This window comes from Macaca fascicularis, chromosome X, assembly GCF_037993035.2.
Source record: "Macaca fascicularis isolate 582-1 chromosome X, T2T-MFA8v1.1".
Taxonomy (NCBI): domain Eukaryota; kingdom Metazoa; phylum Chordata; class Mammalia; order Primates; family Cercopithecidae; genus Macaca; species Macaca fascicularis.
The window spans coordinates 125,717,612-125,861,348 of record NC_088395.1 but is presented as its reverse complement, the minus strand read 5'-3'; the positions used below and the strand labels follow the sequence as shown (position 1 = coordinate 125,861,348).

General features: G+C 45.5%; 2 protein-coding genes, 1 long non-coding RNA gene, 1 other non-coding gene and 1 pseudogene across 7 annotated transcripts; 1 reads left to right on the top strand and 4 right to left on the bottom strand.

Moving 5' to 3' along the window:
• Positions 1 to 51,172: 51,172 nt before the first annotated feature.
• SLC25A5 (solute carrier family 25 member 5) lies at positions 51,173 to 54,042 on the bottom strand. Its single transcript, XM_005594451.3, has 4 exons — positions 53,856 to 54,042; positions 52,340 to 52,826; positions 51,977 to 52,117; positions 51,173 to 51,588 (listed from the first exon to the last, which is right to left on the bottom strand). Exons 1-4 carry the CDS (start codon positions 53,964 to 53,966, stop codon positions 51,431 to 51,433), a joined length of 897 nt encoding a protein of 298 aa, XP_005594508.1. The 5' UTR covers positions 53,967 to 54,042; the 3' UTR covers positions 51,173 to 51,430.
• Positions 54,043 to 67,764: 13,722 nt separating this feature from the next.
• Positions 67,765 to 117,166, bottom strand: SLC25A43 (solute carrier family 25 member 43). 3 transcript variants are annotated; one of them, XR_012430267.1, is made up of 6 exons: positions 116,830 to 117,166; positions 109,198 to 109,439; positions 105,642 to 105,814; positions 96,424 to 96,509; positions 70,096 to 70,230; positions 67,765 to 69,392 (listed from the first exon to the last, which is right to left on the bottom strand). XR_012430267.1 is itself a non-coding variant. In XM_005594450.4 (5 exons), exons 1-5 carry the CDS (start codon positions 117,102 to 117,104, stop codon positions 69,192 to 69,194), a joined length of 1,026 nt encoding a protein of 341 aa, XP_005594507.1. In that variant the 5' UTR covers positions 117,105 to 117,166; the 3' UTR covers positions 67,765 to 69,191. The 3 variants fall into 3 exon arrangements, 1 of the variants encoding a protein (XP_005594507.1); XR_012430268.1 differs by lacking the exon at positions 96,424 to 96,509 and having other exon boundaries at positions 105,642 to 105,722; XM_005594450.4 differs by lacking the exon at positions 96,424 to 96,509.
• LOC123571532 (U1 spliceosomal RNA) lies at positions 91,867 to 92,030 on the bottom strand. The gene has a single exon (XR_006695681.1). It is a non-coding gene; the product is annotated as a U1 spliceosomal RNA (small nuclear RNA).
• Positions 117,167 to 117,260: 94 nt separating the features above from the next.
• LOC102138261 (uncharacterized) lies at positions 117,261 to 137,100 on the top strand. Of its 2 annotated transcripts, XR_010584375.2 has the most exons (5): positions 117,261 to 118,048; positions 122,452 to 122,542; positions 130,586 to 130,731; positions 132,530 to 132,640; positions 134,989 to 137,100. It is a non-coding gene; the product is annotated as an uncharacterized lncRNA (long non-coding RNA). The 2 variants fall into 2 exon arrangements; XR_001487994.3 differs by lacking the exon at positions 134,989 to 137,100 and having other exon boundaries at positions 132,530 to 134,111.
• On the bottom strand, positions 134,154 to 134,947 carry LOC102141586 (small ribosomal subunit protein uS17m pseudogene; annotated as a pseudogene).
• Positions 137,101 to 143,737: the final 6,637 nt, after the last annotated feature.

The following is a 143,737-nucleotide window of genomic DNA, read 5'->3' as shown; positions in this document are numbered from 1 at the left end:
GGTTAGGAATCACAGATCTGGTCCTGAAAATGTGGGAGGCATCATAGCATTATGGGAAATGTACATCCTTACTATCAGATCACCTAGGTTTGTGTTCTGGCTCTGTCACTTACTAGCTGTGTAACTCTGGCCAAGTCACTTAATCTCTCTTGTGCTTCAGGTTCCCTGTGTCTAAAATGGAGACAATAGTAGTACTCATCTCATTGTGGTTTTATGAAAATTAAGTGAGTTTATATTTGTAAAGTGCTAACTCAGTACAGTGCCTGGCAGATGATAACCTCTTGGTAAGGAAACAAATGCTAAATACTGTCCAGGCGCGGTGGCTCACACCTATAATCCCAGCACTTTGGGAGGCCAAGGCGGGTGGATCACCTGAGGTCAGGAGTTGGAGACCAGACTGGCCAACATGGTGAAACCCTGTCTGTACGAAAAATACAAAAATTAGCCGGGTGTGGTGGCGGGTGCCTGTGATCCCAGCTACTCGGGAGTCTGAGGCACAAGAATCGCTTGAACTTGGGAGGCAGAGGTTGCAGTGAGATAAGACCACACCTCTGCACTCCAGCCTGGGCAACAGAATGAGACTTGGTCTCAAAAACAACGACAACAACAATAGCAAAAAAACACGCCGGGCACGGTGGCTCACGGCTGTAATCCCAGCACTTTGGGAGGCCGAGGCAGGCGGATCACGAGGTCAGGAGTTCGAAACCAGCCTGGCCAACATAGTGAAACCCCGTCTCTACGAAAAATACAAAAATTAGCCAGGCATGGTGGCGCACGCCTGTAGTCCCAGCTACTCAGGAGACTGAGGCAGGAGAATTGCTTGAATCCGGCAGGTGGAGGTTGTGGTGAGCCGAGATCATGCCCCTCCACTCCAGCCTGGACAACAAAGCAAGACTCCATCTCAAAAAACAAAACAAAACAAAACAAAAACCAGCAACAAAAAACAAATGCTAAATACCATCTGTTGACAGAATGAATTAACTGCAAATGTGGTTGCCCCCAACCTGTTCTGAGTTCAGATGTGAATCTCACATATCTTTCCTGCTGAGCACTCTGGAGCAGCTCAAACCTACTGAATGTCTGGTGGGGGAGGCCAAACCACAGCACCCACAGAGCACGTTTCCACCTGTGTCCACTTGTATCCTTTCCTGACTGTACTTCCAGTTCTGGCCATTGTTTGGGGAGCCCTTGGCATCACTAGTTTTCTTTTTATTTTTGTGGGTACATAGTAGGTGTATGTATTTATGGGGCATATGGGATATTTTGATATAGGCATACAATGTATAATAATCACATCAGGGTAAATAGGGTCTCCATTACCTCAAGCGTTTATCCTTTGTGTTACAATCTAATGACACTCTTAGTTATTTTAAAATGTACAATTAAATTATTGGCTATAGTCACACTGTTGTGCTATCAAATACTAGATCTTATTCTATTTTTTGTACTCATTAACCATCCACACTTCCCCCCCCACAACTCCCCACTACCATTCCCAGCCTCTGGTAACTATCCTGTTACTGTCTCTCTCTCCATGGATTCATTTCTAGCTCCTACAAATGAGTGAGAACATGTAAAATTTGTCTTTCTGTGCCTGGCTTATTTCACTTAACATAATGCCCTCCAGTTCCATCATGTTATTGAACTGACAGGATCTCACTCTTTTATGGCCGCATAGTACTCCATTGTGTATATGTACCACATTTTCTTTATCCATTCGCCTGCTGATGGACACTTAGGTTGCTTCCAAATCTTGGCTGTTGGGCATTACCAGTTTTCATTTGCTCTGCCAGGGAACCTGATTTCCCTCCCTCTCTGTTTCTGGAGTTGAAGCACTATGCCCTGCTCTCTTTGTGAATAATCTTTGAGTTTATCTTCTCTGGACCAGGGCTGGGCTAGCCCGGTAGGGACCTCATCCTGTTGCAGCAGGAGATGGCATGGACATAGTACGTTGGGGCAAATGTGAGGTCACAAATGTCAGGTTACAAAGCCCTAGAGCATTCTGAACTTCAGCTATGAGTAGCCTAAAGCACAGGGGGTGAGCTGTCCCAGAGGAAGCAAGGGGTATGATGAGCTGGGTGGGGTCTAGGCCAAGCTGCTTCCCGGGAGTGGACTAGCCTACACAATAGAAGCTCTTAACCTGGGCTCCACGGGCTTCAGGGATGAGCTTCAGGGATTCCCCAGGCTCCTTGACATTAAATATGTTCTGTGTGCTTGTGAACAGATGGGCATTTTTCTGGGGAGAGGATTCATTGATTTCACCCACTTTTCAGTGGGACCAATGAAAAAAGAATGGTTAGGAATCACTGGTCTAGTCCTCAAAATGTGGGAGGCATCATAGCATTATGGGAAATGTACAGCCTTACTATCAGATCGCCTAGGTTTGTGTCCTGGCTCTGTCACTTACTGGCTGCGATCTTAAGTAAGTCATGTTACCTCTTTGTGCATCCATGTCCTCATCTATAAAATGGGGATAATAGAAGTACCTGCTTTATAGAATTCTTGAGAGGAAGAAAGGGGGGTAATATGAGCACAAAGCCCTTAGTAGATTGTCTGGAACATGGTAAGGTAGGTATCCTTGGAGATTCAGAAGATCACCAAGCTCATCAGTACTTTTTCTGTGCATGTGTACTGTGAAAGTTGTCAGAATCAAAATGGAGTCACTTTTATATTTTTTAAAAAGCCCTGACACATAAGCTAGGGAAGGCTATGAAGAGAGGATTCTCACACGTGTATGATAACAAGACTATCACAAAAACTTCACAAAAACCACAACCTTGCACAATGGCCATTGCAACCTTACATAAAAAATACTTGTGGCCGGGCGCGGTGGCTCACGCCTGTAATTCCAGCATTTTGGGAGGCTTAGGCAGGTGGATCACCTGAGGTCGGGAGTTCGAGACCAGGCTGAACAACATGGAGAAACCCCGTCTCTACTAAAAATACAAAATTAGCCGGGCATGGTGGCGCATGCCTGTAATCCCAGCTACTCAGGAGGCTGAGGCAGGAGAATCACTTGAACTGGGAGGTGGAAGTTGCAGCGAGCCGAGCTCATGCCATTGTACTCTAGCCTGGGCAACAAGAGCAAAACTCCATCTCAAAAAAAACAAAAACAAAAACAAAACACACACACCCCAAAAAAACTTCTGCAAGGACATCTGCCCAGCAACTGCCTGTCCAGCCTCAGACTGGCATCACCCTTGTTATTGATCTTTGTAGCCAAGGATAATAATTTCAAAAACAATTATATAATCCTCATTTTTCCTTTTTTTTTTTTTTTGAGATGGAGTGTTGCTCTTGTTGTCCAGGCTGGAGTACAATGGCGTGATCTTGGCTCATCGCAACCTCCGCCTCCTGGATTTAAGCGATTCTCCTGCCTCAGCCTCCCGAGTAGCTGGGATTACAAGCATGTGCCACCAGGCCCTGCTAATTTTGTATTTTTAGTAGACACGGGGTTTCTCCATGTTGGTCAGGCTGGTCTTGAACTCCTGACCTCAGGTGATCCGCCTGCCTTGGCCTCCCAAAGTGTTGGGATTACAGGCGTGAGCCATCACGCCTGGCCCATTTTTCCTTTAAAAGCCTTTGTCTTCCTTTACCTCCCTGAATATGCACATAGTTTACTATGGCATTATTATTCCCAATGCAATGCCCTATTCTCGAATAAATGTCATTTTCTATTAGTCTCTCTCTGTTATTTAAGTTGACAGTACGTGTGTGTCTTTCTGAGATTAGGGGGTATAGGATTGGGGAACAGTAGATGGAGCTCCTGGGATTAGTGCCTAGTGGTCAGGCAGGCTGGTAGAAAGAGCTATAAGATTATACTTGCTGGGAGTGTTCCACCCTTGGAGGCTGTGGGTATCTCCAGCTCTTCTCTAAAGTTGGGCTGGAAAGACTACTGACTCTCCTCATATCTAGAGTGATTTTTTTTTTTTTTTGAGACAGTCTCACTCTGTAGTCCAGGCTGGAGTGCAGTAGCATGATTTTTATTATTATTATTATCATACTTTAAGTTCTAGGGTACATGTGCACAACCTGCAGGTTTGTTACATATGTATACATATGCCATGTTGCTGTGCTGCACCCATTAACTCGTCATTTACATTAGGTATATCTCCTAATGAGTAGCATGATTTTGACTCACTGCAACCTCTGCCTTCTGGGTTCAAGCGATTCTCCTGCTTCAGCCTCCTGAGTAAACCACCACGCCTGGCTGATTTTTATAGTTTTAGTAGAGATGGAGTTTCGCCATGTTGGCCAGGCTGGTCTTAAACTCCTGGCCTCAAGTGATCTGCCCGTGTCGGCCTCCCAAAGTGTTGGAATTACAGGCGTGAGCCACCGCGCCCGGCCCTAGACTGATTTTAAGGTACATCTGGTTAATTCCTCCTAAAGAGTTTCCCTATGGGTCTCCCATCTTTTATGTCCTAAAATTTCTACTATTGGAGTCGCTTGGGCACCAAAGCCTTTGTTGCAATGTATGTTCGGTGACAAATCTGTGCAGGGAGGCTGAGTGAGGCCCCATCATGAATGTTGATTTTATTCTTGAACTGGACATTTCATTTTTTCCCCTAAGAACTGTATTGCTGGCTGGGCGTGGTGGCTTATGCCTGTAATCCCAGCACTTTGGGAGGCTGAGGCAGGCAGATCATCTGAGGTCAGGAGTTCGAGACCAGCCTGGCCAACATGCTGAAACCCTGTCTCTGCTAAAAATACAAAACTTAGCTGGGCGTGGTGGCAGACACCTGAAATCCAGGCTTCTCGGGAGGCTGAGGCACGAGAATTGCTTGAACCCAGGAGGCGGAGGTTGCAGTGAGCCAAGATCGCGCCATTGCACTCCAGCCTGGGTGGCAAGAGTGAAACTCCGTCTCAAAAAAACAAAACGAAAGAACCGTATTGCTACTGCTACTATGAACATGTTTGTTGCTTGCTCATAGTTACTCAGGAATAACAAGCTGGTTTTGTGAGCAAGTCACGGTTGTTTACCTAGCCTACACTTTAGGCCTAGTGAATTCTCATTGTAACTGCTCCCCCTCATGTAAGGGACCCTTTCTTCACAGAACAGCGAGACATTGTTTTTGAATGATCATCCACATAATTCCTGTATGGATTTTAAAAGCTGATTGTTTAATTGGACGGTGTACTTGGCTATTGTCACTTTAGTACCTGATGAACCACCTGTTCCATATTTTGTTATTATAGCAGCGTTTTTTTCTTGAAGCTTCAAATTTGGTTTTCCTTTGTAATTTTCTACATTTTGTATTTGTCTACTAATTAGATTTAATCCTGATTTTTTATTCATCTACTTGTAGACAAATGTTTATCTTCTTTATTGTCAGGCCTGAAGTCGTTTTCTAATTGGTTTATAATATTTTAATATCCATACAGTTTTGTTTGCCACTAGCAAGATTAGCATCAGCAAAGATTGTTGTAGCGAAAATTATAATTATATACTGAAGGCCTTGAATTTAGGCCTGGTTCAGGAAGTAGTTTAGGTAAAAAGTTGCAGAATTTAGGAACAGATTCTCACAAACTGTTCTCTTCTAAATAATATAGACATTTCCTCATAAAAACTAACAAAATCCACAGGAGGAAGGACAGATATCCAAGTGACCAAGAATGACAGAGCCTTGAAATCGCAACACTGTTAGGGCCTGCTAAAATGATTTTTGTAGTTTCAACTAAGACCCTAACATCGCTTGGCAATCCTATTGTATGTCCCTGGCCAGCACATCTTCAGTGTCTTGAAGCAGCCATTTCATCATCATTTCACTCTCCTCTAGCCCCCAACCCAAGCTAGCCCCCTTTTCATCCGAAAGATTGATTTCCATTTTCACGGAGCAAAATTCAAGCCAACAGCATGAACTTCAGCTTCACACCAACTGGGCTGCAGATTCAACTCAAATGCAATAGCGCCCTCTTCCTCTCTGTAAGAGACACTGCAATGTGCTTCCCTGATCACAACGGAAAGACTCAGTGCCTAAGAGTAGACAGCCCTCAGCTGGTGGACCCCTTTGGGGACAGCCTCAGCTGAAGAGACCCACTTTGCCCAAGGGCATGCCTCCTTCCCAGGGCAGCCTGTGTCCATTGAATGACTGATGCGGGGATATAAAGGCCTGGCCCGCTTGTCCCCACTCTCAGCTTCAGAGCTTCCCATAGGTCTGGCTGAGGGCTTTGTTGAATCTGCACTGCAGCCCAATGTCTCCTTTCTCCGATCCTGCTTCCATTTCTTCCTTTCCACGCTTGATGATCCCAAGAGCACTCCCTAAGAAACCTCCTGCATGCTAATCTCCATCTCAGAGTCTGCTCAGCAAATCCAACCTGCACCATCCTCTCCCCCTCCCCTAACTCCCTCCTCCTGCCCCAGGCTGACACCCACCTCACCTATGTGTTCAGTTCAGTCCTCCTCACTTCCCCTTGGACTTAGCTCTATTACTTACCTCTTCTCTTTCCTGCAGCCTCAACCTTTCCCTCTTCATCTCTCCTCCTCAGCATGTACATTTGAACTAATGCCTTCAACAAAAACCTCTTTTGACACAGAGCCTACTTCTAGCTTTCATTCTTTCCTCCCCTTCACAGTCTAAGCTTCTTGAAGAAGCCCACTGCGGTCTTGCTTCAGTCTCCATCACTGCTGAAATGGTTCTCCTTTTTCAGCCCTGTCTTATTTGACTTCTGTGTGAGTGTGGCTCTGATGTCCATCCCCTCTTCCCTTCATTTCTAGGACACTTGGCCCTCTCCCACTTTCTTTTTCTTTCTTTCCCTCCTTCCTTCCTTCCATCCTTCCTTCCTTCCTTCCTTCCTTCCTTCCTTCCTTCCTTCCTTCCTTCCTTCCTTCCTTCCTTCCTTCCTTCCTCCCTCCCTCCCTCCCTCCCTCCCTCCCTCCCTCCCTCCCTTTCTCTCTTTTCTTTTCTCTTTCTTTCTTGTCTCCTCACTCTATTGTCCAGGCTGGAGTGCAGTGGCGCAATCTCGGCTCATTGCAGCCTCCACCTCCTAGGTTCAAGTGCTTCTCCTGCCTCAGCCTCCTGAGTAGCTGGGACTACAGGCATCCGTCACCACACCTGGCCAATTTTTGTATTTTTTGGTAGAGATGGGGTTTCGCCATATTGGCCATGCTGGTCTCAAACTCCTGACCTCAGGTGATCCACCTGCCTTGGCCTCCCAAAGTGCTGGGATTACAGGAGTGAACCACTGCATCTGGCCCTCTCCCACTTTATTTTTTAATTTTACTTACTTTATTTATTTATGTATTTAAGACAGGGTCTCGCTCTGTTGCTCAGGTTGGAGCGCAGAGGCTGGAGTGCAGTGGTGTGATCATTGCCCACTACCGCCTCAAACTTCTGGCTTCAAGCAATCCTCCCCGCTCTGCCTCCCAAAGCACTGGGATTACAGGTGTGAGCCACTGTGTCTACCCATGAAACACTTTTATATCCAAGTGACCATTAGAAGCCCCTACGTTCATGTCTTCCGGTATCTCAAACCTAATGTATTCACAATGATTCTTGTCTTCATTCCCTGCTTCGAACTGGATCCTCCCTATGTTCCCAGATTCAGTGAATGCTACTGTGTATCTGGTTACTCAAGTGAGAAAACATTTGCCTCAGCACAGTCTCTCTCCCTTAGTACTTACTTCCCAACAACCAGAGTAATTTGGTGGCACGTGCCTGTAATTCCAGCTACTCAGGAGGCTGAGGCAGGAGGATCTCTTGAGCCCAGGAGGCCAAGGCCAACCTGAGCAACATAGCAAGACTCCATCTCAAACAAAATGTAAGGCCGGGCGCGGTGGCTCACGCCTGTAATCCCAGCACTTTGGGAGGCCGAGATGGGCAGATCACGAGGTCAGGAGATGGAGACCATCCTGGCTTACACGGTGAAACCCCGTCTCTACTAAAAATACAAAAAATTAGCCGGGCGTGGTGGCAGGTGCCTGTAGTCCCAGCTACTCGGGAGCCTGAGGCAGGAGAATGGCCTGAACCCAGGAGGCGGAGCCTGCAGTGAGCAGAGGTTGCGCCACTGCACTCCAGCCTGGGCGACAGAGCAGACTCCGTCTCAAAAAAACAAACAAAAAAATTTAATTTGGATCATGGCACTCTTCTGTTTAAGATGCCCCAGTGGCCCCCTATTGCCTTTATTTATTTATTTATCTATCTATCTATCTATCTATCTATCTATCTATCTATCTATCTATCTATTTATTTATTTTTGAGATGGAGTCTCACTTCGTTGCCCAGGCTGGAGTGCAGTGGTGCGATCTCGGCTCACTGCAACCTCTGTCTCCCGGGTTCAAGTGATTCACGTGCGTCAGCCACCTGAGTAGCTGGGACGACAGGAGCCCACCACCATGCCCCGATAATTTTTGTATTTTTGTAGGGAGTCGTTTCGCCATGTTGACCAGGCTGCTCTCAAACTCCTGGCCTCAGACGATCCACTCACCTCAGCCTCCCAAAGTGCTGGTATTACAGGCATAAGCCACCGTGCCTGTGGCTGAACTATTTAATAAATGATGAAGTATTGAATAAAAACCCCTTCAACTGGCACCCCTCTCATGTGGCCCTTGCCTGTCTGGTTCCATCGCCCCTGCCCCATCTAGCACTTTATATTCTAGCACAACTGGGCTACTTGAAGTGCTTTGAACATGCTTCATTCTGTCATGTCTTGGGGCCTCCTTTGCACATGTTCTCTCTGCAAAGCTGCCTTGTTCCTCCCTGGTTACTCTTCCCTCCCCCACCCCTTATTTAATCTTCAGGTGTCTTCACAAGTGTCCCCGACTCTCTGAGGTTGACTTAGGCCCTTGCACGTCCTCTCCTCTTTACAGACATCCACTGGACCTCTTGCAGCCTACCCAGTGCCTCTCTTTCTGTGTCTTTCTTTCTACGAGACTGAGTTCCTTGAAGGCAACAGTTTCATCCTGTAATCCCATGACCGGGCACAGGGTTTGGCTCTTGGTTGCCACTCATTAAGTGCTTGTCGGATGAATGAGTCAATGAAGTGCAAGTAGGCAGCAGGAGAAAAGGAAACGAGGTTTGAGGGGAGGCAGGAGGCTCTTTGGTCTCTGACAGACCTAGATTATCCCAAAATGCAATCTGCTGTGATCTCTTAATTTCTCTGCATTACAAAAGAAGCACAAAGGATGCAGAGCCTGCGGAACCCTGCCTTGTGCCTGGGCCAGGCATATAAGACCCTTGCCCAACTGTGCAATGACGATTCCTACCTGTGTCTATGGACTCTGTGGGTGTCTAAGAGGCAGGGCCACCCACCCAAACGTTTTGCTAACTGACTTATATGGAAAGAGGAGAAAGAGAATCCTGACAAGGCTCACTGCTTCTGCAGCTGCTTGTATAATACAGTCACATCTGTCAACCCCACGGGCTGCAAAAGGATTCCAGGAATCCTGAGATGTTGCGGCTCTCAGCCTTTGGGGAAGCTGGGCTGACCCTGGGGCAGCTCTGGCCACAAGAAGGCTCCTTCTTTGTGCAAGACAAATATCATTTTCTATGTGTGCTGCAAACTGAAAAAGGTTAATGAGCACTGTTGGATAATATCTAATCATTCTGGTCAGGTACTGCAATTTTGTGAGTGTCCACCTGGGACCTTGGCATCTTGAATTTACTCATATATTTCCCTCCTTTAAATTAAAGCCTTTTCTTGGCCAGGCACAGTGGCTCACACCTGTAATCCCAGCACTTTGGGAGGCTGAGGCGGGTGGATCACGAGGTCAGGAGTTCGAGACCAGCCTGACCAGCATGGTGAAACCCCCGCCTCTACTAAAAATACAAAAATTAGCTGGTAATGGTGGCGCATGCCTGTAGTCCCAGCTATTCAGGAGGCTGAGGTAGGAGAATCGCTTGAACCCAGGAGGCGGAGGTTGCTGTGAGCCAAGATCGCGCCACTGCACTCCAGCCTGGGCAACAGAGCGAGACTCTGTCTCAAAAAAAAAAAAAAAAAAAAAGTATTTTTCTCATGTTTTCAGGTAGGACAGGGATCTTTGTTTATCCCCATTGTACAGGTGAGGAAACCAAGGCGTAGCGAGGTCAAGAGACCAGCACACTCCAGCATTGTCAGAGATAAATCAAACCGAGGAGCTGGCTGAAGCCGGCACCCTCTGAGGCTGTCCAGCTGCAGCGCATTTACACTCTGCCCACAAGAGGTCAGCAGGTTCCACAGGAACAGAGCTGGCTACAGGGAGGCCCGCACAGTGAAAGGTGGAGCCATCCTCCCTGAGAGCAGCCCTGGTTACTGGCTGCACAGCAGCTCCCTAGAAGGAAATCCTTCTACCACCAGGTTTTCCGAGAAGTCCTTCTTCCAGGGGTGGACCAGCGGTTGGGGCTGGCCAACGGTGTGTTTATCCTGGGAAGGCTGTGGGAGTTCCCAGGGGCAGCTGCTTTATTATATGGCAATCCTCAGAGTATGATTTGTGGAGGGCGGTGTCTAGATGGGGCAGCTGGCGTGCTTCCGTCTGCCTGGAAAGCTGCGACCATCTCCACGGTAATAACTGGAACCAAAAATATCACAGGGCTGTGTCTGCTAGGCCAGAACGTTCCTGTCTGCCTGCTCTCTGGAGGCTGAGGGTGAAGACTTAAAAAGCCATGTATGACCGGGCACTGTGGCTCACGCCTGTAATCCCAGCACTTTGGGAGGCCGAAGTGGGTGGATCAGTTGAGGCCAGGAGTTTGAGACCAGCCTAGGCAACATGGTGAAACCCCATCGCTACCAAAAAAGACAAAAATTAGCTGGGTGTGGTGATGCACGCCTGTAGTTTCAGCTACTAGGGAGGCTGAGGCACGAAAATCACTTGAACCTGGGAGGCAGAGGTTGCAGTGAGCAGAGATTGTGCCACTGACTCCAGCCTGGGTGACAGAGCAAGACTCCATCTCACAATAAAATAAAATAAAAAGATCTATATATATAGCATCCCCAAGATTTAGAATCAGACAGACCTGGGTTTGAATCTTGATTTTTCTTCTTATTAACTGTGACCTCAGGCAAATGGCTTAACTTCTCTAGGCCTCAGTCTTCTCATTAATAGAATGGGGAATCATAATACCTGCTTTTCTGGCTGTTCTGAGGATTTGCTCACTCATTTGAAAGACAGTGGCATACCTGTCCTATAGTTGTTACTAGGTTCAGGGGATACAAGAGATTCAACGTCTGGCACATAGTAAGTGCTGAATTAATGATAACATGTTTTTGAAGGTCATGCCATGAATTTGGACTCAAAATAGCAGCCAGTTGAAAGCATTCTGAAAAGAGAAGTAGTAAGAAAAAAACACTACATTGTTTTTTTTTTTTTTCTTTTTCAGGCAGGGTCTCACGCTGTTGCCCAGGCTGGAGTGCAATGGAACAATCATGGCTCACTGCAGCTTTGACCTCTTAGGTTCAAGCAATCCTCCTGCCTCAGCCTTCCGAAGTGCTAGGATTACAGGCATGAGCCACCATGCCCAGCAGGAAAACACTATTGAAGAGGCTTCACCCCTACCTGCAGTGCAGAGGCAGGATTGAAAAATGCCAGCCTTATCATTTTCATAGAGTTGTTCTGAACATCATAAAATACAGGCAGAGCAAGAGGCCTAAGACTAACAAATCGTTGGGAGTTGAACCCATACTGCAACTGGGGACAGGGACTGCTCCTAAAAATCATAGGGCCACAGCCTGTGTCTCCCCTGGGAAGTAGCAAGGGGAAGGAGGGGCTGAGAAGTAGCCTTCTGTCTGCTCACTGGAAGCTGAGAGGCTTCATTTTGCCGATCACCTGGCCTGTCTTCGGGCAGTGGTTTCAGGATGTGTGAAGAAGGTGTGGGTGTGCATATGCAGCAGTGAGGACGTTTGAAGGATGTGAGAACACAAGAACATAAAATGCCACCCTGTGGCTGAGCCATGGATTCCTCTGACTCAGACAAGGTCATCATGGGACATGAAGACCCAAATGTCATCTTTGAGTCTTTTGGTAAACTATCAGGTGTGAATTAATCCAAAGCTTTCAGAAATTGCAGTATTTCTTTTCAGTCCGACTCACCAATTGGGATGTTTTCTACACGTTTTTGCTTCCATTTAAAGATAAGTTATTTTATTAAAAACATACCTCTCTGGAAGAACTCTAGCAGGAGAACTACAAAACACTGCTGAAAGAAATCATAGATGACACAAACAAATGGAAACACATTCCATGCTCATGGATGGGTAGAGTCAATATCGTGAAAATGACCATACTGCCAAAAGCAATCTACAGATTCAATGCAATTCCTATCAAAATACCAACATCATTTTTCACAGAATCAGAAAAAAAAAAAATCCTAAAATTCATATGGAACTAAAAAAGAGCCAGAATAGCCAAAGCAATCCTAAGCAAAAAGAACAAATCTGGAGGTATCACATTACCGGACTTGAAATTATACTACAAGGCTATAGTTACCAAAACAAAATAGTACTGATATAAAAGTAGCTACATTAGCTGGGCACAGTGGCTCACATCTGTAATCCCACCACTTTGGGAGGCCGAGGCGTGTGGATCACCTGAGATCAGGAGTTCGAGACTAGGCTGGTCAACATGGTGAAACCTCATCTCTACTGAAAATATGAAAATTAGCCGGGCGTGGTGGTGCGTGCCTGTAATCCCAGCTACTCAGGAGGCTGAGGCAGGAGAATCACTTGAGCCTGGGAGGCGGAGGTTGCGGTGGGTCGAGATCACGCCGCTGCACTCCAGCCTGGGCGACAGGGAGAGACTCTGTCTCAAATAATAAACATAAAATAAAAGTAGTTATATTAGACCAATGGAACAGAATAGAGAACCCAGAAATAAAGCCAAATACTTATAACCAACTGATCTTTGACAAAGCATACGAAAACATGAGTTGGGGAAAGGATACGCTATTCAGTAAATGGTGCTGGGCAAACTGGCTAATCCCATGTAGAAGAATGAAACTGGATCCCTATCTCTCACCTTATGCAAAAATCAACTTGAGATGGATCAAAGACTTAAATCTAAGACCTGAAATCATAAAATATTATAGAAGAAAACCTAGGAAAAACTCTTCTGGACATTCTTTGCCTAGGCAGGCAAAGAATTTATGACTAAGACCCCAAAAGCAAATGCCACAAAAACAAAAATAAATGGGACCTAATTAAACTAAAAAGCTTCTTGCACAGCAAAAGAAATAATCATCAGAGTAAACAGAACCCACAAAATGGAAGAAAATATTTGCAAACTATGCATCCAACAAACGAGTAATATCCAGAATCTACAAGGAACTCAAATCAGCAAGAAAAAACGAACAAACAAATAATCCCATTAAAAAGGGGGCGGCCGGGCGCGGTGGCTCAAGCCTGTAATCCCAGCACTTTGGGAGGCCGAGATGGGCGGATCACTAGGTCAGGAGATCGAGACCATCCTGGCTAACACGGTGAAACCCCGTCTCTACTAAAAAATACAAAAAACTAGCCGGGCGAGGTGGCGGGCGCCTGTAGTCCCAGCTACTCAGGAGGCTGAGACAGGAGAATGGCCCGAACCCGGGAGGCGGAGCTTGCAGTGAGCTGAGATCCGGCCACTGCACTCCAGCCTGGGCGACAGAGCGAGACTCCGTCTCAAAAAAAAAAAAAAAAATAAAAAAAAAATAAAAAAAAAAAAAATAAAAAGGGGGCAAATGACATGAAGAGATATTTCTTAAAAGAAGATATACAAACGGCCAACACACACATAAAAAATGCTCAACATCACTAATCATCAGGGAAATGCAAATTAAAACCAGAATGAGATACCACCTTACCCCAGCCAGAATGGCCATTATTATTATTATTATTATTATTATTATTATTGAGATAGAGTTTTGCTCTTGTCCTCCAGGCTGGAGTGCAGTGGCATGATCTCGGCTCAGTGCACCCTCCGCCTCCCGGGTTCAAGCGATTCTCCCGAGGCTGAGGTGTGTGGATCACCTGAGGTCAGGAGTTCGAGACCAGCCTGGCCAATGTGGTGAAACCCCATCTCTACTAATAATACAAAAATTAGCCAGGCGTGGTGGCAAGCATGTGTAATCCCAGCTACTTGGGAGGCTGAGGCAGGAGAATCACTTGAACCTGGGAGGTGGAGGTTGCAGTGAGCTGAGATCGAGCCATTGCACTCCAACTTGGGCGACAAGAGCAAAACTCCATCTCCAAACAAAAAAAAGAAAAAGAATGAAATTATGTCTTTTGCAGCAACTTGGATGGAGCTGGAGGCTATGATTCTAAGTAAAGTAACTCAGGAATGGAAAACCAAATACTGTATGTTCTCAGAAGTGAGAGCTAAGCTATCAGTACACAAAGGCATACGGAGCGGTATGATGGACACTAGAGACTCAGAAAGGGAGGGTGGGAGTGGGTGAAGGATAAAAAAACTGTAAAATGGATACAATGTACACTACTTGGGTGATGGGTGCACTAAAATCTCAGAATTCACCACTATATAATCCATCCATGTAGCCAAAAACCACTTGTACGCCAAAAGCCACTGAAATAAAAAGAATTAAAAAAATTAAAAAATGTGAAAAAATGAAAATAAAACCACACCTGTCCAAGCTAGGTGTGGTGGTGCATGCCTATAGTCCTAGATACTCAGGAGGCTGAGGGTGGAGGATTATTTGAGCCCAGGAGTTCGAGGTCAACCTAGGCGACATAGCGAGACCCCATCTCTAAAAAATAAACCAATCAACAAACAACCTCTTTCCAACTTACCGCAAAACACACCTTTCCCAAACGTCAAGTGATGCCCTCCTTCTGGTATATAAGAATTCCCGGCCGGGCGCGGTGGCTCACGCCTGTAATCCCAGCACTTTGGGAGACTGAGGTGGGTGGATCATTTGAGGTCAGGAGTTTGAGACCAGCCTGGCCAATCACCCCTAGAGATGGGGTGAAACCCCATCTCTACCAAAAATACAAAAATTAGCCGGGTGTGGTGGTGCACACCTGTAATCCCAGCTACTCAGGAGGCTGAGGCGGGAGGATTGTTGGAACCTGTGAGGCAGAGGTTGCAGTGAGCTGAGATCACACCACTGCACTCCAGCCTGGGTGACAGAGTGGGAGTCTGTCTCAAAAACAAAAACTGTCCGGGCACGGTGGCTTACGCCTGTAATCCCAGCACTTTGGGAGGCCAAGGTGGGTGGATCACATGAGCCCAGGAGTTGGAGACCAGCCTGGCCAACATGGCAAAACCCCGTCTCTACCAAAAATAGAGAAAAAAAAAAAAAAAAAAAAAAAGGTTAGACGGGCATGGTGGCATGCGCCTGTAATCCCAGCTACTCAGGAGGCTGAGGCAGGAGAATCAATTGAACCTGGGAGGCGGAGGTTGCAGTGAGCCAAGATTGCATCACTGCACTCCAGCCTGGGCAATAGAGTGAGACTCTGTTTCAAAAACAAAACAAAACAAAACAAAACCAAAAAGCAAAAAAACAGTAATGGGCTTTTGGCTGGGCGCGGTGTCTCACGCCTGTAATCCCAGCACTTTGGGAGGCCGAGGCAGGTGGATCACGAGGTCAGGAGTTCGAGACCAGCCTGGCCAACATAGTGAAACCCCTTTCTTTACTAAAAAACACAAAAATTAGCTGGGCATGGTGGCGCATGCCTGTAACCCCAGCTACTCTGGAGGCTGAGGCAGGAGAATTGTTTCAACCTGGGAGGCGGAGGTTATGGTGAGCCGAGATCAGGCCACTGTATTCCAGCCTGGGCAACAGAGTGAGACGCCATCTCAAACAAAACAAAACAAAACACACCAAAAAAAAAACCAAAAAACAAAAACTGATTGAGCTGACTAGGTACCAAAGATACCACTATGAATGACAGAGATGAAGTTCCTACCTTCATGGAGTTTATGGCCTAGTGAGAGAAAAAAAAAAAAAAGTTTTTGTTTGCTTTGCTTTTTTAACACGTAGATGTTTTCTAGCCACGTTGTCTGTACTCCATCATGTTCTGGTCAGGGTTGGAGTACCTCTGGGACCTTTGAACCTTGTGTTTCTGGTGCCAAAGTAGTTGTGAACCTTGGGCTTAACCAGTGGTGTGTTTGTAAATGTTTAATGACCAGCTCTCTGGGTGGGGTAAGGTATGTGTATGTTTGTGTATGTTTATGTACATAAGCTAATTAATTACAAATTTTACTGATGTAAAGGATATGTAGTACACGAATTATCCATAACAATAAAATATACAATATTATTTGTTGTAAATACAATATAGCCAAGTGATTCTCACAGAATGCTTTCATCGATTGTTGCCCAACTCTTGTTGCACTTGAACAAATGTAGTTCTTTTTTGTTCTTTTTTTTTTTTTTTTTTTTTTTGAGACAGAATTTTTGCTCTTGTTGCCCAGGCTGGAGTGCAGTGGCACGATCTCGGCTCACTGTAACCTCCGCCTCCTGGGTTCAAGCAATTCTCCTGCCTCAGCCCCCTGAGCAGCTATTACAGGTTGGCACCTAATCAACACTCAGTAAACATAGTAGATGCTCAATAAATATTAGTTGGATGAATGGATTAAATAAACATTTAATCTACTGTTACCCAGAACTTTACTATTATTATTATTATTATTTTATTTTTTTGAGACAGAGTCTCACTCTGTTGCCCAGGCTGGAGTGCAGTAGCATGATCTCGGCTCACTGCAACCTCTGCCTCCCAGGTTCAAGCGATTCTCGTGCCTTAGCCTCCCGAGTAGCTGGGATTACAGGGGTGTGCCACCATGCCCAGCTAATTTTTTGTATGTTTAGTAGAGACGAAGTTTCACCATGTTGGCCAGCCTAACGAACTCCTGACCTCAAATTATCCAACCGCCTTGGCCTCCCAAAGTGCTGGGATTACAAACATGAGCCACCGTGCCTGGCTGAACAAATGTAATTCTGACATGAATGTTGGTTGATATTTTCATTTAAGTGAGAAACAATGATGTCAGAACTGCATTCATTTGTCCACAATGTGAGTGATTTCTATTTTTTTTTTAATGGCGTCTCACTCTGTTTGCCCAGGCTGGAGTGCAGGGGTGTGATCTCGGCTCACTGCAACCTCCACCTCCCGGGTTCAGGTGATTCTCATGCCTAAGTGTCCTGAGTAGCTGGGATTACAGGCGCACGGCACCACACCTGGCTGTTTTGTATTTTTAGTAGAGACAGGGTTTGGCCATGTTGGCCAGACTGGTCTTGAACTCCTGGCCTCAAGTGATCCGCCAGCCTCGGCCTCCCAAAGTGCTGGGATTACAGATGTGAGCCACCGTGCGTGGCCGATTTCTTTGCTGAATAGGTTAGTGGTTTTCAAACTCTGGAAGACTGTTTTCTCATTTTTTGGTATGACTCACAATCTAACAGCTATAGATATGGCACACCTTTGAGTTTTATCTGCATTATTAACATTGTTTCTATTGCTTTCTTTCCTGTAGATAGACAACAAAAGAATAGATCAAGCCTGATTTATAGCATTTGCTGATTTCTGAGTTGTAAGTGTTCCCACCATGGCTGATTTCAAGCACTTAACTTCAATGTGATGTTGGGAAGAGACGCAACTGCACACTATTATACAGTATTTCAACTCTACAGATACTGTAGACATAAATAATCTGAAGAGCACAGGTAATAGTAAAATGAAGGCTGGTCGCGGTGGCTCACGCCTGTAATTTCAGCACTTTGGGAGGCCGAGGCGGGAGGATCACCAGAGGCTGGGAGTTCGAGATCAGCCTGACCAACATGGAGAAACCCCGTCTCTACTAAAAATACAAAAAAATTAGCCGGGCGTGGTGGCACATGCCTGTAATCCTAGCTACTTGGGAAGCTGAGGCAGGAGAATCGCTTGAACCCGGGAGGCAGAGGTTGTGGTGAACTGAGATCGTGCCACTGCACTCCAGCCTGGCCAACAAGAGCGAAACTCTGTCTCAAACAAAAACAAAAACAAAAACAAAAACGAAAATGATTAGGATATGATGAGTTTTGGGACATTGATTACCTTAGTTTTCAATATATTTATTTAATTGTAATTTTATATATTTTAAAATAAGTGCTATGCTTAATGACTGACTCACAAAACTTCTGAAAATATAGCATCTGGTGCTAATGGGCCAGAAGGAGCCAGCTCCAGCGCATACCCGGGGCCAACTATATTTCCAAGTCCTGAACGACCCTTATCGCTACTCCCATGCCCCTCTGCCATTCATTCAGGGCCCCATAGCCCACCACCTTTGATGGGAGCTCCCGGATTCCAAAGCAAACCCTGGCTGGCACCAAAGCCTCACTGCCACCTTGAGCAAGAGTTCTGGGGACAGATTGACAACAGTGGCTTTTCCATGGGTGGGTGGCCTCTTTTTGCCTGGGAAGGGATGAAAGAGAGCCAGGGACACTTGCACTGACTCTGGAATGCACACCTGGCAAGCACTCAAGTCTAAGAGGAAGAGAAAAATAAAGGTGTGAGTGCACGGGAGCTCTGGCTCAGCCCTCTGTCAACTTGGCCCTGCTCCTGGCTGGGCTGAAATTGATTTTGGAAGGCTTTCCAGAAAGGCTGGTGATGCTGGAGACTGTGGGCTGGGGGGCAGGGCAAACCTTTCTCTTCTGCCTCCAGGATGTTACCCAGAGCTCTGGAAGCTACTCCCAAGGGTGATCCAGTGTTTGCCCTTGAAGTCTACATTTTCGGTCCTATTTCCTTTTCAGCAGCAGAAGTGGCTGGCAGTGGGATTTGGGTCTGGGCCTCATGCTGACTGGCTTAGTCAGCTTTGGAATCTGACCCTCCCTGGTGAAGAAAGCTGGGCCAGCATTTGGGGCGGTCCTCAGCGTGCAGGCCCTATATGCTGTCTCCTTTGGGCCGCACACACTTGTCTTTGCTCCTCAGGTAACCCCTGGGAAACTTATCAGGTGCAACTGCTCTGATGCAGTTGGGGCAGTGTTGTGATGGGCTGCTCTGATGTCATTGCATGAATGAAGGTTCTGTGTTTGCACCTAGGCTGGCAGCTCTCCAGGGGCACGGTCCTCAGCCCCACCCTAGGCAGCACTCAGTAGAAGGACCAGCCCTCAGAGACTGGCTGAATGAATTGATGAGTACAAGCCTGGCTGACATTCAGGATTTCTTCCTGGTGAAACAGAAGCACAGCGTGGAATCCTGTGTGGAAGTGCTCGTGTTGGCGTCTTGTACAAAGAGTGTCCTTCATTACTGCTAACACTTGGGGGGAGGGGAACCTCACTAATCCCCCCGTGCCCAACACATACACACACACAAAGGTTTCTACTAGCCAAATGTTCTGTAACCAGGAAGTTCAGATGCCATTTTTTTCTCCCAATCTATGAGAAAAGTCACCTCTGTCCCCACTCACACGTGCACCACTACGCGCTGTGCCTACCAGGGCTGGCAGAAGTGTGCTGGCTGGTAGCGATTTGCTCTTGGCACCAGCCTGAGAACATCCTGTGCGACTAAGAGGGTGGTGCTGCCCTCCCTGCAACACAGGGATTGGGAATTGATTGGGGCGAGGGTGCAGACACTAAGAACTCAATGCGCTCTGAAAGGGGAGGGCTCCAACCTCAACAGAATTACAAGTGTGCCACTCCCTGCCATGCCGCCTGCATCCCAGCATTCACACACATCCTCCAGCAGATGCTGTCTGACACTATTCACAGGGGTTTGGAAAAAAGGGAAGGCCTGCCATAAAGTCTGCAAAGAGGTGTGACTATGGAGTTTCAGTAGGAAAAAAATCTCTGGGGGACCACAATTCCTGTTGTCCTTATGGCTATGGGTCATGGTTATGGTTACGGACAATTAAGGAGGCGATGTAAAAACCACTGTCCAGGAACCCTCCCTGCATGTCCCCGAGGATTACACCTCCACACCCTTGTCAACATGTCCTGGGCTTTATGACCCTCTGAGTGCACCCAGCTTTGAAAGTTCTGGTGTTTGCACGTGTGTGTGTGTGTGTGTGTGTGTGTGTGTGTGTGTGTGTGTGAAGGAAAGAGAGAGAGACAGTGAGAGACAGAGAAAATTAATACTCTTGTTTCCAGACCAGACTTTGCTCCTGTGCTCGAAACACACACACTTCCATCCAAGGGCCTCCTGGACAGCCCCACTTACATGTCCTATAGGCAACTCAGATTGAATCTACCCAACACAACTTGTCATCCTTTCCTTGCCCCTCAAACTCACAGTTTGTCCTGCCTGATGATCCCTTTCTCAATGAGTGGCACTGCCACTCACCCATCTGGCCAAGCAGGAAATCTGGGCACACACTCGTCTCACACCCCCATAGGCCTAGTCTTCAGGTCAGGCCCCCATCTATGTAGAAGTGCAGCAACGCCTCCTGATGAGCTTTCCTGCCTCCAGTTCCCCCGGTATCCCCACCCCACCCTCCAATCCATTCTCAACCAACCAGTCCCAAAGGAAGTGCCCAAGGCAGCAGGAAGCAGACCTGCCTGACAAACAAGTCTTTCTCTCCAGATTGTAGGTGCCTGATGTTCCCCCTTATTCCAGTAGTTTCTGGGGACAGCGCTGCCGTATTAGCTAGCTCACCACTCTAGGTTATCTGATTCACCCTACTGGCATTGGCATTGGCAGAAAGGAAGGAATGTGAACTGAGAAGAAAGTTTTGAGACTGGGCGCGGTGGCTCATGCCTGTAATCCCAGCACTTTGGGAGGCTGAAGCGGGCGGAATACCTGAGGTCAGGAGTTTGAGACCAGCCTGACCAACATGGTGAAACCCCGTCTCTACTAAAAATACAAAATTAGCTGGGCATGGTGGTGCGTGCCTCCCAGCTACTCAGGAGTAGTCCCAGCTACTCAGGAGGCTGAGGCAGGAGAATTGCTTGAACCCAAGAGGTGGAGGTTGCAGTGAGCCGAGATCGTGCCACTGCACTCCAGCCTGGGCAACAAGAGCGAGACTCCATCTCAAAAAAAAAAAAAAAAGTTTTGACACCAATGAGGAAGTCAGGGGAAGGCCCAGAGAAGGATATGCGCATGTTCATAGGACCAGAGGGGATTTTTGGGGAGTGGCTTCCTGAAAAGGTGTGGGCTGGGTTCTGAAGGGACAGCCCATGAGGAAGCCCAACCCCGAAGAAGGCAGGGCCGGTGGAAGGGAGAGGTCTCAGCTTGCCAGCTCCTGCCACGACAGGTGACTGTGCTTCCCTCCCAAGGTCTTTCTGTGGGGAGAGCCAGCAAATAGCTCTCTGAAAAACTGACAGAGCCACACATTTCTTCCTTTGGGTGGGCAGATCCTGATCCTCCTCAGAGTCTGAGGGAGGCTTTTTCTCTTACAAAACTCAAGTCTCTTCTTAACCCCCATCCTCTAGGCCAGCTGGAGAGACAGCCCCCTATAAGATATAGCTTGCACCAACCCCTCTCCAGTCCTGCAAGGTGACATTGACGCCCACGCTCTTCCGTGGCTGCCTCTGACATCTCCAGGACACTGCCCCAACCAGTCCTCCAGGATGTGACACCACCAGACTTCTTGGGAAGAGCCCACCGTGCCTCATTCATCTTTGTGTCTGTACTGTGATGTGTTGCTCAAACATAACCAGAGCTAAGAAGATGACCACCATGCATCCTGCTACTCAGCCTGCAAAATGCCCATCTTTTCTGCATCCTGGTACTTCCTCCAAGGTCAACCCCTTTCCCTACACCCTTTTTGTTTTTTGTCTTGTGTTTGCTTTTTGGAGACAGGGTCTTGCTCTGTTGTCCAGACTGGAGTGCAGTGGTGTGATCATGGCTCACTGAAACTTGACCTCCTGGGCTCAGTTGATCCTCTCACCTCAGCCTCCTGAGTAGCTGGGACTACAGGTGCGTGCCACCACACCTGGCTAATTTTTGTATTTTTTTGTAGGGACGGGGGGGGGGGGTCTCTCTATGTTGCCCAGGCTGGTCTTGAACTCATGGCCTCAAGAGCTCTTCCTACCTCGGCCTCCCAAAATGCTGGGATTACAGGCATGAGCCACCATGCCTGACCCCTTTCACTCCTTTGAGAATACACCTTTTATTGCCCCAAAGTCCGATTCTGACCATGGTGAGCAGGTCTCTTCAAGATCTAGCTTCTGCTTTCATTTCTCACCGCTCCCTCCCTAATCCTTGGTACTCTGTGTCTTGCCATACTTTTATTTATTTATTTATTTATTTTTATTTTGGGACAGAGTCTCACCCTATCACCAGGCTGGAGTACAGTGGCATGATCTTGGCTCACTTCAACCTCTGCCTCCCGGGTTCAAGCGACTCTCCTGCCTCAGCCTCCTGAGTAGCTGGGACTACAGGCGCGTGCCGCCATGCCCAGCTAATTTTTGCATTTTTAGTAGAGATGGGGTTTCACCATGTTGGCCAGGATGGTCTCGATCTCTTGACCTTGTGATCCCCCCGCCCGGGCCTCCCAAAGTGCTGAGACTACAGGTGTGAGCCACCACTCCCGTCCTATACTTAAAAAACTCCTTATTTGGAAGTAATTTCAGGCCGGGTGCAGTGGTTCACGTCTGTAATCCCAGCACTTTGGGAGGCCGAGGCGGGTGGATCACCTTAGCTCAGTAGTTCAAGGCCAGCCTGGCCAACATGGTGAAACCCCGTCTCTACTAAAAATGCCAAAAAAAAAAAAAAAAAGGAGCCAGCAGGAGGATCACTTGAACCTGAGAGGTGGAGGTTGCAGTGAGCTAAGATTGCACCACTGCACTCCAGCCTGGGCAAGAGTGAAACTCCGTCAAAAAAAATAATAATAATTCAAATTTATAAAATGTGCAAAAATAAAAAGAGCACGAGGAACATTTGTATACTCTTTACCCAGATTCATCTGCTTTTAACATTTTATCTCATTTCCTTTATCATTTGTGTTCTCTCTCTTTCTCGCTCTTTCTCCATACAGATACACACACACATTATGTATATACATTTTATACATGCACACTATGTATACACGTATACACATACACACATAATATATACGCATTATGTATATACATTTTATATGCATACTATAAACACACACACTTTTTCTGAACCATTTGAGAATAAGTTGTATATATCATGGTCCTTTACTACTACACTTCAGTGTACATTTCGTAACAATAGAGATATCCTGTTCCAGATTTAAAAAAAGCTAAATGAAATACCTGACCCTAGAGTAGCTCCTGTACTTGAGAGGAAAAAAATGTTCTAAAGAACATTCCCACAGCATTTTTTTTTTTATGGAGTCTCGCTCTGTCACACAGGCTGGAGCGCAACGGCACGGTCTTGGTTCACTGCAGCCTCTGCCTCCCACGTTCAAGCAATTCTTCTCCCTCAGCCTCACAAGTAGCTGGGATTACAGGCGTCCGCTACCATGCCCAGCTAATCTTTTTTTTTTTTTTTTTGTATTTTTAGTAGTGACGGGGTTTCACCATGTTGGCCAGGCTGGTCTCAAACTCCTGACCTCAGGTGATCCAACCGTCTCGGCCTCCCAAAGTGCTGGGATTACAGGCATAAACCGCCACGCCTGGCCCACAGCATTTTTGTGTGTGTGTGTGTGTGTGTGTGTGTGTGTGTGTGTGTGTGTGTGTTTTATGACCTTGATAGTTTTGAAGAATACAGTTCTTTCTCCTGCTAGCATTTTTTAACAGAGCATTGCCTGATATTTCCTCCTGATTAGATTGGGGACATGCATGTCTGCTGGCACACTGCACAGGTAATACGATATCTTATCTACAGGTACTTGATATACATCTGTCTTTCATCAGTGATGTTAATTTTGATCACTAAAGGTGGTGCCCAATTTCTCTACTGTATGGCTACATCTTTTCCTCCCTTGCAGGTAATAAGCAGGCTGTGGGAGATGCTTTAAAATCATGCACATATTCTGCTTCTCATTTAAAATCCCTCCTAGACGTTGCAGTGAGCCGAGATTGCACCACTGCACTCCAGCCTGGGTGACAGAGTAAGATTCCGTCTCAGAACAAAACAAAACAAAATCCCTCCTAGATCTAGCATCCATTGATAATTCCTGTCTGATTCAAATTTTTTTTAACAAAGGTGACTATTTATTTGAATAAGAAAATATATCACAACAAATTACAACCTGAAAAACTGACATATATCACAAACATCTCAAAAATCTACACACATAAGGTTTTTATTGACTGCCTGATATACTGCTATGCTTTTGCTATTCTGTTTTGTTCTTTATTCTTTGAAATTCTCTTCATACCATAATAATTTGTAGACCATTTCCTACGAAAAGAATAGAAAGATGATTTAGCATTTCCTTTAGCATAATCTGTATGGGAAAAGTTAGTTGCATGGTAAGAGTTAGTTTCATTCCCAGGAGCCTCAGTATCACTTCCGGTAATCTTCTTTTATCTGCAGCCATGGGAGTTTACTTGTACTCACCCTACTGAGCCCATCTCAGGCATAAATTCATGTCCTAAGGAATGCATTCATTATTCCTAGGGGTTTAATTTGTATCTCAGGTAAAGTGCTGAGCTTCCTTCGTAGATGTCTAGGTGGGCATCCTTGCCATATCCTTCACGTACACCTCATTCTCTGAGAGGTTTTAGAGTCTCCCAGAAAGAAAAAGTATTTCCCTTTTTTGTTTTGTTTTTTTGAGACAGGGTCTCACTCTGTCGCCCAGACTGGAGTGCAGCGGCATGATCTCGGCTCACTGCAACCTCCACCTCCCGGGCTCAAGTGATTCTCCTGCCTCAGCCTCCTGATAGCTAGGATTACAGGCATGCGCCACTACCGCCCGACTATTTTTTTTTTTTTAAGTAGTGACGGGGTTTCACCATGTTGGCCAGGCTGGTCCCGAACTCCTGACCTCAAGTGATCCACCCACCTCAGCCTCCCAAAGTGCTGGGATTACAGGCGTGAGCCACCGCGCCCGGCCGCTTTTCTAGTTTTCTGAGATGCCTCGTTAGGTTGTTTATTTGAAATCATTATACTTTTTTGATATAGTTGCTTATTGGTATAAACTTGGCATGTTGTGTTTCACCTGATATTTTTGTCTTTTCGAGACAGGGTCTCATTATGTCCCCCAGGATGGAGTGCAGTGGCACAATCATAGCTCACTGCAGCCTCTGACTCCTGGGCTCAAGTGATCCTCCCACCTCAGCCTCCTGCGTAGCTAGGACTACAGGCTTGCACCGCCTTGCCCAGCTTATCTTTTTAATTTTCTGTAGAGACAGAGTCTCGCTGTGTTGCCCAGGCTGGTCTTGAAACCCCCGGCCTCAAGTGATCCTCCCACCTAAGCTTCCTAAATCTCATGCCTGGGATTACAGGCGTGAGCCACCACATCTGGCTCATCTGATCTTTATAATATTTGCAAAATGATGTGTTTCTAACTCTCATGCTCCCTCCATCCACATTTGCCAGTTGGCCCTTGCACTCTAGCCATATTGAATCATTTTTGGTTCTCCACACCTGCTAAGTACTATTGGCTAACTCCTATTTATCCTTCAGCCTGGACTGTTACAATTGGTAATGCACAACATTCACATTGTAGCCATGCCACATGGCAGCTGTGGTTGAGATGGCACTTCCTTTTTTTTTTTTTTCTTTTTTTTTTTTTTGAGACGGAGTCTCGCTGTGTCTCCCAGGCTGGAGTGCAGTGGCGTGATCTCGGCTCACTGCAAGCTCCGCCTCCTGGGTTCACGCCATTCTCCCGCCTCAGCCTCCCAAGTAGCTGAGACTACAGGCGCCCGCCACCACGCCCGGCTAGTTTTTTGTATTTTTAGTAGAGACGGGGTTTCACCATGTTAGCCAGGATGGTCTCGATCTCCTGACCTCGTGATCCACCCGCCTCGGCCTCCCAAAGTGCTGGGATTACAGGCTTGAGCCACCGCGCCCGGCCGGCACTTCCTTTTTTTCTTGAGACACAGTCTTGCTCTGTCAACCAGACTAGAGTACAATAGTGAGATCTTGACTCACTGCCACCTCCGCTTCCCAGGTTCTAGCAATTCTCCTGTCTCAGCCTCCCGAGTAGCTGGGATTACAGGTGTGTGCCACCACACCCAGCTAATTTCTGTATTTTTAGTAGAGACAGGGTTTTGCCATGTTGCCCAGGCTGGTCTCGAACTCCTGGCCTCAAGTGATCTGCCCGCTTTGGCGTCTGAAAGTGCTGGGATTACAGGCATGAGCCACCGCGCCCGGCCGAGATGGAGCTTCCTCTCGGAAGTGTTCCCAGATTCCCCAGATGTCAGTTAGTTAAACATTCTTCCTTCTTTGCTCTGAAATCTCAGACTGCTGACCCCTCTTAACACTCTTGTCACACTATATTGTAATTATTTTTTGTTTGTTTGTTTGTTTTTTGAGATAGAGTCTTGCTCTGTCGCCCAGGTTGGAGTGCAGTGGTGCAATCTTGGCTCACTGCAACCTCCGCCTCCTGGGTTCACGCCATTCTCCTGCCTCAGCCTCCTGAGTAGCTGGGACTATAGGCGCTCGCCATTAACCCCGGCTAATTTTTTGTATTCTTTAGTATACAAAATTTCACTGTGTTAGCCAGGATGGTCTCAATCTCCTGACCTCGTAATCCGCCCGCCTCGGCCTCCTAAAGTGCTGGGATTACAGGCGTGAGCCACCGCGCCCGGCCAACACTGTATTTTAATTCTTACTTCTCTGCCTGCTTCACTGGGATATAAGCTCCACAAGGGTAGGATTTTTTCTCTCTTCTTTGCTGTGTATCCCTTGCTCCTAGTACAGTGCCTGGCCCACATTATCTGTTCAGCAAATGTCAAGTCAATAAATAGTTTGATCTTATGGTACAGCTCGTTTTAATTCCACTTCATTAAACTAATAAACGAATTCCATTTATATATGTGTGACGGGCTTCTCTGGCAGAGGACAAAGTCCTTAAGGGAAAGGACTATACTTAAATCGACTTTGCATCCTCTTCCCCTCCCCTTGGTACTTGGTACAGGACCTTGTTCATAAGGTACAGGAACTCAACAAATGTTTACTGAATGAGTCTGTATGTGCATATTGGTTGTTAAGGGTACACTTTTTTTTCCTTTGCATAGAACTGCACTGAACTGTTAGTGAGCAAGATCTGAGAAGCAGGCGATGTGCTCTTTGAACTCCTGCTGTTCTGGCATGCCAGGGCCCAACCCTGACTGAGCCCGAGGCACAGGAAGGAAATGCAGTTGCAATGTGATTAGGGTCAGGAGGGTTTCCGTAATTGAGGCACACCAAAACCTGAGTGAGTCTCTGAGGGTGATCAGGGGTTGCCCAGGACCTATTCTGAAGTTCTGAAGCTTTCCTAGATGACAGTTTCTGGCTCCTCCTACGGAATCCCTCATAGGAGCCCCTGGCAAAGCTAGATCCCTAGGCTAGGTGAGCTGACTTTGGAAGTCTTTCTGGTGCAATGTCACTTGCAAGTCAAGCTGTTTGTGTTGGGATAATGTACAAAGAAGAAGGCTGGAGAGAAGGCCTAGGAGGGGCTGGGCTGACAATCCAGCCCTTTGAAGAACAGAGGCCACCTCTGTGGTCTAGGGCACAGCCTGCCAATCTGGCAGAATGACCTCAGATGATGGCTGAGACAACAGCTGGATTCTGGATCGTTGTCTTGCTCTGCAACCCCGGGGCCCCGTATCCTCAGGCCCATTGCCACAGCAGCACATGCTTCTCTGTGGAGGCTGAGACCTTTGATCAGCTCAGTAGCCACAGCAACTCTTCCTAGACGGCCCGGGCGGGGGAAGCTCCCCTGTGGACTCTTACCAGCCCTCTCGGGGCAGAGTGGGGGCCCCAAGAGCAGCACCAGGAAAAAGTGTAGTAAGAACTTTGGATGACACAATCTTGCCTTTACACAGGAATTTTAGCCTAGATACAGGCTATTTTTTAGTTTTTCCTTTCTGTGTAAGAAATGCACCATACAAGACAACATTTAGCTTTTTCCCAATAGGAAAAAAAAACGCACCAAAGGGCCCAAGATCAGTAAGTGAAAACCTTGAAACTTATAGCCAGGGAATAGAGGGACATGCATCTAACACAGGAACCACTGACATGGACATTTTTCGTTTTGTTTAAAAAGCATGTGTAGGCCGGGCGCAGTGGCTCATGCCTGTCATCCCAGCACTTTAGGAGGCCGAGGCAGATAGATCAACTGAGGTCAGGAGTTTTTGGCCAACATGGTGAAACCCTGTCTCTACTAAAAATGCAAAAATTAGCCAGGCATGGTGGTGGGCACCTGTAGTCCCAGCTACTTGGGAGGCTGAGGCAGGAGAATTGCTTGAACCCAGGAGGTGGAGGTTGCAGTGAGCTGAGATTGCACCATTGCACTCCACCCTGGACAACAGAGTGAGACACCATCTCAAAAATAAAATAAAATAAAATAAAATGAAAATAATAAATAAATAAATAGCATGTATATGGCACTTACCACATGCCCAGGCACCGTTCTAAATGCATTACAGTCTGTTAACTCACCAACTCCTCATAACAAGTCTTTTAAAGTAGGTACAGTTATCCCCATTTTACGGTGGAAGAAATGGAAGCAGAGAGAGGTTAAATAACTTGTCCAAAGTTGTAACTGCCCAATGGGTTCACCTTGCTCACTGCCTAGATGGAGACGATTTATCAAGACAGGGGAATTGCAATGGAGAGTTCGGCCTATGCCCAGCAATGAACAAGGACAGCTTAAAGGTTAGAAGCAAGACGGAATCGGTTAGGTCTGATTTCTTGCACTATCATAACTTCCTCAGTTATAATTTTGCAAAGGTGGTTTCAAAGTCACACAGGTGATAAATGGCAGAGTCAGGATTCCAGCCCAGGCAGCCTCTGTTTGCTTCGGCACTCTGCCCTGCTGCCTCTTTAAGTTTACAAGCCTCGTGATCATAGAACAGGACAGGGAGTGGCCCTCTTACTCCTCCCTTTTTCTTTCCTCCTTAGGTTCTTTTATATGGATTAAGTGCAGGAGTCCAGCCTGTCCCCTAGCCACATCAGGGAGAAAAAAGTGTGTGTGTGTGTGTGTGTGTATGTGTGTGTGTGTGTATGAGAAAGAGAGAGAGAGAGAGAGAGAGAGAGAGAGAATATGAGAGAATATGAAGGTGGCACTGCTGTCTGGATGCTTCTGGAAAACCCAGGTCTGTCAAGGACTGAGGAATACTGCAGTGGAAACTCCTGCATTTTATTTCCTGAGCCAGAATTCTGAGATGAGTATGCATAGAGACTCCCCTAAGATGAGCAGCATCAAAGTCTCTTTAACCCTTGCCTCAGGGAACAGTCACCTAACAAAGAGGAGCTGGGGCTAAGCTTCAGTTTTACACTGAGCAGAGCAGGGAAGAAAATCCATGCATTAGGGTGCTCTTTAGAATTCTATTGTGAAAGAGAATAACTTGTTTATATTAAGCAAGGCCCCGGTAGCCTCTTTGTAAATTTCAGTCTGGAGAAAATAAAGCCAGAGCTGCAAGTCCAAACAGGTAAAAAAAAATTTTTTTTGTTTGTTTGTTTTGAGACAGAGTCTCACACTCTTGCCTGGGCTGGAGTGCAATGGCGCAATCTCAGCTCACTGCAACCTCTGCCTCCCAGGTTCAAGAGATTCTCCTTGCCTCAGCCTCTCAAGTAGCTGGGATTACAGGCACCCGCCACGACGCCCAGCTAATTTTTAATTTCAGTAGATCCGGGGTTTCACCATGTTGACCAGGCTGATCCGCCTGCCTTGGCCTCCCAAAGTGCTGGGATTAGAGGCGTGAGCCACCACGCTTGGCCCCAGGTAAAATTTTGATAAGCTTGTGGAAATTTTAACTAGAGAGTTCAGGCACCCATGGCTGGGATGAGGGCAACAAATCTGGAGCAACAAACATGCAACCAACAAGATTTTTTTGACAGCACACTTGTTTGGCACTTCTCTAGGCACTGGGATACAAATATGAGAAAGAACGCTACCACCTAAAATAATAGATGCCTGGATAGGCATAGCTTATCTCTGGAAGAGAACACCAGAATGTGGTCATGGAGATTACCTGTGGGTGGCAAGGGAACATGGGTGGGAGGGAAACTAACTTGTTACTGTAAACCCTTTATACCTTGTCAATTTGGTATCTGAGGATATATTACCAATATATTACCCATTCAAAAGATAAATGTGATAACAGGGAGACACAAATATGTAAATGTGTAATAGAGAAGTAAATAGCAGCATGAGCTCACAAAAGCATGTTTACAGTGCTAGAGTTACTGACAACAATGGAGGAGCCATGATATAAAGACTGAATTTACTAGTCCAGGCATGATGGCTCAGCAGATCATCTGCGGTCAGGAGTTCAAGACCAGCCTGACCAACATGGTGAAACCCTGTCTCTACTAAAAATACAAAAATTAGCTGGGCATGGTAGCTCATGCCTGTAATTCCAGCTACTTTAGGGGCTGAGGTGGGAGGATCACTTGAGCCTGGGCTATCGAGGCTGCAGTGAGCTGAGACTGTGCCACTGCACTCCAGCCTGGGAGACAGGAGTGAGACCCTGTCAAAAAAAAAAAAAAAAGAGCGAATTTACCAATTTGGCTTCCTGGCTTAGGACAGAATTGAGGCTTCAGCCATGACAGTGACTTCTAAGAAGTCCCTCTACCTCTAGCCAGAGGTCCTGGCTAGAAGAAGGAAAAAAAAAAAAAAAAAAAAAGGGTGTTTTCTTGTCTTTTTCCAAACACATCACAAGAGCAATATATAATCTGACAAGAATGCAGAGACAGGTAAGACCCGCCTAAGGCAGAAGGAGTTTTGTCCTTCCATAGGCAATGGCCTCCTCCTCCCCTCACAAAGGTGACTGTGTCAGTAACAACTATTTACCTTGCAAGCACATACCTGTGCGTAGCCAGACCTACTCCCTGGCATAGAGAAGTGATTCCTGACACACTGCATCCAACTGGGCTTGGGGCAACGCCACCTGCTCACTCTAGCCTAAACCTGCTGAGGAGCTAGCACAGTCCTGAGAAAAAGGGCCAAGAAATCACATTCTGGCCGTGAGTGGTGGTTCACTCCTGTAATCCAAACACTTTGGGAAACTGAGGCAGGAGGCTCACTTGAGGCCAGGAGTTTGAGACTGCAGTGAGCTCTGATCACACCACTGCACTCCAGCCTGGGCAACAGTGAGACCCTGTTTCAAAAAAAAAAAAAAAAGAATAACAAGTGGATAATGCAATTATCCACAGGTGGATTGTTTTTTTTCTGGATTATAGGCTGACAATTTTTTTTTTTTTTTTTTTTTTTTTTTTTGCGAGACAGAGTCTCACTCTGTCACACAGGTATGATCTTGGCTCACGGCAACCTTTGCCTCTTGGGTTCAAACAATTCTTCTGCCTCAACCTTCCAAGTAGCTGGGACTACAGGCACCTGCCACGACACTCGGCTAATTTTTGTATTTTTTAGTAGAGACAGGGTTTTGCCATGTTGGCCAGGCTAGTCTCAAACTCCTGACCTCAAGTGATCCACCTGCCTCCGCCTCCCAAAGTGGTACGATTACAGATGTGAGCTACCGTGCCGGGCCGATGCTGACAGTTTTTAATCCTGGCCTGACTTTTCCCTCATATACCCCTCCCCCAGGCTACCTTTAGACTTCCTTTATCCAAAGCCCAGTGGGTCTGCTAGGGAAATAATGTCGTGATAACTATGACTGCCTCTGTTTATTGAATGCTTCCAGGGGCCAGACATCAGGCTGTGTTACATGTATTAGTCTTCATGCAATCCTCACAAATACCCAAAGAGAAAGGTATTCTGGCTATATCTGTGTTTTGCAGATGAAGAAACTCAGGGAGATAAACAGCTAGCAAAAGGTGGTGACTAGACTGAAAACCAGATTGTGTGGCTGAGCGCCCATACCGCTGGTCTATAAAGGCTCTTAACCACTCTTCTATTCTGCATCCCATAAAGTTAATTTTAATTAGCCCCATCCAACTCTATTTAGGAAGAGAAATATGCTGCCAAAAATCACTTACAATATCCTAAAGCTAAATATAAAAGGCTTTTCTATTATCACTTGTTTGGGGCTATTTAGTCCGAGGCTTCCTTCCAAGGGCCTGTGTAACCAAGGGTTATATGGCAGCTTAGCATCTGGGCAAACAGGAAATGAGCCCAGCTCTGCTGGCTCTGTCAGGGCCCTAAAAAGATCTACTCACAGGGGAAGTTAAACTTAGAGAACCAGGATGGACCAGGTGCGGTGGCTCACACCTGTAATCCCAACACTTTGGGAGGCTGAAGGGGGGCAGATCACTTGAGGTCAGGAGTTCGAGACCAGCTTGGCCAACAGGGCAAAAACCTGTCTCTACTAAAAATACAAAAATTTAGCTGGGTGTGGTCGCACATGCCTGTAGTCCCAGCTACTTGGGAGGCTGAAGCAGGAGAATCGCTTGAACCCGGGAGGTTGAGGTTGTACTGAGCTCACGCCACTGCACTCCAGCTTGGGTGACAGAGCAAGACTCTGTCTAAAAAAACAAACAAAACAAGAAAACAAAACCCAGCATGGAAATGAAAACCTTAGACCAGGCCCTGGGATCAGAAATGTCAAGAATAGCCTTCCAGTTTACTGTCCCTGGGGTGGGGAGTTTGGGGGTCGGGGGACACAGGCCTGGGATGAGCATTTTGCAGTTGATAGCTGATGGTTTTGTGGGCTGGCTTCTGGGTCCCATTGGGTCATGTTCTTGGAATTCTAGATAGATGTTCAGGCCCAGAAGAAAGAAACTTGCAAAGTCGCTTATCCCATATTATCAGCTTCTCTGCACCTGCAGAGGGAGATTGGGCCTCATCTTCCGTAGCTTGCTGTCATGGATTTGCCTTCCTCTTCTAAAACGCTGTGGCTGGAGACCGAGAGACTTCTCTAACAATCATCCGAGACACTCTTTCCCTCATATTACTTCTTTGTTTTTACTTTTGTTTTTGAGACCGAGTCTCGCTCTGTCACCCAGGCTGAAGTGCAGCGGCATGATCTCGGCTCACTGCAACCTACACCTCCCAGGTTCAAGTGATTCTCTTGCCTCCGCCTCCCAAGTAGCTGGGATTACAGGCACCTGCCACCACGCCTGACTAATATTTGTGTTTTTTGTAGAGACGGAGTTTCACCATGTTGGCCAGGCTTGTCTTGAACCCTTGACTTCAGGCGATACACCAGCCTTGGCCTCCGAAGTGCTGGGATTACACGCATGAGCCACCGCACCCGGCCCCTCATATTACTTCTTCACTGACTTCTTAATGCACAGTCAGGGAGCTGAGCAGCTGCCTGTACCTGGCTGGGCTGGGCCTGAAACCACTCAGCCCTATCACAGCAGCCTCCGTCCTTGCTGATGCAGACCCATGGCGCCAGCCCTGAACACATCCTCTCTTTCCCTCTTTCTGGAATGCCCTCTCTGCTCCGTTCTCACACCTCCTGCCCCCCTTCACCTTCAATCACTCAGGGAAAAACCCACTTCCCAGCTGCCGGTTGTGTCTTCCAGGGTTTTTCTGTACTCAATATAGTCAGTGCTACCACCTTGCTTTGTTGTTACTGGAACGATAACATGGATTCCAGCTACCATTTCCTGAGTACTACCTGTGAGCCAGGCTGTATCTCATTTATGCAGTATCTCACTGAAACCCCACAACCACCCTGTGAGGTGGGTACTGTTTTTACCCTCCCCATTTTACAGATGAGGTAACTGAGGTTCAGGAAGTTAAGCAGCTTGACTTATAACATAGTGCTAAGAAGTGATGGGGCCGAGATCTGAACCCAGGTCTCTGTGATCTCTGAACCAGTGTGGGCTTGCCTTTTCTCTTCCATCAGATTGGGTTTAGTGAAGGAGTCTTTGATTTCTCCTGGATTTCCACCTCCCCACACGCAATCCTGGGCTCAGCTTGCAGTGGGCACTTGCCCGACTGATCTCAGTTTGCAGGGGTCTTCCTAGCACCATCAGGCCCACTGGGCCTCACACTCTGCTCCTTCCTGGAGATGCAAATGGTGAGGTGTCCAGGAGCTAGAAGCTGGAGGAAGTGTCAAGTTTGGCCAATAACCAATGTCCCCTGTAGGAGACATTGGCTCTTTGGCTTCCCAGGGCTCGCCTCATTGCCACATGGCAACACGCACACCTCTGATGTTGCAGCTCCTGCTAATAGGGCCGGGGAAATGAATGGCATTGATATCCTCTTTGAGCTTGTTCAGATAGCTGAAGCACCTGTGAGGGGAGATTGCCTCTTTTTTTTTTTTCTGAGATGGAGTCTCGCTGCGACACCCAGGCTACAGTGCAATGGAACGATCTCGGCTCACTGCAACCTCCGCCTCCTGGGTTCAAGCCATTCTCCTGGCTCAGCCTCCCGAGTAGCTGGGATTACAGGCACGTGCCACCACGCCCAGCTAATTTTTGTATTTTTAGTAGAGATGGGGTTTCACCATATTGGCCAGGCTGGTCTTGAACTCCTGACCTCAAGTGATCCGCCCACCTTAGACTCCCAAAGTGCTGGGATTACAGGCGTGAGCCACAGCGCCCAGCCGGGAGATTGTCTTTTAATTTCACCAGTATTGCCATCATAATTGGACTTTGCCAGATATAATCTGCCCCCTTGTGGACTGTGCTGTCCTGACAATTTGAAGGAAGAGAGGGAAAAAAAAAAATACAGGCAGTCTCTAAAATTCCTGGGAAAATGTCATTGCCCGAAAAATTTGCAGCGTCTGGGAATTGGTCATTCCGACTTTCACTGACCAGGGCCAGCAGAACCCCCTGTGAGTCTTCTGGGTTATTTTACACTGTTGCAGACAGGCTCAGCTCTGTGCTTTTTGGCAGTAAAACACACGCAGCAGGTCTCCGCACCTTTCTCAGCTCATACCTATCTCTCTTTTCTAATTTACGTCATCTCTCCACAGTTTCCTTTCAAAAATAACGAGTTCTGGCCAGGCGTGGTGGCTCACGCCTGTAATCCCAGCACTTTGGGAGGCTGAGGCGGGTGGATCATGAGGTCAGCAGTACGAGACCAGCCTGACCAACATGGTCTCGTACTGCTGACCAACATGGTGAAAACCTGTCTGTACTAAAAATACAAAAATTAGCCGGGTGTGGTGGCACGCGCCTGTAATCGAATCCCAGCTACTCAGGAGGCTGAGGCAGGAGAATCACTTGAACCCGGGAGGCGGAGGTTGCAATGAGCCAAGACTGCGCCATTGCACTCCAGCCTGGGAGACAGAGTGAGACTCCGTCTCAAAAACAACAACAACAAAAACAAAACAACACAAAAACAAACAAACAAACAAAAACAAGTTCTGTTACTCTGCTTTCTCTGCCATACCTATCCTTTCACTCCCATTGCCATCACCCTAGCCTGTCCCTAATCCCTTTGCTGTTGCAACAACCATGGACACCTGTGTCTCCTCTTCTCCTCCACTTCAACCCACACCTCACACCACATCTGTATTCATCGTCCAACACCCATCCTACTTTGTGTGTGAGCAAACACATATTGAGAGCCTACTATGTGTCAGGGACTGTGCTAGGCACTGAGGGTAGAGCAGAGGCAGAGGGCCCTGTCCTCCGGCACTTGGCATTCCCAATCATTCATATCTTCCTGCTTCTGTGCCCTTAGTGCATGCCCTTCCCTCTGTCTGGATTGTCTTCCCCATACCTCTTCACCACAGATCAATGCAGTCATCAGGGCCCAACTCAAATCTCACCTCCACCGTGCAGCCCTGACCACCCGCCCCCAGTGATTGCTCTCTAAGCGAATCCATTAAATACTTATCATCTGGACAGCTCATTTGGCACATGTCAGATGTTCTGGCATTCTTAACTCTCATATTTATAAATGGATCCTATCACTCAGGAAACATTTCCATTCTCCTCAAGGAACATTAACTGGGTGCCTCCTATATATTTTAGCAGTGGTAAACATAATGAAGCTTTGTGGTACCTCTTTCAGTTACTAACAGCTTTCACAAGTATTTTATCATTTGGTTTTCACAAAACACCATCACTTCCATTTTATGTTTCAACTTAAAAAATATAATGTATATCCCAGCTAGAACAGCTATTGTCAGAAAGACCAAAAAAAAAAAAAAAAAAATAAATAAATAAATAAATAAATAAAAAGGTGCTGGGGAGGATGCAGAGAAAAGGGGACTTGTACATTGTTGATGAGAATATAAGTTAGTACAGCCATATGGAAAATGATATGGAGGTTTCTAAAAAAAATAAAAAATAAAAACCTACAAATAGGACTACCATATGATACAGCAATTCCACTCACTACTGGATATTTACCCCCAAAAAGGAAATCCATGTATTGAAGAGATACCTGCCTCTCCATGTTTATTGCAGCATTATTTACAATAGCTAAGATATGGAATCAATCTTAGTGTCCATCAATGGATGAATGGATAGAGAAAATGTGGTACATATACACAGCAGAATATTATTCAGCCATAAAAAAGAATGAGATCTTGTCATTCATGACAAGATGGATGAGCCTGGAGGACATTATGTTAAGTGAAATAAGTCGGGCATGTTCTGCATGTTCTCACTTATATGTGGGAGCTAAAAAAATCCCTGAGCTCATAGAAGTAGAGAGTAGAATTATGATTATTAGAGGCTGGGAAAGGTAGAGGGGAGGGGAGGATAGGGAGAGGTTGGTTACAAAGTTGCAGCTAAATGGAAGGAATAAGGCTGGGTGCAGTGGCTCATGCCTGTAATCCCAGCACTTTGGGAAGCTGAGGTAGGAAGATCACTTGAGGTCAGGAGTTCGAGACCATCCTGGCCAACCTGGTGAAATCCCATCTCTACTAAAAATACAAAATTAGCTGGGTGTGGTGGTGAGCGCCTACAATCCCAGCTACTCACGAGGCTGAGGCATGAGAATCCCTTGAACCCAGGAGGTAGAGGTTGTAGTGAGCAGAGATCCCACCACTGTGCTCCAGCGTGGGCGGCAGAATGAAACTCTGTCTCAAAAATAGGCCGGGCGCGGTGGCTCAAGCCTGTTATCCCAGCACTTTGGGAGGCCGAGACGGGCGGATCACGAGGTCAGGAGATCGAGACCATCCTGGCTAACACGGTGAAACCCCGTCTCTACTAAAAAATACAAAAAAAAACTAGCCGGGCGAGGTGGCGGGCGCCTGTAGTCCCAGCTACTTGGGAGGCTGAGGCAGGAGAATGGCGTAAACCCGGGAGGCGGAGCTTGCAGTGAGCTGAGATCCGGCCACTGCACTCCAGCCCGGGCGACAGAGCGAGACTCCGTCTCAAAAAAAAAAAAAAAAAAAAAAAAAAAAAAAAAAAATAAATAAATAAATAAGCCGGGCGCAGTGGCTCACACCTGTAATCCCAGCACTTTGGGAGGCCAAGGCGGGTGGATCACGAGGTCAGGAGATAGAGGCCATCCTGGCTAACGTGGTGAAACCCCATCTCTACTAAAATACAAAAAATTAGCCAGGCGTGGAGGGGGGCGCCTGTAGTCCGAGCTACTTGGGAGGCTGAAGCAGGAGAATGGCGTGAACCCGGGAGGCGGAGCTTGCAGTGAGCCGAGATCGTGCCACTGCACTCCAGCATGGGCGACAGAGCAAGACTCCGTCTCAAAAGAAAAAATAACCAACTAACTAACTAACTAAATAAATAAATAAAATAAATAAATGGAAGGAATAAATTCTCGAGTACTGTAGCACTGTAGAGTGGCTAGGGTTAACAACAATATATTGTACATTTCAAAATAGCTAGAAGATTTGAAATGGTCCCAACACAAAGATGATAAATGCTCAAGGTGATGGATATGCTAAATAGGTGGATTTGTTCATTACACACTGCATGCATATATGAAAATATGACAGGTATCCCATAAATATGTACAAATATTATGTATCGATTAAAAAATGAAAACATGTGGCTGGGTACAGTGGCTCACACCTGTAATCCTAGCACTTTGGGAGGCCGTGGTGGGCGGATCACTTGAGGTCAGGAGTTCGACCAGCCTGACCAACATGGTGAAACCCTGCTTCTACTAAAAATACAAAAAATTAGCCGAGCATGGTGATGCGTGCCTGTAATCCCAGCTACTCGGGAGGCTGAGGCTGGAGAATCGCTTGAACCTAGAAGGCGGAGGTTGCAGTGAGCTGAGATCACGCCACTGCACTCCAGCCTGGGTAACAGAGCGAGACTCCATCTCAAAAAATATAAATAAAAAAATAAATAAAATAAATAAAAATGTGTACTGTTAAAAATGTAATTTAAACTACTTACTTTAGGGCTAAATATGTTCTCATGAAAATTAAAACATTATAAATCTGGCTATCATTATAGATCTGACCACCCCTACCCTACTCCAGACTCCCTTAGAGATACAGAAGAGGAAACTGAGACTCAAAGAAGTGACATGATGTGCCCAAGGCCACAGAGCTAGTGCCTGTGGGGCATTTTCTGATTCTAAATCTCTCTCTCTCTCTTTCTTTTCTTTTTTGAGACGGAGTCTCACTCAGTCGCCCAGGTTGAAGTGCAGTGGTGCAATCTTGGCTCACTGCAACCTCCACTTCCCAGGGTTCAAGCGATTCTCCTGCCTCAGCCTCCCGAGTAGCTGAGACTACAGGCATGCGCCACCACGCCCGGCTAATTTATTTATTTATTTTTTTGTATTTTTAGTAGAGACAGGCTTTCACCATGTTGGTCAAGCTGGTCTCGAACTCCAGACCTCAAATAATCTGCCTCCCTTGGCCTCCCAAAGTGCTGGGATTAGAGGCGTGAGCCACCGCGCCCAGCCTGACTCTAAATCTCTTGCCATTCTCATTTTTCTACACTGCCTCCCATCACCACAAGAATCCTGTTTATTCCTCACTGTGTCCCTGGTGCCCAGCACAGGGCTCTGCACCAAAGCTGGGGTTCAGCAAATGTTTCCATATCAATGGATTCCCCGGCAGAGGGTTTCCTTTGCACGAAGGCATTACCTTCTGATGTGGGCTACACCGACCTCATCTGGTCAGTGAAGGCTTGAAGTGGCAACTGAAGCCATGCAGGCATCCTCCCAGGTGTCCCTTGTGCCACCCCAGAGCTTGGCGACATCAGGGATCCTGAGAGTCTCCTTTGGGAGCCAATACAGTGAGATCTAGTAGAGGTACACCAGGTGTTTGCTGGGCACACGCTTTGCGGCTGCCGGTATGCCAAGGGCCGTGTGTGACTCGGGGGAGAAATGCAAAGTGTGATATTGTTGAGCCAAGATTTGTACGATACGTAGGACACAGTGACCAGCCAGCACATATCCAAGTTCTAAATTATGCAGTGCTGATGATGCTTTGGGGGTTCGGAGGAGGAAGAGTTTGGCTGGAGCGGCCAGGGGAGGCTTCTTAGAAGGCGGTGGGTTTAGCTGAGCTTGGTGGAAAGCGGCCTGCGTAGAGGACACAGCTCTCCCAGCGGGATCGGCCGCGGTGCCCAGGCCGAGGCGAGAAGCAGCGCGCCCTCTGCAGGCAGCTGCGAGAGGCGGCCGGAGACCCGCCTGGGCGCGTGGACTGGAAAAGGAAGGAGTTGGCCATCGGCCGCTGCCGCTGCAGCTGCGCTGCGACTTTCTCAGCCAACCTTGCACTTCCGCGACTTTCAACCGCCATTAGGCCCGCAATAGCAGCGTTTTTCGCTCTGTGTGTGTCCAGCCCTCCTCGCTCCTAGTTGTCTGCAGCTCCCCGCCTGGCGGGCGGGGGCATTTCCTTCTGCTGCTACTCCGCACAGTCCTAGCGGACTGTTTCAGCCACCGCGCTGAGAGCGCTCTTTACAAAGTTTGCCAGATTACAAAACCGGCGCTTAAAGGGAAGGGGCGGACTCTGAGAGAGCCCGTAGTCATTTAACAAACACTTAAGCGCATATTATATGCTAGGCTTTGTGCCAAGCGCCTCGCAAATACTAATTTATTTCATCCTCACTACAGTGCCAGGCAGGTGGTGTTCTTGACCCCATTTTCCGGCTGAGCAAGCTGAGGCAGTGAGACTTAGAATCTTGCTCACCATTTCACAGCTGGAAAGGGGCGGAACCATGCTCTTAACCACTGCACCAAGCGCCTCTCCAGGGGCTCCTCACATGGAGTAGGTCCCCAGACAGGCTGATGGTCCCCAAAGAGCCTGAACCTCTCCCCTTCCTCTGGGTCTGCGTGCTTATTTTCCAGGCACGGCACCATTAAGTGCTGCTTCCTGACTCTCTCTAAGTTGGGGGAGGGGTTCCCTTTGTTTTCAGCTGCAGGTGTTACACGTGGCTTGCCAGGTGCCTCAGTTTCCTCATCTGGGAAATGGTAATGCTAGCACCTGCATCAGAAGGCCACTGAAAGGATTAAATGGGTACCCAGACACAATGAAAAGAGTGCCTGGCCCACAGTCAAAGCTCAAGAAATGACAAGGGATGTTACTCCTGAGCAAGTCTGCTGCTGCACTCCTGGAGGCCTCCCACTCACAAGTGAGAGAGAACAAACTGCCTGCTTCCTGAGCAGGTCAAAGAGGGCCACATTCACTCAAGGGTTCTCGAGGGCTTTTAGTGGCTGAAATTGTCTTAGAAGCTGGGAACATTAGGCCCAGGTCTGGGAGCAGGTCTGGCCTAATCAGCCCTAATCAGTCACATGGGTGTGCAGTTGGTACAGCTTTATTCACGGCGTCCTTAAGTGCCCCAGGAACATGTCTGTTCCTGTCTCCTTGGAGTGGCCTGAGTCATGTTTTGTGACAAGCCACTGTTCAATATTGTCATCATCACAACCAGACATCCATCAGGCACTTACTATGTGGAGGGCTCTGTGTTAGGGGCTCATGACAAAACGGCCAGCACATGTGTGGCACAGGCCAGCACCCCATGAACACAGTATGGTAGAAGCCCTGGATGTGGTTCTTCAGCTGTTTTTCACACAGATTTCAGGAGGGGAGGGGTGTGTGCCAAGGTCCTGCCTCTCGGATTCTCTAGCATGGACAACATAGCAGCAGTACAGGAACTAGTTGGTTTCCCAACCCCTGCAGTGTCCAGAGATCTTCCCTGTAAGCCTGGGGGCTGGAAAAACAATAGCGGCAAGTCAAAAGGCCCTGGACATTTGCTGAATTATGATGTAAGAAAATGAAAAAGAAAGAAAGACCCTGTACATTTATTGCTACAGAATTGTTCCCAGGTATCAAGTGGCTGGATTGAGCCAAAATTCATTCATGCCAATCAATAACCAATGCACAAACCCTACAACATGCCATTCATTCATTCTCTATTTATTTTGTAATATATATATATTTATTTATTTATTTTTGAGACAGGGTCTCTCTCTGTTGCCCAGGCTGGAGTGCAGTGGCTCGATCTTGGCTCACTGCAACCTCCATCTCTCAGGTTCAAGCGATTCTTCTGCCTCAGCTTCCCTAGTAGCTGGGACTACAGGCGCATGCCACCACACCTAGCTAATTTTTGTATTTTTAGTAGAGATGGGTTTTCACTGTGTTGGCCAGGCTGGTCTCAAACTCCCAACCTCAAGTGATTCGACTGCCTCAGCTTCCCAAAGTGCTGGGATTACAGGCATGAGCCACTGCGCCTGGTTATTTTATTCATTTCTTTATTAAGAGACAGAGTCTCTGTTGCCCTGGCTGGAGTGCAGTGGTGCGATCTCAGTTCACTGCAACTTCTACCTCCTGGGCTCAAGCGATTCTCCGGCCTCAGCCTCCTGAGTAGCTGGCATTACAGGCATGTGCCACCGCGCCCAGCTAATTTTTTGTATTTTTAGTAGTGACAGTGTTTCACTATGTTGGCCAAGCTGGTCTCGAACTCCTGACCTCAAATGACCACCCTCCTTGGCCTTCCAAAGTGCTGGGATGACAGGCGTGAGCCACCGTGCCTGGCCCATTTTCTCATTTATCTCCTCCTTCAGCAAACATTTACCACACGTTCACTATGTGTTAGGTTCTATCCTGAGCTTTAGGAATGTAAAGAGATACGAGACATAGCCCTTAATGAGGACAGACAAGTCAACACTTGGCTGTGATACCATGAAATAAACATTATAATTCATTCACTTAACAAATATTTCTTGAACATCTACTATGTGCTAGGCACTGTTCTAGGCACTGGGGACACATGAATGAAACAGACAAAATATCTGCCTGTGTGGAGCTGACAGAGATAGATTACTTTAGAAGTGCAGAGGAGAGAGCAATGAGTACGGGCAGGTGGAGTCTGGGAAGGCTCCCAGAGGTGGTGCAATCTGAGCTGGGTCTTGAAGGATAATGCCCTGGCAGAGGGGCAGGTAAGGGCATGCTGGGAAAAAATAATAGTACAGCCAAGCTTGGAAATATGGAAGTGAATGGCATAGGTAGGAAATGGCAAGTGGAACTGCAGATCATGTGCAGGAGGAGGAACAGAACATGAGGCGCACAGTACTGTCTCTCAATATAAGGTGCAATCAGATAAATAGCCCAAAGCCCAACTCACTGCCTTTTTCTTTTTCTTTTATTCTTTTTTTTTTCTTTTTTTTGAGGCAGAGTCTCACTCTGTCACCCAGGCTGAAGTGCAATGGTGTGATCTCAGCTCACTGCAGCCTCCGCCTCCTGGGTTCAAGCGATTCTCCTGCCTCAGTCTCCTGAGTAGCTGGGATTATGGGTGCCCGCCACCACACCCGGCTAATTTTTGTATTTTTAGCAGAGATGGGGTTTCACCGTGTTGGCCAGGCTGGTCTCGAACTCCTGACCTCAGGTGATCTGCCTGCCTAGGCTTCCCAAAGTGCTGGGATTACAGGCATGAGCCACTGCGCCCAGCCTCACTGCATTTTTCTGAGAGCCAACCCTGGCTAGAGGTAAGGGTGCGGCCAACACCACCTCCTCCTGTGGTTGTGTTAGTTGGTATGGGCCTTACCCAGAGTCCTAATGACTTCAGCCTCAGGCTTGTAACCTTAGAGAGAGGCTCAGTATTCCTTGCGAAGAGCCGTCATTTAAAAGGAAGATCTGTCTTGGAAAAGCCATAGAAATGTGAATGAAATAGAATTTAACTCTGGAGCTTTAGGGTCAAGTAGTTTTTAATGACCGTAATTCTTAAATTGGCCAAAAATAGAAAATAACCCATACTCTAAAAATGGACTTTATAAACAGTGCTTTGGTTATTATAATTTATTTTTTTCTTTTGTCATCTCTTTTTTTTTAATCCAACTGAGGTTATTATAATTTCTATTTAATATTTGTCAGATGGATTTTGTCCGTTGGTATTGAAACTACTCGGCTTTCATATTTTTATTATTATTATTATTATTATTATTTTTGAGACGGAGTCTTGCTCTGTCGCCCAGGCTGGAGTGCAGTGGCCGGATTTCAGCTCACTGCAAGCTCCGCCTCCCGGGTTCCCGCCATTCTCCTGCCTCAGCCTCCCGAGTAGCTGGGACTACAGGCGCCGCTACCACGCCCGGCTAATTTTATTTTATTTTTATTTTTTTGTATTTTTTAGTAGAGATAGTAGAGACGGTGTTTCACTGTGTTAGCCAGGATGCTGTCGATCTCCTGACCTCATGATTCGCCCGCCTCGGCCTCCCAGAGTGCTGGGATTACAGGCGTGAGCCACCGCGCCTGGCCGGCTTTCATATTTTAATACAGTTCATGACCCCAAATAAATAGTTGGACAGGGTCACCTTGAAGTTCTCTTTGAAACCTTTTGCCGAGTCAGATAGCTCAGAGGACATTACCTCACCTCTCTAAGCTTCAGTTTCACAGCTGTGAAATGGAGTGAATAATAATACCTGCCTCTCAGGACTGTTGAGACAATCGGGAGAGTTAATCCGTGTAAAGTGTGTAGCACAACATCTGGCATATAAGATGTCAAAATAATGAGCTATGATCTTGATTCTGTAGTTTTAGAGAAATTACTGTTACCTGTTTGTATCGATTGTTTAATCTGAAGATGCAGGCTTAACTTAATTAAATCTGTCTAGCCCTAGAAACTCCAAAAAGAACCACAGCCCACAGTAGATTTGAGAAATTATATTGTAGCTTAAACAAGGAAAGTCGATTTCCAGGTTTCCTGGTAGACAAACTGAGCCACTAACAAGTGACGGGATGTGATATGACCGAAGACAAAGAAGCATGGAGCCAAAGTGGGATTACAATTTCAGTAGTCAAACTCCTAGCTTTCTGTCTTAATTGGCAAACAGCATGCTTTTACCCAGAAGCCCAAGCGCCTTTACCCCCTGATCTTGACTTCCGGGGTAAAGCCACTATGAGGCTCAATTTTTGTAATAAATGGACTCCTGAACCCTGGACTTAGTTGTAAAAGTGAAAGGAGATCCTTTGCTTCTAAAGGTCTCGGTAAATTTTCTCCTCCCTGCAGCTTCTTTCCCTAGGGAGTGAAATCATATGGTTGGGTAATCAGGCTGGGACCTCACGGATTCCTTGAAATACTACAAGAGCAAAGGAAGCTGTGAGAAGAATCTTGGTGATCACACAGTGGCCCCTGGGTCAGGTGAGCAATGCAGTCTGGTTGTGAGGCATTGATTTATTAATCTGGTTGATTTATCTTTGATCTTTGGTCTCTTTCATAATCAGTGTTGTAAAATAAGGGCTCTGAGTTAGAGCTCAGGATTATCACCATAAGCACATGTTTCTATTCATTCAGTCCATTCCAAAAATGTCCTTTTCTTTCTTTACAACCTTCTCTCTCTCTCTCTCTCTCTCTCTCTCTCTCTCTCTCTCTCTGTGTGTGTGTGAGATCCACTTTCTATAGTATATATAGCATTTTCTTGAGACTGTTTTAGAAAATCTGCAGGTCAAGGAAAAATCCATTAAACCATTCTCCCATGAATGAAGTGAAAATAATTTAAAGCATTTCAATAAAACAATAACAGTTGGGCCAGGTGCAGTGGCTCCTACCTGTAATCCCAACACTTTGGGAGGCTGAGGCGGTTGGATCACTTGAGGCCAGGAGTTCGAGACAACCTGGCCAACATGGTGAAACCCCGTCTCTACTAAAAATACAAAAATTAGCCAGGTGTGGTGGCATGCACCTGTTGTCCCAGCTACTCGGGAGACTAAGGCAGGATAATCGCTGGAACCCAGTGGGTGGAGGTTGCAGTGAGCCAAGTTCACACCACTGAACTCCAGCCTGGGCGTCAGAGCAAGACTCTGTCTCAAAAACAAAATCAGTAATAGTCATAATAAGAGCAAAATTGTGTAAAGCAGGTGCCTAGCATTGTTCTAAGCACTTTACATATATTAACTCCTTTAATCTTCACACTATTCCTATGAGGTAGGTACTAATGTTATCCCCATATTCCACATGGGGAAACTAAGGCACAAAACAGTTAAGTAAAAGTTGAATTGTTGTCAAGTAAGAAAGTTTGGTATTTGAAAATGAGACCTCTAGCCTCAAAGCTTCTCATGAGCGAGTCCTGAGCAGAAAGAAGAGGAGTGGTGTGCTCTGAGGGAGGTCAGGTGGTGAGGAAACCCCAGACTGATGTACAGGGCTGCCTCCAAATTCCTTCATCTACTCCAGTTCCACGGGCAGGAGTGCATCTGGGTTTTGTGGAAGTGTCAGCTTATATGATTTTGGCTCCCTCTTTCTAAAAACACAAAATTTATCTTTTGAAAATGTTGCCAAACCATATGACCAAATGAATACGTGGTTAGGGCTTGGGAGGGGCCCATGCAAAGGGTGGCTTCAAAGGGGAAGCATCCTTAGCTCCACAGTACATCTGCCTTTGCCTCTGCCCATGAGATGTCTGTTTCTTGCCGAACCGGGTATTGGAGCTCATTTAGACAGAAGAGTTTTCCTTTTCATTCCCAAACACGAGGCCCTCAGAAGTTACCAGTCAACAGCTATTTAACTGATACTTTATTCTGGTTATGTCTTTGCAACCATAACCATCTCCATTCCGGGACTGAAAACGTTAGAGACAGTGTAACATGCCATGTGATCAAATTCGGCATGTTCTCTAAAATCTCAACAGTGCTAAATTGCCTCCCCATGTTACGAAAGTTGCCCAAGGAAATGAAATCCCAGGATGGATGCTCGCCATCAAAATAACCCCCTCCTTTCACTGTCCCCTTCCCTGATAGTCATGGAAAAGCCAAGGATTAATAGACTCCTTTAATTTAACTCAGTTTTGTCTCTGATGAGGGTCCAGTGAAAGCAACTGCCCAATCTGTCGCTTGAATACTGTTTATATTTGTTGCCGGGATACCAAAGGCTCTCTTAAGCCTTTGGCTAAGAAGAGCACCATGCATCTGACCTTGTTCACCTGCACATAAAGCAAATAATGGCTGAAATGATAGGAAAGCTCCTCCAAACATTTGGAGTGGAACACAAGGCAAAATTGCAGCGCCTAATATTTGTTGTTCAAATAAATCTCAACCTGCATACGGAAGTGCACATTACACATAATAAGATGAGGCTTTGAGAAGACAGATGTTAATTATTTTGAGGTAAATCAGAGCACCTCTGACCCAAACACTGAGCTGTAATTTGTTGCTCAGCTTCTTGGTCCTGAAATTAATGTAAATCTTTACATTCGTAATTTTACTTGCCAATGCCAACCCACTCACACAGTCTGTAAATGACTGCTCTGAGTCAGAGACTATTCATTTATGACTGTGTTAGATATTTTAAAATGTTCTCTGAAAGGATTAAATCACCTAATCCCAGTCTTTTCACCAGCTCTGCTTTCCGTAAAAATGATGGAGCTGGAGGACGTCTAAACTAGAAGGGACTTTAGAGTTTGTCTGTTCCCCAAATTTCTCCATTCAAGGATAAGAAACCAAGACCCTGATGTTAGAAGTGACTTGTCCCCAGGTCACTCAGCGGCCAAAACTAACCTCCCTCCGGCAAAACAAAAACAAACAAACAAACAAACAAACAAAATACCCAGGTTAGGATTTTAATAAATGGCGACACTTAGAAATCCTTGCTCAGAGTCCGGAAGCTACCCTTTCCCTGCCCTCCTGCCTCCGACAGCTTCTGTTAGTCCTGGTACTCCACAGTCTGACTCGGTTCTAAAAGAATCATGCCATTTTGAATCCAAGTGGTCAGAATACGATTCCGATAAAACAAATCAGCGGCCGTTACAGCAATATGCATTCGTTTTGGGGGGATGGATAGCCAAGAAATTGCTAATAACGGTGACTTTTGAGGAGGGGACTAGTGATGGGAAACGCAGGACAGGAAGATGTTTACTTTTCATTTTACATATTTTCTTTACTATTTGACTTTTATTACCATGTACAGATGTTAACTATTAAAAACCTCAAAAGCAAATTAGAAATACTACGTTCACAAACTTCAAAGGAGAAATAGAATTTACCCCAGTAACACGGATGCTTGAAAATCTATGATACAGTACAGCAGTACTTTAAAAAATTTTTCTCCTGAAGTATCTATAATGGCAGAGGAGACTGAATTGGTTTCCCCAGGAGTCTGGGGGCAGTGCCAGAAATGGCTCTTGTATACCACAACTCTCTTTGCAGTTTGTTTTTAAAATGCATTCAAATTAATAGACTGTCTAGCATCTCTGCATCTCTTTTGATACAAAAATGACGGTTTAAGTGACTTACCATTCACGAAAACTGCCCGTCTGGGAAGACACCCCTCGTTTCTTTCTCCGGCGTTCCGGAGCGCCCGTAGCACGCTGCTTCCAGTCACTGAGTGCAGAGGGCCTTGGAATAGGAAGCACGGCTGTGCACAAGCTGACCTGTGTTCTGGCTCTCTCACCTGGAATCAGGCTTCACGGATCCTGTTATGCATTGAATAGTAACAAAACAACGGCATAAATTAGGGTGTTGCTAAGATTGTGTACCATCAACGTTCGCATGAGCATAATGGACATAATGAATTCTATAGCACTATCGTGCACAGCTTGGCGAGATTAAAACCACTTTGTCTTTAAATTAAATTTCAAAAATCATTGAACAAGAATAGAAAGAACAACAACAAAAAAACCCCCCACCTCATCTATGTCAGCTACCCAATTGCAGGAGGCACCACTTCTTGCTTTCTGATCATTAATGCCTGGTCCTAGGTTTATTTTAATAGCTGCCAGCTCAGTGAGTCTACATCTATTGTAATAACCATAAAGGGGCTTGGGTCCTCTTGCATCGTGTATGCAGCCCTTACTGGAGAGCCTCTTATCCCCTTTCAGGAACAAAATCTACAGCTGAAAAACATCTAAGCTGAAGTTTATTTTGTATAAATGCTACACAATATAGTATGTCTAGTCTGTTGCAGAAAAAGAAAGGTGAGCTTGAATTCATTCTTAAGCAATGCTGTACTTGGGCAAATCTTCACTCAACAAACCTGGGTGCCATATTACGGGAAAGTTCACATCGGAGTGCTTGCTAAATGCTAGGCACCATAATTCTGGCTCTACATGCTTGCTTGTGCTTAACCCTCACTCACAACACCCCTAAGAAATATATGAGCAGGCCAGGCACGGTGGCTCACGCCTGTAATCCCAGCACTTTGGGAGGCCAAGGCAGGCAGATCACCTGAGGTCAGGAGTTTGAGACCAGCCTGGCCAACATGGCGAAAACCAATCTCTACTAAAAATACAAAAATTAGCTGGGTATGGTGGTGCATGCCTGTAATCCCAGCTACTTGGGAGGCTGAGGCAGGAGAATTGCTTGAACCTGGGAGGCGGAGGTTGCAGTGAGCTGAGCTCGCATCACTGCATTCCAGCTGTTAAAGATGTCATAATCTTTAACAGCACTGCAATCTCAGCACTATGTAACTGTGCCAGCTCTAATCCTCTACGCTGAATGGGTGACAGAGCGAGACTCCGTGTCAAGAAAAAAAGAAAGAAAGAAGGAAAGAAATATATGAGCGCTATTATATTCCCACTTCACAGACGAGGAAACTGAGGCTCCTGGGGATTAAGTGATTTGCCCAAAGTTACACAGTTATCAGCAGAGCCAGAATTAAAATCGAGGTACGTCTGATTGATTCTAGAGCCCCTGAAATCTGCCTCCTAGGAATTGTCAGTCACCATTTATGTAATACTTATTATGTTCTATGGTAGATGCTTTGCATAAATTATTTAATCTTTGTAACAATCCTCTGAGACAGTCATTATTAATAGCCTCATTTTATAGGTAAGGAAAACCAAGGTTTAGAGAAATTAAGTAACTTGGCCTAACACAACTGAGCATCAGAGTCCAGATCTTCAGCCTAGGCCTCTTTGATACCAGAACAGAATTCTTAACAACTAAGCTATACTATGATTCAGGTGCCTGGCCAGAGGATAAACATAAACTCTGGGATCTTTGGGCATTCATCCATGCCGTGCACACCTCTCTGTGAATAGCTCTTATACATGCCAGTGTGTGGCATGTTCCTCCGGAATGAGCTTTACATGTGCACATGGAGCACCCATCCTATCATTTTTTTTTTTTTTTGAGATGGAGTCTCGTTCTGTCGCCCAGGCTGGAGTGCAGTGGCGCAATCTTGGCTCACTGCAAGCTCTGCCTCCCGGGTTCACGCCATTCTCCTGCCTCAGCCTCCAGAGTAGCTGGGACTACAGGCGCCCGCCACCACGCCTGGCTAATTTTTTGTATTTTTAGTAGAGACGGGGTTTCACCGTGTTAGCCAGGATGGTCTCGATCTCCCGACCTCGTGATCCGCCCGCCCTGGCCTCCCAAAGTGCTGGGATTACAGGCGTCAGCCACCGCGCCCGGCCCCTATCATTTTTAATGTTGTGGCTTGACAGACATAATGCTTTATTCTTAGTACAAATCTCATGGCAAAATCCACTGGATTTGAGCCCTAATCAAGAGATACAGAAATTCCAAACACTGTCACATGGATGCCAAATAAGGGTTTATTGAAAATAAACATAAATGCCCTCCATTGACTGGGCTTATTAGCATGAAGCAAAATGCAGATGCTATTTCCTCTTTGTGAGTTTTGAGGTCGTGGTCGATGTCTGGCCCTCTTTATAATCTTTAACAGCACTGCAATCTCAGTACTATGTAACTGTGCCAGCTCTAATCCTCTACTCTGAATGGGATTAAAAATGGCTTGAGACCGGGCGCAGTGGCTCACACCTGTAATCTCAGTACTTTGGGGGGCCGAAATGGGCAGATCGCGAGGTTAGGAGTTCAAGACCAGCCTGGCCAACATGGTGAAACCCTGTCTCTACTAAAAATACAAAAATTAGCCCGGCATGGTGGCAGGTGTCTGTAATCCCAGCTACTCAAAAGGCTGAGGTAGAATTGCTTGAAACTGGAAGGGGGAGGTTGCAGTGAACCGAGATTGCATCATTGCACTCCAGCCTGGGCAAAATAAATTCCATCTCAAAAGATAGATACATAAATGAATTTTTAAAAATGGCTTGAGCCGGCCGGGTGCGGTGGCTCATGCCTGTAATCCTAGCACTTTGGGAGGCCGAGTGGGTGGATCATGAGGTCAAGAGATTGAGACCATCCTGGCCAACATGGTGAAACCATCTCTACTAAAAATACAAAAATTAGTTGGGCGTGGTGGTGTACACCTGTAGTCCCACCTACTCAGGATGCTGAGGCAGAATTGCTTGAACACATGAGGCAGAGGTTGCAATAGGCCAATATTGCACCATTGCACTCCAGCCTGGCAACACAGCAAGACTCCATCTCAAAAAAAAAAAAAAAAAAAAGGCTTGAGCCAGGTGAAAATGGATGAAGGCAACTGGATGAAATTGGTATTGATTCTAAAAATTTTTGTTTAAATGAGGTGATAGTCATAAAACAAATGTAACCATTTTAAAGTGGACAATTCAGCTCACGGTTCATGATTAATAACCATAGGACTACCAAAGGTGGGTTCATAGTATTTCTTGGAGAAAGCTCATTCAGCTATGGCCATCCATAGGAAATGGAACAATGTTTTTTGGATGCACTGGGCCTGAATTCCTTTGCTAATGTGTTGGAAATGTTGGTAGGTGGCACAACCAAGTTATTCTTTGTTAAGTGGATGGCTGACAATTTTTTTTTTTTTTGAGACGGAGTCTCGCTCTGTTGCCCAGGCTGGAGTGCAGTGGCCGGATCTCAGCTCACTGCAAGCTCCGCCTCCCGGGTTTACGCCATTCTCCTGCCTCAGCCTCCCGAGTAGCTGGGACTACAGGCGCCCGCCACCTCGCCCGGCTAGTTTTTTGTATTTTTTAGTAGAGACGGGGTTTCACCGGGTTAGCCAGGATGGTCTTGATCTCCTGACCTCGTGATCTGCCTGCCTCGGCCTCCCAAAGTGCTGGGATTACAGGCTTGAGCCACCAGACAATTGGTTTTAAAAAGACAGTTCTTCATCTCCAGAGATATTGTAGCATTTATTAAAATGTAGCATTCACTAAAAAGGTAGTATTTATTCAAATGTAGCACTCAAATATAAAATATATTTTTATATGAAAATAAACTGCAGACAAACAAAATTTATTTTAGATATTTTTATTTCTCCAAATTTGTTATTTATCAGGAGTGACTGAAATAAAAAATACAATTGAGTCCCATCATCATCATGGAAATGGCTTTAAGAGAAAACTGGTCAGATGAATATTATTGCTTCCCATTTTCAACCAGTAAATAGTTGCCACTGAGAAACTGACAGCCAGGAGTCTGTCAAGAATGTTCAAGATATGTTATATAATACAACATGCCTGTTCACAGGGGGAAAAATCCTAGGAAATAACTTATGTGTACTTCTTGATTTCATCATACAAGACAAGCACAAAAGCACCACCCATGCCCCTGAGAACATTGGACCATGCACCCTTGAAAAAAGCTTTGCCTCCTTCATCACGAGCTATCTTCCTCCAGCAGTCAAGCGTGCCTGTGTACATGATGTCAGCTGCAAAGAATAAAGACAGAGTTGGTGACTGAAGGCCGATGAAAAATCCTAAGATTCACTAGGCTAAATAAAGCAGAGCCCTACCTCTAAGAACATCAGCTTTAAACCCAACATTCACACATTAGCATGGGCAACACTGAAATATTAATGCTGTGACCACAGGAATACACAGACTACCCACTGGTCTTAATCTCTAATACCAGTTAAGCACCCTCATTCATAGGCATCTGAAGGGCCGGATCAAAGGCAGCTGTGGAATAGACACAGATGCTATCAACCCCATCCCTTGACTTGGACAGCCAGCCATTTCTAAAGGTGGGCATCACTAGTTTGTGGCCGCAGCTTGCCCCACGCCTACAATTTTATCTTCCGGTCAAGGGGAACTTACTTCCTTTGCGCCCTGACTGCATCATCATGCGGCGGCGAACAGTATCAAATGGATAGGAAGTCAACCCAGCAACAGCAGTGACAGTCTGTGCGATCATCCAGCTGATGACGATGTGAGTGTTTTTGGGATCCGGAAGCATTCCTGGGAATAGGAAAGAGATGCTTTTACCAAAAAGTAGAGTTTTACTGACTTCCTTTCCCCACATCCCCTAAACATGTCATCTGTGCATGAGGGTCGCACTGGATGATCTTGGCTTCCTTCAGCAATTAAAAAAACTCTCTAGCTCTTGGAATATTAGGTTGGTACAACGCTCTTTTAAATTGTCTCCTAAGAACACAACTTTAAAGCCCACAGCAAACTTACCCTTTGCAGTGTCATAGATACCGAAGTAGGCGGCTCGGTAGATGATAATACCCTGCACAGACACGTTAAAGCCTTGGTACAGGCCCTTAATCCCATCAGATTTGTAGATCTTAACCAGGCAGTCACCGAGGCCTCGGAATTCCCTTTCAGCTCCAGCTTTACCCACATCAGCTGCTAGACGGGTACGGGCAAAATCAAGAGGGTACACAAAACACAGGGATGTGGCCCCTGCGGCACCACCTGATGCCAGATTCCCTGCAAAGTAGCGCCAAAACTGGGTCCTCTTGTCCACACCACCTAGGAAGATCTGCTTGTATTTATCTTTGAAGGCGAAGTTAAGAGCCTGGGTGGGGAAGTATCTGATGACATTGGCCAGGTTACCGCGCCAGAAGGACAGAACTCCCTGCTCCTTGGGAATACGGACCACGCAGTCTATAATGCCTTTGTATTGCTTATCTGCAGTGATCTGCTTGCTGGCATGCTGCACCTAACAGACAGGAAGAAGCCAACAGGGACAGTTATAACCATGCGGAAGGGAAAGAGAAGGGCATATGCCATATGGATCAATACCCTTTAAGGCTGGCTCCCCTCTCCCAAATCTAGTCTTCGTATATCATACTGGCTGGAGCCTCCCAACCATATGAGGCTGTCACAGGGGAAGAGGTGATCGGCACCAGAGGTATTAAGCCTCCACCCCTCTGAGTGGGGAGGGGGCATCCTCCAGCGGACTCGTGACCTTTAAACCTGAGATAAAGGTCATTACCTCAAACCCAGGTTCAGAGGCATTAGGGCGAGTCCCACATAGGGCGCGGTCACCTTGGGGACCGCAGCCTACGCCTCCGGTCTCCTGAGCTGCTTCCGTCTCGCTCCGCCCCCACTCCGCTTCCAGAGGTGACCCGAGCGCCGCCGCCGGCACCCCTACACGCTCGCCCAGGGGCGCCCTCTAGAGCCAGCACTGGAGAGCGCGCGGCGCAGGGAGGCAGGCGGAGGGGACACGGCGGCCGCGGCTGCGCGGAGGCGGACGTAAAAGGAACACGCGCTTCCCGGCGCCGGCTTCCGGCCCGGCGAGGTTTGAGCGCGTCCGCGGGCTGGGAGGCCGCCGGACCCGGGCGCATGGCCTTCCCCGGGCAGTTATCTCCTTGCCGCGACCTTGAGGTCTTCGTTAAGAACTGGCGTTCCTCTTTCTAACGCCGGCTTTCGGCCTTCGCCCTTGACGCCCAGGCCCGGGGAGGCCGTCACTCAGGGACTGCTCCATCCGAGTCGGCCGCCTCGGGGATGCCGAGAGCCTGGTCCTGCTCTCCGCCCCTGGCCCCTTTCTAGACTCACAACTTCAGGTCACTAAAGGCGCCTCCCACCAGTTTGCCTTCTGCTCTGCCTCTGCGCCCGGCTCTGGCCTCTCCTAGCCGCTTCCCTGGCCATGTCTTTAGAGTTCGCTCCCCGCCACCCCTCGGGCACCCGCCTTCTGTGCGACCCTTCCCCCCACTTCCTGGTTGGGCTCCTGGATCCCAGGACGTACCTGCAGCAGCAGCTTGACCCGCTCGATAGGCGCTACCGCCGTCTTGGAGATGGCTGCGGCCACTCCACCTGCCAGGAAGTCCTTGGCGAAGGACACAGCGGCATCTGTCATGTTGAAAGGAAAGAGGCGGCAGGCTGCTGCGGGACGGGACTGGGCCGGGAACCGGCTTTGACTCCGGCGCTGCGGGGCGGAGCGAAGCAAATGGCCGATTTATATAGGGGGAGCCGGCGCCGGAGCGGCAGGCGTCGGAGGCGGGGCCGGGGCGGGGTCTGGGCCCCGGCGCGCTGGGCGGCAGAGCAGCTGAGTGGCCCAGCGCGCAGGGGGAGGAGTCGTGGAGGGCTGGCCGGGACCGCTCTCCGCGCCGCCCGGGCTCGCCCTCGGCACCTGACCCGGCAGGAGGAAGGGGCGGGTCCAGAGGACACCCGGGACTTGAACGCTGAACCCTGACAGAGGCCTCGGAGTGGGTAGGAACGGTGAGGTCACGGTGTGCCTGGACAAAAACCCTTGGAGCAGAACTAGGGTGAGACGCATTTGTTACAGGGATGCCAAAAGAACCCTTCAGTCATCGAGATAAACAGTAGTTAATGTGATACTTTAAAAAAGTCGTATGGGCAAACATTCCTGCTGGCCGGCCCCCTTGTTTTGTAAATAAAGTTTAATTGAAGTGTCAAGGCTGAATTCAGGGTGAGGCAAGCGAGACAAAGTCATGCAAGTGCAGGTTGGGATCCTGTCTGTATTTCAAATGCTGATCATTTGTTCATCATGAATTTTTGCATTGCTTTTGATTTTTTTTTAAATAGTGCATTAAAAATCATTCGTCTTAATTACTGAGTTGTGTTTCACCAAGGTGAGTGCCTCACTCTTCCCACCCTAGGCCGGGCACTGTCCTGGAGCCAGTGAAACCAGACGAAATTAAGGGAACAACAGACGAAGGAACTGCCACCGTGCCCCAGACCCTGGTTTGCAAATACAGTTCAACAAAGACCTTGCCAGGAATTGGCCTGGGAGAGTCCAAAGGACTGGGCTGGGGGTGGGGAAATGATTTTAGCCAGAAGGTAAATATAGAGGTTGTACCCAGAAGGTTAAGAGGCTTAGGAAGGTTAAGAACTACGTTGACATTTGGCTTCCAGGACCCCAGGTAAAGTGCCCTTGGATCGAATAGATTTCTGAACTCCAGAAACATTTAGAGGAATCAATAGAATTAGATTGGCAGCCATTGCGCCAATGGACAAGTGCTTACTGAGCCCCTTAATCCCTTCACTGGGTAAGCATTTGCCACACATGTCCTCAAAAACCTACTTGTTAGCTTAAGTGGACTCCCTCAGGTTCAGAACAGGAGCAGAGAGTGTAATCACAAATTCCGTGTCTGAATAATCATAACAATGTTTATAAAAATAAGGATGACTGTTGAAAACGGCAACTGTGGCTGAACCTTATGTGCCCAGACTTCAGAATTCCCAAAGGCAAAATGCCAGCAGGCCTTTGCACGCTGAACACATAGTGGTCATATCCTTCACTTTCCTTTCCTGCCCTCTCCCATCTTCTCCAGATCTGCCTGTGAAAGGACCCAATTCTAGGACCCTCCAGGATGGTTAGGCCCTTCCTCTGAAAGTACACTTTGCAATTTGTTAGTCACCTCAAGAACCCCAGCGATCCAAACTGATACAGGCAAATTGCAGGTGTTCAAAGGAGCAATTTTGAATCTAGCTTTGTAGATCCTGGGAGAAATCTTTGACCTGCGTTAGTGAAAGGCTACAGTGTTTCTCAGCTGACTATAATAGTGAGGTAGCTGGATGCAAGAAAACAGCTTCAGAGAATGGTAGAGTATATCCTCCAAAGGCGATGTTCACTTCTCTATTCTGGTGAGAGAAACAAGAGCTAAGGCAAAATTCTACAGAGGGCTTTATTGGAGAGAGGTGGATTTTATTTATAGTGCATTTAAAAATAAAATTCAAAACCTTTCTAGTTTGAACTCTTGACATTCTGATGAATGCATTTTTATTCAACTGTTAATTATTCCTCAGTACACCTCGCCATCACTTGTGTATCCCTTTTCTTCATGTGACCTTGCCCTGGCCACATCTGCTACTCTCTTTGAGCATGATGCCTCTACTGCATTCTATTCCAGAGCTCATTGTTTTGTCAGTTTTTTTCTCTCCACAAAAAAAGGTGATCAAATAATTACATAGAATTTTTCCCTTCTCAGTCTTTGGGTAACTAAGTGTGGTTTTATTGACGATGAAATACAAGATGGGTCATTTAAAAGCAACTTCATGCCATCACTTGGTATTTTGCTAAATCCACAGTGAGCTGGAGCTCCCCTAGTCGCCTATCACCGTGTATATTTTAAGGAGTCAGATATTCTCGAAACTGTTAAGGCCATGAAAGACAAAGAGAGTAAGGAACTGTCATAGATTAAAGGAGACTAAAGAGACTTGACAACTGAATGTAATATATGACACTCAACTGGCTCCTGGACCAGAAAAAGGACATTGGTTATATTGGTGAAGTTCGAATATCTGTAGATTACCAATACTATTCTTGGTTATGGTGGTTATGTAAGATTTAGAGAAGTTGAATAAATGATATAAGGACATTTTTGTACTGTTTTTGCAGCATTTTAAAAAGTCTGAAAGTTTAAAAACTTTTTAAAGAAAAAAGAAGGAAAAAGAAACAAGGAGCAAGCATCCAGGAAAATAGAGAATAGAGTCTCATTCTGTCACCCAGGCTGGAGTGCAGCGGCACGGTCATAGCTTACTGCAGCCTCGAACTCCTCGGCTCAAGTGATCCTCCTGCCTTGGCCTTCCAAATTGCTGGGATTACAGGTATGAGCCACTGCACCCAGCCGAGAAGAATATTCATGATGATGATAATGATGATGTTGATAATGATATATGGCTGGTCAGTTAATCAAAACTAATTCCTCCATTGAGACATAGTGCTGTGTTAGAATTATTGTGTTTCTGGGAGGTATGTAAAATATAAGTCTAATAAAGAGGAACTAAAGCTAAGGCAATGCCTAGTAATTCTCAAGGAAAAACAAGGAAGAGAGTCAGAGATGACACTTTTAAGACCTCAGATATCTATGTACCAACACCCAGAATATGGGTAATAAAGGTAATGTAAAATTTTTTTTTTTTTTTGAGACAGAATTTTTCTCTTGTCGCCCAGGCTGGAGTGCAATGGTGCGATCTCCGCTCGCTGCAACCTCTACCTCCTGGGTTCAAGCGATTCTCCAGCCTCAGCCTCCCAAGTAGCTGGGATTACAGGCATGCCAACCACCACACCTGGCTAATTTTTGTATTTTTAGTAGATACGGGGTTTCACCATGTTGGCCAGGCTACTCTCAAACTCCTGACCTCAGGTGATCTGCCTGCCTCAGCCTCCCAAAGTGCTGGGATTACAGGCGTGAGCCACAGTGCCCGGCCGGGAATGTAAAATTTTAATACACTCAGGAAAATGCAGTTTTATAGGTATTGTTTAGATTTGATAGGGTGGAACTTCTGGCTAGCATCTGGAAAACTTGGTTCAGAGATACCATACAGAAGAAGAGGAGAGCAGTAATAAATCAAGAAGGTATAACTAGTAATTCTGGAGGGTGAAAAGCATTCAATGAGAATGAAACAGATAAATGAAAGTGATTATAGTTGTAGAAGTATACAAGAGACTGCTCAGATTAAAAGTATGAATGGGGCCGGGCGCAGTGACTCACGCCTGTAATCCCAGCACTTTGGGAGGCTGAGGCAGGTGGATCACCTGAGGTCAGGAGTTTGAGATCAGCCTGGTCAACATGGTAAAACCCCGTCTCTACTAAAAATACAAAAATCAGCCACGTGTGGTGACTCACACCTGTAATCCTAGCTACTCAGGAGGCTGAGGCAGGAGAATCGTTTGAACCCGGGAGGCGGAGGTTGCAGTGAGCCCAGATCACACCACTGCACTCCAGCCTGGGTGACAGAGTGAGACTCTGTCTCAAAATAAAAATAAAAAATAAAATAAATAAAAGTATGAATGGCACTTCATAAAACTGTCACACAGACGAACAAGAAAGGGTGATCAGAGACATAGAACATCTGAATATCTGCTGGAAGTTATTCTGATAGCAACATATCTGATACATTCTTTTTTCTTATTTTTAAGACCATCTTAAAGTGAAGAAAACATCTGACAGATTCTTGGCTCTCTTGCTGATACAGTGTCATTACAGTTCTCAAAAGAATGAAGAAGCAATGAAAGAAGCAATGAGGTAAATTGCTAAGCTGGGCTTAATCCTGATAATAAATAAGGAAGATTTGGTTAGCGAAGTGAAAGTGACAAGAATCTTGGGGAAAGTGATCCTGTCATCTGGATATCTGTTAAGCAAAAAAAACTAAAAAAAAAAAAAAAAAAAAATTGCTGGGCATGGTCACATAGGTTAATTAACGTGTGTGTGTGTGTGTGTGTGTGTGCGTGTGCGCGTGTGGTGTATGTATGTGTATGTGTAAGGTAGACTTCAAAAGGATCAGAGAAAAGATAAGTATGATCTCCTGGCCTAACACCAAAAAAGAAAGATAGCTCAAGAGGGAGAGGGATCCAGTTGAAAATTCAGAACTGTAGAATTTGGAAAAGTTCCAATGATAAATTAAAAAGGAAGAGATTTCTAATAAACTACAGTGTCCTTATAGATTATTCTCTGATGAGCTCAGATCTTAAAAGTACATGTATATATGACAGAAGGAGGACTATGCTTCCAAGGACAAAGCCCAAAGAATGTCACAAACCTCTAGGAACTGAGTCATAAGGGCTAAAGTCCAGAATAAACCCAGGCTTATAAAATGGGACGCACCGCAATAAAGGGTTTTAATGCCCTATTTAATGCAAGACATTTAAGGATGAGGAGATAGAGCTTAATGGTAGCATGTGTGAAGAAGAGAAGTAGGTCCTAGTTCACTGTGGGTTGGCAATGCCAAAAAATACCAATGAGTCTTGAGTTGCACTAAGAGAATGGTAGTGACCAGATCAGAGGGACTTTCCGTTCCACTTGGGTTTCTGTTGGCCAGCCCATAGAGTTTTACATTTAATTCTGGATGCTACATTTAAGAGGACATTAACAAACTGGAGCATATTCAAACAAGGCAATCAGGAAAGTGAAGTGTCTATAAGTCATGTATTATGAGAAATGGCTGAATGAATGAGAGATATTTAACTGGGAAAGAGATTTGGGTGAAAGAAGGACATCATAACTGTCTTCATAAATTAAACATTCTATGTGGAATTAACACCCACTGGTAGAAGTTTCATGAAGGTAGACTTCAGCTCAAAAAGACATTACTTTGTAAAATGTGAGCTACTTAAAGGTAGAATGGGTTGCCGTATGATGGGGTGAACTTTTTGTTACTGGGAAGGCTAAAGGTTGAGGCAGAATAGCCACTTGTTAGGGATGCTATGGAGGAGATCACTGGGTTGGTCTGGAAAACAGTTCTACACCCTTTCCAATTCTAAGATTCTATGGCTCTATCCTTTTGTGTCTATAAGATTGAGTGGATTTGAGCATCTGGGTCTGGGAATCTGGGGCAAATAAGAAGAGAAAGGTAATTTAGCCCAGTGGTTAAGAGGGTGGGCCCTGCAACCAGGTTGCTTAAGTTTAAATTCTGGCTCTGCCACTTGCTAGCTGTCAGGTCTTGGGTAAATTGCTTTACCTCTCCAAACTGCAATTTCTTCAGGTGTAAAATGAGAATGATAGTAGTACCTATACCTCAGAGGACTGTAGGCACATGCAAATGAGATAATATATGCATAGAACATCACTTAATATGTGTTAGATTTTATTAATTTTAAGAAAAATACAGCTGGGCATAGTGGCTCACATCTGTAATCCCAGCACTTTGGGAGGCTAAAGCGAGAGGATCGCTTGAGCCCAGGAGTTTGAGACCAGCCAGGGCAACACGGTGAAACCCCATCTCTATGAAAAAATTAAACAGTTAACTGGGCGTGGTGGCACATGCCTATAGTCGCAGCTACTCGGGAGTCTGAGGCAGGAGGGTCACCTGAGCCAGGGAGGTGGAGGTTGCAGTGGGCCATGATTGCACCGCTGCACTACAGCATGGGTGGCAGAGTGAGACTCTGTCTCAAACAAAACAAAACAAAACAAAACAAAACAACAGTCGGTGGATTCCAGCCCATGGGTGACTGCTTAAAACAACAGTCTTATTGAGATGTAATCGTCAGACAATAAGACTGTACATATTTATAGAGCACAATTTGCCAAGTTTTTTCACATGTATACACGTGTTAAGCCGTCACCACAAGATCACGAACATATCCATTACCACATAAAATTTTATTGTGCCCCTTTGTAATCTCTCCATCCCCAAGCAACCTTTGATATGCTTTCTGTCACTATAGATTAGTTTCCTAGAATTTTGCATTTCCTAGAATTTTGTATAAATGAGATCATATATTATGTACTCTTCTTTCTGGGGTCTAGCTTCTCTCACTTTGCATGTTACTTTTTGAGATTCATTCATGTTGTGTGTATCAATAGTTATTTACTTTCTGTTGCTAAGTAGTATTCCATTGTGCAGATATGCCACCTTTTATTTTTATTTTTATTTTTTGAGATGGAGTTTCACTCTTGTTGCCCAGGCTGGAGTGCAATGGCATGATCTTGGCTCACTGCAAACTCCGCCTCCTGAGCTCAAGCGATTCTCCTGCCTCAGCTGCCCAAGTAGCTGGGATTACAGGCATGCGCCACCACGCCTGGCTAATTTTTGTATTTTTAGTAGAGACAGGTTTTCACAATGTTGGTCAGGCTGGTCTTGAACTCCTGGACCTCAGGTGATCCACCCGCCTTGGCCTCCCAAAGTGCTGGGATTACAGGCATGAGCCACTATGCCTGGCCCACGTTTTGTTTATTCATCATTTGATGGACGTTGGCTAATTTCCACTTTTTGCCTATTATGAATGACACTGCTATAAACTTTCCTATACAAGTTTCTGTGTGGACATATGGTTTTATTTCTGGAGTTGTCACCTAGAAGTGGAATGGCTGGGTCACGTGGTAACTCTATGTTGAACGATTTGAGGACCTGCCCAAGTTTTTTCCAGAGTGATTGTACCATTTTACATTCTCAACAGCAGGGTACGAGAGTTCCAGTTCCTCCACATCAGTCACTGCAACCTTGACCTCCTGGGCTCAAGTGACCCTCCCACCTCAGCCTCTCAATTAGCTGGGACCACAGGCGCCTGCCACCACCCCTGGCTAATTTTTAAATTTTTTGTAGAGACAGGGTCTCCCTATATTGCCCAATGGGGGTGGTTAGTTACCATTTAAATGCAATTGTATATAAATAATTTTTTTTTAGACAGTCTTGCTCTGTTGCCCAAGCTAGAGTGCAGTGGCGTGATCTTGGCTCACTGCAACCTCTGCTTCCCGGGTTCAAGCAATTCTCCTGCCTCAGCCTCCCAAGTAGCTGGGATTATAGGCGTGCACCACCACACCTGGCTAATTTTTGTATTTTTAGTAGAGATGGGGTTTCACCATCTTGGCCGTGCTGGTCTTGAACTCCTGACCTCAAGTGATCCACCAGCCTCGGCCTCCCAAAGTGCTGGGATTACAGGCGTGAGCCACTGCACGTGGCCCAATTGCATAGAAATAATTTAACTCAGAAAAATTTAACTTAGAAATATTTATATATTTTAATAAATTTTATAAGCTGTGACTATCTTCTAAACCTGTGCAGGGTAAAATGTACATTATTCAGGTGATGGTTACACGAAGACGAGACCTCTCCACTAAGCATTATATTCATATAACAAAATTGTACGCATACCCCTAAATTTACACAAAACACCCCCTGCACATATACATTTTGCTTTATGGATCTCCAACTTTAGTCTGAATAAGACTAAATAACTTTATGGGGAAAATTACATATTGCATCTATATAATTAAATGTAATTTGATATATATAAAATCAGGCACCTTGGCATAACAATCAGGATCCCCAGGTGAGCTTATTGAAAATGGAGCACAGATTCATCTTTGATAAAGATGTATAATTTCTTCTAATTCCAAAGTAAACATAATGAGCACACAAAATTTTATTTCAAGTTTCCTTTTAGAAATGTGAGCAAAAATATTTGTTTCAGGATCTGTGATATTTATCTTCTGATGACTACTCTAGCTGTATGTGCTTTGCTGTATGTCAAACACACCCCCCTCATTTCCATCATCCTATTGTAATATTTTATTTATTTATTTATATTTATTTTTGAGATAGGGTTTCACTCTGTTGCCCAGGCTGGAGTGCAGTGGCATGATCATGGCTCACTGTCACTGCAATCTTGACCTCCTGGGCTCAAGTGACCCTCCCACCTCAGCCTCTTGATTAGCTGGGACCACAGGCGCCTGCCACCACCCCTGGATAATTTTTAAATTTTTTTGTAGAGACAGGGTCTCCCTGTGTTGCCCAAGCTTGTCTTGAACTCCTTGGGCTCAAGCAGTCCTCCCACCTTGGCCTCCCAAAGTGCTGAGATTATAGGCCTGAGCCACTGTGCCTGGCCCCATTGGAATATTTTAGACAGTTCCTAAGTAACAGCTGTCAAATGGACCTGAATATTATATCAATTAGTTTGGATATTACTTTCATATTTGGCTAGCAGTGACAACAAAAGGGAGAGATGCAAATGACTGAATAATTTATTTTTGCTTTCTGCTAGTACACGACTTTCCCCGTGTCTATCCCTTCTCCAGTCTTCTATTGTTGTTATACTTGTTTTTTTCCTCCTCATTGTCTTTGTGATTAGATTAGGGGCACCTGCATCACAATAGAATGTATTAGGGCTTCAAGTCAGCATGCCCGGTTCAAGTCGCATCTTTTTTTTTTTTTTTTTTGAGATAGAGTCTTGCTCTGTTGCCCAGGCTGGAGTGCAGTGGTGTGAGCTCAACTCACGGCAACCTCCGCCTCCCGGGCTGAAGCAATTCTCCTGCCTCAGCCTCCCGAGTATCTGGGATTACACGTGCCCGCCACCACACCCAGGTAATTTTTGTATTTTTGTAGAGATGGGGTTTCACCATGTTGGCCAGGCTGGTCTCGAACTCCTGACCTCAAGAGATTCACGCACCTCGGCCTCCCAAAGTGCGGGGATTATAGGCGTGAGCCACCGTGCCTGGCCTCAAGTCACATCTTGAGGCCTTTCTTTAGCCACCATCTTCAGTGTCAGTTTTTGTTGCTTCCCACTCCCCCGGAAGTTTCTTCCCATCCACTCCTTTGCTGCTCTTACTCAGTCCCTTGCCATCTATTTGCTGATGACACTCAAATTCCTATCTCCAGTCATCACTCTTCCCCACACTCTAGACTTGTCCCTATTATCCTGAAATAATTATCAATAATGTTCTGATATACTAGTTTCCTATGGCTGCTATAACAAATTACCACAAATACATTGGCTTGAACAACACAAATTTATTAGCTTGTAGTTCTGTAGTCACAAGTCTGATGTGAGTCTCACTGGGCCAAAATTGAAGTGTCGACAGGCCTGCGTGCCTCTCTGGAGGCTCCAGAGGCAAATCTGTTAGTTTGCACATTCAGGTTCTTGGCTGAGTTCAGTTCATTGTGACTGTAGGGTTGAAGTCCTTTATTTCCTTGCTGGCTGTCAGCTGAGGGTCATGCTCAGCTTCTAGAGGCCATACCCATTTCTTGGCACCCCGAAACCTTTGTCTTCAAAGCCAGCAATGGCGAGTCCAGTTCTTCTCAGGCCTCATTTCTCCTGCCTCTTCTTCCATCCTTGCATCTCCCTGACCCATTCTTCTGTCTTCCTCTTCCACTTGTGATTTTTTTTTTTTTTTGAGACAAAGTCTCGCTCTGTTGCCCAGGCTGGATTGCAGTGGTGTGATCTTGGCTCACTGCAACCTCCACCTCCCAGGTTCAAGTGATGCTCCTGCCTCAGCCTCCTGAGTAGCTGGGATTACAGGTGTGTGCCACCACATCTGGCTAATTTTTGTATTTTTAGTAGAGGTGGGGTTTCACCATGTTGGCCAGGCTGGTCTCAAACCCCTGACCTCAAATGATCCGCCTGCCTTAACCGCCCAAAGTGCTGGGATTACAGCCGTGAGCCACCGTGCCTGGCCCCACTTGTGATTTTAAGGATTGTGATTAGATGGGGCCCACCCAACGAATCCAGGAGAATCCCTCCATCGCAATGTCTGTAACAGTAATCACATCTGCAAAGTCTCTTTTGTCATGAAAGGTAACATATTCACAAGTTCTGGGGGTTAAGGTGTGGACATCTTTGGCAGGGGCCATTATTCTGCTTACCATGACTGGTTTGGACAATTACACAGACAGCATGTGGTCCAGCCCACTGTCTACTTGACTTCTCTACTTGCATGTCTCATGGGCATTTTGAATTTAACATGTCCAAAACAGAACTTTTAATTCCTCCCCACCAAAACTCTGTCCCTCCTCAGTCTTCCTCACATCAGCAAATGGCAAGATCATCTACCTGTTCTTAAGTCAAAGGGCAAAAACCAGCCAGGCTCAGTGGCTCACATCTGTAATCCCAGCACTTTGGGAGGCTGAGGCAGGCCTTGATCACTTGAGCTCAGAAGTTCGAGACCAGCCTGGGCAACATGGTGAAATCCCATGTCTACAAAAAATACAAAAATTAGCCAGGCATGGTGGTGCATGCCTATAATCCCAGCTACTCAAGAGGCTGAGGTGGGAGGATTGCTTGAACCTGGGAGGCGGAGGTTGCAGTGAGCCGAGATTGCGCCACTGCACCACTGCACTCCATCCTGGGGGAGCAGAGTGATATCCTGTCTCATGAAAACAAACAAAAACCAAAAACCTAGGTGCCACCCTTGATTCCTTTTCTTTGACTCCCTCCATTCAATCCTTCAGCAAATCATGCTGAGTCCACCTCCAAAAGACATCTTGAACTCATTCATTCCTCTCCATCTTTATTGCCACCATTCTAGTCCATGCCATCCTTTCTTGCTTGGACTTCCGAAATTGCTTCTTAACTGGTCTCTCTCACTTACAGCCTTGCTTCCCTCCAATCCATGCTCCACTCCAATCCATGCTCCACACAGCAACTGAATAATCTTTTAAAAAATCAATTAGATTATGTCGCTTTTCTGCTTAAAAACCTTCAATGCCTCCCCACAGCATTTAGAATAAAATTTGACTTCTTGTTCTGGCCCACGTGGCCACATAAGATCTGGCGCTCTCTCTCCAATCTCATGTCATCCCACTCTCTCACCACACTCTGGCTACCCTTGCCTCCTTTCTGTTCACAAAGGCTTTCCCACTGCCACACTTCTGCACTTGTTCTTCCCTCTGCCAGGAATGCTCTTCTCCCTCGTTCTTTTTTCTTTCTTTCTTTTTTCTTTTCTTTTCTTTCTTTCTTTTTTCTTTTCTTTTCTTTCTTTTTTTTTTTTTGAGACAGAGTCTTGCTCTGTCACCCAGGCTGGAGTGCAGTGGTGCGATCTTGGCTCACTGCAACCTCCACCTCCTGGGTTCAAGAGATTCTCCTGCCTCAGCCTCCTGAGTAGCTGGGATTACAAGCGTGTGCTACCACGCCTGGCTAAGTTTTGTGTTTTTAGTAGAGATGGGGTTACACCATGTTGGCCAGGCTGGTGTCAAATTTCTGACCTCAAGGGATCCGCCTGCCTTGGCCTCCCAAAGTGCTGGGATTACAGGCGTGAGTCACCGCGCCGGCCCCTTTTTTTTTTTTTTTTCTTTTTTGTAGGGCAAGTCAAGTGAAGCAGTGGGAGTGGGAAGAACAAAGAAATCTGTAGCTGGTTGTGGTCAATTACTTGTAAACACCGCTGCACTTTGACCAGCCCTCCCTAGTTCTTTGCATAGTTGGCTCATTCTCATCCTTCAGGTCTCATCTCAAATGTCACCTGTCAGAGTGGCCTTCTCTGGCTCTGTGATTTAAAATATTCCCCTGTGGCTTCAGCCGGGGAGGCAGAGGTTGCAGTGAGCTGAAATCGTGCCACTGCACTCCAGCCTAGGTGACAGAGCGAGACCCTGTCTCAAACAAAACAAAACAAAAACCAAAAATAAAATATTCCCCTTACCTCCACATAATTCTCTAATAAAGCACCCTGTATATAAGCACCCTCGTAACATTACAGTCCATGATTACCTAAATTATTGATTAGTTTACTTGTTTATTGACTGCCACTCTCACTAGAATATAAGCTCCTTGAGGGCAAGGACCTTATCTGCCTTTTGTGCCACTGTGTCTGTAGTATCTAACAGTTATTGAATAAATGCACAAAGCTACTCTTCTTGCTCTGACCCACTTTTGCTTGCTTCCATCTCTGTGACACTGCATATGCCCTGCCTTTAACCTGCAATGTCTTCCTACTCGTGACCAATACATATCCCTTAACTTCCTTCAAAACTTAGCTCAAGACTCATGGTTGAGTGCGGTAGGCCATGCCTGTAATCCCAGCACTTTGGGAGGCTGAGGCAGGTAGATCACCTGAGGTCGCGAGTTCAAGACCAGCCTGGCCAACATGGTGAAACCCCGTCTCTACCAAGAAAATACAAACATTAGCCGGGCATGGTGGCAGGTGCCTGTAGTCCCAGCCACTCAGGAGGCTGAGGCATTAGAATCACTTGAACTGCGAGGTGGAGGTTGCAGTAAGCCAAGATTGCATCTCTGCACTCCAGGCTGGGTGACAGAACGAGACTCTGTTTAAAAAAAAAAAAAAAAAAGACTCACAACCTCCCCAAATCCCTGTTGATCACTAGTCTCTCTCCCATGTGATGATCCCTTTAGTTTTTTATTCACTAAGTTTGTATAGAGCTCCTTGGCAATCTTATGAACAGTTGATACTACATTATCATGCCTTTGCTTGTATTTGCTTTGTAATCAGTCATTTCATATATGTAGGTATGTTTTGTTCTTTAAGACCATAAATTCCTCCTGAGTCAATATTACATCACACATCTTTATAATCCTTCTCAAGTACTTAGTTCAGTGTGGTGCTCACTGTCAGCCACACAGCAGAAAGGCAGAACTCTCTTTTCGTACTCCCAAGAAAATGAAATTAGCTGGTAGTTTATTTTAGAAACAGAACAAAAGTTTTAGAGTTCTTCTGATATTAGAAAAATCAGGAATATTATTTTTTCCACTTAATTTAATGAAGAAAAAATCAAAACTGCAGCTCAGAAAACATTTCTGTGCATGACAACTGCAAGAGCTTAGCTATCTATTTAATAATACTTGTGGAAGGGCGGGGTGCCGTGGCTCACACCTGTAATCCCAGCACTTTGGGAGGCCAACGTGGGCAGATCACCTAAGGTAAGGAGTTCGCGACCAGCCTGGCCAACATGGTGAAACCCCGTTTCTACTAAAAATACAAAAATTAGCCAGGCATGGTGGTGGGTGCCTGTAATCCCAGCTACTCGGGAGGCTGAAGCTGGAGAATTTCTCGAACCCGGGAGGAGGTTGCAGTGAGCTGAGATTATGCCATTGGACTCCAGCCTGGGTGACAATTAAAAAAAAAAAAAAATTACTTGTGGAAGAATACACAAGATATTATCATGAAATAATGTGAGGTTAGGATTTTAGAGTTAGTTAAAAAAAAGGAAAAAATATTTTTGCAGCTTTCATAACTGTTTGAAAAGTTGTCTGTTTCAAGGAAAATAAAGAGTAATAAACATGAACTGTTCACTCTGGGTAAAGAATCTGCCACCCTCCAAACTCTAACAGATTGAGCTACAGATGAGATTTCCATGTGTGTGTGTTAACTGCCATTCTCCATAAAACAGAATGCCGCAGCAGTTGGAAAAGTGAATTATTTTGGTATACTTAAATAGGATAAGGCTCTGAGAGTTTACAGATTTGGCCAGTATGTATTTGACCATAGTTTTATAACTCAGACTAGCAATAAATGACCAACACATCGTTTTTTCTTTGGAAAATACATTTAATCAGAAAAAATACTTGCAACATACTGAAAATCTCTGTGTAGGAGTGTATGTCTGTGTATAAATTAACAATTTAATGTTGGATATTAATGCATTTTTAAGTGCATAGATAGGTGCTATTTGAAAAATATTGTTATTTAAACTTTACATAGAATCTCTAAGGTGGAACAATCCTGAAATTTGATTTTTAGGAAGTTTGATACAGATGATTAGGTTAAAGTGTTTATAGTCAGTTACATTTTTTTGGGTATGTGTGTCAAATGTTCCATTTGATCCTTTCTAGGCAACTGGGACATCTTTGAGAATAACTTGACTAAATAATTTATTTTCAGGGTAGGCTTGCAAAGCAAGTTAAAAAGGCAGAGAATTTAGGCCACTGAACTGTACATGACTTCAATCAGAAGTTCTTCGGGGGGATAATTAAGCAGTCATGGTATAAACTGTCTTTGTGAAACACAAGATTTATAAGCCTGGGATGCTTCAAATGTCAAAAAATAAGGATGACTCTACTACAATGGTGATCGCTTTTAAATGTTTGCTATTTCCATTTAGTTTCTGATAAGGCATAATTTACACTGTGGTGTGTGTACTCAGAAGTCAGCAAAAATTTGAGTTCAAGAAAGATTGTACTGGGGCAGGGTGCAGTGGCTCACACCTGTAATCCTAGGGCTTTGGGAGGCCAAGGCAGGAGGACTGCATGAGCCCAGGAGTTCAAGACCAGTCTGGGCAACATAGCAAGACCCCGCCCACCCCCCCCCACAGAAAAATAAAATTAGCTAGGTGTGGTGGTGTGCACCTATGGTCCCAACTCTCAGGAGGCTGAAGCAGGAGGATGTCTTGAGCCCAGGAGTTCGAGGCTGCAGTGAGCTATGATTGTGTCATTGTACTCCAGCTTGGGTGACAGAGCAAGACCCTATCTCTAAAAACAAAACAACAACAGACTGTATTGGGAAGTCTCTGGTCAAACTGAGTGAAACTAGGCTGACGTTGGTTTGTGCAAGCTTTGCATGGACTACAAGTGACCCAGTGGCTGACCTCACAACGTGGTATCCACTCAGCCACTTCAATTACCTGTTGCTTTGAGATGTCATGGCAATGCCCCTTCTTTGGTGTCACATTTCTATTCAGAGCATAAATTGTACATTTTGTCACTGCTAGACTCTAGTTATAAAATCTCGTGGAATGCTATCATGATACACTCTTGTTGGGAAACCTTCTCATGGTGCGGGTGTTCACAGGGACATCAGTTTGGAGATTTGAGGTGGTGCATGGCCAAACCGTCTCATTTCCCAGAGCAGCAGATAACAGTAGCTTCTCATCCCTCCTCAGGTGTACAGTTATGAGGCTACATTTATCTGTGATTGCAACACGCTGTCAGTCGGTGCACTTCTAGTTCCATTCCATTTTATAGAGTTGGTTTTTTAGACTTCAGTTTTCTCGTTTTGAAGAACTTCTTTAATTCTCGTAATTCCTGTGGCTGCAAACTCTGATCGACTCCTGGGGTCAATTTATAGCTCAGTGGAGACAGAATGTAACCATTTTGATAAAGACAGATTCTCTTGCAGAACTCAAAGGTGCTAAACATAATTCCAAAATACGGAGCTATCTGTTAAAACCGAAAATGAAGATCAAGTTAAATTCTTAAAAAGAAAACATCAATGTGTCTGCAGTCAACTTGGATCAGAGTAAATTATCTTGTAAAGTGAGATAATGGTGGTGGCAACACAAATGGTAACTCTTTTTGGAATCAGGGAAGATGGCAAAAGGAAAGCTGGTTCAGTGTGGGTTGGGAGAGGAATGACAGTGATTGAAGGGCATGACCCGCCTGGGAGGCGCTGGATCTGGGTCATATGCACGCAGACTATCTGATACTGCCTGGCACTATATGCTGACCTTGACTGGAATCATTTACATGCCAGCTAGTGCAAGGTTAGTCCAGAGCGCTTAACGTTTTTTTTTGGTCATGGAGTTCTTTGGGAATATGATGCACATATGCATATACACATATATTTTTGCATAGAATTTTAGGATGAGGGGTTAGGTTCCCCTTAGGGGCCCATGAACCTCCATATTAGGTATCTCTGCACTAAATGCTCAGCTCCTCTGGAATGGGGTATAAGATACTCCACCACTGCACAGGTTCCCTTCTCTACAGGGCTGACAGACAGTGTGCATTCATGGGCCTTGTGCTACCCATTAGTGCTAGAGGGGGTTTTCCAAGCAAACTGTGGTGGGGGTTGGGGGTGACAAAAGAAGAGGGTAGAATTGGAAGAGGCAGAGGAGCAGCAGAGACTGGTGGCTCTTCTCACCTTCAGTAAATTGGCTGTCAATCCATTCCAGAGCCCCAGGATCCCCTGGGCCTTCACTATCTGCCGGAAGCAGTCCACTGCTCCTGAGAAATGGACATCTACTCCTCCGCTGTGTGGGAGGTAGGGGCTCTGAGCCTGGCAGGGAACAGAAGCTGGGATGAGGTGATTGAAACACTAGGAAATAAATGTCCTAGCAGAAGGAGCCAGGGTCTCAAGTCTACACTCTGGACGCTGGGCTCCTGGCCAAGATGATGGCAAAGAATGGCTGCTGTGGGGTTCTTCTTGTTCTATGGGCTTAGAATGGATATTAACATGCAATACAATCATGATACCCTGTCCATATATTTGTGGTTTATTTTGCCTGGATGGAAGCAGACATTAGGGACAGATTCAATTTCATACTTACATTCCCTCCCAACCTATGCCTTCTGGACATGATAAACATAATCCCATGCCCTTAGCCTTTTTAGTCTTCTTCTGTTTCCTTGTCTTTACTGGTCCTTCCCCTGTAGAGCTCCCAAGTGGAGGCTGTTCATTTCTCCACCTCATAGATGTGACAGGGTGGGGAGCAGAGCGATGGTGGCATTCTTCTCGCTCTCTGTTGCTGTTCCCAAACCCTTCCTCCTTCACTCTCATGACAGAAGCACTTAGCTGGGGCTGATGTCACTGAACCGTACTCCTTGGCCTGCTATTATCTACTAATCTGGCCACTCTCCCACATTCATTAAAGACTGTGACACCTGGTGGCTCACCCTCTCCTAGCCTCGCCATCATCTTAGGTAACTTTGGCATCTATAAAGATGACCCAGCCCATGACCAGTTTCTGGCCTTTGGCTTCAGTGATCCTCACCTTTATACCATTTTGGCCACCCCTTGGATATCATCACCACCTCCAGAGCCATCCTGACCGAACCCTATTATTACCAAAATGCTCCATCTCTGAAAGGAACATTTTATCCTTTAATAATATTATTTTTTTGAGACAGAATCTCACTCTGTTGCCCAGGCTGATGTGCAGTGGCATGATCTCGGCTCACTGCAGCCTCCACCTCCCAGGTTCAAGTGATTCTCCTGTGGCAGCCTCCACCTCCCAGGTTCAAGTGATTCTCCTGTCACAGCCTCCCGAGTATCTGGGACTACAGGTGCACAACACCACACCTGGCTAATTTTTATATTTTTAGTACAGACAGAGTTTCACGATGTTGACCAGGCTGGTCTGAAACTCCCGGCCTCAAGTGATCCGCCTGCCTCGGCCTCCCAAAGTGCTAGGATTACAGGCATGAGCTACTGCATCCAGCCATCCTCTTGGAAAAATAATTTTACGATCAGATGAAATGACTTTTCAATATACCATCTACATATAAAACTGGTACTACCTGTCCACTATGAAGGGGATGTCCCCTCATACCTGGCTTTCAGAAATGGTGTTGAGTTTAGATTAAGCTATGCATGTACTTTGGTTTGTTTCTGAAACATTTAGTTGGGGCGGTATGGCATTCTGTGGCAATGGAAAGAAGACTATCAATGTGGGAGAGGAGGTGTGGTACAACACTAAGAAGAGCACAACTCTGGAGTTGAGCAGGTTCATTTCGAGTCCTAGTTTCTTCACTTACTTGGCCCTGTGACCCGAGGCAGCTTATCTAACCTTCAGAGCATTCACTGCCTTTTAATACTTGGGATAATTTACTTATTTATTTCCTTTATTTACCTGCTCCTTCCCTGCAACTAGAATTTCAGCTACATGTAAGGAGGGATTTTTTGGTCTGTTTTATTGACTTCTGTATCCTTAGTATCCTTAACACACAGAAGATATTTAATAAACATTTGAATAAATGAAATGCATTCCATTGTCGACCTCCAGGTTGCCAAATCCAGTGGCTCTTTTTGGCTATATTATTACTGGATTTTTTTTTTTTTTTTTTTTTGAGACGGAGTCTCGCTCTGTCGCCCAGGCTGGAGTGCAGTGACTGGATCTCAGCTCACTGCAAGCTCCGCCTCCCGGGTTCACGCCATTCTCCTGCCTCAGCCTCCCAAGTAGCTGGGACTACAGGCGCCCGCCACCTCACCCGGGTAGTTTTTTGTTTTGTTTTTTTTTTTAGTAGAGACGGGGTTTCACCGTGTTAGCCAGGATGGTCTCGATCTCCTGACCTCGTGATCCGCCCGTCTCGGCCTCCCAAAGTGCTGGGATTATAGGCTTGAGCCACCACACCTGGCCTATTACTGGATTTTTTAGGGGGCAATATTTGGCACTGATATCCAGCAACTCTTTTGGTCCTCCTCAATTTATATACCTTTTCTGGGAAATTCTACCATAGCTTTTGCTTTAAACACCTCCCACAGGCAGATGGCTCCCAAATCTTTATCTTTGGCTCTGACCTCCCACTGACCTCCAAAACCAAGCACCCAACTGCCTACTGGGCAGCTCTACCTGGATAGTACACAAGTACTCAAAACTCGACACACCTAGAACCCATTGTTGCCTTTCTCCTTGACAGTGTCAGATTTATTCTTTCTTCTGTATTTCTTATCTCAGTGATGAACGGCCCAACTGTTTAACAAGCTACCTCAAACCAGAAACCTGAGATTCCTTCATTTTGCCCACCCTTACTGCCCTATCCAAGCAATCATCAAGTCCTATCAATCTCGTCTTCTAAATAGAGCATTTCTCAAATGCAGCTCCTCCTCTCCATCCCCACTGGCACTCCCATAATTCAGGCTACCAAAATCTCATGTGGGCATTACTGCAGCAGTCTGTTACTGGCCTCTTGGACCCACTCTTGTCCTTTTCAATTATTTTCTTTTTTCTTTTCTTTTCTTTCCTTTTCTTTTTCTTTTCTTTTCTTTTTTTTTGAGACAGAGTCTCGCTCTGTTTCCCAGGTTGGAGTGCAATGGTGCAATCACGGCTTACTGCAGCTTCAACCTCCTGGGCTCAGGTGATCCTCCCACCTTAGCCTCCCTGGTAGCTGGGACTACTGGCATGTGCCACCATGCCCTGCTACTTTTTGTATTTTTTGTAGAGACAGGGTTTCCCTATGTTGCCCAGGCTGGTCTCGAATTCCTGGGCTCACATGATCCTCCCACCTTGGCCTCCCAAAGTGCTAGGATTACAGGTGTAAGCCACCACACCCAGCCTCCAATTCATTCTTCTTCCTTTTTTTTTTTTTTTTTTTTTTGAGACGGAGTCTCACTCTGTTGTTCAGGCTGGAGTGCAGTCACATGATCTCAGCTCACTGCAACCTCTGCCTCCTGGGTTCAAGCGATTCTCCTACCTCAGCCTCCTGAGTAGCTGGGATTACAGGTGCATGCCATCACACCTGCCTAATTTTTGTATTTTTAGTAGAGACAGGGTTTCCCTGTGTTGGGCAGGCTGGTCTTGAACTCCTGACCTCAGGCGATCCACCTGCCTCAGCCTCCCAAAGTGCTGGGATTACAGGTGTGAGCCACCATGCCCGGCCTCATTCTTTATACTACAGCCAGAACGCATTTCTAAGATTCCAGTTCAGACCACTGACTCCTTTGCTGACTTTTTACTGCTATAGGATAAAATCTAAGCTCCTTAGAATGACATGCAAGGCCCTTCATGACAACTTTTCCAGCATGAAAAGCATCACTCACCCCAATCATACTGACTGCACTCCTTAGCTCTTTTTTATACTCCCATTATCCCCTCTAAAGACTATTTATTTATTTGCATATTTCTTGATACTTACTATATGCCAGACACTCAGGATACATTAGTGAACCAAACAGACAAAAGTCCCTGTTCCTATAAAGCTGAAATTCTAATTGCAGGGGAAGAGTAGACAAAGAAAGAAAATAAATAAGCAAATTATGCCAAATACTAAGAGGAGGTGAGTGCTCTGGATAAAATAAAAGCAGGGGGAACACTCTGGCCTGAGTGACGGGATAGATGGAAGTGCCATGAACTGAGATGGAGGACGCTATGGGAGAAGCAGGTTGGCTTTTTGTTTTTGTTTGTTTTTTGAGGGTGGGTGAAAACATCAAGAGTTCAACTGTGCAATGCCTGTTAGCCATTCAAATGGAGACGGGGAGTTGGCCATTCAAATGGAGATGGGGAGTCTGGAGTTCAGGGGAGAGGTCAGGGCTGGAGACATAATTAGGGAGTCATCAGTACACAGATGGTATTTAAAGCAAGGAGACCAGATGAGATCAGTTAGGGTTTGAGCCTGGGGATACTTCCACATTTAGAGGTCAAGGGAATAGTAGGCCCAGAAAAGAAGACTGAGAAGGAGCAGTCAGTGAAGAAGGAAAAAGGAAAGTGTGGTGTCCAGGAAGCTGAGTGAAGGTGGTATGTCAAGGAGGAGGGAGTGGTGAGCTGCTGAGGGCCCAGTAAGATGAAGACTGAGAAGTGACCATTGGATCTAAACACATGGAGGTCACCGGTTATCATAAATAGAGAAGTTCTGGCTGGGTGCGGTGGCCCACATGTGCAATCCCAGCACTTTGGGAGGCCGTGGTGGGAGGATTGCTTGAACCCAGGAGTTCAAGACCAGCCTGGGCAACATAGTGGGACCCCCATCTCTGCACAAAATATAAAAATTAGCTGGGTGTGGTGGTGCACACCTGTAGTCCCAGTTACTTGGGGGGCTGAGGTGGGAGGGTTGCTTGAGCCTGTGAGGTTGAGGGTGCAGTGAGCCACGATTGTGCCACTGTACTCCAGCCTGGGCGACAGAGTGAGTCCCTGTCTCAAAAAATAAAAGAGAAGTTTATTGGGTGGTGGAGCAAAAGTCTGACTGGAATGGATTCAAGAGAGAATGGGGCTGGGCACGGTGGCTCACGCCTGTAATTCTAGCACTTTGGGAGGCCAAGGCAAGTGGATCACCTGAGGTCAGGAGTTCGAGACCAGCCTGGCCAATATGGCGAAACCCTGTCTCTGCTAAAAATACAAAAACTAGCGGGGCATGGTGGTGGGCACCTGTAATCCCAGCTACTCAGGAGGCTGAGTCATGAGAATTGCTTGAATCTGGGAGGTGGAGGTTGCAGTGAGCCAAGATCACGCCACTGCACTCCAGCCTAGGCAACCGAATGAGACTCTGTCTCAAAAAAAAAAAAAAAAAAAAAAAAAAAAAAAGTGGGAAGAGAAAGATTGGAGACGATGATTATAGACAACTCTTTCAAAGAGGCCTCTTTCACAATTGTACTGTAATCATGTCCAATTTACATGTCTGTTTGTCATAGTGTTCTGTGAACTCTATGAGGTCTGGGTCTTTTTAATTTCCGTGTCTCTAGTGCCTTAACCAGCAGTTGATATTTGCGGAAAACAAATATCAAAATTCATTTCATTTCTCTCTTCACAAGACAGATGGTTCTATTTTACTAAGATGTAATGAAATAGTACAGAATATCACACATGTAGTCCATATTACTATTGCCACTACTGATACATAGCTGCTGACATTTATTGACTGCTTATGTGTCTGTTGCAGTTGAGGAAACTGAGGCTCAGGGACAGGTTAAGTGATTTGACCAAGGTCATACAGCAGGTAATGAACACATTTCATTGTTAGTTGTTTCCTGTCTCTTTCCCTCAGGACACTATGAGACCTGTGATGGCTAGGACCACATTTTACTTAGCTTTTCTCTCTTTCACCCTCCTTAAAAATCTGTAGAAGAATGAATTACAATCAGAGAAGCAGTGTGAAAACTCGATTTTACTGATTCAAACCAGGCTTTCTGGACTTCTTTTTTTTTTTTTTTGAGACGGAGTCCCACTCTGTCACTCAGGCTAGAGAGTAGTGATGTGATCTCAGCTCACTGCAACCTCTGCCTCCCAGATGCAAGCAATTCTCCTGCCTCGGCCTCTCGAGTAGTTGGGACTGCAGGTGCATGCCACCACACCCAGCTAATTTTTGTACTTTTAGTAGAGGTGGGGTTTCGCCATGTTGGCCAGGCTGGCCTCAAACTCCTGACCTCAGGTGATCCTCCTGCCTCGGCCTCCCAAAGTGCTGGGATTACGGGCATGAGCCACCTCTTTGTTGCCCCTGACCATGAAAGCTGGCTTTTTCTTGCTCTCCTTCTGATTACTAGATCTCCAAGGCCTTGATTACTTTAGGCTCTGATAATGCAGATCCCTAAACCAGAGATCCAAATCTGAAAGGGACCCTAAGATCTTCCCTTCCAATTATTCGTTTCACAAACGAAAACCTACAACCTGGAGAAGCAGAGCAACTTAACCAAAGCCCCCAGCTGGTGCGTAGCAGAGGCAGGCCTAGAGGTCAGATGCTCTGCCTACTGGGCCACTGCAATCTGCACTCCAGGATCCTGCCTCCTGGTGACTCTGTGACCTTGGCCTCTAGGCTCCAAGGCTTTGTACTACAACTTATGCCACACCTGATAGTCACCTAACTCATGCCCTTGCAGGACACCCCACCCCACTACTGTTGCTGCACAACCCTGACAATGCCAGTCATCATCTTGTCCAAGTTAGACTTCAGCTTCTCTCATGATCCCCAACTATACGGACATTCAATACAGCATATAGTAAAAGGCCAATTCCAACTAGTGGGTATGTATAGATGGGGAGTCGGCCTAAATGAGTGAAATCTAAATTATGAAATTTTGGAAAGACACTCCATTTTATTATATATGACTGGAACTAGATTAATGAAGGGCAACCTAGTAGAGACACTTTTCAGGCCTTACTTTCATGCATGGTTGAGTGATCTGTGGAAGCCTAGGTAGAGCACGAATGTTCTGCATGTGGGTTTTAGCATCACACACACCTGGATTGGAACCCTTGTCTCTCTACTCACTAGCTATTTGATCTTAAGCAAGTTCCTTAACTTTTCTTTTTTTTTTGGAGACAGGGTCTTACTCTGTCACTCAGGCTGGAGTGCAGTGGCATGATCTTGGCTCACTGCAACCTCTGCCTCCTGGGTTCAAGCGAATCTCCTGCCTCAGCCTCCTGAGTAGCTGGGATTACAGGCACGCACCACCACACCTGGCTAATTTTTGTATTTTTAGTAGAGACAGGGTTTTGCCATGTTGGCCAAGCTGGTCTTGAACTCCTGACCTCAAGTGATCCACCCACTCGGCCTCCCAAGGTGCTGGGATTACAGGCGTGAGCCACTGCACCCAGTGAGTTCCTTAACTTCTCTGAGCTTCAATTTCCTTATTTCAAAAATGGGAGTGATAATACCTAGCTCTTAGAGTTGCTGTAAAAATTAAATAAGACAATGAAGAGTGCCAGCAACATTGTAAGTGTCAATAATGTTAGCCATTATTAGTAATAAATAGGTACTTCAGCAGGCTTTAAAAGCAGCTTCTTTCGGTTAACAGTTTAAATATCCCTATAATTATGCTATTTATATGACTAATTTGCTTACTAAGCCCTGGGTTATTAGAATTTTAGGTTGGTGGCATGCAAATCAATGCGATTTCACAATTCTTTATTTTATTTTAATGATTGTTATATCTTTCCTCATTAATCCAGCTCAAAGGATCAATATTCTATGCTTTAAAAATATAGAATGCCTGGGCGCGGTGGCTCATGCCTATAATTCCAGCACTTTGGGAGGCTGAGGCTGGCAGATCGCTTGATCTCAAGAGTTCAAGACCAGCTTGGGCAACATGATGAAACCTCATCTCTACAAAAGAAAAAAAAATTAGCCGGGCATGGTGGCATGTACCTGTAGTCCCAGCTACTCAGGAGGGAGTAGCTCCTGAGGTAGGAGGATAGACTGAGCCCAGGAGGTTGAGGCTGCAGTGAGCCAAGATTGTACCACAGCACTCCAGCCTGGGCAACAGAGCAAGACCCTGTCTGAAAAAAAAAAAAAAAGAATTCTCTATCAAGGTGAGGGGTGAAACTTGAGTTATGCCTTCTCTTTAAGGTGCAGTGACAAGCAAACACAGATGATTGTGAGAAACAGAATATGAAATGGACAAGCTGAATCTCCCAGCCTGGTCGTAATCCCAGCTACTTGGGAGGCTGAGGCAGGAGAATTGCTTGAACCCGGGAGGCAGAGGTTGCAGTAAGCTGAGATTGTGCCACTGCATTCCAGCCTGGGTGACAGAGTGAGACTCTGTCTCAAAAAAAAAAAAAAAAAAAAAAAAGAGAGAATGGGAAGAGAAAGAGTAGAGATGGTACATAAATACAGACAACTCTTTCAAAGAGTTCTCTTTCAAAATTGTACTGTAATCATGTCCAATTTACATGTCTGTTTTTCCTAGTGTTCTGTGAACTCTGTGAGGACTGGGTCTTTTTAATTTCCATATCTCTAGTGCCTTAACCAGCAGCTGACACATGACCGGTGCTCAATGAATGGTTTGCTGAATGAGTACATAAAATGCTCAGTATAAGAGTGGGCTGGAATTTTTAAAGCATTTTCACATAATTTTATGCATGAGTTATAAAAATGGTGGATCAAGACTTACACAGTGTAATGTAGAATCTTTGTAGAAGACAAATATCAAAATTCATTTCATTTCTCTCTTCACAAGACACTGTAGATGGTTCTATTTTACAGTAGGCAAAATGGCTAGGGGTCTTCAAAATGGCTGGATGTCTTACTTTAAAGTGTTTCCTTTAGCATTGTTCAGACTCAACCTCCTTTCTTTTTTTTTTTTTTTTTTTTTTGAGACGGAGTCTCGCTCTGTCGCCCAGGCTGGAGTGCAGTGGCGCAATCTCGGCTCACTGCAAGCTCCGCCTCCCGGGTTCACGCCATTCTCCTGCCTCAGCCTCCCGAGTAGCTGGGACTACAGGCGCCCGCCCCTGCGCCCGGCTAATTTTTTCTATTTTTAGTAGAGACGGGGTTTCACCATGGTCTCGATCTCCTGACCTTGTGATCCGCCCACCTCGGCCTCCCAAAGTGCTGGGATTACAGGCGTGAGCCACCACGCCCGGCCAACCTCCTTTCTTTATTACCCTCTCAGTAAAGAACTGTTACCAAAGGGATACTAAGCCTCCTTTTCCCTTACAAAGAATCTGCCTAATCACAAGCCTTCAAGTTCCTCCTGCTAATGTAAGACTGAAATATTGAAAAGAGGAAATTATGTTCATGCAGGAAAGTAACCTCCTTATTTTGCTACCAAATAAGATGATTGATTTATCATCTGCCAGTTTCTGGTAAGAACTGTAAAAAGCCCCGAGTCATGAGTCAAGGGAATCATTCTATAATCTAGTGCTCCCCACAGCTAAAACAAAAAGACACTAAGTAACACGAATTACATAACAGGTGAATTATAATCAACTTGTGATAAATCAAGGCCCATCTATATCCAGTCTTAGGACCTTAACAATCTTTCAAATTTCTTGACTGAACTCTACCTGCACTGCCAAGGCACCAGTGTGTATGTGGATTGTTGCAGCAGTTTTCCTAGCAATCTTGCCTTCTCCCGCTGAGAGTCCATTCTTGTACAGTGATTAATTAATTTTTTTTTTTTTTTTGAGATGGAGTCTTGCTCTGTCACCCAGGCTGGAGTGCAGTGGCGCAATCTCAGCTCATTGCAACCTCTGTCTCCTGGGTTCAAGCGATTCTCCTGCCTCAGCCTCCTGAGTTGCTGGGATTACAGGTGTGCACCACCACGCCCGGCTAATTTTTTTGTATTTTAGTAGAGACGGGGTTTTACCATGTTGCCCAGCTGGTCTTGAACTCCTGACTTCATGTGATCCACCTGCCTCGGCCTCCCAAAGTGCTGGGATTACAGGCGTGAGGCACTGCGCCTGGCCACGTACAGTGATTTTTAAAAATCAGATCCTTTTACTCACCTGCTTAAAACGTTTTAATGACTTTACATCACTCTTAGAATAAAATCTAAATTTCTTACTGGAGCCTACAAGCCATAGTACTAATATGGTAGTAAAGTTTAACAACTGGTTCTCTGGGGGAAAATAAAGAAAAAGGGCTGAATTGTAGCATTTACCAATTTCAACAGCGTCAGTACCCCTACTGTGGCTGATTTCAGGCTGCCAAATGTGAAGTCAACCAGCTCCCAAATTTCCTGAAATTTAACAGTCAGTTTTCCTGAGCCAGTAGGAAGTGGTTCCAGCATGCTTGTAGGCTACAAGGTCCTATATGATCTGCTCTGCCCACCTTTTTTTTTTCTTTTTAAATATTTTTTAGGTTGGGTGCGGTGGCTCACACCTGTAATCCCAGCACTTTGGGAAGCCAAGGTGGGCGGATCACTTGAGGTTGGGAGTTTGAGACCAGCCTGGCCAATATAGTGAAACACCATCTCTACTAAAAACACAAAAATTAGCCAGGTGTGGTGGTGCATGCCTGTAGTCCCAGCTACTTGGGAGGCTGAGGCATGAGAATGGCTTGAACCCAGGAAGCAGAGGTTGTAGTGAGCCAAGATCGCACCATTGCACTCCAGCCTGGACGTCGCAGCAGACTCTGTCTCAAAAAAAAAAAAAAAAAAAAAAAAAAAAATTTTTTTTTAGCAGAGATGTGGTGTCACTATGTTGCCCAGGCTGGAGTGGGCAACACAGGCTATTCACAGGTGCAATCCCACCTACTGATCAGCACAGGAGTTTTGATCTGCTGTTTCCAACCTGGGCTGGTTCACCCCTCCTTTGGCAACCTCGTGGTCCCCCACTCCCAAGAGGTCACCATAGTGATGCTGAACTTAATGTGGATATCTCATTAGCTTAGTGCTCTACAGTCCAGAACTCTTGGGCTCAAGTGATCCTCTTGCCTCAGCCTTCCTAGTAGCTGGGACCACAGGCATGCACCACCATGCCTGACCCTCCCACCTTTTCAACTTTATCTTGGGTCACTCTTTTGTTACCCAAGGGTCACAAAACCCTTCAACTGTGCTGGCCTTCTTTCTGTTCTCCTCTGCTTGATGATTTCCAAATTTCTATCTGTATCTCTCCTCTGAGTGACTGGATCATGTTGTCAACTACCTACTTGACATTGCCACTCAGAAGTCTACTGAACATCTGAAACTTTTTATGTCCTAATCAGAACTCTTGATTTTGCTCCACTCCAATCTTGACTGTCCTCTAGTTTTCCTCATGTCAACAAATGGCACTGTCATCAACCTACTTGCTCAGGCCCAAAACCTGAGTTACCTTTAAGTTTTCTCTGTCTCTCACCTTTCTCTGATCTAATCCATCACTAGCCAAGTTCCAGTGACTCTAAATTTGTTTACTTTTCTTCCGTTCCACTCTCACCCTAGTCCGAGCCACCATCATCTTTTGCCCATACTACTACAACTGTTACTAGCTGGTCTACCTGCCCTTATCCCCCATCTAGCAGTCAGAGTGATTTAATCAGTTTACTCCCTTGACTTCAACTCTTCAGTGGGTCCCCCATTATCGTCAGGATAAACTCCAGGCTGTTTAATCTGGCTTACCAGGTGCTCCATGACCTGGCCTCTGCCTACTGCTCAGTCTGATCTCTTGCTGCTACCTGCATTATAATCTGTGCGTTGGATACTTTTCAAGTCTACTCCCAGTACCTCACATCGTCTCTCTTGAGGGTCAGTTTCCTTACCCATCGTTTGATCTTCAGTCTCTGCCCTCTCCAACTCATCCTCCACATTGCAGGCAAGTACCCTTCCAAACTCATCAGATGCCACCATTGCTTTGCTCAGAAGCCTTCAATAATTCCCAATTTTCTAAAGAAAACATTTTGAGAAGACAAATTCTCCAAAGAAGTTTACTAAAGACAATTTTAACAGAATTCAAAACCCTTTACAATTTGGCCCCTACCGGTTTTCCTAGTATCATTTCCCACTGCCATCCTGTGATGATTAATTTCATATGTCAACTTGGTTAGGCCACAGTACCCAGCTATTTGGGAAAACACTAGTCTAGATGTTGCTGTAAAGGCATTTTTTTTTTTTTTTTTTTTTTTTGAGACGGAGTCTTGCTCTGCCGCCCAGGCTGGGGAGCAGTGGCCGGATCCCAGCTCACTGCAAGCTCCGCCTCCCAGGTTTACGCCATTCTCCCGCCTCAGCCTCCCGAGTAGCTGGGACCACAGGCGCCCGCCACCTCACCCGGCTACTTTTTTGTATTTTTTAGTAGAGACGGGGTTTCACCATGTTAGCCAGGATGGTCTCGATCTCCTGACCTCGTGATCCGCCCGTCTCGGCCTCCCAAAGTGCTGGGATTACAGGCTTGAGCCACCGCGCCTGGCCTGTAAAGGCATTTTTAAGATGAGTCTGACATTTAAATCAGTAGACTTTAAGTAAAACAAATTCCTGTCCATAATGTGAGTGGCCCTCATCCAATCAGTGAGGGCCTTAAAAGAAAAAAGACTGAAGCCCCTCAAGGAAGAGGAGATTCTGCCAGCAGACTCCCTTCAGATTTAAACTGCAACATCAACTCACCCTAGTCACCCATGCCCAAGTCTGATGCTACCTCATCCTGAAATTTTTCCTGATTCCACAATTGTGTACTGCTTGTTTTCTTCCTCTTCTTCAACTTTACCTCTCTCTCTATTTATTTTTTATTTTTTGAGACGGGGTCTCACTGTGTTGCCCAGGCTGGAGTGCAATGGCACGATCTCAGCTCACTGCAACCTCTGCCTCCCAGGTTCAAGCAATTCTCTGCCTCAGCCTCCCGAGTAGCTGGGATTACAGACACCCGGCTAATTTTTGTTGTATTTTTAGTAGAGATGGGCATTCACCATCTTGGCCAGGCTGGTCTCGAAATCCTGACCTCGTGATCCACCTGCCTCGGCCTCCCAAAGTGCTGGGATTACAGGCATGAGCCACTGCACCCGGCCGCAACTTTACCTCTTTTTAAAACTTTTTTTTTTTTTTTTTTTTTGACGGAGTCTCACTCTGTCACTGAGGCTGGAGTGCAGTGGCACGATTTTGGCTCACTGCAACCTCTGCCTCCTAGGTTCAAGTGATTCTCCTGCCCCAGCCTCCCGAGTAGCTGGGATTACAGGTGTGTGCCACCACGCTCAGCTAATTTTTGTATTTTTAGTAGAGACGGGGTTTCACCACGTTGGCCAGGCTGGTCTCGAAATCCTGGCCTCAAGTGATATGCCCGCCTTGGCCTCCCAAAGTGCTAGCATTATAGTCATGAGCCACTGTGCCCGGCCCTCTTTTTAAAACTTTTTATTATGAAAAATCTCAACCATATATAAAAGTAGAGAGGCCAGTAAAATGAACACAAAGTTCTATCACCCAACTTCAACAATTAGCTATACGTGGCCAATCTTCTTTCATCTCTACCCCCATGAGACATCATTTCAATTCATCTGACTTACATATTATTAATTAGAATTATGTTTATCTAAACTATAATTGCTCCTTAAAAATATATGTATAATAATACTGCTATCACACCTAAAAATTTTTAATTCCTTAATATAATCATATATTGAGTTCAGTTAGTATTCATATTTCCTTGGTTATTTTATAATTGTTTTCCAGCTTCTGTTTGAATTGGGGCTCTCTCTCTCCATATCCTGTGCTCCCTTAGCTTTTTTTTTTTTTTTTTTGAGATGGAGTCTCACTCTTGTCACTCAGGCTGGAGTGCAATGGAGCGATCTCGGCTCACTACAACCTCCCCATTTCCCAGGTTCAAGTGATTCTCCTGCCTTAGCCTCCCAAGTAGCTGGGACTATAGGTGCCCGCCACCATGTCCAGCTGTTTTGTATTTTCAGTAGAGACGGGATTTCACCATGCTGGTCAGGCTGGTCTCGAATTCCTAACCTCAAGTGATCCACCTGCCTCAGCCTCCCAAAGCGCTGGGATTACAAGCATGAGCCACCACACCTGGCCTCCCTTAGCTTCTCATTTAGACCTCTGCTGTGGCACACTCTACCTTATATGAGTTATCTGGGTGTAAGTCTTTATGCTCCCTCCCAGCCAGCAAGCCAATCAGCAGGCACGGGGCCTTCCTAGTCATCCTAGCTCTTCAGGATCTTTCACTCTCCATCGTACATACCAGGCACTCATTAAATGTCAAGTCAAATTCCTGTCAATATCAGTGTCACTAGTAGCTTTTCCCAAACACAGCTGTTTACTCACATAAGCTACATGGATAGTCATGAAATAAAAAAATGGCCTAGCACTGAGTGCTTTCTTTTTTTTTTTTTCTTTTCTCTTTCTTTCTTTCTTTTTTTTTTTTTTTTTTGTTGGAGACAGAGTCTCACTGTCTTCTGGGCTGAAGTGCAGTGGCGCAATCTTGGCTCACTGCAACCTCCGCCTCCCAGGTTCAAGCGATTCTCTTGCCTCAGCCTCTTGAGTAGCTGGGATTAAAAGTGACTGCCATCAAGCCTGGCTAATTTTTCTATTTTTTAGTAGAGACAGGGTTTCACCATGTTGGCCAGGCTGGTCTCGGACTCCTGACCACAGGTGATCCGCCTACCTCGGCCTCCCAAAGTGCTGGGATTACAGGCATGAGCCACTGCGCCTGGCCCACTGATTGCTTTCTATATACTATCTCATTTAATCCTCACAAAAGCCTCATGAAAGAGGTAGTATTATCGTATTAGCTTGATTATATAGATGACAAAATGGAGTTGGTGAGAGGATAAACACCAGTCTCTAAAATCACAGACCATGACACAAAGCATCAACTTGAATCTGGGTCTGTTTGACTCAGAGCCAAGCTCCACTCCACTAAGCTCCACTGTCTCCTGATGCTCAGGACTGAAAATACTCTCTCAGCCCTTTACAGACTTGTTGCCACACATCATTGGTGGATGTGGCTGCCACAGCATGTACACTGAATGAGTTCTTTATGCCGAGACAGGAGCCTGTGCTGTGGTATGAATAAGTGCCTCTACAAGTGTCCTACTAATTGGGTGTCCAAAATACAAAGGCAAGTATGGGCTGCTGGTTGCTCCCAAAGGGCAAAGGAATGGCAAGGCTAGATCCCAGTACATCTAAACCCTTAGCCGCATTAGGCTGACCACGGAAGCTTTTAAAAACCCTCAGTGACTGGGATCCATCCCTAGAGATCGCAATTTAACTGAACAGGGATGAGGGCCTGGACACTAGCACTTTTTACGAGTTCCCCAGCTGATTCTGATGTGCAGCCAGCGTTGAGAGCCACTGATGTGGACCTTCCATGGCACAAGGCAGCTCTGGGCTCAAACTCGAGTTCATCAACCTGCTGCTGACACTGAGGGTGCCTGGGAGACAAAGCACATGAGTCCTGAAGCCAGACTGTTTGGACTGAGTCCCCCCGCTTTGCCACTCACTAGCTCTGTGATGGTCGGCAAGTGCCTTTACCTTCTGGAGCTTCAATTTCCTCATCTGTAAAATGGGGTAAAAATAATAACACCTACCTTACAGAACTGCTGTCAAATGATTTAATACATGTAAATTGCTTAGAACTGTATTTGACATAGAGCAAGCGCTAAAGAATTAACCATCATTGTTGTTATTATTATTCAAACTTGTAAGAAAGACAAGTATGCTGAAGACCAAACCAACCCGTTAGATTGGAATGGCCATTCATCCAAACTGTATCTTACTAGTAAAGAGAAATGAAACATGTCAGGCAGCTTGTCACAAGAACCTGAACTTAAGTCCTCCTACACAAATCCAGGCAACTATCCCATAGCTGTCTAGTTCAGACCCACAGCTCCCAGGATGAGCACACTGGATTCTGCAACCTGGCATCATCTGAAACTATCAGAGCAGCCCGGCCTGACTTTGTTACTATCTGTGTAACCCTGGTCAAGTCATTTAGCTCCCTAAACTTTAGTCTTCTCACATGTCAAATGAGGAGACTGAAACACAATGACCTTGAAGACCCTTTCCAGATCCTGTAATCCATGCTGCTAGCCAGAATCCGTGCTCCTTCCTTCCTCTAGGACTTCAAACCTGCCATTTCTTCAGCCTTGCTAAGTCTGTCTTATTGATCAGAATAAACATCATTTCCCCAGGGAAGTCTTCTGAGACCTCCACACGAAGTCAGGAGCCTATTGAACACTTGCAGTCACCCTGTGCTTCTCCTTCATGACACTTAACACAGTTTGTAATGACTCAGTGTATGATTATTTCGTTCATGTGTACTCCTGCCCCCAACTGCTCCATCTCATAGACTGTAAATACCGTGGGGGCAGCAACCACATTTGTTGTGTTTATGGTTTTGGCTTCAAAGCTTACCTGGTGCACAGTAGAGGTGTTTAATACATATTGAAGGAAAGAAAGAACAAACTTGCAGTAGATACAAATAAAGAACAAAGACTTAAAAGCAAAGCACTTGATTATTCCTGTGATAAATTCCTCAGAGGTCTTCCAACAGAGGCAGCATTTTTGTTGTTCAACCTTTCTATGTGTACTGAAATAACTGAACAATATTCATAAAGATGTAAAACACAGCTGGGCGCGGCGGCTCATGCCTGTAATCCCAACACTTTGGGAGGCTGAGGCGGGCAGATCATGAGGTCAGGAGATGGAGACCATCCTGGCCATCATGGTGAAACTCCATCTCTACTGAAAATACAAAAATTAGCTGTGCATGGTGGCATGTGCCTGTAGTCCCAGCTACTTGGGAGGCTGAGGCAGGAGAATTGCTTGAACTCAGGAGGTGGAGGTTGCAGTGAGCTGAGATTCTGTCACTGCACTCCAGCCTGGCGACTCTGTCTCAAAAAAATAAAAATAAGAAAAAGATGCAAGACACATATGCCCTTTGACCAAAGCAAAAATTCTAGGAATTTAGCCCAACAGTCCCTAACCTTTTTGGCACCAGGGACTGGTTTCACGGAGGACCATTTTTCCACGGACAAGGGGTTGGGGGGAATGGTTTTGGGATGAAACTGTTCCATCTCAGATCATCAGGCATTAGATTCTCATAAAGAGTATGCAACCCAGGTCCCTTGCACACACAGCTCACAATAGGGTTTACACTCCTATGAGAATCTAATGTCACCACTGATCTGACAGGAGGCAGGGCTCAGGCCGTAATGCTCACTTGCTGGCTGCTTACTTCACGCTGTGTGGGCCAGCCTGGTTCCTAACAGGCCATGGACCAGGGGTTGGGGACCCCTGTTTATCCTACAGATCTATTTGCATGTGCGTGAAAAATGTATGTAACAAGGAGATTTGTTACAGCATTGTCAGTAATAGCAGAAGACTGGAAATAATCCATATGTCCATCAATCCAGGACTAGTTAAATAAACAGTGTATCATACTGTGGAATACTATGTCATAAATGAAAAATATGTGGCAGCTCTATCTGGATCGATGTGATATCATTTCCAAGATTTTTTTTTTTTTTTTTTTTTTTTTGAGACGGAGTCTCGCTCTGTCGCCCAGCCTGGAGTGCAGTGGCCGGATCTCGGCTCACTGCAAGCTCCGCCTCCCGGGTTTACCCCATTCTCCTGCCTCAGCCTCCCGAGTAGCTGGGACTACAGATGCTCGCCACCTCGCCCGGCTCTTTTTTTTTTTTTTTTTTTGAGGCGGAGTCTTCACTCTGTCGCCCAGGCTGGAGTGCAGTGGCACCATCTCGGCTCACTGCAAGCTCCGCCTCCCGGGTTCGCGCCATTCTCCTGCCTCAGCCTCCCGAGTAGCTGGGACTACAGGTGCCCGCCACCGCGCCCGGCTAATTTTTTGTATTTTAGTAGAGACAGGGTTTCACCGTGTTAGCCAGGATGGTCTCGATCTACTGACCTCGTGATCCGCCCGCCTCGGCCTCCCAAAGTGCAGGGATTACAGGCGTGAGCCACCGCGCCCGGCCAGTATTCCGGCTATTTTTTTGTATTTTTTTACTAGAGACGGGGTTTCACCGTGTTAGCCAGGATGGTCTCGATCTCCTGACCTCGTGATCCGCCCGTCTCGGCCTCCCAAAGTGCTGGGATTACAGGCTTGAGCCACCGCGCCCGGCCTAATTTTTTTTTTTTTTTTTTGAGACGGAGTTTCAATCTTATCACCCAGGCTGAAGTGCAATGGTGTGATCTCGGCTCGCTGCAACCTCTGCCTCCCAGGTTCAAGTGATTTCCCTGCCTCAGCCTCCCGAGTAGCTAGAATTACAGGTGCCTGCCACCACGCTCAGCTAATTTTTGTATTTTTAGTAGAGACGGGGTTTCACCATGTTGGCCAGGCTGGTCTTGAACTCCTGACCTCAAGTGATCCACCTGCCTCAACCTCCCAAAGTGCTGGGATTGCAGGTGTGAGCTACTGTGCCTAGCCAAGATACATTTTTAGGTGGACAAAAACAGGGCACAGAAGAGTGTATGTAGTGTGCTGCTGCTGATCTAAAAACAGAACATAAATATACAAGTTTATGTGGATCTTTGTATAGATCATCTTTGGGAAGATACAGGTAAGAAACTGCTAACAACAATATTGACTCACAGGAGAGCTGGGTGGCTAAGGACAAAGGTTAGAGAGGTTGACTTTTCAGCATATACTTGTTGCACCTTTTGGATTTTGTATCATGTGTATGTGTTACCCACTCAAAAGACAGAATACTTAATTTTAAAAGGGCATGAAGAAGGAAAGACCAGAGAAAGAAAAGGAAAAAAATTCATAGGGAAAGGAAAAGAGTCTTCGAGTTGGAGCGCACAGGAAGGAGCTCAGAACCTTCTGCATGTTATCTGGAAACAACTTGTATCTTCTGTGGATGTGGAGGACACGACCTGATGACTAAGCTGCCCAATTCACAAACCATCTGAGGACATATATGTGGGGGAGGCGGTTGTGGCAGAAGGCTCCAGTCTTTTGGCAAATCTCCAATAATCAAACAAAAAAAAAAACCATGCCAATCATATTGGAGTAAACGAACCTTTCTGTCCTGTGAACCACATGACCCATGTTTCTCTTGGCATAGCCGGGACCCAAATAGTTGTCCTTGTACATCTGGGAAGCACCTGGGCTCTGCAGCGGGGACACTGGTATGAGTGGGTGTAGGTGGCTGCCCACCAGCAAGGCAAGCCTACAAGCTCCCCTTGATCCCCTATAGCGTGAATGCCTCCCGATTCAGTGGCAGGCTAGAGGGCTGACTAGCTGCTCAGAAAGCCTGCGATCACGATGGGGGAAGCAAGCAAACCACAGTAGGTTAGTATTCAGCTTGGACGGAGAGAAGAGAAACAGCCAGTTCCTGTGTGGTGATTGGGGGTGGGGGTGGGGAAACCCAAAGAGCAGCTGGGCCCGACTGCAGAAAGCAATTGCCATGCAAGTGAGCAGAGCTGCTGAGGCCCGGGTCACAGACCTGGCATGTGCTGCCTGCTGTGCCAACTTTGAGAGTGTCACCTTGCCTGGGGTTGAGATAGGGTGGGGAGGGTGAAGGAAAAGATTTGCCAGTGACAGTTCTCAGAAGGCTGGGAACATACAGATGTGTGCAGTGCTTGCGCATGGAGCCTCTCTGTAAAGCCTGTTGTTACACTAACCAAACCAAAAAATTCTGTACGAACTCTCGATTCCTGTTGCTGCTCATCATTAGCTATACATATTGAGGGTCTATTGAGGTTCTGTGACCCCAGCTCATTTGTGTGTTTACAGTAATCATAGGAAGCATGGAAACGCATCTGGACTGGGTTGTTTTTTGAGATGGAGTTTCACTCTGTCGCCCAGGCTGGAGTACAGTGGCGTGATCTTGGCTCACTGTAACCTCTACCTCCGTGGTTCAAGTGGTTATCATGCCTCAGCCTACTGAATAGGTGGGACTCCAGGCACATGCCACCATGCCCAGCTAATTTTTAAATTTTTATTAGAGACGGGGTTTCGCCATGTTGGCCAGGCTGGTCTGAAACTCCTGGCCTCAAGTGATCCGCCCACCTCGGCCTCCCAAAGTGCTGGGATTACAGGCGTGAGGGGCAAGGATGGGATCCAAAGCCCACACTGCTACCCACTGAGCTAGTCTGCCCATTACAGCCTCAAGAGGAACACAGCCATCATAGGCAAATGAGCGACAGTTCTGCAGAAAAAAGGTGAAAATTGGTGCTTCACCAATTTTGAATTGAATTGAATGCTCCCAGCCAGCTGCGGGTCCTCCCTGTTGACAGCAGACCTTTCCTGGGACCTTTCTCTCCCTTTCCCTTACCTCCCTCTTCACCTCCACTTTGAAGTGGGGAGTGAGGGTGGGAAGATCCTATCTTAGGTGCTGTTACTGTTTAGCTGGAGTTCAAAGAAGCCCGCTCAGCACAGGGTGGTCATTTTGACTCCCAGATCTTTATCTGTTCCAAGGAATAAGCCAGCTCCGGTCAGGTGAAGAGGACAGAGTGATTTTACACTCAGTGGAGTTAGGAAGGCTCTTCCCCATGCCTTCCTTGCCTTCCCTCCAGGGACTAGTCTTGTTTCCATGCTCTACAGCTGCCATCCCTAAAGTATTTCGGGCACTCTTTATCTTCTGAAAAAAGAAAAAAAAGGGTGGGGGGGGGAGACTTTTCCTTTCCTTTCCCTTTAATAGTGATGCTCATACAGAGCCACCTTGCCTAGATATCTACCTATATTTGAAAAGCATCCTTTTTTTTTTTTTTTTTTTCCTGACTGCTAACGCAATGCTACTCAGTTAGAAGAATTTGGTTCACAAAGGGGCCAGACCTAAAAGTAAGATGACAGCAGGGACAGTTGAAAATACAACAAACTAAAGGTAAGGCTGCCCTCCTCTCCCACTACCCTGAAGGCTCAGAACCTAGCAGTGTTTGTACCTCTGGACAGGTAATTTGACTCTGTTAGGAAAACAGAACTCTGTTCCTACTGAGAGTAGATGCTATGCCAACCGGGAAATACTGAAGTAGGCAGAAAACCTGGAACTTTGTTAGCACCTCCTCGCAGGGATAGTTACAACAATTTACTCTCCCATTCTGGGGCTTTGCTTCTGCTCCCTGCCCTGCCCGCTGTGGTAGGCGGGCTTTCTTCCCAGTCCCTCTGAGCAGTTGTCGTTCAAGGCTGGCCAAAGGCCTGTGGCTACTGAATGGTCTATGCCTGTGGCTCACTGCTCATTATGGCTTCTCAAGTCAAAACCACAAGTAGGGCTTTCCATTGCCAGACTGCCAGGGACTAAAGCAGGCCCCAGGACAGCCCAGTTTTCCAAAGATTTTTTTTCTCTCTCTAACTCGAGTTAACCATTCCCTGGCCAAAGCCAGGCTCATTATGCTCTGAGTGTTTGTGTCCTCCCAAAATTCATCTGCTGAAATCCTCACTCCCAGGGTGATGGTTTTAGGAGGCAGGGCCTTTGGGAGGTGATTAGGCCATGGAAGCAAAGCCCTCATTGAATGGGATTAGGGTCCTTTTAAAAGAGATGCAAGAAAGCTAGCTCCCCCTTCCACCATGTGAGGGCAAAGCAAGAAGGCTCCAGGAAGCTGGCCTTCACCAGGTATCAAATCTGCCTTGACCTTGGACTTCTCAGTCTCCAGAACGGTGAGAAATACATTTTGGTTGTTTATAAGCCCTCTAGTTTATGATATTTTGTTATTGCAGCCTGAACGGAATAAGACAAGACTCTGGCCTGTCAGTTTCTGAGCTTGCAAAGTATTGATTTTCTCAACTCCTCTTGCACTGAGGCTGTGGACTCCCAATATCAAGGTTTGCTTTCCTGCTCCCTCATCCTCTAGTCCGGCACCTGGGGCAAGGGAACTGAAGTCGAAATGATCCGATTATCTCGCCTACAGGATTAGGCTCCTGTACTCTTGGTGAATAAGGAAGGGCCTGAGGAAGGAGAGACATAGGTTCAAGTCCCAGCTCCGCCACTTACTTACTAGCTATGTGATGGTTGGGTAAGTGACTTACACCTTGTGCCTTGTTTCCTCATCTATAAAACAGGAGTACTAAGAGTACTTATTTCATAGGGTCAATAAAGACAGTTAAATGGAATAAACGGCCTTGTACACATTAAATGACCAATAAGTGGTAGTTATTATTATATTATTTTCTTTCTTTTTTTTTTCCCTCAGAGGAAAGCATGAATGCAGTCCTCCACTACCACAAATTATGCAGTCGAGTTTCCCACATTTGGGGAAATCGCAGGGGTCAGCACATCTGGAGTGCAATGGATAAGCCTCGCCCTGGGAAAATCACCTTCATGATCATGGTATCTCGCCTGCCAGGTAAGTATATATTATTATAATTTCTTAATCGCAGGGAAGGCTTTCTTGTCATCACTTCCCTTAACATAGTTTGCCCCCATCCTTATCCCTGACAAAAACCTCCCCAACAAAGTACAGCATAGATTTACATGCATTCATTCAGATCTGGTCACATTTACAGAAAGCAATCAACTAACAAAATACAGTTGACCTTTGTTTTTCTTTTCTTTTCTTTTTTTTTTTTTTTTTTTTGAGATGGAGTCTTGCTCTGTTGCCCAGGCTGGAGTTCAGTGGTGCAATCTCAGCTCACTGCAACCTCCACCTTCCGGGTTCAAGTTATTCTCCTGTCTCAGCCTCCTGAGTAGCTGGGATTACAGGCAAGGGCCACCATGCTGGGATAATTTTGTGTTTTTCGTAGAGATGGGGGTTTCACCATGTTGGCCAGGCTGGTCTCGAACTCCTGACCTCTGGTGATTGGCCTGCCTCGGCCTCCCAAAGTGTTGGAATTACAGACAGGAGCCACCATGCCTGGCCTACAGTTGACCTTTGAACAACATGGATTTCAGTTGTCCTGGTTCACTTATATGTGGATTTTTTTCAATAAATACAGTCGGCCCTCTGTTTCTGTGGGTTCTGCATCCACAACCAAATTTGGGATGTGGGACTTTTGTATAAGGAGGGCCAACTTTTTGTGTCCACAGGTTTCACAGGGCCGACTTCAGGGCTGAGAAATGAGTGGATTTTGGTATCAGAGAGGGGTTCTGCAACCAATGGCCTGCAGATACCCAGGGATGACTGTATAAATTTGATGGTGCTATGATTTGTCAAGCACTTCCAGCCACCATACAAAGCGCCAGGAGGCTGGAATGAAGAGGAAGTGTAAATCAAGATGGTGTCAAGAATTTTTCCTTCTGTCCTTTTAGCATATTTGTCTATCCTGAAACGTTAACGGCTGTTTGCACTGAGATGCATAGAACCTGATTGCTAGGGCAGGAGATGGAAGACAGTGCATTCTCAGAGTGAAGTGCATAGACAGTTTTAGACAGGGGACATGCAGAGGTTTTCTTAGGGCAGCAGGTTGAGCAGGAGGCAGGCTTGGGTGTTCTTACTTTCATCTTGGGTAGGTACAACCACACGGACTTGGGACTCACCCAGCAGACAGTGAGATCTCCTAAGCTGTCCCTAAACTTCATTCATTTTTAAACAAGTATTAGGTGTCTGCTACATGAGGCTGTATGTTGTGAGGATATACAAATGTGTAAGACATACTTCCCACAGGCAAAGAGTTTGCAATCTAGAGGAAATAAGGGACACAAAAGATTATAACAAAAGGAAGCATGTAGCATGGGTCATAAGACAGCTCTAGCAAGAGTGAGCTATTCAGGAGCGGGAGACTACTGCTTGGGGAGATGGGAGAAGACTTCAAGAGGCGGCTTTTATAGTGATGGGACACCAGGGCAATAGTGTTAAGATGGGAAGAGGTAGGGCATGGAGAGAAATGCCACGGAAAAGAAACTGGCTGGATCAGAGGGCACATATAGGCTAAAAGCATCATTTAAAAGGGGTTATTGGGCCGGGCACGGTGGCTCATGCCTGTAATCCCGGTACATTGGGAGGCTGAGGTGGATGGCTCACCTGAGGTCAGGAGTTCAAGACCAGCCTGGCCAACATGGTGAAACCCCGTTTCTACTGAAAATACAAAATTAGCTGGGCGTGGTGGCATGTGCCTGTAGTCCCAGCTACTCGGGAGGCTGAGGCAGGAGAATCACTTGAACCCAGGAGGCGGAGGTTGCAGTGAGCCAAGATTGCACCACTGCACTCCAGCCTGGGCAACAAAGTGAGACTCTGTTTAAAAAAAAAAAAGGGGTGGGGGGTGGTATTCACCCACAAAGCTCTTAGAACAAAATAACCATGCCCTTGGGGGTTGGGTGGGGGACAGTGAAAATACAGCATCTGTAGTTATTAACTGAGTAGATTGTTAGTTAACTCAGCTTCTCTTGCCCCAGAATCCCCTCCGAAGTGGGCTGAAGCACCTCCATTGTGGTTCTACAAAGGCAAAACATCTACCTTGATCCATCAAGATAGGACAGCTGTTTTAGGGGTTGGAAAAGCCAACTCATTTCTTAAACAACAGGTATGTGCTATAGTAGGTCAGAAAAGACAGCCATCACTGAGACAAACCTCAGCTGAGCCTTTAAGAAAATTGGGACAGATGTTCCAAGACAGAGGTAACCTCATGAACAAAGGCCTGGTGACTGGAATGTGAAATGCACTTAGTCTTCAGGGCTTGGGAGAAGGGGCTAAGAAGATTAGTTTGATGAACTTGGAGGCTTGAATAGAGCAGAGGTCAAACAAATGTGTGTTTTGTTTAGCCCAGCCAGTACCTAACAATTTTCATTTGCCGGCCGTGAAAAACTGGGAGATTTTACATAAAAATCTGGATTTTAGACTCCTTTGAAAACTGGGCCTACATTTCTAAATGGCATCCGTCCTTTGGAGGAGAGGAACTGGCCACAGCCTCTACTGGCTCTCTTTATTCCTTTCTGCTATCCATATTTAGATGCAAATCACATTTTGTGAGCACACTGAAGTTTAGCTCTTCAGAATGCTTTTGAAAGCCATGATGGCTCAGAATGCATTTGAAGGCTTTTTTTTTTTTTTTTTTTTTTTGAGATGAAGTCTCGCTCTGTCACTGAGGCTGGAGTGCAGTGGCACAATCTCAACTCACTGCAACCTCCACCTCCTAGGTTCAACTTATCCTCCTGCCTCAGCCTCCTGAGTATCTGGGACTACAGGCACCTGCCACGATGCCCAGCTAATTTTGTGTGTGTGTTTTAGTAGAGACGGGGTTTCATTATGTTGGCTAGGCTGGTCTTGAACTCCTGACCTCAAGTGATCCACCCACTTCGGCTTCCCAAAGTGGTGGGATTACAGACGTGGACCACCAGGCCCAGCCTGAAGGCTTTATTCTTTACAGGGTAAGTATATGTTATCTGGGATTCCCTACATTCTCTTTTTCATGTTACTTCCAAGTTTCTGCAGGCATTTGTTTTTGTAACTTCTTATATAAAGGGCCTCTGTGCAACGAGGATCGCAGAGTTGGTAAGGGAAACATGCCAAGCCAAGGGGCTCAGCCTTTTTTCTCTGGGGACAATCAAGAAGGACACAATAGGCTGAGTACAGTGGCTCATGCCTGCAATCCCACCACTCTGGGAGGTCAAAGCGGGAGGATGGCTTGAGCCCAGGAGTTTGAGACCAGCCTGGTCAACATAAGGAGACCAGGAGACCCGATCTCTACAAAACATTTAAAAAATTAGTCAGGCATAGGTGGCGCATGCCTGTGGTCCCAGCCACTTGGGAGGCTGAGGTGGAAGGATTGCTTAGGCCCAGGAGGTTGGGGCTGCAATGAGCTGTGATTGTGGCACTGCACTCCAGCCTGGGAGAGACAGCAAGACCCTGTCTCATAAAGAAAAAAAAAAAGGATATAATACAGACAGATCTGAGAAAGACTCATCTGCCAGAATCCCATATGGGCTGGGCTGGAGAGGACTGAAATGAGCACTGACTCTGGAGACAAGTTTCCTGGGCTTATATCCCAGCTCAATGAGTGCATGGGTGAACTTGCAGGCTATAGAACCTTTCGGTGCCTCAGTTTTCTCATTTGTAAAATGGACTTAATAACAGTGCCCACCTTATAGGGCTGTTGTAAGGATTAAATGAGATAATGAACATGAAGCACTTAGCACAGTACCTGGTACATATTAATATTCAATGCTTAAGGTCATTTTTAGAATTAATCCTGGAGACCAATGAGGAGATTACTGTCATAGCCTAGATAGGAGCTGGTAAGGTCCAAGATTAGGGCAAGAGGCAGTGACAGAAAGAAAGACCAGCATGGGAACATTAGGAATGAAGAAGCAACTGGGCTCAAGGTTGACTGCGTGAGGGGAAGGGGAAGAGTCAAACACAAGTTGTGGATTTCTAGCCTGAGTCATTAGGGCAATGATGGAATTGAAATGGAAAACTCTGGGATGACAGTGTTAGGAAAAGAAGAAGTCAGCTTGATGCATATTAAGTTAGAGGTAACAGTGGGGATACAATAGCCCAATAGTGATGTCGAGCAGGCTGTGGGAAATGTGGGACCATGGCTTAGAAGGGAGGTCAGGGTTGAAGATGTAGATATGAAAACGAAAAACTGCAAGAGGGGATGAGCGCCCTGAGAGGGAATGAATGAAGTGACTGTGTCCAATTCAGCAAAGGTAACCCGAGGTGTCGAGCATCTCTATTTGAGTAGGCTGGGGCCTCTGTTTATTCACTGACCATGTGTATTCTGCTCAGTCAGCTGTACCACTCAGATACCACCTTTGTCCTTCATCTTATGTGCTTTCAGTTCAAATGCTGACCTGGCCCAATCCTGCTTACCTTGTGAGCTGTGATGGGGTCAAAGTCCACTGGGGTATAAAGCAACAGGCTCATACTTGGTTTTATATTTGATGAAATGGAGACACCTAATATGGGCAATAGGGGAGGGTGTCAGGCAGAGTTGTGGGGGAACCAAGCATGTGTCTGTTGCCTCCCTCCTGATCCTTTCAGAAGGCCTGCCAGATTCCAAGGCTCCTACATTCTCAGCTGCTCCCTGGATTTTCAGGGCAGTATTCCCCAGCCTACCTCCCTCTCTTTTCCATATGCACCTGTGCAGAGAGCCATTTTCTCAGGACTCCCTGCTTCTTATTCGCGGTATACAGATTGATCAGATGAATTCATCTCTGTCAATATTTTACCCCTCCTACCTTTCTCTGAATACACTAAGTTCTGCCATCTCTTCTGGCCCAGGCCCTGGGCTAGGTGTGGGAAATAGACGAAAAGGCCAGGCTATACCTGGAAGGGCTTGAGCTAAGATGCACTGAAGCGTGAAGAAGGGGATTTCAGGCAGGGTGGTTGGGGTTCATGAAAGCACACCAAGTTGGGGGCACCTCATTCCATGTCTGCACAGGCCTGCCCCACCCCCCTTCCCACCAGAAGTCATTCTATCAAGACATGCACATGCATATTTATTTACCTCTCCATTCTCTAGCATGCCAGCCAGGAGCCAAGGCAAGAAAAGGAAAAAGGGATAAAATGAGTGTAAGCATGATGAAGGAAGGGCTCAGCTGGTTAAACAAGACTTCTGATTACTGTCATTATGTTCAAAGGAGTTCCAACCTGATGTGCCATTAAATGGGCTGTGTGTGTCTAGAGAAAAGCATATTAAGAGAAAGAGACATCCAGACAAAGGGGCCAGTCAGTGCAGGGATTGAGAAAAATTCCCTGTGTAGCGCATTATCCAACAGACACCTGCCATTGATTTGCTTCATGACAGGCAGTGCAATGGGGAAAGCCAATGGAATGCAAATGTTGCCATTAAGTGCGCTCAGGTCAGAGCAGCCCAGTGGCCCTGCAAAGGTCCCTTGTTACTTATTCTGCTGGCAAACCCTGCCTGCTCCAGCGGGGACAGACTGTTTTTAAAGCCCTCTCTTCTCGGTAAATTTGGAGTGTGTGCTTTGTAGGACAAATAACAATAACAACAAAACCAACAAGTTTAGCATTAGCCTGTGGTTTCTAGGCCTCTTAGTCTGCAAACCGAAGATGGATTTCAAGTGGGGATTATGAAGTTTTTAACTCGACAGAGATCACTGAACTTCAGGCTCCAATCAGGTGGTGCTCAGCTACTCTCTATTTACTGCAGTGACATCTAATGGCCAGAAAAGCCCAATGCCATGTTTGCATTTAAAAGCAGTGTGCAGTTCTGTCTTGGGGGTGATATTTTTTTAATATAGGGTGGACAAAGTATTAGTATGTTACTAACACACTAAAAAAGTGCAAAATAACACTTTCACTGAAACCCTAAAAGTTCACTTCCTATATCTTTGGATGACATTTATATTGTTATTCATAATTACATGCTGATCCTATTTTGTGAAAACGGTGCAATTACCTCTTCAGATTTTTTTTTTTTTATACAATCATCGTGACTTTGCATCTATTTAAAAACTTCTTCTGGCCGGGCGCGGTGGCTCAAGCCTGTAATCCCAGCACTTTGGGAGGCCGAGACGGGCGGATCACTAGGTCAGGAGATCGAGACCATCCTGGCGAACACGGTGAAACCCCGTCTCTACTAAAAAATACAAAAAACTAGCCGGGCGAGGCGGCGGGCGCCTGTAGTCCCAGCTACTCGGGAGGCTGAGGCAGGAGAATGGCGTAAACCCGGGGGGCGGAGCTTGCAGTGAGCTGAGATCCGGCCACTGCACTCCAGCCCGGGCGACAGAGCCAGACTCCGTCTCAAAAAAAAAAAAAAAAAAAACTTCTTCTTATGTTCTATATATGCATTATCTGGAAGGCTCCCATACAAGGAAAAAGATGATCAGGATTACCCCCAAATACCCACTTCTAGTGTATCTTACCCCAGTTTATAGTGGGTTGTTGTGGTAGGGGTATAGCATGCAGATGGTGTAGAAAGCAGTGTTGGCTGGATTCTCCCAGATGAGGTCACTGTTCTAGCTCCCAGGAAGAGAAAGCAAAACTAAGGTTTATGGGGAAGACTGGGATCCTTCCCCCCTCCCATTTAGATGTCATTGGACTTCATCTGAAACCGTTTTTCTTTCTTTCTTTTTTTTTTTTGAGACAGAGTTTCACTCTGTCGCCCAGGCTGGAATGCGGTGGCATGATCTCAGCTCACTGCAACCTCCACCTCTGAGGTTTAAGCGATTCTTCTGTCTCAGCCTCCCAAGTAGCTGGGACTACAGGCACATGCCAACACACCTGGGTAATTTTTTTTTTTTTTTTGTATTTTTAGTAGAGATGGGGTTTCGTTATGTTGGTCAGGCTGGTTTTGAACTCCTGACCTCAGGTGATCCACCTGCCTCGGCCTCCCAAAGTGCTGGGATTACAGATGTGAGCCACTGCATTGGCCTGAAACCCTTTTTCACTGACTAGCCCTACCCCTTGAGGCTCAAGGCCCTGGTTTTGGACTGGCCCACTATGGGGAGGAAGCTAAGCTTGAGAAGCCTTGAACTATGCATGAAGTGGCAGAAAGTGCTGGAGAGATGCCACTGGCAGTGAGAAATTCTTAGGACCAGGATTAAAAAAAAAATGAATAAAACACTTAAAGTATATCATACTTCTTTCCCACCCTACTTCTCCCTAGATTTTTAAAGAGAAACTATTTTTTTGTTTGTTTGTTTGGAGAGAGCATAATTACGCTGTGAAGAAAACAACTTTTCTAAGGTTTGAACTAGATGAAATTGCTGTTTGAATGATGTCAACAAAGTTGAATATTGGCAATTTCATCTGGTTCAAGCTAAAGAAAGAAGACTGAAAGTAAAGGAGAGACATACTGTGTCTCTGAATAAAAGATGAAATATTTTACATAAATTACTCCAAGTGTATGGGTTTTACATAATTGCAATCATAATCACAAGGTAATTCTAAAGTTATCAGGAAGAACAAACGCCTGAAAATAATCAAGGAAATGTTGAAAAGAAAAACAATGCGGAGGGCTATATTCCACTAGACATTAAAAGGTGTTTTTCGGCCAGGGGTGGGGGCTCATGCCTGTAATCCCAGCACTTTGGGAGGCCAAGGTGGGCAGATCATGAGGTCAGGAGTTCGAGACCAGCCTGGGTAACATGGTGAAACCTCATCTCTACTAAAAATACAAAAAATTAGCCAGGCATAGTGGTGGCACACGCCTGCAGTCCTAGCTACTCGGGAGGCTGAGGCAGGAGAATCGTTTTAACCCAGGTGGCGGAGGTTATAGTGAGCTGAGATCGCGCCACTGTACTCCAGTGTGGGCGGCAGAGCAACACTCCATCTCAAAAACAACAACAACAAAAAAAGGCATTTTTCTAAAGTTATGGTCATTAAGATAGACAGAGACCCTAGTATGTGGCGAAAGTTGCAGCACAAAGTAGTGGAGAAAAGAATAATTATTTTAAAAATGGTGCTTAAACAATTTTATTTATTTATTTATTTATTTATTTATTTATTTTGTATTTTTAGCAGAGACGGGGTTTCACCATGTTGGCCAGGATGGTCTCGACCTTTTGACCTCGTGATCCACCCACCTCAGTCTCCCAAAGTGCTGGGATTACAGGCGTAATCAAGTGATTCTACCTATCTCAAACTCCCAAAGTGTTGTGATTACAGGCAGGAGCCACAGCACCTGTGCACCAGTAAATTTTGTTGTTGTTGTTGTTGAGACTGAGTCTTGCTCCGTCGCCCAGGCTGGAGTGCAGTGGGACGATCTCAGCTCACTGCAACCTCTGCCTCCTGAGTTCATATGATTCTCCTGCCTCAGCCTCCTGAGTAGCTGGGACTATAGGCATGCATCACCACGCCCGGCTACTTTTTGTATTTTTAGTAGAGACAGGGTTTCACCATGTTGGCCAGGCTGGTCTCGAACTCCTGACCTCAGGTGATTCGCCCACCTCGGCCTCCCAAAGTGCTGGGATAACAGGCACAAGCCACTGCACCCTGACACACCAGGTAAATTCTTAATGTATTAAAATGTTAAGTATAAGGCCGGGCACAGTGGCTCACGCCTGTAATCCCAGCACTTTGGGAGTTTGAGATGAGTAGGATTGCTTGAGTCCAGGAGTTTGATACCAGTCTGGGCAACATGGCAAGACTCTGTCTCTACAAAAAGTAGAAAAATTAGCTGAGTATGATGGCCAGGCATGGCGGCTCATGCCTGTAATCCCAGCACTTTGGGAGACTGAGGTGGGTGGATCACGAGGTCAAAAGGTCGAGACCATCCTGGCCAACATGGTGAAACCCCGTCTCTGCTAAAAATACAAAATAAATAAATAAATAAATAAATAAAATAAAATAAATTAGCTGGGCATGGTGGCACGTGCCTGTAGTCCCAGCTACTCAGGAGGCTCAGGCAAGAGAATTGCTTGAACCAGGGAGGCGGAGGTTGCAGTGAGCCGAGATGGCACAACTGCACCTCAGCCTGGCAACAGAGCCTGACTCTGTCTCAAAAAAAAAAAATTGACTGGGTATGGTGGCGCATGTCTGTAGTCCCAGCTACTCGGGAGGCTGAGGTGGGAGAATCACCTGAGCCTAGGAAGTCGAGGCTGCAGTGAGCCGAGATCACACCACTGCACTCCAGCCTGGGCAGTAGTGAGACCCTGTCTCAAAAAAATAAAAAATAAAAAATAAAAAAGAAGCCAAGTGTAAAAATCACAACTAAAAAAGTATTTAAAGAACATATAAGTGAACGGTCATAGGATTATGGGATAGAATAGGCCTTTTAAGCAAAAAAGCAAAATCAGAAACAAAAAATAATACTAATAGATATAATTAGATAAATTTCTAAAAATATGTACAACATAACATCACCACTCCAGCCTGGCCAACATAGTGAAACCGTCTCTATAAAAAAATACAAAAATTAGCCAGGCATGGTGGCAGGTGCTTGTAATCCCAGCTACTTGGGAGGTTGAGGCAGGAGAATCGCTTGAACTGCTACTGCACTCCAGCCTGGGCGACATAGCGAGACCCTGTCTAAACAAAACAAAACAAAACAACAAAACCCACCACCACCACCACCACCACATAAACAGCATTAGAAGCCAAATGTCAAACTGAGAAAAATACATGAAATGTATGACAAAGGGTTAATATCTTTAATATATAAAGACTTCTTACCAATGAAGAGAAAAAGTTGAATATTCTAGAAAAATAGGGCAAGGACTATATAAATACAAAATTTACAAAGAAATACAAAGGGCCAATGCAACCCTGCTTATAATCAATCAAATTAAAATTAAAATGATGAGATACTACTTTTCAGCTATTAGGTTCACAATGCTTTAAAAAGTGACAATATTGATAATTAATATCAATTAATATTTAGAGTTTAGAAGTTGAACCACTCCTTTAGTGCTGGTGAAATTATAAACTTACAACCTTTCTGGAGTGCATATTTCATGAACAGTCTTAGAATTGTTCATATTTTGTGACCTGTAAGTCAATTTCTAGGAATATAGCCTAAGGATATCATCACAGATACGAAAAGAATATAAAGGTTTTCATTACAATGTTATCATAACTCAAGAATTAGAAAAAGCCTAAATATTAAAAAAATGAGAAATTGTTACATATTTTTGGCACATCCATATGGTGGAATATTATTTGATAATTAAATACTTAATGGCCCAGGGAAATACCCATTATATAATAAGTGAAAAAAGGATACTAATTTTTTTTTTTGAGATGGAGTCTCGCTCTGTTGCCCAGGCTGGAGTGCAGTAGTGCAATCTCGGCTCACTGCAACCTCCATCTCGCAGGTTCAGGGAATTATCTTACCTCAGCCTCCCAAGTAGCTGGGATTACAGGGACGTGCCACCATGCCCAGCTAATTTTTGTATTTTTTAGTAGAGACGGGGTTTCGCCATGTTGGCCAGGCTGGTCTGGAACTCCTGACCTCAGGTGATCCACCTGCCTCGGCCTCCCAAAGTGCTGGGATTACAGCTGTGAGCCACCGCGCCTGGCCTAAGGATACTACTTTTTATATACAGTGTGAACACAATTTTGTAAAAGAAATAACCTTACATATATTTATATGTGTGTGTGTGTATATGTATATGTATGAAGATCCATAGAAGGAAAACTATTAATCATTATAATCCATGGGTGTTGGACTATGGGTAATTTATTTTCCTTTTTGCATTTTTCTGTATCTCCCAAATTTTCTACGACTTATGTGTATTACTTTTTTTTTTTACTGTAGTCAAATATACATAAAATGAACCATTTTTAACCATTTTAAAGTATATGTGCATTCCTTTTTTTTTTTTTTCTTTGAGACAGGGTCTCTCTCTGTCACCCAGGCTGGAATGCGGTGGCAGGATTATAGCTCACTGTGACCTCGACCTCTTGGGCCCAAGTAATCTTCCTGCCTCAGTCTCCCAAGTAGCTGGGGCCACAGGTACACACCACCATGCCCAGGTAATTTTTTATTTTTAGTAGAGACAAGGTCTCGCTATGTTGCTAAGGCTGGTCTCAAACTACTGGGCTCAAGTGATCCTCCCATCTTGGCCTTCCAAATGTGCATTATTTTTAAAATTAGAAATACTAAAAAAAAAAAAAAGATAAGCATGCACTAAGCAGACTTTACATTTATGCAGAAAAGCAAAGTCAAACAAAAAAAAAGTAATAGATATAATTAGATAAAATTCTACAAATATATACAACAAAACACCACCACCACCAACACATAAACAGCACTAGAAGCCAAATGTCAGCCGGGCACGGTGGTTCATGCCTGTAATCCCAGCACTTTGGGAGGCTGAGGCAGGTGGATCTCTTGAGCTCAGGAGTTCGAGACCAGCCTGGTCAACATATAGTGAAATCCCGTCTCTACCAAAAATACAAAAATTAGTTGGGTGTAGTGGCACATGCCTGTAGTGCTAGCTCTTGGGAAGCTGAGGCAGGAGAATCGCTTGAACCCAGGAGGAGGAGGTTGCAGTGAGCTGAGATTGTGCCACTGCACTCCAGCCTGGGTGTCAGAGTAAGACTCTGTCTCTCAAAAAAAAAAAAAAAAAAAGTGAAGCCAAATGTCAAACTGGGAAAAATGTGTGAGATGTATGACAAAGGATTAATATCTTTAATATATAAAGACTTCTTACCAACGAATAGAAAAACTTTGCACCTATACTACCATTACAATGATGTGACAATTATCTGTTTGGACAAGGACAGGAAAGGAATGCAACCCAGACAGATAAAGTTTCAGGGAGTGGAGTGGCATTATTGAGTGTAATCATAGTGTGTATTTGTCTGAAGGCAGTTTTGATAAGCACCTTCAGGCTGTTTAGTGCTGAGGTAAGCGATGGCCCCGGGCAGCCGGGAATACTACAGAAGGAAAGCAGAGCGGGGAGGGGCATTGAGCAAGCGAGGACAAGTTAGAGTCCCAGGGGGAAAACCAAACTTGGTTGGGACTGATCATTTAAACTTGGATTCAGCTGACCCCAAATTAATTTCTATAGAGTTCTTCAGGAATATATTACTTGTATAAATCAGGGTTTGCCCAGAAGAGGCCATGGAGACAGGCTAGCCCATGGAAGTGGAATATTTTTTTTAATTTTAATTTTAATTTTTAGTTCTGTGATACATGTGCAGGATGTGCAGGTTTGTTACATAGGTGAACACGTGCCATGGTGGTTTGCTACACCTATCAACCCATCACCTAGGTATTAAGTCCAGCATGCATTAGCTATTTTTGAATTTTAAGGGCCTGAGCAGGGCTAAGAGAAGATACAGCACCTCAGCCCTGCTAGGATTCTGGGCCTGCTGCCACTGTACAGATATAACTGTTACCCATCCAACCTTATTTGAACTAGTCTGATTTTTCTTTGATCAAAATGGGCTTATTCTAGGCTAAGTCAATTACTCACTTTGGAACCTCTGATTCTAGGATTTTGCCTCAGTGGTCTCACTAAGGTGCCACCCTTTTTTTCTTTTTTCTTTTTTTTGAGACGGAGTTTCACTCTTGTTGTCCAGGCTGGAGTGCTATGGCGCAATTGCTCACTGCAATCTCTGCCTCTCGGGTTCAAGCGATTCTCCTGCCTCAACCTCCCGAGTAGCTGGGTTTACAGGCAAGTGCCACCACACCCAGATAATTTTGTATTTTTAGTAGAGACAGGGTTTCTCCATGTTGGTCAGGCTGGTCTCAAACTCCTGACCTCAGGTGATCCACCCTCCTGGGCCTCCCAAAGTGCTGGGATTACAGGTATAAGCCACTGCGCCCGGCCCAATGCTGCCCCATTTTAAATGCAGTTCCTTCCTCAGCGAGGGAGTCAGGGATGCTGGACCCTTGTTAGCTATAGTTCCTAGCTTATGTTGGTCCTATCCAGTCTGCTTCACTGAGGTAAGGCACAGTGTGGAAAGCAAGAGTGGCATCCTTGCTGTGGAGGCAGGAAGGACAGGGAGCATTATTAGCAGGCTGCATTTAATATTCTACTCTCTGCTGGTCTTGGAGGAAGAGAGCCACAAGTGATATAATCAGGAAGTCAGGAAAGAAAAGGGAAGCCTCATCTGGAGGCTTTTTTCTTTTTTACTTTTTTTTTTTTTGACAGAGTCTTTCTGTGTCACCCAGGCTGGAGTGCAGTGGCGTGATCTCAGCTCACTAAAACCTCTGCCTCCCAAGTTCAAGTGATCCTCCTGCCTCAGCCTTCCGAGTAGCTGGGATTACAGGCACCTGCCACCACGCCCAGCTAGTTTTTGTATTTTTAGTAGAGGCGGGGTTTCACCATTGACCAAGCTGGTCTTGGACTCCTGACCTCAAGTGATCCACCCACCTCAGCCCTCCCAAAGTGCTGGGATTACAGGCGTGAATCACTGCACCTGGCCTGGAGGCTTCTTAAAAGACCAAAAAACAGGATGGGAATGAGGAGGCAGCCTGGGCTCAAGCCAACAGCTCTGAGGCTAGCAGCAGAAATGCCACAGCGTGGGGGTTTGTGCACAGTATTTGTGTGAGCAGTCGGAAGCTCCTTGGAAACCTGGCATCACTTGGGGTCGGTGTTTTTTGCTGTTGTTACCCACCCACAAACACTGCAAAGCATTCCACCCCCCATCCCGCTCGGATAACTCCTCACCTGCATCTTTCTCTTCACGGTCTCAAAGGGAAAGGAGAGGGTCTGGGTCACTGCAGCAGCCAGACAGACATTAGCAAAGTTCTGTGGGAGAGAAAACTGATCTCGGGGTCCATTCCAGATTTTCTCCAGGTTCATGTGAACAAGAAGGGAGCCAGCAGAGAACGGGAGAGCACCTGTGAAACAAGGCCAGGGAGAGGTTGCTGCTGTGTTGGGAAAACACTGGCTTGAGAACATAAATTCCTGGGAGGATTCCGGGGAAAGAAAACAGGAGGGGCTCTGGGGTTGCTAAAATCCCTCCAACTCAAGGAGCATGGGGGAACTTTCTTGAGTGACGATAATGTGCTATATTTTGGTAGGGGTTGTGTCATTTGTCAAAATGCATCAAATGGTTCACTAAAAGTTTGTCCACTTTACTGGATGTAAATTGTACTTTAAAAAAGAACCATACGGCTGGGTGTGGTGGCTCCTGCCTGTAATCCCAGCACTTTGGGAGGCCGAGGTGGGTGGATCATGAGGTCAGGAGATTGAGACTACCCTGGCCAACATGGTGAAACCCCATCTCTACTAAAAATACAAAAAGTAACTGGGTGTGGTGGTGGGTGCCTGTAATCCCAACTACTTGGGAGACTGAGATAGGAGAATCACTTGAACCCGGGAGGTGGAGGTTGCAGTGAGCCGAGATCGCTCCACTGCACTCTAGCATGGGTGACAAGAGACAAACTCCATCTCAAAAAAAAAAAACAACCATACACAAATATTGAACTCTAGTTAATAACATACATGTTGAAGGGTTTAGGGGTGAAGTATACTGATATTTGCAAGTTACACTGAAATCATTAAAAAAAAAAAAAAAGTGGACTGGCTGAGCACAGTAGCGCATGCCTATAATCCCAGCACTTTGGGAGGCCGAGGTGGGCAGATCACTTGAAGTCTGGAGTTCGAGACCAGCCTGACCTCGTCTCTACTAAACTCCATCTCTACTAAAACGGAAACTCTGTCTCTACTAAAAATACAGAAAGTAACTGGGTGTGGTGGTGCATGCCTGTAATCTCAGCTACTTGGGAGGCTGAGGCATGAGAATCGCTTAAAGCTGGGAGGCAGAGGTTGCGGTGAGCCGAGATTGCACCACTGCACTCCAGCCCGGGTGACAGGGATGAGTAGCAAAATGTTAATTGTAGCATCTAGATGGTCCATGGATGTGTACTCTATATTTCTTTTAATTTTTCTAAATATTTGAAGCTTTTTTTTAATGTTTGGGGAAAAATCACTCAGGTAAAAAAAGTCAGTGGGCAGCCCCTCATTATGTTTTGGAGGACAGGAGGGACTGCTCTCTAGCTGAGAAGGAAACATTCTGTGAAAACTGGAAAGTGAGAGACTCTCGGTGGTGAGGGAGGTCACCTGACCTCACCTTTGGGAATTACGTGGTCATATCATGGCCCAGTGGGCACCCTACACTGTGTGGCTTCCTCACCTTTCTAAGAACTGAGATGGTAAGTAATATAGTAGGTGGCACTTTCACAAACTTCTAGAAACTTTAGGAGCCATCTTTAGTTTACAGAGGGACTACATTTCTCCCTCAAAATGAAATTTAAAATAGGGGATAATACAAGTGAGATTGCTTATCTTTAGAAAAATGTAATGTTTATTTAATTGGCTCACCAACCTTCCATTTACCTTCATTCAGAAAACATCTGGAAAGCTTAGGTTATGTGCCGGGCCCTGTGCCAGGCACTGGGAATCCAAAGAGCAACAGGCTAATTTCTGGAGATGCTCATCATCGAGGAGAAGAGACAGTCAGGGAAAAGTAAGTATAACGCCCCTGATGTGTGCCACAACAGGGGGGCTATATGAAATGCATTAGGTACACAAGGATCAAAGGGATTAATTTTGCCTGGGGGTTCAGGAGGGACTTGATGGAAGAGAGAACTTTTGAACTGGATCTTTAGGAATGAGTAGGAGTTCATCAGACTTTGACAGAGTGGAAAGGCAAAGGGAACAGCATGTTTAAAGGGAGTCATATTTCCAGGAAATCCAGGTTTTTCTGAATGGCTGGAGGATGAATGCAGGTGGAGGTGTGGCAGGAGATGAGGTAGGACAGACTGGCAGGGGCCAGGTCTGAAGGATCTGGAATGTCCTAAGGAATTTGGGCTTTCTCCTGTAGCTCAGGAGTCGCTGAACACTTTTAAGGACAGCAGTGAAATGAGGGCCATGAAACGATGAAATTGCATGTGGAGAGATCACCTCAGCCGGGCAGCAGTGCACGGGGAAGACTGGGGCAGGAGACACCAAGAGTGGAAGCAGGTAGGAGCCGGAGTCTGCGGGAGACCCTGAGAGTGTGAGTCGTAAGGATCTGTGGGAAAGAGGATGAGTCAAATCGACAGAGCTTGGTGATTCAAGTGGGGGTGGAGTGAGAGAAGAAGTTGAAGTGATCCCTAGGTTTTTTTTCTGGCTTGGGCCATGGGGTGAAAGGAAGGTAGTCTCATTCATTAGGGAACACAGGAGGAAGAGCTAGTTTGAGACCAATGAGGACATCAGGGTTAATCTTGAATTTGATGTGCCTAGGGAGCATGGGGTGAAGGTGTCCAACAGCAGGGACTCATACTACCATTGGGAATTGGTATCAGTCAGGGGCTAACAGAGGGCTCTGGAGTTCTATGGCTAGTTTCTCCCACTTTCTATCTATGTGGACTTGGGCAGGTCACTTAGCTTCCTGAAGCATCTATCTCCTCATCTGTAAAGTAAGGCCTCATGAGAAAGTGCATGCAATGCTTTTGGCACAGTACCCAGCATGTGGTAAGTACTTCCCCCCAAAAGTTGGTCATTGTTACTAAAGAGGTAGAGAATGAGGGTCACAGAGTACACTGACGCTTGTTTAAGCCACTAGCACAGATGAGGCCACCTAGGGAGGGTTTGGAGGATGAGAAGCAAGCTAAAGGGGAGGCTAAAATGAAAGCTAAGGAAGGAGCCCAGGGGAAGAGCAACATGTCGGGGCTGGCAGTATCAGATGAGCCAGATGGGCCGGATAAGTCAGATAAGAAAGAGCTGCCAGAGAGATGGGAAGACACCCAGGACTTGGACGGGTCCTCGAAGCCAAGTTTCCAGAAGAAGGGGTGGTCAACCTTATCAAATTCAGACAAAGGGCAAAAGTCTGCTGGATTTTGCAATTGGGCCATAAATGTGTAGCTCTGGCAAAGGTTACAAAGACCCCGGAAGACACAGTTGTTACCCTAGTTGCCCTCATGGCATATCAATGCGTATGTACACTGAAGACTCCTTCTGCAGTCAGATGGAGAGTGGGCAGAATTGCATTCTTACCGGTTTGCTGAGTCACCTCCACTTTCCGTTCTACTCCCCTCCCGGGGATGTAACTGGCCACAGTTTAGGAGTGAAGCGTATGGCTATGGAATAGAATGAAGCTAATTGGCTCTATGTAGGTTGAACCCATATAACCTTGACCTCAGTAAAACTGATTTAGTGGCTCACAAAGGTATACAATACATTTGTAATTTCAGAGGACATAGCCTTTTCTTGGACAAGGTGAAAATGTCCATCTTACCTACAACAGTGAGGGAAACCCCTCGATAAAGGGCAAGGAACCCTTCCTGTTGGTAAATAGTAGAAAAAGCATGGAGGAGCCCCCTGTACGATGGTTCCAGCATGTTCTGCACGATCAACCGGGTTTTGATGAGGTCTGTAGGATATGTTACAATGGTGGAAACCATGCCTGCGAGACTCCCAGCCATGATGGAGCTCCACTGGGAAATGTGGCCCAGGTCATCTGTGAACATCACAACAAACCTGGGAGAAAATAGGGGGAAAGGCCAGAGGAATCAGCTATGGATTGTGCTAGAGTTCTCTCCACTAGTTCTTGAAATATTTTCCAGCATTTCAAAGAACTTCACAAAGTGAGAAGTTACTATAGTACTATATAAGCATTCATGAATAACACATTTACATTTTTCTATATTTATATGACGCTAGTTGGCTATAAGAGATGCCTAAGTTTCTTATTTACATCTATCCCAAGTCCTTCCCACTTAAAGCATTTTCTTTTTTTTTTTTTCTTTTTTTTGAGACGGAGTCTCGCTCTGTTGCCCAGGCTGGAGTGCAGTGGCGGGATCTCAGCTCACTGCAAGCTCCGCCTCCCGGGTTCATGCCATTCTCCTGCCTCAGCCTCCCAAGTAGCTGGGACTACAGGCGCCCGCCACCGCGCCCAGCTAGTTTTTTGTATTTTTTAGTAGAGACGGGGTTTCACCATGTTAGCCAGGATGGTCTCGATCTCCTGACCTCGTGATCTGCCCGTCTCGGCCTCCCAAAGTGCTGGGATTACAGGCTTGAGCCACCGCGCCCGGCCAGCATTTTCTACTTTTAGCTACGTAATTGTCGATCCTGGCTTGCCTATAGGGTGTAAATGCACAGAAGTACCTGGTAAATACCAACTGGAATGCAGTCTTTTAGTTCAGCTGAAACTTAAAAGGAACAAAATTTCTTGAAATGATAACTTTGAGCATCTCAGTAATTCCGTTGTTTTTTCTTTCTTTCTTTTTTTTTTTTTTGAGGCAGAGTCTCACTTTGTCGCCCAGGCTAGAGTGCAGTGGCACAATCTCAGCTCACTGCAACTTCTGCTCCCCAGGTTCAACCAGTTCTCATGCCTCAGCCTCACAAGTAGCTGGGACAACAGGCACACATCACCATGCCCAGCTAATTTTTGTAGTTTTAGTAGAGATGGAGTTTCACCATGTTGGCCAGACTGGTCTCGAACTTCTGACCTCAGGTGATCCACCCCCGCTCGGCCTCCCAAAGTGCTGGGATTACAGGCATGAGCCACTGTACCTGGCCCAGAACTGGGCACTTTGGGAGGCCGAGGCAGGTGGATCACCTGAGGTCAGGAGTTCGAGACCAGTCTGGCCGACATGGTGAAACCCCATCTCTACTAAAAAATACAAAAAAATTAGCCAGGCATGATGGCATGTGCCTGTAATCCCAGCTACTCGGGAGGCTGAGGCAGGGGAATTGCTTGAACCAGGGAGGTGCAGGTTGCAGTGAGCCGAGATTGTGCCACTGCACTCCAGCCTGGGCAACAGAGCAAGACTCGTCTGAAAAAAAAAAAAAACAGATAAAATACTTTTATTCTAGCCCAGCTCTGTTCACTTACCTTTGATTCCAAACTCTCTATATCCTTCTCCCTCTCTCCCTAGCCCCACTCTCTGGTAGAAAAAAAAATTTTTTTTTTTTGAGACAGGGTCTCACTCTGTTGCCCAGGCAGGAGTACAGTGGCACAATCTGGGCTCCCCAGGCTCAAGAGATTCTCCCACCTCAGCCTCCTGAGTAGCTGGAACTACAGATGTGTGCCACTATGCCTGGCTAATTTTTTTTTTTGTAGAGATAGGGTTTTGCCATATTGGCTAGCCTGGTCTCAAACTCCTGGGCTCAAGTGATCTGCCCGCCTCAGCCTCTCAAAGCGCCGGGATTACAGGTGTGAGCCACTGTGCCTGGCCTATCTTTTTAAAATGAGAGCATCCCCAGTTACTTAGCCTTCAAACCTCCAGTGAAGAGGTACATTTCCTGTTCTTTCAGTTGCCCGTAGGCCAGGGGCATCTCCTTCAAGCTGTACAAGTCTTGACTTCATTTTGTCAACCTATCTTAGCCACATTAACTGAAATAGTCATTTGAGTTAATCAGTTGCTTTTAAACATACAGGTAAGTAAAGGTGATGTGGTGCTATGATACATACATTGGTTTTCACCCATGGTTCCTGGCTCCTAACTTCCGTAGTCCTTGTTATAATGTTGGGGCACTTTACGTCTCAGGAAACAGAATCTTTCTCTCTTTGACCTTCTCCTGCCCTCCTTTTACCTGCCCAAGGTAGGACTCTAATCTGATTGTGGGTTAAAAGATCCTCATTCCAGAGAGGGTCCTGCCCCATACCCTAGAGCAAACTTTTCCAACCCACAGCCCACAGGCCGCACGTGGCCCAGGATGGCTTTGAATGTGGCCCAATACCAATTTGTAAACTTTCTTAAAACATTATGAGATTTTTTTGCGACTTTTTTTGTTTTTGTTTTAGCTCATCAGCTATCGTTAGTGTATTTCATGTGTGGCCCAAGACAATTCTTCTTCTTCCAGTGTGACCCAGGGAAACCAAAAGATTGGACACCTCTGTCCCAGAGAAAGGAATGCTGCACAGAGGCCAAGAAAAGTCTGAACAGACAGGCCTTGCTGGGTTTAGATCATGTGCTTTTCATCCAATCACATTTCTACATGGTTGTCAATCATGTCTCTAACAAAGCTACCATAAAACCCAGGAGGGCAGGGTTTAGGAAGCTTCTGGGTGGCTGAATACGTGGAGGTTCCTGAAGGGTGGTGTGCCCAGGGAGGGCATGGAAGCTCCATGCCTCTTGCCCCTTACCTCACCCTGCACATCTCTTCTCTGTGTCCTTTGTGGTATCCTCTATAGTTAACTGATAAACATTAACTATTTCCCTGAGTTCTGTGAGCCACACTAGCAAATTAATCGAATCCAAAGAGGGGGTCGTGGGAACTCCAACTTGAAGCTGGTTGGTCAGAAGTTCTGGAGGCCTGGCTTGGCATGGCAGCTCACGCCAGTAATCCCAGCACTTTGGGAGGCCGAGGCGGGCAGATCACTTGAGGTCAGGGGTTCGAGACAAGCCTGGCCAACATGGCGAAACCCCATCTCTACTAAAAAAATTATAAAAATTAGCCAGGGATGGTGGCGGGCACCTGTAATCCCAGCTACTCAGGAGGCTGAGGTAGGAAAATAGTTTGAATCCGGGAGGCAGAGGTTGCAGTGAGCCGAGATCATGCACTGCACTCCAGTCCAGGTCACGGAGTGAGACTCAGTCTTAAAAAAAAAAAAAGTTCTGGAGGTTGGACTGTGACTAGTGCCTGGTTGGGGGCCATTCTGGGAGACCAGGCCCTTAACCTGTGGTGTCCGACATTGTCTGGGTAGACAGTGTCAGAACTGAATCAGAGGACACCTAGTTGGTGTCCATTTATCAGAGTGTGGGGAAAACCCCACACACATTTGGTCACAGAAGTCTTCTTCTGTGTTGAGGGTTGTTGTGGTATGAGAGCAGAGGAAAAACCCAGTTTGACAGAGGGTTTTCTCAAACAGGTGGCATTCACCAATAGACTATCTGCCTCAGTTGTACTGCCTGCCTGCCCACTTCCTCGTTCCTCCCTCTTCTATACCCTGGTCAAGTTGGAGGGGGACCTCAGGAAGGACAGGGGAAACAGAGGAAGTAGAAATTTTTGACTGGGGCTGGGCGCGGTGGCTCACGCCTGTAATCCCAGCACTTTCGGAGGCCAAGGCAGGTGGATCACGAGGTCAGGAGTTCGAGAGCAGCCTGGCCAAAATAGTGAAATCCCGTCTCTACTAAAAATACAAAAATTAGCCAGGCATGGTGGTGCGCACCTGTAATCCCAGCTACTCAGGAGGCTGAGGCGGGAGAATCGCTTGAACCTGGGAGGCAGAGGTTGCAGTGAGCCGAGATTGCGCCACTGCACTCCAACTTGGGCGACAGAGCGATACTTCTTCCAAAAAAAAAAAGAAATTTTTGACTGGAGGGGCGGTCTGCAGCAAGCTGGAACCACCTAGAAGGTGGAGTTTGAAATGCCCAAAGAAACACCATTCATTCTCCTTGTCCCACTCTTATTCCCCATCCCACTTGGTCACTTCTAGGGCATAGTTAATTCACTACCCATTTATTGAAGATCTACAATGTATCAGACCCTGTGTTAGTCCTCAGCATAGAGCCTAAGGGAGTTCAACACTTCTGATAAGGAAATGACTGGTAGGGGCAAGCGGAGAGGAAACAGGCCCTTAATTCACTGAACGACTTGATGAACAAAGGAGAGGAGCCGTATTTTATATCAGTTTCTTTTATAGAGTCTCAATATCAAATATACACAATTAAAAAGAAGAACCATAGGAAGTCCTTTTTTTCTCAGACTTCTCCCATTTGATACAGAGATAAGGCCTACCAATTGTTTCCCCTAGAATCTCAGAGTCAGGGCAGGCAACCCTGATAATCCGCCAGTGACGTCATCCTGGTCCATGCATCTTAAACTCTTGATTGGCTAGGTAGGGCGGCACTGTTCCCTTTTCTGTTCTTCCTCCCACCCCCACACATACATGTACAGAAGCTTTTTCTAGTGAGACTAGTGAACTGCAGCAACCCCTTTCAGCCAGCACAGATAAAACACACAGCCTGGATATGTATAATGAGAACTGCCAATACTTCAACCTAACAGGTTAGCAGCCAATGCAGCCAAACATAAGCTCATGAAGTGCTTATTCAATAAAGAAATAGTGTTGGTTACGAACAATTTCAGAGTTGCAGGGACCCAAACTAATATTTATTAGACAAGATAGACAAGCGGTTGTGAAGTTACAGGGGAGGAGGGGGGGTCTTCTATTTGATACATCTGAAAGCCACCCATTACAATAACCTAGCTCCCAATAGACTACTGAGTGGACTCTTGATCGTAAATCCAACTAAGCAGATATTTCTGCTGTGCGATGGTAGACAGAGACCTGAACTAAGGAGCCAGAAGACTTGGCTTCAAGTTCCAGCTCTTCCATTAATCATGTTTGTGGACAAGTCACTTAACCACCCCATTTCCTGAACATTCTGGATGTTTATGTTTTGTTCAAACCCATGATCACAGGCCCCCAGCCAACTGTTTTGCAAATTCATGGTCAGAAAAGAGTAGAAATGAATCAGTATAATGATGAATCAAGAGTATCATGTTGATGCAGGAAGGACGGCATCGTGATTAATCAACCACTTTGCTTTCCAACTATGCCTTGCCATTCAACAACATACTTCCTTTTAGTTTTCAGAAAGAAAATAATCCTGTAGGGAAAAAAAAAATTCCTAGCAAACCTAGCCCATGTAAGTCTCTGTTCTCGTTCTCCCACACATCTCCTCCTCTCTGCTCCCATGGTCACCTATTGCCGGTGCCCTCAGCTGCTATGTGGACTAGTGCGACAGGTTCCTAACTGGCCCTGCTGTCTCCACTCTTCCTCCTCTCTAGTCATCTTTGCCACGATGTGACAATCATTTCCATTGAATTGCTTTAATCACAACACGCCTCCCCCCACCCCCCACAAAAACCTCCCATGGCTACCCTTGGATACCAAGTCAAGTCCAAATTCCTTAATCCAACCCTCTAATATCTCATTCCAACCTGCTTTTCTGGTTGGGTTTCCTGTTGTGCTGCTTGCCTTCCCACCTCTGTGCCTTTGCTGACATCAACTGCAGTATCTTTCTCCCCATCTCTGCCCAGCAGACTCCTACTCATTCTCCCAGTGCCAAACTGAATTTTTTTTCTCCTCTATGAAGTCTTCACATTTTCTCCTCCTCATCGCTTATCAGAAGGGTACATTTCTAGAGCACATTACTCATGACAATCACATGCTACCTTGTGTGTTATGGTCATGGACATATTAGTCTTACTCTTTTATTACTCTGTAAGCTCCTGGGGCACAGGGACCATGCCCCTTCCATCCTGGTATTGTTCTCAGCATCGTGCACACAGTGGGGACTTAATGTAGCCTAACTAAATTAGTGTCAAATGGTTGCAGGGAGGCAGCAAGATATAACAGAAAGACTATGAGATTTGGAGTCAGAAGGCCAGGTAGTGGAGCTCAGCTCTGTCACTGATAAGAGGTGTGATCACTCTGAGCCCAAATTCTGCATCTGTAAAACAGGCACAATGCTTCCTGTCCTATGGACCTTACAGGGCAAGAGGCATGAGCTATAAAAATCTAATGATGTGCATATACTAGGTGGTTAGCAGAAGAGCCACAATACTTAAACCAGCCTTTGAAGTTCCGCCCCCCACTGCTCTGGACATATTTTATCCCATCCAAAGGAAGATTTCCACACTACTTTGTAGAGAAGAGGGTGAAATGGGGGAGAAACTGAGTCATTAAGACTCAGAGGAGAACTGTTTACAGACTGCAGGCCAGATGTTGATGAGGGCAAGCAGGGATGGGGAGGAAAAAGGGCCTTAACTAAATGTCATGATCCTACCCACGAGTCCCTCTGCAGAGGAAGAGAAGAGAACTCTACTTCCAGGCAGAGGCAAAATGAGTGCTGGCCTAGAGGCCTAGGTGATAAGGATCATTCCATTTGGCTTGTCAGCTGCCAGGTGAGCCTTCCAGCTCTGGCCTCCCAAGTGAGTGACACTGTCAACGCAAAATCCTTTGACTATTAGCCGCCAAGGCTAAACTATGTGGCCAAGACCGACCCTCCCAATTGTGGGCTGTTTGTCTAATTCAGAGCCAAGGCGATGTCAAAGATGCCACTGTGCCCACTGAATGAGGAACACAGGGACCATGCCCCCAATACAGAAACATCTCTGCTTCCTGAAATGCCATCACTACCAATTCATTCTTTTAGGCTTGGTTTCCAGTTCAAATGCAGGTACCTCTGAGCTCGGTGGAAGCTTTAAGGCTGCATTTACACCTTAAGATCTTTTCCTAAGGAGGAGCTGTTGATGTGGCAAAAGGCGGAAAAGGCCGAAAAAATGAGGCCAGTGGGGTGAAGCAGTAGGCTGAAGGGGCCGTTCTCAGCTTGGGGCGGGGAAGCTGCAGCCTCTGTTGGAGCCTGAAGTCAAGCTTCATTTAAGTTGGGGAGATGTGTGGGCAGAAATCTGCGGTCTTTTCGTATCAATGGATTGGGTCCTTTCCTCACACCAAGCACTTTCTTCTCGGGGCTTGGACCACACAGACAAAAACACCTTTAAAAGGGTCTCTCTCCTCCTACACCAGCCAAAGCAGAAGTTTCCAAATTGGAGGACGGTGGAAATGGTTAGGACTCATCTCTCTAGAGAGCTTTTTATTCCTTTCCTCCAAACCCTTTGCTGCATTCCACCTCCTCGCCTGGTCCAATCCGGAAAGCCTCTTGGACCAGGGCTGCGGACCACAAAACTGCATCTTGCAGGGCGGTAACCCCAAGAGAACGTGAAAAACATTGGGACTGCACGCTGGGGACCACAGAGGTGGCCCACTGCCCCGAGGGGCCCACATGGGATCGACAAGGGGGCCGTCCCTATTCCAGGGCCCCGAGTCCAGGCAGCAGGGCGGCGTCGGGCCGCGGCTCCCCGCCCCCCCACCCCCGTCAGGCCTCCGGGTTCCCAGGCCCCGCCCGGCTCTTACTTGCGGTAGGCGGCGAGCTGCACGACGCTGCAGGGGAAGAGGCGCAGGCACGCCACCGCGTTCCCCTTCCACAAGGCCCGGGGCCCCTCTGCCCGCCACACGCGGTGCCCCGTGGCCCACGGCCCCCGGGCGTGGCCTCGCACGACGCCAACCTGGGCCAGCACGGTGGCGAGCTCCAGGGGCGCGGTGAGGCTGAGGCTGAGCGCCCCCGCCAGCCCAGCACACAGCAGCCTTTGGCCGCCTGTCAGTCGGCCGTCCCGCCTCCACGTCGCCATCGAGCCCCGGCCCGGGCCCGGGAGACCGCGTGGCTCGGGCCTGGGGCTCTCCGGCCACGGGCGGAGGGGGCGGAGGGGGCGGGCCCCAGGCCCCGCCCGGCATGGGGCGGACCCGCGTGAGGGACGGGAAGCCCCGTCCACGCCCTAGCCCGGCCCGAGGCTGGTGGGGGTTGGGGCGCGAGGGCCCGGAGGGTCTGGGCTCCGAGGCCGCGGATATTATGGGCATAGTCTCCCCAGTTGGCAAGGCTCGAGTAGCGACTTTCAGTTGCGAAACAGTCACTGTTCTTTCAAGGCCCGGCCTGCTAGACATCTTGCTTCCTAAATGTTCAGTGCGTCCCCGCCGCCCCTCCCTGCCTCTCCTCTGGTTTGCCCCTTTTCTCCCTTTCACATCCCACTTCTCTGTCTTCCTCACCTGGCTCTTCCCTCCTCCTCCTCCTCTTCCTTCCAACCTCTTTTTTTTTTTTTTTTTCCTGCCTGACCAAAAAGCCTTGATGGTTTCCCAGTGCAGAAGGTAAAAAATTCTAACAACCACAGCTATCTCTCAAGCACTTGTCAAGTACTGGGCTTTACAGATGTTCTCATGTAATCCTCAAAACGGCCCTACGTACCTATGTCCTCATTGACAGAGGCTATGTGGGTGTGGGGATTTGAATCTGGACTCTTGAAACTGCTAAGATTCTTGGCTCTGCAGCTTACCAGCTGTGGAACCTTGGGGAAGTCACTCAACCTCTCTGTGCGTCAGTTGCTTTATAAAATAGAGATTATAATTTTTTTCTCCTAGGGGCTGTTGTAAGGGTTAATGAACAATGACTGGTACGAGTAAGCAGTTTATATGTGTTAGTTCTAATTAGATATTCTTTTACAGGAGAGGAAACCAAGACACAGAGAGGACTTGCTCAGGCTCACACAGCTACCTACAAAGCAGAGACTGGTTTGAAATCTAGGTCGGTTTATGTCAATTTCCATTAACGGCTACACTATGCGTCTACTAGGACTGCACAGTTAACTCCAGTAGGGACATTTTCAGTGGTTCTGTAAGCTAAGAGAATAGAGGCAAAGAATGGCTAAGAGAGGCTCGGCCAGAATCCAAGCATTCTTTAATCAGTTCAAAAATTTCAGAATTTCAGAATTTCTGTCTCTTTTTTTCTAAAAAAGCCATGTCACTAATAATTACAAGGAAAGGAACAGTCAGCAGTCTGTTGGTGTGAGCAAGATGTTCCGCATACATAGTTGCTTTTAGGCTTGTATAGTTGTTTATGTTTACTAACACACAATGCTGTAGGAACGTTTTCTAAAAGGCATTGCAGGGTTTCTCCTGTTTTATTTTTCACTGTTAGTCTCACTTGAGATTACAAGGTTTTGACTGTGAGAACTTGTTCTAGTTGCAGAAGCCTTGCTCTGCTCTCAACAATTGGGGAATGCTTATTTTCATGTTTTGTGAATTCTCCTGTCTTGCTGTAAGCTAATTTCATGGCTGGGGGAAGCTTGAGAAAGATGTATGACTCTGAAGACCCGAGGACCCTGACTTTAAAAGGGCTTGAATTGGAATTTGGGGATTACAATAAGGAAACCTTCGGGTACTGGTACTTCCTAAAGCACTTTGTTGGACAACAGGACAAGATTCTAAAGCTCCTTCAGGAAGTTCCTGGGTCTGGAACATTTCATGTGATAACCCCATTGCATGGAGATTGGGTCAGCCAAGTTATGTTTTTTTTGAGACAGAGTCTTGCTCTGTCGCCCAGGGTGGAGTGCAGTGGCGTGGTCTCGGCTCACTGTAACCTCTGCCTCCCAGGTTCAAGTGATTCTCCTGCCTCAGCCTCCTAAGTAGCGTAGCTGGGACTACAGGTGCGTGCCACCTTGCCCGGCTAATTTTTTTTGTATTTTTAGTAGAGACAGGGTTCGCCATGTTGGCCAGGCTGGTCTCGAACTCCTGACCTCAGATGATCCACCTGCCTTGGCCTCTCAAAGTGCTGGAATTACAGGCATGAGCCACCGTGCCTGGCCTATTTTAACCTTGAAAGTAAAATGTGTATTTTTCACTACAGGTACACTGAACCGTAAAATGAATAACACCAAACTGTATATTGGATGCCTTCTGTCTTTTCATGATCATGTGCTAACCAGGTGTTCATATTTTATTCAGCCAGAGTCTCATTCATCTGCTTAGCATTGGGCACCTTATGTATATTGATCCTAAACATAAATAAATCTCTGAGGATATCCTATTTTGGATTGTGACTTGTAGACTCAGGCCAACCTTGCTGCCTCTTTTTCACACTTGTTGAAAAGTCTGTGGAGAGCAAAGTAGGTTAACAATCTCCAACTTTGGAAAATGTACATGATGTGAAATTGGGGTGCTATGCTAAAAATCAATGTGTGGTAACTGAAAAAAAGGGAAGAGGCAGTGAGTAAAAAAAAAAAAAAAAAAAATCTTAGAAGTTATATTGTAATGTAAGGAGAAAGGTGGCCAGCTGAGAGTTAAGCCATAGGCAGCTTCCTGTTGCCCCAGTCAGGGCTTGGGAGATGCTAGCAGGTTTTTAAATTCTCCAGCTTTCATTTTTCAGTTTGTCTTCTCACCAACTGAAATCTCTCAGTACATTACTTTAGTTTAACTTGCTAGTATTTCTTAAAATATAATTTATCTTGTTATATTTATACTAATGTTGATTGATTCCCACTCTCCTAATTTTCTTTTATTTTTTACTTTTTTGGAAATTTGTAAATTATAAAGTAGTATATACCTGTTGTAACAAGACAAATAGTCCAGAAGTGTATTAAAGAAAGTTAAGTTCCCCTGCCCATGCCCTGAGGTAACCACAGTTAAGAGCTTGGTGTGTGTGTGTGAATGTTCTTCCTCATATTTGTTTTCATGCTCAGACTAATAAATATTATATGGGGTTGCTTTCTCCTCCTTTCCGCTCTTCCTTCCTTCTTACCTTCCTTCTTTCCTTCCTTTGAAACAGAAATGAAATAATTCCTCTGGAAGGATACCCAAAAAACTGATAATCAGGTTATGTTTGGGGAAGGAAACTGGGAGACTTGGGAACAGAGGTGGAAGGGAGATTGAGTTTTGACTGTGTGCCTTTTTATTTTCTTTTATTGTTTATTTATTTAGTTAGTTTTGAGACAGAGTCTCGCTCTGTCACCCAGGCTGGAGTACAGTGGCACTATCTCAGCTCACTGCAACCTCTGTCTCCCAGGTTCAAGCGATTCTCGTGCCTCCCCAGTAGCTGGGACTACAGGCACCCACCACCTCACCCATTTAATTTTTGTATTTTTAGTAGAGACAGAATTTCACCATGTTGGCCAGGCTGGTCTCAAACTCCTGACCTCAAGTGATCTGCCCCCTTTAGCCTCCCAAGGTACCGGGATTACAGGCGCGAGCCACCGCACCCAAGCCTGTGTGCCTTTTTATACTGTTTGCCTTTTTCTCCTGTTTTTTTTTTTTTTTTTGCCATGGCCATGTATCATTAATTTAAAAAATTCTCTTCTCTATCAATTTTCTCTGAGGGTGCAGTGTTTTCTGTGACATTGCCTTGCCATTGGTGAGATTTTTTTTTTTCCTTTTAATGACACATCTTTATTTCCTTGGCAATTTTTTTTTTTTTTTTTTTGAGATGGAGTCTCACTCTGTTGTGTGGGCTGGAGTGCAGTAGCACGATCTTGGTTTACTGCAACCTCCGCCTCTTGGGTTCCAGCGATTCTCCTACCTCAGCCTCCTAAGTAGCTGGGGTTACAGGCACCTGCCACCACACCCGGCAAATGGCTAATTTTTGTATTTTTAGTAGAGATGGGTTTTCATCATGTAGGACAGGCTGGTCTTGAACTCCTGATTTCAGGTGATCCGCCTGCCTCGCCCTTCCAAAGTGCTGGGATTACAGGCGTGAGCCGGCAACTTTTTTTTTTTTTAAATGTTAAAAAACTCTTGATGAAGTTCCGAAAGAAGCAAACAAGATACAACCTTCCTTCTATTTACATGGTACTTGCGATCCTGGAAAATGCCATGTACAAAAATACTGTGCAAAAAAATGTTTTATCTTTAGGAGTAAAGCAAAGTTAAGTTCTCAACACAGATAATTGTAAACAGGTTTTCCACCTGCATGAATGTCTGATGGGATCTTTGAGAGCCATGAAGGATGCAGGACTGTCTTGTGCCTTGCAGATGTGCAGCTTCCCTGGCCTTTCTCCAGTAAATGCCAGCAGAATACCCCAATCACTGTGGTACTCTTCCCCGCAAATTTCCAAAATGCTTCCTAGGAAGTGGTGCTATTCTTGCTGAGAACCACTGCTCTAGCTGCTTCCTTTGATTGGAATGTTCTTTTCCCAGTTTGCAGAGTTGATTTCTTTTTGTCATTCAGAGCTCAACTTAAATGTTACCTCCTCTCAGAGGGCTTTGCCTGACTGCCCAATCTATAGGGCCCTCAGTCTACCACATTGTCCCATTTCAATTGTCTGTATAGCATTTATCCCTGTCTGCTGTTTTCCTTTCCTGTCATTTTATTGTCTGTTTCCACCTACCAGAATGTAAGATCCATGAGGGAAGGGATCTTGTCTCTTGTTCACAGCAATGTCCTTGTTACCTGGAATGGTGGCTGGCACATTAGTGCCCAGCAATCATTAGTTAGATGAAAGGAAGGAAGGAAGGAAGGAAGGGAGGGAGGGAGGAAGGGAGGGAGGAAGGGAGGGAGGGAGGGAGGGAGAGAGGGAGGGAGGGAGGGAGGGAGGGAAGGAAATCTCTTCTTCAGTTGTACAAGTTGCAGAAGATTGACAGAACATGTCTTCATGAAATGGTTTAAGTTAAATATGATAAATACCAAAATATTAGCTTAATTCACAAGATCAGTAGACTCATCAATTTGCAGCAAATAATATCAACCTCCTCAGAAGTTGGGTATTTGCTATTTTAAGTTCCCAGCCACATCTGTAATTTTAAAAAGAACTGTGATATTTGACAAAGACACTTGCTTTGTTCCCAGTCATCATTTTCACTCTGTCTTTGGCAGCAGTTTTGGTAAGTGTGTGAACAATGAATTCAGCAGATCTAACCTTTGCAATTCAGTACAACCTTATAAAATGTGGTTTCCACAGCTTTTGTCTTTGGCCTGTTGTGTTTAGCTTTAGGTGATGATGAAATGTCCTTCTATTCTGCTTCAAAATTTTTGATGATATTTGAAGCAGGAAGATTTTGTATCAAAGTATATGAGCCTTTTCATTTATTCACTCACTCATTCACTCATTTATTCATTTACTCATTCTGCAAATGTTTATTGAATACTTACTCTATATCAGGAACTGTGCAAGTGATACATATGTCACATAATGGAGTTTAATTTTCTCTCATTACCAGGTGATATGGTTTGGCTGTGTTCCCACCCAAATCTCATCTTGAATTGTAACTCCAACAATTCCCTCATGTTGTGGGAGGAACCCACTAGAAGGTAATTGAATCATGGGGGTGGCTCTTTCCTGTGCTGTTCTCTTGATAGTGGATAAGTCTCACAAGTTCTGATGGTTTTAAAAATGGGAGTTTCCCTGCACAAGCTCTCTCTTTGCCTGCTGCCATCCATGTAAGATGTGACTTGCTCCTCCTTGCCTTCCAACACGATCATGAGGCCTCCCCAGCCATGTGGAATTGTAAGTCCATTAAACCTCTTTCTTTTGTAAGTTGCACAGTCTCAGGTATGTCTTTATCAGCGGTGTGAAAATGAACTAATACACCAGGCCATGGTAATCCAAATTTCAGTTATTTTTCATGGGAGTTGCATGATACTTTTGGTTTCTTTGCTGCTGTTTTGTTTTTGTTTTCAGAGACAGGGTCTCGCTCTGTCACCCAGGTGGGACTGCAATGGCATGATCATAACTCACTGCTGCCTCCAACTCCTGGGTTTGAGTGATACTCTCACCTCAGCCTCTGCAGTAGCTAGGACTACAGGCATATGCCACCACGCCCAGCTAATTTTCAAAATTTTTTTGTAGAGATGAGGTCTCACTGTGTTGCCCAGGCCGGTCTTGAACTCTTGGGCTCAAGCAATCCTCCTCCTGCCTTGGCCTCCCAAAATGTTGGGATTGCAGGCATGAGCCACTGTGCCTGGCACTGCTGGTTTTTTTTTTTTTTTTTTGAGATGGAGTATCGCTCTTGTTGCCCAGGCTGGAGTGCAGTGGTGCGATCTTGACTCACTGCAACCTCTGCCTCCCGGGTTCAAGCGATTCTCCTGCCTTAGCCTCCTGAGTAGCTGGGATTACAGGCATGCACCACCACACCTGGATAATATTTTTTTTTTTTTTTTTTTTTTTAGTAGAGATGAGATTTCTCCATGTTGGTCAGGCTAGTCTCGAACTCCTGACCTCAGATGATCTGCCCACCTCAGCCTCCCAAAGTGCTGGGATTATAGGCATGAGCCACCATGCCTGGCCAGTATTTTTTTTTTTACACCAGTAGATGGTCCAAGTGTTGGAATGATACATCTCTAATAACTATCTGAAGACCTACAATTAAAGTCGTAACATTTTTACCACACAGATTCCACCACTATACTTTGTGTAATTGATATACAGCATAATCACCATGTTTTGTTGTAGAGTCCTAGGAATTTGGGCACATGTATAGACTGGTGTGACCACTACCACAATAAGGATCCAGAACTGTTCCCAACTTCTCATGTGCTGTCCTTTTGTAGTCAAGCCCTCCCCAACCCCCACCTGGGCAACCACAGATTTGTTCTCTATCCCTATCGTGTTGCCTTCTGAGAATGTCATATAAATGGAAGCATATAGCATGTAACCTTTTGAGACTGGCTTTTTCTTTTTCTTTTTTCTTTTTTATTATTATTATACTTTAAGTTCTAGGGTACATGTGCATAACGTGCAGGTTTGTTACATATGTATACTTGTGCCATGTTGCTGTGCTGCACCCATCAACTCGTCAGCACCCATTAACTCGTCACAATACCTTTAAGATTTATCCATGTTGTGTTCATCAATAGTTTCTTCCTTTTGATTGCTGGATAGTATTCCATAGTATGGATGTACCACAATTTGTTTATCCATTGTTTTAGTTTGTGCTGCTACCACAAAATACCTGTGACTCGGTAACTTACAAAGAACAAAAATTTATTGCTTACAAATCTGGAAGCTGGAAAGTCCGTAACAAAGGTGCTGGCATCTGGTATGGTGAGTCCTTCTTGCTGCACCACCTCATGGCAAAAGGTGGAATAGCAAACTAACCAAATGCAACTTGAAGCCTCTTTTATAAGGGCCTTAGTCCCTTCTATGAAGGAGAAGCCCTAATGGCTTAATCACCTGTTAAAGGCACCACGTCTGGATGCCATCACATTGGCAACACCTTTATTTTGGAGGGGACACATTCAAATGATAGCATCCCTTCATCTGTTGATGGACATTTGGTCTGATTCTGGTTTTTGGCTATTATGAATAATGCTGCTGTGAACATTCATGTACAGGTGTTTGTATTAAAATGCTTCCTTTTATTTACTACCTAAAAGGTAGCATTCTATAGACATATCTTTGGCACTTTGCTTTTTCACTGTAACTTTATTTTAGAAGTCACTCCACTTCAGTTTGTAGAGACTTTTCTCACTTTTTTTTTTTTACAGCCACATAGTATTCTATTGTATGGAGGTACCATAGCTTATTCAGCTATAAACCTATGTATGGACATTTATATTATTTCCAATATTTTACAATTATAAGCAATGTTGTGATGAATGACCTTGTGCATATGTCTCTTTGGATTGTTAGGGGTTTATCTTCATCTACTGTGACACTTAAAAATCCTATTTATAGGCTGGGCATGGTGACTCAGCCTATGATCCCAGCACTTTGGGAGGCCAAGGCAGGAGGATCACTTGAGGCCAGGAGTTTGAGACCAGCCTGGGCAACATAGTGAGATGTCGTCTTTACAAAAAATTTTAAAAATTAGCTGAGTGTGGTGGTGTGCACCTGTAGCCCTAGCTATTGTGCAGGCTGAGGTGGGAGACTCCCTTGATCCCAGGAGTTTGAGGCCCTAGTGAGCTATGCTCTCCAGCCTGAGTGACAGAGCAAGACCTCATCTCTAAAAAATAAAAATAAAATAAAATCCCATTTGTAATCACTGACCCACGGTGAGTTTAACAGAAAACAAAACAGAAAAAATGAAGCACAGGCCCAACTTCTAGTAAAAACAATACACACTTTTACCTATTTCCTGTACTAAGGAGTTGTCAACTTTTATAAACCATGTGCTGGTGCACCAGTGAAAAAAATGCATTGAAGTAGTATATGAACCTTCAAGATACAAGGCCCCATCTTGCTGCTCTGGGTTGTGAAGTATGTCCCAAAATGGCAGTGGTCATTTGCAATGGGCAGATCAAGGAAACATGAGGTGTGCATGCTGGGTTATTGGCCATATGAATATTGAAATCACTGAGAATGGCAAGGGAAGTTGGAACAAAGAGGACAGAGAGACTGTGAGTGCAGAACTAAATTCTTCACAAATGAGGGTAGTGACTGGGAAGGTGATAGAAGACTGCCACCAGGAATGGGAGAGGATGATACAAGTGGATAGCATGAGCCAAGGAAGAGCTAGAGATTTCTCAGGAGGGAGGAGGAACGAAGATCAGAAAGTGGTCTTGGGGAGCGAGGAGAGCTGGAGCTCCACCTCCTGGCACTCCCTGAGGCATTTAGCTGTTGCGGGGATGAGAAAATAAACAACTTGCGCTTGAAAGGGGTCAGCAGACAGCCAAGGTTTCGATTACAGCAGGGATGGGGGAAGAATATCTTGAGAGATTTGAGGCTTTGGAATTTAACCCATCCTAGACTTGGAGTGCTAACCTTAACTAAAATCTCTCTCAACCTAACCTGCTGATAAGGTCCAGCTGTTGGAGTGTGAAGTGTTCTTTTACTTCTAGGTCAGTTGGTATTTGTGGCAGCAATGAAAGGGGGTGCAGTGAGTCACTAGCCTTTTGCTACCGGGGCACTGGTGTTATCAGTAGAGGGTCTTGACTGCAAGCTGTCCAGATTCTTGAAGTTTTGAACAAGTAATTGGACAAAATGCACAGCAAAGCAAGGAAAGAATGAAGCAACGAAAGAATGAAAGCAGGGATTTATTTACAATGAAAGTGTACTCCACTCTGTGGGAGCGGCAGAGCAGCGCTCAAGACCCCCGATACAGAAACTTCTTGGGTCCAAATAACCCCTAGAGGGTTCCCATTGGCCACTTGGTGTTCACCCCATGTAAATGAAGTGGTGGCCCACAATCAGAGGCTGAAGTGAAGTTACAAAGGTCATTCTCCTATGCAAACTTCTGATTGGTGCAACCAATCAGAGGCTAAAGTGAAGTTACAAAGTTACACTCCTTTGCCTTTTGCAACCAGTGAGAGGTACTTTCAATTTCCCATCTGCCATCCAGAAAAGGTGGGGATTTGGAAAGGGAGTAGCCTCTGGTCCTTTTGTTACTTAGGCATGGAAAGTTAGGGTTTTCCTTTCAATTTAGTTCTAGGAAGTCAGCGTGAAATGGCCTTAGAGTCCATAACTCCAGTCCCTATTCTCCTGCCTCACTGGGAGTGGTTTTCAGTGTCTCTGCTGGGTGTTCTCCAAGGTTGACCTGAGGGCCTGGTTGGAGTGTCACAGGGTGGAGCTCCTCCTACCAGTGTGGCATGCATGGTTCTGGGGTTTAATGTCTGTCCCTAAACCACAGACTAGCCATATCTACCACAATATTGCCATCCTGTTGCTTTGCATATAATTTGCATGAGATTGTGTTACATTTAAAAGATATCAAAGGAAAACGCTGACTGACTACTTAGCTAGACTTCACCAGACAGCAGTCCCTGCTGTTGACTTCTTAGCTCTGCAGGTCCAGAAATTCAGCTTTATCAGGGTACCCTGCAGCAAGCAGGCTCAGAAGGCTGACTCTTAATAACTACCAGTCACTCCTTGTTCTCCTTTGTTGGTTTTTCCTCATCTCCATGACCTCTAAAATATTCAAGTGCTCCAGGCTCACTCCTTGAGCTTTTTCTCCATTTAAACCGATTTCCATGCTGATCTCATCTAGTCTCATGGGTTTAAATGTCATCTATGTCCTGATGACTCCCAAATATATACTGTAGTGTTCCCTCATCTGAAGTTTCATGTTCCTCAGTTTCAGTTACCTGTGGTGAACTACAGTTTGCGAATATTAAATGGAAAATTCCAGAAATAAACAATTCGTAAGTTTTAAATTATGCACCATTCTGAGTAGTGTGATGAAATCTTGCTTTGTCCCACCTGGGATGTGAATCATCCCTCTGTCCAGTGTATCCAAGTTGTCCATGATACCTGCCTGTTGGTCTCTTAGTAGCTCTCTCGGTTATCAGGTGGAAAAAACAGTATATATGTTGGGTTCAATACTATCCATGTTTTCAGGCGTCCACTGGGGATCTTGGAACAGTTCTGCAGATAAGAGAGGACTACTGTATCTCCAGTTTGGACTTCTCCCCGAACTCTGGATTCCCATGTCCAGATACCCCCTTAATAGCTCCACTTTTATATTTCATACACATCTCAATCATAAAGTGTCTCAAATGAGACCCCTGATCTACCCCATCAAATCTGTCCCTCCCTAACCTTCCCCATCTTGGCAAATGGAAACCTCATTTTTTTTTTTTTTTTTTTTGAGACACAGTCTTACTCTGTCATCCAGGTTGGAGTGCAGTTGTGCGATCTTGGCTCACTGCACACTCTGCCTCCTGGGCACAAGCAATTCTTGTGCCTCAGCCTCCTGAGTAGCTGGGACTACACGTGCGCGCCACCATGCCTGACAAATTTTTGTATTATTAGTAGAGACAGGGTTTCACCATGTTGACCAGGCTGGTCTTGAACTCCTGACCTCAGGTGATCCACCCACCTCGGCCTCCCAAATTGCTGGGATTACAGGCATGAGCCACCGCACCTGGCAGAAACTTCATTCTTTTGGTAACTCAGGCCAAAAATCTTGTAGTCATGCTTGACACCCCTTTTTCTCTTTAAAAACTATCATCCGTCACCTGCACTATTGGGATTATCTCTTAATGGATCTTTCTGCTTCACCATTGCCCTCTTACACTGTATTCTCAAATCTGCAATTAGAATGATTGATCCTTTTAATTTTTTTTTTTAATCAAGACAGAGTCTTACTCTGTGGCCCAGGCTGAAGTGCAGTGGCATGATCTTGGCTCACTGCCACCTCCACCTCCTGAAAGCAATTCTCCTGCCTCAGCCTCCCGAGTATCTGGATTACAGGCACCTACCACCACGCCCAGCTAATTTTTGTATTTTTAGTAGAAACGGAGTTACACCATGTTGGCCAGGCTGGTCTCGCACTCCTGACCTCGTGATCCTCCCACTTCGGCCCAAAGTGCTGGGATTACAGGCGTGAGCCACCGCATACGGCCAACTGATCCTTTCAGCATGAAAGTCAGATGGTGTCACTTCACTGTTCGGAACCCTCCGATGACTCTACGTCTCAAAGTAAAATCCAAAATCCTAACATTGCTCTGAAAGGCCCTACACAATCTTTCCCTCGTTCCCCCCACTGTCCCCACATTATCTCTCTGACTCCTCACCACTACTCTCCCCTGCATTCACTCCACTTCAGTCACACTGGCCTTTCTGCTGATCCGCAAACAAGCCAGGCACTCCCTACCTCAGGCCTCTGCAGTTGGTGTCTCTTCTGCCTGGAATGTTTTTCCATAGCCATCTGAATGGCTACTTTCTTCACCTCCTTCAGAGATTTTCTCAAATGTCTTCTTCTCAGTGAGGCCTGAATACTCTGTTTAAAATTGTAACCCCCACCTTGGTACATCCTATCCCCCTTCCCTGCTTTCTTGTTCTCTATAGAATTTACCACTATCCATCTGACACACTGTATATTTTTCTTCAAAAACCTCTCTCTCTCTTTTTTTTTTTTTTGAGATGGAGTCTTGCTCTGTTGCCCAGGCTGGAGTGCAGTGGCACGATCTTGGCTCACTGCAACCTCTGCCTCCCGGGGTCAAGTGATTCTCTTGCCTCAGCCTCCTGAGTAGTTGGGATTACAGGCATGCGCCACCACATCTGGCTAATTTTTTGTATTTTTAGTAGAAATGGGGTTTCGCCATGTTGTCCAGGTTGGTCTCAAACTCCTGACCTCAAGTCATCTGCCCACCTCACCCTCCCAAAGTTCTGGGATTACAGGCATGATCCACCACTCTGGGCCAAAATCTGTCTCTCTTTAGTCTACTAAGATGTAAGCTCTACGAGGGCAGAGGTTTCATCTGGTATACTTCCATATTTTTGGCATTTAAAACTGTAGCCTACTAGGCACTCAATAAATATTTATTAAATATATGAATGAATGAATGATTCTACTCATAAGATACAGATATATATGAACCAAAATGACAGTGAGAACTATAACTGTTAAGCAGACCTGAATACTCACATAGGATATTCAGGGAACCCTCTTCGCTTTAGGGAAGTCTTAAGGGGCTATCACACTGCAATAAGAAGTTAGTATAAAACACAACCTTAGAGCAAAGGGAAATATTAAAATACTCTTCATAGGTCTTCTATTTTATTTTCTTTTTTTAAATGGACCTGACATTGTGAGCATATCTTCACAGGTAATTCTACCAATCCATCTTCACTTTAGGAATATTCCTTCCAATTAGAATTGTAATATCCATAGAAGCTGCTCTGGGATCACTCCTGCACAGGGCTTTTTGGCTTTCTTTTATCCAGTTTCTTTTTTTTTTTTTTTTTTTTGAGATGGGGTTTTGCTCTTGTTGCCCAGGCTGGAGTGCACTGGTGGGATCTTGGCTCACTGCAACCTCTGCCTCCTGGGTTCAAGTGATTCTCCTGTCTCAGTCACCCGAGTAGCTGGGATTACAGGCGCCCACCACCATGCCCAGCTAATTTTTGTATTTTTCATAGAGACAGGGTTTTACCATGTTGGTCAGACTAGTTTCGAACTCCTGACCTCAGATGATCTGCCCACCTCGGCCTCCCAAAGTAATGGGATTACAGGCGTGAGCCACCGTGCCCGGCTCTTTTATCCAGTTTCTATGTAGCAGAAACACGGATAACTTTTAAGTTTTGCACTTGAGCAAATGGGTGGATGGTGATGTAATTAATTGAGATAGAGAAGGAATTTAAGCTTATTGATGACTTTATGTGAATAACTTAGACTGAAGGTGATGTGTCAGGATAAACTATAAAGAGTAAAAGCTTAGGTAAATCCAACTTTAGAGCTTGTTTCATGTTTTCAAACTGTTATATCAAAAGAAAAGTCTATTATGCCAGAGACTATCCACCAATATCCACATGCTCCCTTACATTTCCAGGCTTTCTTTTTGCCTAAGTGGAACCATGTGGTTTTGTTTTGGTGAGGGAACATGTGTAGGATTGATAACTGCCACTTCTAGGCCTGACCCATGTAATACCCTTAATGATTTTTCATGCTATTAATAAATCTCTTTGCTGTTGTACAGCAGGAAGCAAAGGACTCTGAAATGGTGAAAAACAATGCAAGGAACCTGTATCCTTGGGTTTCCCCTCAGAGGAAAACCACCCTGGACAGTTGCTCATACAGGAACCATCTCATGGGACTTTGTGTGAGTGAAAAATCAACCTTTGGGTAAGCCAATGAAATTTCAGCGTTTCTTTGTTACCACAGCAGATTCTAGTCTACCTGACTGTCTCTGTTTGTGTTGGTATACAGAAATCTCTGGCTGGGCACAGTGGCTCATGCCTGTAATCCCAGAACTTTGGGAGGCCAAGGCGGGCAGATCACTTGAGGCCAAGAGTTGGAGACCAGCCTGGCCAACATAGTAAAACCCTGTCTTTACTAAAAATACAAAAAATTAGCGAGGTATGGTGGTGCGTGCCTGTTGTCCCAGCTACTTGGGAGTCTGAGGCACAAGAATCACCTGAGCCCAGGAGGCAGAGGTTGCAGTGAGCCAAGATCATGCCACTGCACTCCAGCCTGGGTGACAGAGTCAGACTCTGTCTCAAAAACAAAAACAAAAACAAACGAAAAGACCAGCCTGGCCATCGTGGCGAAACCCCATCTCTACTAAAAATACAAAAAATTGGCTTGATATGGTAGTGCACACCTGTAGTCTCAGCTACTCGGGAGACTGAGGTACAAGAAACGCTTGAGTCTGGGAGGCAGTGGTTGATTGCAGTGAGTTGAGATTGTGCCACTGCACTCCAGCCTGGGTGACAGAGTGAGACTCTGTCAAACAAACAAACAAAAAAAAAAAAAAAAGAGAGAGAAAGAAAGGAAAGAAAGAAAAAGAAATATCTGAGCTAATAAAGAAAAGAGGTTTGTTTGGCTCATGGTTCCACGGGCTGGAATGTTGGGCCTCTTGGTAAAAGCCTCAGGCTGCTTCCACTCATGGCAGAAGGCAAAGGGGAGCCAGTGTGTGCAGAGATCACATGGAGAGAGAGGAAGCAAGGGAGAGAAGGGGGAGGTATCAGTCTCTTTATAACAACCAGCTCTCATGAGAAGTAATAGAGTGAGAACTCACTCACCACTTCCCTCCCTAGGGCATTAATCTATTCATGAGGGATTTGCCCCATTACCCAAAGATCTCCTAATAGGCCCCATCTCCAACACTGGGGATCAAATTTCCACATGAGTTTTGGGGGAACAAACATCCAAATGGCAGCACTAACTAATACATCTACACACTGTTGACCACAAGAAAGCCCCCTCTACCTGAGCTACACATGAAGATTATGAGAAGCACTTAATGCTTGACAGTTATGTTAAAGGTTTTTTTTCCCAGCTTTGTTATGAGCTTAGGGTAATGACCATATATAACTACTTTTGCTCAAGGAAGTCACTGACTTCCCTAAGGAAAATTCATCACTTGACTGAGTTTCAAGAAAAATCTTGTGTCTTTCTGGAACAAAAACCCTTAATCTGAATGATCATAAGCATGATTAGGATTAACTTTACGCAGCCCAAATGTATGCTTATATGATAAGCTTCATCAGTGTTCTATCCTGCCAGATAAACTGAATGCAATGATTACAAAAACTGTAGCTGCAGCACACATACCTTTTTTTTTTTTTTTTGAGACGGAGTCTTGCCCTGTCGCCCAGGCTGGAGTGCAGTGGCACGATCTCCGCTCACTGCAACCTCCGCCTCCCGGGTTCACGCCATTCTCCTGCCTCAGCTTCCGGAGTAGCTGGGACTACAGGCACGTGCCACCATGCCTGGCTAATTTTTTGTATTTTTAGTAGAGACGGGGTTTCACCATTGTTAGCCAGGATGGTCTCGATCTCCTGACCTTGTGATCTGCCCGCCTCGTCCTCCCAAAGTGCTGGGATTACAGGCGTGAGCCACCGCGTCCGGCAGCACACATGCCTTGATGAAGATTGTGAGGCTGTGGTATTAAATGGTTTTCATTATCTGATTTTCCTAGTTGTGAATTAAACTGAAGAACTTGCTGAAAACATTTTGATCATAATGAAGAGACTCTTGAAATGCTTGATTAAGTGCATTCTAAAGAATTTCCCTAACGTGGATGGCAGTGGTGAGTGACTAATTGTGTCTATTTGGGTCTTCTAGGAAGCAGATGCTAATAAGGAGTTAGGAATGCAGGATGTTGATTGTGGCTAATACCTGTGAAAGATAAAAGGGCAGAGAGCAAGATTGGGTAGGAAAGGCATTCAAACTACGATGCATTATCTGACACATGTGAAAGGATAAGGGGTGGAAACAGAATTGGGCAGAGTTGCCTTAGATTTTAAGGCAGATATGACAAAGTCTTGGTCTCAACCCAGTGGGGAGTTCTGGAGGAAAGACTGCCTCTTAAAAGAGTCTCACATTGGGCAGAAGTGGCCAGGCCCTAGAACTGCCACCTTGCTTAGTTATTGACTGGAGGCTGCCCAGGGAAAGCATGGTTTTGTCAAGAATACTGCAGCCAGTCTTGGAAGGTCCTGCAACCTGAGGCTGTAAGCTAACTTCACTCCTCATAGTTCCACGGCAAAGTCTTTCTTGATGGGAGCTCTGAGCTATGCAGCTCCATGCTTGCCACAGTCCACCCTTGGTGTTGCCTGGATTAACTTCAGAGTTTCTGTTCAGAATTCCTGTGAACCTCAGAAGGTCTTCCTGAGGGAAGACTTAGAAGAGGAGGTTAGTGGGAAGAACTACAGCTCATCTTGCTGCAGTTGGTCTCAGGGCTGCCACTAGGTTTCATTTTCTTCCTTCTCTACAATCCATTCTATATTTGTACTGATTTTCTGCCTGCTTAATCTATCCATTGTTGACAGAGGGGTGTTGAAATCTCCAATGATAATAGTAGATGTATCTAGTTCTTCTTGCAGTTCTATCAGTTTTTGTCTCATTTATTTTGATGCTTTGTTGTTAGGTGCATACACGTTTTAAGATTGTAGTTTTCTTGAGACTTGACCCCCATAATGCCCCATTTTATTTTTTTTTTTTCAGAATTGTAAAATTTTATTTTCCACACGTCAACATTCTTATTAATACAGCTTGATCGAAAAAAACTCTGACCATAAGCATGTTGATGATTTCCCTTTGGAACTGGTTAAGTCAGAAAAATAAAATATTTATTTTGAATATATAGCATCCAAAATATTCACTTAATGTGGCCTTATCTGTTTATATTCAAAGGCTTTCTTCCCTCAAAATAAAGGTTCTAAGATAAATTCAAGATTCCTTTGAATGAAGAAAAGAAAACCGGCTGGGCACAGTGGCTGAGGCCTGTAATCCCAGCACTTTGGGAGGCCAGTGTGAGCGTTTCACTCCCAGGAGTTCAAGACCAGCCTGGGCAACTTAGGGAGACCCTGTCTCCACAAAATTGACAAAAAATTAGCCAGGTGTAGTGGCACGCTCCTGTGCTCCCAGCTACTCAGAAGGCTGGGGTGGAAAGATTGCTGGAGCCAGGGAGGTTGAGGCTGCAGTAAGCCAAGATTGATTGCACCACTGCACTCCAGCCTGGGTGACAAAGTGAGACCCTGTCTCGAAAAACAAAAACAAAACCTTCTAAAACAGTGAGCTTACAAAATACAACAGACTGCTAGACACACTTAGTGGTAACGTGAAAGTATGTTCACTGAAAAGAAAATTTGAAGCATGACCATAAACCTTTGTGAAAAGCCATAATATGCCCTTTACTTCATTTAACTATTTTATAAATACCAAGAGAAATTGGACACAGTTTGTGATGAAACTTAGAAAAATTTCTTTTTCCATAAAATAAGCATGTAAGTCTTTCCCTTTGGCTTCTTCTTCCATTCCTCCTTCCCTGTGCTGAAGAGATATTGAGTTCTTCCAGATTTTTGCTTAGCTGGGTGGTTTCCGAACTCAATGGACTCTCCAGGTAGGTAGTTCCTGCACAGGGTTTTCCTGTCACTGGATCTATGACTTTTCCAACGTTGAAAACTATCTCAGCCTGTTCATGTTTCACATGCTTTGTTCGTGGAACAGGTAAAGCCTTGAGAAGCACAATATCCCCAGTTGTGCACTGCTGAAGGGCATTGTGAGCAAAGTAGGTTTTTCTCTTATTATAATGCTTTAATAAATAGGGATCCAGAACAAGCCTGGTCACTCTCACTTTAGCAGTCATTTGCATTTTTGTCCAAGTCACCTTCCCCACAATCCATTTGGTATGGACGGATGAACGAACCATGGACATTCTGTGGCTATGGTCACCTCCGCTACTACTGTGCAGCCACCTGACCTGTGGAGTGCCAGTCACAGCATGATCCCCATTTTGTTCTTGATGACATTCCTTGTTCTGAAACCTACTTTATCTGATAGAAATATAACTACCCCAACTTTCTTTTGGTTAGTGTTTTTTTTTTCTTTTTGTATATCTGTGGCTATCATTTTACTTTGTTTTTAATTTTTTTGTAGAGATGGAGTCTCACTGTGTTGCCCAGGCTGGTCTCAAACTCCTGGGCTCAAGCAATCCTCCCGCCTCAGGCTCTCAAAGAGCTGGGATTACAGGTATGAGCCACCATACCTTTGACTTTTAATATGTCTCTGTCTTTATATTAAATGTGGGTTTCTTATAAACAGTATGTAATTGGGTCTTTTTTTCTTATCCACTATGACAATCTCTGTCTTTTAATTGGTGCATTTAAACCATTCACATTTAAGGTGACTTTGATATAGTCAGACTAATATCTACCATTTTTATAACTATTTTCTTTTGTATATTTATTTAAATTGATACATATTAGATGTACATATTTTTGGGATACATGTGATAATTTGATGCATTTACATAATCGGATCAGGGTAATTGGAATATCCATCACCTTAAACATAAATCTTTTTGTTGAATTATTCTCCTCTAGCTATTTTCTTTTTTTTTATTATTATTTTTTATTATACTTTAAGTTCTAGGGTACATGTACACAACGTGCAGGTTTGTTACATATGTATACATGTGCCATGTTGGTGTGCTGCACCCATTAACTCGTCATTTACATTAGGTATATCTCCCAATGCTATCCCTCCCCCCTACCCCCATCCCACGACCGGCCCCAGTGTGTGATGTTCCCCTTCCTGTGAGCAAGTGTTCTCATTGTTCAGTTCCCACCTATGAGTGAGAACATGCGGTGTTTGGTTTTCTGTTCTTGCGATAGTTTGCTGAGAATGATGGTTTCCAGCTACATCTATGTCCCTACAAAGGATATGAACTCATCCTTTTTTATGGCTGCATAGTATTCCATGGTATATATGTGCCACATTTTCTTAATCCAGTCTGTCATTGATGGACATTTGGGTTGTTTCCAAGTCTTTGCTATTGTGAATAGTGCTGCAATAAACATACATGTGCATGTGTCTTTATAGCAGCATGATTTATAATCCTTTGGGTATATACCCAGTAAGGGGATGGCTGGGTCAAATGGCATTTCTAGTTCCAGATCCTTTTTTTTTTTTTTTTTTTATACTTTAATTTCTAGGGTACATGTGCACAACGTGCAGGTTTGTTACATATATATACATGTGCCATGTTGGTGTGCTGCACTCCTTAACTCATCATTTACATTAGGTATATCTCCTAATGCTATCCTTACCCCCTCCCCTCTCCCCACAATAGGACCCAGTGTGTGATGCTCCCCTTCCTGTGTCCAAGTGATCTCATTGTTCAATTCCCACCTATGAATGAGAACATGTGGTATTTGGTTTTCTGTTCTTGCGATAGTTTGCTGAGAATGATGGTTTCCAGCTGCATCCATGTCCCTACAAAGGACACGAACTCATCCTTTTTTATGGCTGCATAGTATTCCATGGTATATATGTGCCACATTTTCTTAATCCAGTCATGACTCATTGATGGACATTTGGGTTGGTTCCAAGTCTTTGCTATTGTGAATAGTGCCACAGTAAACATACATGTGCATGTGTCTTTATAGCAGCATGATTTATAATCCTTTGGGTATATAACCAGTAAGGGGATGGCTGGGTCAAATGGCATTTCTAGTTCTAGATCCTTGAGGAATCGCCACACTGTTTTCCACAATGGTTGAACTAGTTTACAGTCCCGCCAACAGTGTAAAAATGTTCCTATTTCTCCACATCCTCTCCAGCACCTGTTGTATCCTGACTTTTTAATGATCGCCATTCTAACTGGTGTGAGATGGTATCTCATTGTGTTTTTGATTTGCATTTCTCTGATGGCGAGTGATGATGAGCATTTTTTCATGTGTCTGTTGGCCGCATAAATGTCTTCTTTTGAGAAGTGTCTGTTCATATCCTTTGCCCACTTTTTAATGGGGTTGTTTGCTTTTTCTTGTAAATTTGTTTGAGTTCTTTGTAGGTTCTGGATATTAGCCCTTTGTCAGATGAGTAGATTGCAAAAATTTTCTCCCATTCTGTAGGTTGCCTGTTCACTCTGATGGTAGTTTCTTTTGCTGTGCAGAAGCTCTTTAGTTTAATTAGATCCCATTTGTCAATTTTGGCTTTTGTTGCCATTGCTTTTGGTGTTTTAGACATGAAGTCCTTGCCCATGCCTATGTCCTGAATGACGTTGTCTAGGTTTTCTTCATCTCTTTTTGAGATGGAGTCTTGCTCTGTCATCCAAGCTGGAGTGCAGTGGTGCAATCTCAGCTTACTGCAACCTCTGCCTCCCGGGTTCAAGCAATTCTCCTGTCTCAGCCTCCCGAGTAGCTGGGACTACAGGTGCATGCTACCACACCTGGCTAATTTTTGTATTTTTAGTAGAGATGGAGTTTCACCACATTGGTTGGGCTGGTCTTGAACTCCTGACCTCAGGTGATCCACCTGCCTCGGCCTCCCAAAGTGCTGGGATTACTGGCGTGAGCCACCGCACCTGGCCTCTTCTAGGTATTTTGGAATGTACAGTTGATTCACATTAACTTTAGTCACTGTACTGATTATTGAAAACCAGGTCTTATTTCTTCTAAGTGTGTATTTGTGCCCATTTTTATAACTGTTTTCTATTTATTGCTCTTGTTCTTTGTTTTTTCCCCATCGTCTTTTTCTGCCTTTCCTGGTTTAAATTGAGCTTTTTAAATGATTCCATTTTATCTCCTCTCCTAATGTATCAGTTGCAATGGTTGCTCTATAGCTTATAATATACATTTTAATGAATTTATTTATTTTTGAGACCGGGTCTCACTTTGCCACCCAGGCTGGAGTGCAGTGGCTCGATCTTGGCTCACTGCAGCCTCGACCTCCTGGACTCAAGTGATCCTCCTACCTCAGCCCCCCAAGTAGCTGGGACTACAGATGCGTGCCATGGTGCCCGGCTAATTTTTGTATTTTTTTGTAGAGACAAGTTTTCGCTGTGTTGGCCAGGCTGGTCTCAAACCCCTGAGCTCAAGCGATCCTCCTGCCTCAGCTTCCCAGTGTCAGGATTACAGACATGAGCTACCATGCTCAGCCTATAACGTACATTTTTAACTAATGTAAGTCAACCTTCAACTAACACTATAAGGCTTCATGAGTAGTTCAGGCACCTTATAACAGAGTATTTCTAATTCTTACTTACCATGTCCCTAACCTCCAAAATGCTTTGGTGACAGCTGTAGCGTATAGTTCAATGGGACTCCTGCTACGACCCTGGCAAGAGTGTGCCCACCTCTTACACTGTAGAGCCCCAGATTGTGGAGACTGAAAACACAATGTCTTGCTACTAGTAGGTTATTGAGAATGATGGTACTCTTGCTTTCACCCCTTGGTTCCTGCACCCATGTATTTTTCCTCTTGGTGAGATGGTGCCATATAGAGGTCTCTAATTTAGTGCTTACACTGCATCCTGGAGGATGCTACCACATCTTTGCAGCATGTTGCTTCTGAGCTGGTGCTTCAGCTGCTCCTTGCCATTCCATTGCTCTGTCAGGCCAGCTACTTATGAATGGTGTGGAATGTGACATGCCTAGGGGATCCTATGGTCACAGGCACACTCCCAAACTTCCTTTGCTATGAAATAAATTCCCTGTTTGGATGCTGTGCTGTGTTGGATTCCATGGTGTGGATCAGGTACTCCTTAAGCCCCTGTATGGTGGTGCTGGATGAGGTTCTGTGGGCAGGAAAGGCAAAACCATATTCAGAATGAATGTCCATCCTGTGAGAATGAATTGCTGGCCCTTCCAGGATGGAAGAGGCCCCATCATCCCCGTTGCTAGTTATGAGCCCAACTCTGTGATTGCCCCACTTACCATCCATTCTGGCCTGCAGAGGAGAGCCACATTGAATTTACTGGTGATGCTGGCATCCCTCTCTCCAGCACATTCCTTATGGCCTGGGTGAACTGGATGTTCCCTGAGTCCTTCTGTACAAGAGAATTCTCCAGTGGGTCTTCTGGCCCGACATAACATACGCACTCCAGCATGTCCACCTCCCCAAGCCTTCTCATTCGTTTCTTTACTATCTGCCAGGGCAATATAGGCATTTCTACTGCACTTAGTGTCAGACAACATGTTTTTCATGCTACTAGGATCTATCCTAGAATTGTGTTTGTGCTGTCTTCCAGGGTCCTTCCCTGGGTGTATACCAGGAGAGTACTCCTATATTGGTAAACTAACTTGTATCCAAATTTGTGTTCTACCTCATTGCTTATTACCTGGAATCCCTTGTTAGAGAGACTTTTTGGGTCTCTAGACATCAATTTCCAGTAGTCTCTAAATGTCTGTCCTTCGTGTAGAGTCATTTAAGTCTTAGGTCCTTTTAGGAGAAGGACTCAAACTATGGTTTAAAATTGCCATGGTGATGTAGGGTTCTTCTTCCAGGGGACCTAGCCACCTCTTCAGTCAGTGAGTCCTAGGTCTGATAACTGACTCAGATCCAGGAACTAAGCAGGAGATCATGGCTTTTTATAGGGGTGCTGATCCTCAACCTTCTGTTCATCTATTGCCACTTAAAAAATTATGTAATTAAATGATATTCTTGTTGGCAGTCCACCTATTTTGCCTCTAGGGACAATATGCACTATTAATCCTCTTGACTCCTCGAGGGTCAAGCGTCCTTGGCTGCTCCTCGGATTGCTAATCATTATGGTAAGTGTAGCCTTCTGACTTCAGCCACTTGGCCCTTATAACTTTGGCTTCCATTAACAAGCCCAGCTCTGTGATTGCCTCTCCTGTAGTCCACCTTGGCTTGCAGAGGAACAATACCGTGGAACATCTTGGTGATGCTGGCACCCCTTTCACCAGGACATTCCACATGGCATTGGTAAATGGTGCATCTCCTGAGCCCTCCTGTGCAACATAATTCTCTGGCTGGTCTTCTGGACTCAGTTTATATAACCACTCCAGCATGCTCACCTTCCTGCGCTACTTAGTTCCTTTCATAACCATCTGCCCTGGCAATTTAGGCATTTCATCCTCACTCAATGTGGGTTATCACTTTCCCCAGGGTTCTATGGGCCACCCTAACTGCCAGTTCCCACCAACTCCTAGGGTCCTTGTCACAGTGTTAAATCCTGTATTCCTAGACAGTGCTGCCAAATCAATAAACTATTCCTTACCTAGTCTTATGTTCTGGCCCCATTGCTCAAATACTCTAAATCCAGTCCATGGGACCTCTCTTGACTCCTAGTATCTGTTGGCTAGGTCTTACAGCTCCTTTGGGGTATAGATCTTTTCCTTTCTTACCAGGCCCAGCACATCCCTGGCTGGCTTACACCCTGATTTAACCCTAGTTACTGGTCTTATAGCCAGGAGAAAAGGTGGAGGCAGAACTTGGTGCCTTACAAGGGAAAGGCCTTTGTGCTGTCTTTCCACAAAGGATGGGGTGAATGCCAGCCCTTAATAGGGAGAGATGAGTTACTGCTGCAGGCTCTGAAGGTTTAGAGCAGTCTGAAGAGTCAAAATCTTTGGGAGCACCCACTTAGACGTTCCCATGCTGTTTGCCACGATCCTGGGTTTGCCTAACTGGAGTGCTGACTTGGGTATCGTGGACCTGCCTTGGATGAGTTTTCAGTCATCTTTGGAGCTTGGTCATCCTGAGTTTGATCTCTAGGTTTTTCTGCTCTCTCACTGAAGGAGATAAGAACATCTTTATGAGCTACCAAAGAGGTCCTCTGGCTTTCATGCTTAGTTTTCAATTGTTAACTGCCCTCAGCCACTTAATTTTCCCTTCATATGGTATCCATGAACCTTAATGACAGCCAGCCAAGTCCACTGTCCTTCATTGCACCTGCCAGAGCATTTTCTTTTTACCAGAACATTCTCCCAAGTTACTACCAGTAACAGTTTTAGCAGTTGGGCCACCATCTTGTACCAGGGACTATCCGTGGTCCACATACTACTTGGGAAGAAGTCCTCATTTCATTTCATTAAGTGATCCAATGCCAAAACCCCAATCATCTCCTGCTTTCTCAGACCAATCCTGGTACCAATTGTGTCAGTTCAGGTCCTCTGGGAAGCAGACACTGAGACAGAATTAACATTGTAAGAAGTTTATTGGTGTCTTGCTTGTGAATTACAAAAGGGGAGGAAGCAAGATTGGTCAGGAAATGCCTCAGACCATGACATAGACTTGACACTTGTGAATAGAAAGGGGAAAGGTAGTATAGTTGAGAAGGGAGAGTCTCAGATGACAATGCAGATCTGACAAAGCCAAATCTCTGAGTCAGGATTCCCCAGGACTCAGTCCTTGGCCCTTCTCCCTTCTCTAGCCCCACTTACTCCCTTGCTGATAATACTTTCCAGTTCCAGGGCTATAAATACCACCTATACTGATGAATCCCAAATTTCTATCTCCAGCCCATGCCTTCCTCCTGAGCTCTAAGCTTATATATTCAGTTTCCCACTTGAAGATTTACTGATTCCCAACCTAACATGTCTAAAACTGAGCTTTTGCTTCCTACCCTGACTCATTTCATTCTTCCTAGATTCTTCCACACCTCAGTCAATAGCTCCCACTATTCACTCAGTTTCCTAGTCATCTTTGACTTTTTTCCTCTCTCTTATATCCCATGCATATCAAGTTCTAAGAGCCCTTCTGTTCTTCACCCATGCCAACATATTTCTATGTCAAGACCCTTTCAAGTGTAGTTTCCTCTGCCTGAAATGAGCTTCCCTGTCTTCACATAGAGATCCTTCTCTTCCTTCAACTTTGCAGTATAAATATTGTCTCTCCAGAGAGGATGTCTGTGAATACTCTCTCCTAGCCACCCTGTATTTTCTTTTCTTTTCTTTCTTTCTTTTTTTGAGACAGAGTTTCACTCTTGTCACCTAGGCTGGAGTGCAATGGCGCTTTCTCAGCATACTGCAACCTCCGCCTCCCAAGTTCAAGTGATTCTTCTGCCTCAGCCTCCAGAGTAGCTGGGACCACAGGCATGCACCACCGCGCCTGGCTAATTTTTGTATTTTTAGTAGAGACAAGGTTTTACCATGTTGGCCAGCCTGGTCTTGAACTCCTGACCTCAGGTGATCCACCCGCTTCGGCCTCCCAAAGTGCTGGGATTACAGGTGTAAGCCACCATGCCCAGCCAAACCTTGTATTTTCTTAATATTACTTAACAAGTTTGTGGCTATGTATTTATCTTTTTTTATGTCTGTCTCCTTCATTAGCATGTAAGTGTGCCATGTAGTGTTTTCAAAGAATATTTATTTATTTATTTATTTTATTTTTTAAGACGGAGTCTTGCTCTGTCGCCCAGGCTGGAGTGCAGTGGCGCAATCTCGGCTCACTGCAAGCTCTGCCTCCTGGGTTCACGCCATTCTCCTGCCTCAGCCTCCCAGGTAGCTGGGACTGCAGGTGCCCACTGCCATGCCTGGCTAAATTTTTTTTTTTTTTGTATTTTTAGTAGAGATGGGGTTTCACCATGTTAGCCAGGATGGTCTTGATCTCCTGACCTCGTGATCTACCCACCTCGGCCTCCCAAAGTGCTGGGATTATGGGCGTGAGCCACTGCACCTGGCCTCAAAGAATATTTATTGAATGAATAAATGAATTAAGCATATTTCCAACAGTTTATTGTCTTCTGTCATTGAATTGAACCATTTAAAAAATTGTGTATTAGAGAAGTAAAGAAGTGCCCTTAAGGACATCTAGTCCAGTATTATGCTGGACAATGTCAGTGCTTCATTAACTAATGCTGCATTTGTTACCTAAGGCTGTTAAAACATGGTGGCACAAACAATGTAGAAATGTATTGTCTCACAGATCTAGGTAATAGAAGTCTGAAAACAAGGTGTCAGCAAGGTTGGTTTCTTATGAAGACTGTGAAAGAGAATCTTTTCCATGCCTCTTTCATTGCTTCTGGGGGTTTGCAGCCAATCTTTGGCATTTCTTGGCTTGTAGATGCATTTCTTCAATCTCTGCCTTCATCTTTTTTCATATGGCTTTCTCCCCGTGTCTCGGTCTCTGTCCCAGCATTCCATTAAAAAAGAAAATTTATGGTCAGGCACAGTGGCTCACACCTGTAACCCCAGCACTTTAGGAGGCTGAGGTGGGTGGATCACCTGAGATCAGGAGTTTGAGACCAGCCTGACCAATATGGTGAAACCCCATCTCTACTAAAAATACAAAAATTAGGTGGCACGCGTCTGTAGTCCCAGCTACTTGGGAGGCTGAGGCAGAAGAATCGCTTGAACCTGGGAGGTGGAGGTTGCAGTGAGCTGAGATCGTACCACTGCACTCCAGCCTGGGTGACAGAGCAAGACTCCGTCTCAAAAAAAAAAAAAATTAAAAAATATTTTAAGTTCTGGGATACATGTGCAGGACGTACAGGTTTGTTACATAGATAAATGTGTGCCATAGTGGTTTGCTGCACAGATCAACCTATTAGCTAGATGTTAAGCCCCACATGCATTAGCTGTTTATCCTGATGCTCTCCCTCCCCCAAGAAGATTCTGTATCCAGGGCCCTTGAGCCACTGCTCCGCCCACTCCCACACTGTGGAGTGTCCTTTCATTTTCAGTAAATCTCTGCTTTCCTTGCTTCATTCCTTTCTTGCTTTATTTGCGCGTTTTGTCCAATTCTTTGTTCAAAATGCCAAGAACCTGGACACCCTCCACCTGTAACAGAACAGAATAGAGAACCCAGAAATAAAACTGCATACCTCCAGCCATCTGATCTTTGACAAATCTGACAAAAACAAGCAATGAGGAAAGGACTCCCTATTCAATAAATAGTACTGGAATAACTGGCTAGCAATATGCAGAAGACTGAAACTAAACCG

Coding starts and splice junctions, on each gene's coding strand:
- SLC25A5 (XM_005594451.3), bottom strand. CDS start 53,966: ATGACAGATGCCGCTGTGTCCTTCGCCAAGGACTTCCTGGCAGGTGGA. Junction 52,118..52,339: donor TATCTATGACACTGCAAAGG/GTAAGTTTGCTG, acceptor TCCTATTCCCAG/GAATGCTTCCGGATCCCAAA. Junction 51,589..51,976: donor GCAGTCAGGGCGCAAAGGAA/GTAAGTTCCCCT, acceptor TATTCTTTGCAG/CTGACATCATGTACACAGGC.
- SLC25A43 (XM_005594450.4), bottom strand. CDS start 117,104: ATGGCGACGTGGAGGCGGGACGGCCGACTGACAGGCGGCCAAAGGCTG. Junction 109,440..116,829: donor CAGCTCGCCGCCTACCGCAA/GTAAGAGCCGGG, acceptor ATTTTCTCCCAG/GTTTGTTGTGATGTTCACAG. Junction 70,231..105,641: donor CCGTGAAGAGAAAGATGCAG/GTGAGGAGTTAT, acceptor GTTCCCTGCCAG/GCTCAGAGCCCCTACCTCCC.